The 144,179-nt window shown below is 35.1% G+C and overlaps 6 protein-coding genes, 1 long non-coding RNA gene and 2 other non-coding genes across 27 annotated transcripts in view; 3 read left to right on the top strand and 6 right to left on the bottom strand.

Moving 5' to 3' along the window:
* The window catches only part of Pbl (epithelial cell transforming 2 pebble), a 16,248-nt gene extending 327 nt beyond the window's left edge, over positions 1 to 15,921 (bottom strand). Inside the window, exons 1-17 of one of the 6 annotated variants that reach the window (XM_078182717.1) lie at positions 15,520 to 15,921; positions 12,398 to 12,532; positions 11,131 to 11,341; positions 10,902 to 11,037; positions 10,613 to 10,822; positions 10,343 to 10,489; positions 8,446 to 8,580; positions 8,138 to 8,387; positions 7,662 to 7,789; positions 7,198 to 7,594; positions 6,688 to 7,128; positions 6,448 to 6,602; positions 6,261 to 6,346; positions 5,201 to 5,293; positions 4,323 to 4,497; positions 2,921 to 3,039; positions 1 to 1,855 (exon numbers count right to left, since the gene is read on the bottom strand). The exon at positions 1 to 1,855 is cut by the window's left edge and continues 327 nt beyond it. In XM_078182717.1, coding sequence (XP_078038843.1) covers positions 1,813 to 1,855; positions 2,921 to 3,039; positions 4,323 to 4,497; positions 5,201 to 5,293; positions 6,261 to 6,346; positions 6,448 to 6,602; positions 6,688 to 7,128; positions 7,198 to 7,594; positions 7,662 to 7,789; positions 8,138 to 8,387; positions 8,446 to 8,580; positions 10,343 to 10,489; positions 10,613 to 10,822; positions 10,902 to 11,037; positions 11,131 to 11,341; positions 12,398 to 12,464 — 2,793 coding nt within the window. In that variant the 5' untranslated portion in view covers positions 12,465 to 12,532; positions 15,520 to 15,921 and the 3' untranslated portion in view covers positions 1 to 1,812. Of the gene's footprint in view, positions 1,856 to 2,920; positions 3,040 to 4,322; positions 4,498 to 5,200; positions 5,294 to 6,260; positions 6,347 to 6,447; positions 6,603 to 6,687; positions 7,129 to 7,197; positions 7,595 to 7,661; positions 7,790 to 8,137; positions 8,388 to 8,445; positions 8,581 to 8,952; positions 10,228 to 10,342; positions 10,490 to 10,612; positions 10,823 to 10,901; positions 11,038 to 11,130; positions 11,342 to 12,397; positions 14,385 to 15,519 lie in introns of those variants that run through there. The other 5 variants (XM_078182735.1, XM_078182688.1, XM_078182697.1 and 2 more) reach the window with 5 other exon arrangements.
* On the top strand, positions 13,891 to 15,595 carry LOC144471100 (uncharacterized). The gene is made up of 3 exons (XR_013494218.1): positions 13,891 to 14,021; positions 14,371 to 15,331; positions 15,457 to 15,595. It is a non-coding gene; the product is annotated as an uncharacterized LOC144471100 (long non-coding RNA).
* An 892-nt stretch (positions 15,922 to 16,813) lies between the features above and the next one.
* On the bottom strand, positions 16,814 to 24,440 carry LOC144471059 (choline-phosphate cytidylyltransferase A). 9 transcript variants are annotated; one of them, XM_078182800.1, is made up of 13 exons: positions 24,288 to 24,437; positions 23,691 to 23,844; positions 23,020 to 23,227; positions 22,610 to 22,742; positions 22,219 to 22,362; positions 21,437 to 21,544; positions 20,940 to 21,048; positions 20,742 to 20,858; positions 20,398 to 20,549; positions 20,095 to 20,316; positions 19,859 to 20,026; positions 19,483 to 19,604; positions 16,814 to 18,618 (listed from the first exon to the last, which is right to left on the bottom strand). In XM_078182800.1, the coding sequence occupies exons 5-13, from the start codon at positions 22,327 to 22,329 to the stop codon at positions 18,516 to 18,518; spliced, it is 1,212 nt and encodes a 403-aa protein (XP_078038926.1). In that variant the 5' UTR covers positions 22,330 to 22,362; positions 22,610 to 22,742; positions 23,020 to 23,227; positions 23,691 to 23,844; positions 24,288 to 24,437; the 3' UTR covers positions 16,814 to 18,515. The 9 variants fall into 9 exon arrangements, with proteins under 9 accessions (XP_078038926.1, XP_078038910.1, XP_078038893.1 ...); XM_078182784.1 differs by lacking the exon at positions 22,610 to 22,742 and having other exon boundaries at positions 24,288 to 24,436; XM_078182767.1 differs by lacking the exons at positions 22,610 to 22,742; positions 23,020 to 23,227 and having other exon boundaries at positions 23,691 to 23,824; positions 24,288 to 24,440.
* A 1,950-nt stretch (positions 24,441 to 26,390) lies between these two features.
* Karybeta3 (karyopherin beta 3) lies at positions 26,391 to 34,566 on the bottom strand. Its single transcript, XM_078182748.1, has 14 exons — positions 34,441 to 34,566; positions 33,341 to 33,490; positions 32,626 to 32,852; positions 32,436 to 32,532; positions 31,581 to 32,146; positions 31,177 to 31,285; positions 30,592 to 30,891; positions 30,332 to 30,514; positions 30,109 to 30,235; positions 29,554 to 29,916; positions 29,171 to 29,424; positions 28,508 to 29,028; positions 28,007 to 28,226; positions 26,391 to 27,901 (listed from the first exon to the last, which is right to left on the bottom strand). Exons 1-14 carry the CDS (start codon positions 34,549 to 34,551, stop codon positions 27,806 to 27,808), a joined length of 3,324 nt encoding a protein of 1,107 aa, XP_078038874.1. The 5' UTR covers positions 34,552 to 34,566; the 3' UTR covers positions 26,391 to 27,805.
* On the bottom strand, positions 31,344 to 31,533 carry LOC144472709 (small nucleolar RNA SNORA74). The gene has a single exon (XR_013494452.1). It is a non-coding gene; the product is annotated as a small nucleolar RNA SNORA74 (small nucleolar RNA).
* Positions 32,267 to 32,395, bottom strand: LOC144472715 (small Cajal body-specific RNA 8). The gene has a single exon (XR_013494453.1).
* Positions 34,567 to 56,779: 22,213 nt separating the features above from the next.
* LOC144470560 (uncharacterized) lies at positions 56,780 to 64,530 on the bottom strand. The gene is made up of 6 exons (XM_078181861.1): positions 64,431 to 64,530; positions 60,447 to 60,524; positions 59,931 to 60,112; positions 58,544 to 58,739; positions 58,035 to 58,141; positions 56,780 to 56,905 (listed from the first exon to the last, which is right to left on the bottom strand). The coding sequence occupies exons 1-6, from the start codon at positions 64,528 to 64,530 to the stop codon at positions 56,780 to 56,782; spliced, it is 789 nt and encodes a 262-aa protein (XP_078037987.1).
* Positions 64,531 to 73,766: 9,236 nt separating this feature from the next.
* Positions 73,767 to 122,317, top strand: LOC144468080 (uncharacterized). Of its 4 annotated transcripts, none has more exons than XM_078177238.1 (7): positions 73,767 to 73,923; positions 74,680 to 74,768; positions 111,373 to 111,740; positions 114,607 to 115,358; positions 115,757 to 117,288; positions 119,069 to 119,258; positions 120,218 to 122,317. In XM_078177238.1, exons 2-7 carry the CDS (start codon positions 74,752 to 74,754, stop codon positions 120,485 to 120,487), a joined length of 3,129 nt encoding a protein of 1,042 aa, XP_078033364.1. In that variant the 5' UTR covers positions 73,767 to 73,923; positions 74,680 to 74,751; the 3' UTR covers positions 120,488 to 122,317. The 4 variants fall into 4 exon arrangements, with proteins under 4 accessions (XP_078033364.1, XP_078033374.1, XP_078033392.1 ...); XM_078177248.1 differs by having other exon boundaries at positions 73,788 to 73,923; positions 74,701 to 74,768; XM_078177266.1 differs by lacking the exons at positions 73,767 to 73,923; positions 74,680 to 74,768 and adding an exon at positions 109,295 to 109,346.
* Positions 122,318 to 143,249: 20,932 nt separating this feature from the next.
* Foxo (forkhead box, sub-group O) overlaps positions 143,250 to 144,179 on the top strand; it is a 166,882-nt gene continuing 165,952 nt past the window's right edge. For 2 of the 3 annotated variants that reach the window (XR_013493756.1, XR_013493784.1), the window contains exon 1: positions 143,250 to 144,179. This exon is cut by the window's right edge and continues 1,052 nt beyond it. The gene's annotated coding sequence lies outside the window, so the exon portion shown is untranslated. The other variant, XM_078177956.1, reaches the window with a different exon arrangement.

Here is a 144,179-nt window from a genome sequence, read left to right as displayed (position 1 = left end):
TACGATTTTTCATCCAGCCTGAATGTAAAGTAATGTGTTTCTCAGAAACAATTATTTTACATCTATACGATTATAACAACGAAAATAGCGATTTTCTTTTATACCATGTCGTATAAATTTCAGAAAACGTTCACGACACTTGAATGCTCAAAGAAACTTTGAAACATACATCACATGTACGTTTAATATGATTCAAAACAACGTGTAAACAATTATATGATTATTTTAGACGGACAGTCAAATTAATGTAACATATTTCACATACAATAAGAATATAAACATTTACATCCTAAAAGTATGGACATCAAAATAGCTTGTAGTGTAAATGACAAATTACGTATCTTAATGTATGTATATCTTTAAAAAGTCAGCAATTACTATAAGCGTATAATTGAATATCTAAAAAAAAACAGTAACAATAATGTAATGCTAGTACACTATGGCTTTTTGCAACTATCAAATATTGAATAGCTTAATATGTAAAAGAAACAAGTATTGAGACATTCACATGTTCAAAATCTGTCTTCTCATCTTCTCGTTACCATCTCTTTACAAATCTTACTCTTATGCATGTACATTGTATCATAAAAGAGATGAGCATACTGCAACTCACAATTATTTTTTATGACATCACATTTTGAAAAGTTTCGAAAAATAATTATCTTTAATAATATAAGCATAAACAAGATAATGCAGCCATAATTTCATGTTGTAGCTCACATTGAAAAATCGAAATTGTAGCAAACATGGCAACTATTAGGTTGGTGCACATGAAATGTCGAATTTGTAGATGAATATATAAAACTGCATATTTTTTAGTCAAAATATGATCCATTTGTTTCAATTTACTTTTCTCCAACGAGATTTTAATGCATAGATGTTTGTCGTAAAGAACTGTCTTCATTTACATACTGTTCAGCCTGTAAAAACTGTTCTAAATGTTTAAAATAATGAAAATCGGTTATGTATAAAAAATTCCATATCAGAGTTTATTGATTTTAAAAATCAGAATGTCTCTAAATTCTCATTGGGAAAAGTGTATTGAAGCAAATGGAGTATATTTAGATTTAATAAACTGTTCTTGAAAAAAGATATGCAGTTTCATACATTCACTTTAATATACGACATCTCGTATGCACCAACCTAATATATAAAATTTTAGATAAGAAATATACAATTACAATTAATTTAATAAATTATCTTCACACGTTTTTTTTCTTCAAAAAACTATGAATTATCTTGAGAGACTGTAATAAACTCTAAATATATCTATCAAATTAGATACAATGGCACAAAAATGTATATGTATACATATACATGTATATGTGTGCATACGTATGTACATATATATGTATAGTTTCAGTTTGTATAAACGGTGTATGTATTACAGCACTGGAAATGTAATGTTCTTTGCCTTATTGTACATCCAATTCCGTTTGTCTCCCTGAGACAAGAGCTTGAATTATTCGAATGTTACATATGTATAAAAATTAACGACTGGTAGAGTATTACATACAGTAGGTCGTTAATATACATAATATACATAATATAATTGTAGCTTTTTAAAGCATAAATGGCAATGTACATTTTCTCTATAAAACACACATGGTTCTGTTGGCACAAGGCAAGTAGAAAATTGAACTCCAGTTTTAGAAAATTGACAGATATCTTTTATCTTTCATCTGTCGTTTGCGCAAATATTTTCTATCTTCCCCTCAATGTATCCCAGCCTCCCTAATGTCTCGCATAAACCATTCACTGACACCAAATAAGTAGGTACAACATACTTGCGTATTACTTAAGCCCTGTAGTTCAAAGATCGGATTTGTCCTGCATGACTTCCTCTGAACAATTTCTGGAGGATAAACAAAGCAACGTCAAAATGACTATGAATATATATAGAACACAAAAAACTACACCAACTCTTTTATCATAAACAAATACTAAACACGTTCCAATTCGATTGCATGTTTTGCATAGTATTCGGAAATAAAATTTATCTAAAAAATGTAGATCGAGTTGGTGAAGAGATTTAAATACAAAACAAATATTGACAAAAAACACTAAATACAAGTATTGTATTGCGTCAAACCAAAAGAATGTAACAAGCGAGGATGTTCAGTTTATGAATACAAACTGCATATAATAGAAACCTAAAATCGTTAAATAAATACGCATTAGTTAAGCTACATATTAAATTAGTTGTTATTATGACCACATAAGTAATGCTAATAGTCACCATTGTTAGTATCGTTTCTACAATGGTTTAAGACACTAGTTAGATACTTAAAAATAATCATGATCCTACGAGAAGAGTTATTGGAAACAATTATATTGTACAATATAAACTGCAAAAAACATTACACATCAATTTCGTTTCTGTTTCAAAAATGTATATACACATGATGATCGACATGAGTGAATGTCATTAAATATAATCGAAAGTAAATAACAGAGAATACTGTACTTGAAAAAATGTGCAAATTTTACAATGGATGTGGAAGGCTTTTCCTGACCAAATATGAGTATTTTACCAATAACATAAATTACGACATGTTATTCATAACTCTTCATTTGAGTCTCTCCAAATGAACTAATAAACTTCTGCGACACATTTACATTCTATTTAGTAGTAATTACTTTACATTATTTGAAATGTACATATAAGTAGAAATTTCAATCCAGTCTTTAGAATTACTCAAAATCAAATGATTTTATGCATCTCTGTACTAATATGTTTATATCACTGTGCAAAGAATATTTACGTATATGGATCTCTTAACTATTGTGTTTTAAAAGATGAATAAACACAAAATGAAAGAAATTTAAGGCACAATAACAATGGGCAAGATGACCAAATGTGGTTATGCAATAGTAGCAAGAGAAAAAATTGCATTGCTTTTGACATACTAATTACAACCTTCTTAACGAAGCCATACTGAGGGAACTGCATTTGGCCTTTCGTGTCGGTTGAACCGACATGGGAGCTACTAGAACATCATCTCTAGATGGCGAGCCTGAACCACCATTACCCAGCTCCTGGAAAGATATATGAATATTTATCCTGTTATCATGTACACAGTATAAAAAAATACCTAGAGCAATTCAAGAAAAATAAAACGAGCACAATTATTACGACAAGAAATGTATAACAAACAAACAAACAAGATTCAGTAGTTAACATTCAAATTTAACTAATCTAAAAAATACACACAAATAAAAAATAATTGAAAGAACATGCAATTAAAAAGGTGTAATGAAAAATGCTTGTATACATAGTTTTTTTAAGTGCAAATATATTTTACGAAAAAAGAGGAAATAAGAAAACAATAAAATGGGATCCAGCCTAATTGAGCTTTTTGCTACATAAAGCTATAACAGAAACAAAAAAGAAAAGAAAGAGAAAAGTAAATATCTGGTGCTATAAATGCCACTGTAAAAGCAAGGTTAACTTCGTAAAAATATACAATTTTAATAGTCGTAGAATCCATGCTAGAGATATTGCTTTGTTCATTAACAAGGTATAGAAATATAGAATTCTCTATCTAAATTGTGACGCGAAGTATTTTGATCCAGTCGAAACACTGCGTGACATCACGTTCCTAAAACGAATTTTGTCTGTTGAAAAGTAGATCTCTAGCAATCCTCCTCTCTACTCCCTTTCACGAGAGAAGACGTTAAAAGGATAGCATTTCCAATTTGTTTTTGATTCGTTCGTCATTTCATAAGTTAATACTCCTCCAATAAAATACGCAGCTACAACATACTTACGTGATAAAGAATCAAAATTTATCCATTAACATTGTATTGTCATAAGCATGAAATTTATAATTGACCTTGTACCGAAACAAATATGGCAAAAAAAGACATACACTATGGATGAATCAATGTAAACTCATAAAATAAAAAAATCCAGCAATGTATTAAAATGATCATAAGGAAATAATATATTATAATGTACGTGTATACAGTGAACTGATCTTTTGATTAGAATTGTGTGATGCTTTTATGCGATCAAAAAGAAGGAACATGTTAATTCATTAAAATATTGGAAAATAGGCAAGAATACAATGTATCAAATATTTATATAATGTTATACTACCAATATATGTGAGCAAACAGATGTCATTAATTAAAAGCACGAATATTTTTGCAGCCATGCATTAAAGCGGTTTCTACTACGAAAGAAAACGCATATTAAAAAACTATATTCAAGAAATAACATTCTCCCGTCGTGAAACGAAAGTAAGCAAGGAGATATTTCAAAGAAAATATAAGCGTATAGATCAGCAGACATCATGCATAATAAACAGTCAACTAACGTTAATATTGTTGCAACTAGCAAGCCGCATCTGTGCTAGCTGTTGACTTGCAGGAGTCAGACTATTTGTTGATCCAAATGGTGACATCATTGTTGACATCGCTCTTTTCAGTTTGCTTGGGGTTTTGTTAAAACTAAACGCTCTGCCGACTTTCATCCTTGTACGAGATGCAAACCTGAAGAAAAATATTCGTTACAAATTTACTTGATCTATAAACCTAGAAAAAATTAATGCTCGACTGAAACTTTATTCCCCACTGAAACTTTCTTACATTCGTAGATCAACAACAATATAACAATCCTTTTTGATTTAATTACTTTATAATCTTGTATACTAAATAGAAGGGAATAAACTTTCTGGTAACCAAAGGAATTAGCAAACGTGAAATAAAAGAAACCCCAAACCTTGAAAAACCAGTTCAAGTAAATGTTATGTTTTAATTGTTAATTTGAACATAACATGCAGAAGCCAAATCATAGACTACTAAATATTTACATGCTGGACTATCAAAAAGATCTTCACAAGTGCCAATCTACATTACAAATATATAAAAACGTGTAAATAGGGCTGAATTAAAACAATTTTTAGGCATACACTTTATCGTCTGTAAATCAAAGGTGTATAAATAAATTTGTAAGTTGTACGAATATCTAACTCAACATAACGTTAGAGATTCTTATCCATAAAATATTAATAATCTGTAACAGGCTGATATAATCTATATTACGCTTGAACTGGTCAAATTATCCATTTTTGAAATTATTTAACAATATAAACTTTGATGTTCAAAAATATAATTGGATCACTTTTTGTGCAAGCAAGGAACAAAGGATCAAAGCAAATAAAAAAAAGATAATCAGCCTGGTGCGAAAACTGACGGTAGTGGGACATGTAACGTGGTTTCACACATGCTATTGAGTAGGAACACATACGGGTCCATATACTCCAGGTAAAAATTATGAAATAGGCTCCTGCAACCAAACGAGTCGTCGCCCCATTATTTTTTGTTAACATGCAATACAGGAGAAAAACAGTTTAGAGCACCAAATAACTTTTCCCTTCCTAATTGTGTATACTGTTCATAAAAATATATGTAAAAATGCAATAACTTTATTCCTAATGCAATCTTATTTGATTAAGCATGTTACATTAAAGGTTTCTCAAATTTATTTGCGTGTACATAATAATGAAGAACATGCTAAACTATTTGAGAAAGTTTTCGATAAAAAAACTTAATTCTACATTTCTATCATCAGAGTAATATATGTATGTAATCAAAATCTATAACTGAAGAATATACCAATAATTTAGTAGAACTTAGTAATAATGCAATATAAGAGCTACAAGCTGTATGAAACAATTTTTTATAAAACAATGTTCTTAATATTTTAAAAGTAAAAGAAAATCTTCAAATTTCCATAAATAATTACCTTCCACAATATTTGAAAAATAATTCAATAAAAGCATCTTTTTAGATAAAAATTGTTCGTATTACGGATGTACTATACTAATTTTTCAATATGTCTCATTAAAATAGTAATCAGAATTTATTAACTACTAACCTTATTACCCATCAAAAAATGGAAATAAATTAGTTTACAAACAACATCTTTTTTGTAAAATTAATTAAACGTTCCTGTAGCACTTAAAATTTGATCCTCATAGAGTAAACATATCAAGTAGTATTCATTTTTCTTGCATATAATAAAGAGCTTTCTAACTAGAGATAGATATATACTTTTCGAAACATATCTCTACAAAACTGTAAGTATTATAATCATAATATAATGTGTAATTTTAACAATGTAGACGTAGTATATAGATTATTCAATATAAACACATTTGTGATAAAAAATGTACTTACAGTTATGTGAGGAATAGAATCACTTACAAAATTAAAACTGTACAGCAAATTCAAATTTAATGTTGACTACTTACTTAAATGCTTTACTTAAAGTTCCTAATGCTACATCACTTGTGTCAATTTCAAGTTGATGCGAATCAAGACTTATCAGGAACGTGTCCTAAACATAAAAAAATACTCATGTTGTAATTAACATGTAAGCATAACTAGATAAAATTGTTGACAAAGATCGAATAAAATCGGAAAAATGTTAAAACTTACCGCATCAGCTTTACATACTGTATTCGCCATTTGTCTACACAAAGTCCGTAAATAATTTGTTTTATTTACTTCTTCATCAGTAATCGTAAATGAAAATAGCTTTTCTTTTAACTCCTGATTACTTCTTACCATTAAGGCAAATACTTTATGACATTCTGCAAACATAACTATTTAGTGCATACTTTCAACAACTTTTCCAAAATTTCAAGTTCAAAAAAATATAATACATAATCAACATACCGTCAGTTTCTCGTATGTCCACAACTTTTTTTATCGTACTAAGTGATAACATTTTAATATGTTTGTAAGGTTTCCCTTGACTTAATTTGGTTGCATGTAATCCGTTTGCAGTATTAGGACTTTTTAATGAATTGAAAGCTTTTGATCTTTTTTTACATATCTCGAGTGTATCAGTGAACAAAAATAAAACTAAATGATCACCACGCCCGCTCAAACCTTCACTGAGTTCCATCACATCACATTTACCAATAAATGATCGATGTGATGAAACTAAATGCGGCGGACAGTTATCAATTTCATTGAAAATGTCGAACATAACTAATTGGCCTTCGGTTTTTCTTTTATCTTCATTTATGTATGTCATGACTTCCTTAATACTGCTAATTGACAACTCCAACGCGCTGTGATCAGGATTATTTTTACTTGTATGTTTAAGGATATCTGTAGTAAATCATAGAAACATTACAGTAGGATTATACTTAAGTATCTAATAATAATAAAAGTACTTACCATTTAATAATAGACTAATACTGGGTAACCTTTGTACTGGTTTGATCAATAACTCCTTTAAACTTTGTCGACCACATTCAGGTTTTGTCTGACAAACCTTCAAAAAGGCATGAAATCGCGATTTATTTTGATCACATTGATCGAGCATTTCCTTTGTATTTTCGAAGAAGTTGACATACGGTGGATATGCCTTGACTAGGTCTGGTGCAAACTTTAGAAATATATTGCCTATACTAATGTCCTCCATCCAGTGTGTTGCACTATATCTTAATTCTTCTAACATCTTTTTATGAACGTCATAAATGGGTGGAAAATTACCAAATATAATTTTAGCTTCTGTACCGTTTAACAATTCGCCACTTGTATCTATGAGATCTTCTAATGGTGATTTGAACAGCTGAAAAAAGTTGAATGTATTGATTTACTGCGTATTCTAACATAAGACACGATAAAGATACACTTACTGTCATAATTGTACTGAGAATGCCAACATAATTTGACTCAGTTTGCACTAACTCTAAGAAAACTTGATGACGTGGTGATAAATTCTTTCTAGAGCTATCAGTATTCACAGCTTCCACTTCTGGAATATCTGGTAGTTATCAATAATTCAAATTTATATTATCTTCCCCTTGATATGGTTCATATAAATGTTTAATAATTGTTAGCAGGATTAAACTCAATAATTTTGATTATGTACATTGTTAGTATAATAATATTGATAAAAAGCAAATAATTAAAAAAATATACCAATCCACTAAGCAAAATAAATGAACCACAAAAGAAGGGAAAGATGTATACTTTGACAGTTAAAAAGATTAAGTAGATTATGTTAAATTCAGTCAGTAATTGTAAGAAATGTGATGTTTTGGAAATATTACATTTTAAGAATTAAATAATAGAAGAAGCTTGAAATTTACTTAAAAACTAAAGAACTCACCATCAAGTAATGGCTTATCTGGGCTTGCTGTGCAGTCAAGAAAACTTCCACTAACACTCAAAAGACCAGCATCACTGATACTGCTTCGCCTTTTATGCAGAGCTGGTGAATCTGCACCATTTTGAACCAAACTAGACAATGTTTCTGCTAATCGTTTACGTTTTCGTCTTGTAGATGCTGTGCTTGGAGTTGTTGTTTGTTGGCTATCACGTCTAGATGATATCGTTGGCGATAGAACAGATTCCAAATACTGGACATAAAATCAACTATTAAACGATAAATTTATACAATAATCTGAATACACTTACATCTTCAAATAAATATTCCTTCTCATCAGCCGCACCCTCATTTTGAACAGATGTCCAAAACCATTCAGCTTTTACAATATGAGCTCTTACAGAAGCTAAATCCGGTAATGCATTTACATTTGATTCATCCACAACCTAAAATAAGAATAATTTATAATTTTTCAATAATTTACAGTTTTCGGATGTTAATACACATTTTAGTTTCTTTTATACCAATAATCTAACAGAAGAATTAGAATAATACAAAACAACAAAATATTATTATGTGTACAAATATGAGGATATCAGATTACTGTTAACGGTAACATATCTGCAAATATGCAGTTTAGCACGACACAAGGATGACATCACAAAGGTAGAACAGTCTACTCTATGCTAAACCAGTAAATATGTATAAACTACAAATAACAAAAACATTTATCAATAAATACCCTCTATTTCCCTTCCAAATCCTACGTTTTATAATTTCTTCACATCCACATAATCCAATTAAAAAAGTGAAAGTACCGAGAATAATTGTGTGTCCTCTGATTTGTCACGTTTTATGTAATCATCTTTTGAATCACAAGTTTTAGAAGAAAGATTCAAACATTTTCCGCAAGATGTAAATGTACTTCTCAAATCACATTCAGTACTCGATAAGTTTGCTACCTTTGCAGGTACAGGAAGAGGACTTGGCAAAGGAGTATATTTCTGTCTCGGATAAGTTTCTGGAATCTTTTTGGATGGACTAACTATGTACTGTTTAAACATTGGCAAATTTATATTGCTAAGCTTTGACAACATAGATGAACTCAATTTACGTGTATTCAAAAAACTTTTTTTCTTTGTCATTGGTGTTAAAGGATTATGTAAAAGAGAATCATTAAGTTCCTCATCAAATCGTCTAAATAAATTAGGGTGAGAATACATTTTTTTAAACTTAATTTTGTCTGGAGAGTCTATTTTATGAATAGCAACGCAAGATTTTGCTTTCCGCCATTTAATATACCGTCTAGGAGTTATAATTTTTCGATTAAGAAAAAGAGAGTTCTCCAAGTATTGTGCATTTTTACAAGATTTCAACAATTGTGACTTGGCATCAAAATGGTGATTGTTTGTATATGGAATTGTTCTATTTTTACAGAGTGTAGAAGATTTGAAGTTATATGGCCTCGATTCATACTCTACATTTTCATTGCCAGTATTATCACATAAAACATCAGATATATCTTCTGTCTTCTTTGCATTGTTAGCTAATGAAGATAAAAATATAGAATGCATGTCCAATGTTGTAAGTATTGCAGGGAAATTAGAATGTTCTGATGTAATTAAACCTCTTGTTTGAGTTTTGGTGTAAGAGTTCTTTGTTGAAGACATATCAATGCCTGAATCTGCTTGTGGAGTAGAAAATTCAGACATATAAGACTCATCTGGTAAATTGGTACCATCACAGAAATTATCATCCATATAAATAGCTGAGTCTTGACTAATATTATCTGAATTGGAATAATTAAATTTACTGTCTTTATGGTCTAAGTACTGTGGCAAAGAAGACAAACCATGCAAAAAATATTTAGTGTTCAATTTCGTTGGCATTTTCGCATAATTAATACTGCAGGTATGTGATAAATTTCCTGTTTTTGTGTTAGGAATAGTATTAGTATATGGATTGTAAAAGGTAAAGGAAAATGGTTTCGTTTTTGTGTAATAGTGTGGAATGTAATTCGGATTATTAGTGTATGATAGCATGTCAAAAGCATTGTTGCGTTTCTTGTATTCACCACTTCCTACATCTGTTACCTAAAGAATATAATGACCATTTATATATTAAGTGTTTGTCTATTAAATGTAAAAATTCGTGTTATACACTGAAAATAATATGCATTAGATGAGAAATATTTTACTTATAACTTACTACATGTGTACAATTTGGATCGTCAATTTCAGTAGATTCTCCACCCTGTTGTTGCAAAACTTCACACATGTGACGTTTCTCTTCTTCGGGGAAACCAAAGAAACATACTTTTGCACCAAAAAATGGCTTCAGCTTATAAGTAGTGATCTACATAACAAATCAATTTTTAGAATAACATATAAAGATATATTAGTAAATATTTTTAAAAATGAAGAATATATAAAATAATCAAAACAAACGTATCGTAATTATTGTGGATGGTAATATTACCAGTTCTTCATTATTTCCATAAATGGAAATATCGTTTTTGGCATTCCATAAAGCTGTCACCCAATCAATAGACATTACTGGTACCCGAAATGTGACAGCATATCTATACTTATCTCCACCGCAACAATTAGCAATGAGATGTGTCACTTTAGCACCCATTTCTTTTCTAATACTTCCACCCATATTATGAATCATGTTGATCAATTTGGTCTATAAATATAAGGGAAATATGAAATTATTTTGTATTTATATTTTATAATATAATACAAATTTAAAGCTTAATACTAACCAATTCATCCTTTTTCCTAAATCCAGTAAATACTACCACCATGCCTACCATAGCTTGTGTATACATAGGTCTGTTAATACTAGGTAGTGTGTCCTTTCTTTCTGCCAATTGCAAAAGTGCTGTCGGTCCCAAAATTCTAAAATTTTATTAATTACAATAATTAAAAATCGGATTCTTTGGATGAGTTTTTCTACAAAATAGAAAATATATGAAGCAAATTATAACAAACCTATGAGCACTTTTATGAAGAGCATCATATTCAGGTCCCTCAAACTGTTTTAATATAAAATAAGTACAATACGTTGTATCTTCTACATATTCTAAACCAGTTTCTGATTTAAGGACAGGTACACTAAACTGCTGAGCAGCAGCACCAAGTGCAGGATCATCTCCAGCTGCACCAATTAAGCATATTCGCTTTTTACGTGGAATAATTACAGCTGTCAAATAAAAAATATTTGACTAGAATGTTATAAATTATAATTATTATTGTAATAAATTCGTTAATAATATTTTATAAATTATGTCATTAATTGAATTTTAATTAAATACTGTTTAAAAAATAAGTTTAATTGTTTCAAATTAATATGGAGTACTCCAAATTTGTTTAAAGATCTTCAAATATATAAAACCAAATAATTTATATTGGAAAAAGTCAATAACAAATTATAAAACAGTCATTAAATATATTTTATTTTAATAATAACATATGGAGTATCATCTATTAAATCTAAATTATAATTAAAATAATAAAGGATGACTAATTTTGTTGTGATAGTAGGGTCAGTCCTTTCAAATTCACAAACAATGAATGCAATAAACACCTATTATCCGATATCTAATCTTACATATCACAATAGATACCAAACAACCCCCTTGTACCTTTTACTTTCATATTTTAAATACCTCATAGATAATGACTAAGCCAAAACAAAACAAAGATATATTGGACCTTAAATATCTTAAGTAATATATTATTCATTATTTGATTATCAGTGCATACAATAAAACCGTAAGTACAGAAAATAAAGAAAAAAACAATATTTTACATAATATTTTTTCCACGATGTCCATCTATTAATCTTTAAATAACGCTAATGTAAACATTAAAAATACTGTATGTGAAAACATGAAATGAAACTATAGTGACCTACGAACAAGTATATGAATGTGTTTCAAAGTGACAAATTATTCATTTCTGACGTAATTTTGGAGAATAAGTCAAGGCCGTATTTATAAGGAACCGTTGATATTCCTCCCGCGTAAAGTTCAAAACATAATACAAGAATACATGGCGAAGGTAACGGATATTAAATCTTAATTTATATATGGATTAGGATAGGTGACAGATATAAGACACGAGTATTGTCGCGTGAGTTTTGATAAAGAGTGAGGTAGGGTTAGTTCATCCTGCTGGCTAACTTATACGTATCAACTAATAATGAACACTAACCCAACAAGTGTGGTATTAAAAACGATAACGTTGACGAACTTACGCTCACTTCTAACTGCCTCTTCACTATTTATATCACTGATACTGCTGTGAACGCTTTGCTCTTCCATTTTGGCCGTTAGTTACAACATCGTTTCACTTGTACGCTCTTCTTCGCACTGATTATTCCGAGCGCCTCCTATGGGCGAATCCAGCCAGAGAAAAGACCCGGAAAAATAAGAGAGAACAGTAGGGCTCCGATGGCACACTATATAGTACCCTTGCCTCGTATAGACGATATCAGAGTTCGAATCCTGAACAGGTCCCCCACGTGAATCTTTTTCATAGATCCCACAGTACGCGAAAAACCTATCAAGTACCACATTGCCTCTCCAATGTCGCGCTCGTCTCGGCGGTCTCTCCGGCGTCACGATACTTATCCCCACTATTTCATTGCGCATACAACAGCGCGCAATTCTTCGAGAAAGGGAGAAACCGATGAACGAGGAAGATAGAACCAAAGCAAACTTTCATGTGCGAAGCCGGATAACAATACATATGTAAGTTAACTACATGCCTTTTATAATATTTCCGTTTTGTAATGCGAGCATTTGCTACTGCTACGTCCTAAAGTTATGAACAATAAGAGCAAGACAAATTATATTATGTTGATTATTGTGCCCACTCGCTCACCACTATCTCTTTTTGTTTATGCCCGTGAGGACAGCATTATTGTAACAGCGAATCGGTAACCAATCAGAATAAACACGATCTTTCTCAGATTTCCCTAATGTCGCATGGGGCTTGCAGAATTGTGAGACAATTGGAGAGACAAAATTGTACATATATATAATTGCACATACCTGCACATATTCGTATCTACATATACAAGTGTGTATACATGCATATGTTCACAGTCGCATTATTATGTATGTGACGTGACTAAAATTTAGTTTTCAGTTTGTTTAAATTTCAGTAACGTACAAAACGAACTGTTTTTCTTCATTTTCTTTGTGTTTTAATAGGCTCCATGGCAAAACAATGAAGTATGAATGTTCACAAAGTAACATAACATTCACTTTTAATATTTTTCTTTATTTTACATTAAAATTTAAAATAAATACTTCAATGTTACAATAAGTATTTTAAACTCAAAATTATAAACTGAATGACTTTTAATTGTAATTTACAATATTTCTTACATAGCACAAAATCTAAAAATCTCAATATGATGGGTATAATATGTTTAAATTTGTTATTAATACTAAAATCTTAAAATTGCATTATTTATATTAATGTTGTAAACAGTTAACAAAATTGTTATTGTTGCAACTTCAATAAAATAGTAAACTTCAACGTCCATCGATAACAATACGACTGTATATGTATATGCTCCAATATTGGCACTAAACAACACTTTCTACCGTCAATGTTTATTTAAAATCCATCACGAATATGACAGTCTTGTGATCCAGTCTGTTTTCCTGCTCGATTGTGCTCGACACAACGTCATAGCGTGCACATAGACGCAATTATCAGTGAGAACGACATCGCGCTTTTCTCTACTTATCTTCGTCGTTTTCTTTTATACTTCTCTACCCACTTGCCATTGTTCACAGATCGCTGAAATTCTGCTTTTCTCCTCGCAAATATACGCGCGCACACTAAACAAATTCCACTCACTTCAGGTTAGTATGAACAACTCGCTTTATCGTTCACAAAGAGATTTGTAAATTCTAGTTGAAATTTAAACAGAGCAACACGGTAACCACTTTTTGCAATAGTACTCGGAGACTAATACAAATGTGCAACAGTCTAAGTTATAAGATCGCATTTTATTTATATTAAATGACATTAAATAATTGAACGAAGAAGAAACGATTTGCGAAACTTGTACGCGCCGTTACTACTTAATATATACTCACATGAATATGAAGTTATCATCATCAGAAACATGGTGCCACTAATGCCACTTGCATGATATACATGTTACCAACAGAGTTTCTACTACATACAGTACGTAATCTTTCTATTCAGAAACCATATCCGGGAGCACTGCAGCTCTTGTATTGAGAAGAGGAAGCGAATTGCTATGCTTTGATTGGCTGACGATTCATTGTTAAACAGTGCTGCCATCTACAGTCAATAACAAAGAGAGGAAATAACGAATGTGTAAGACAGAATAAAACCAGCGGGCTCTATGTGATGAATGTCCAGACGGGACAGAAACCAAAGCCGACTCAGTTTATCGTGTTTGAGGTCTCGCTCTTTTTGTCTATACTTTTCACATTCGCCTGCAAATTTGCGAACGATGCTCAATGCATATTGAGATATGTTTCGAATGTGTATGTTTGTAGGGAATATTTCAACAAGTTGAGCAGACTACGATAATGAGACAATGAAAGAATGTTACAAGTGAACAGTGTAAAATTCATATTTTTTTCTGAAAGATATTTATTTGCTCAAAATGCGACCTATTTAATGTATAAATGTTATTTTTAAAGAAAGTCAACAACCATCTAACAAGTTACTGAAACTGTCTACTATCATAGCTCTCGATATCACTAACATCACTTTCATTGAATAAACTTTTGTTTGAATCGCTAACATGTAAAAACTTTTCGAATCGATCTTCGATATCCGAAAAGTCTTCAAACTGACGACGTGTTTATTAACAAAATGTGATATCTTATCTGTCATTATTGTATGAGAAGTTACTGAGTTCACTGGAAGTAACTTTTTTCTTACAAAAATGCAATTTGCCGCTTTGTTTACGAGTTTGTAACGAAAAGCAATGGCGACGACTTCGGGCTATGTTCGAAGTAATGAGCAAGACAGAACCTGAACTTTCAGAATTTCTTTTATTACAGGACAATGATAATTTGAAAAAACAAAAATAGGCGGTGCCAACCCCAAAGTTGGCGTGGCCAATCACGAAGGAGGGGGGGGGGGGGCTCTAAAGGCACCGCCCTTTGTATTATGCCCGCCCCCTTTGGAGGTTGGTCTCTTCTCCTTTCAGAGTATTTAGAGCAAATTTAGGGCTCATTTAAGACCCATTTAAAGCATATGTAGGATACATTTAGAGCGGAAAGTACAAGTTGAATATCGTGCCACCTGTTTCAGATGCAGGCATACGGATGCGAGAAAAGAGTGAGACTGCAAGGCAGGTAAAGTAAGATGACTTACATTTCTCGTCTGTGTGAACACAGCCTAGAACCCACTGGGTTTGGTCCGCCCCTCTTGAATTGGGAGAATAAAAAGCTCTAGAATTTAGAAACGACAGATGTCCCAAACGTCAGAAATTACATCCCTATAATTTATCGCATTAGCGCACTGAAAAACCGGACGCACACTATCGTTTTATACATATGACTTCACATATTATGATTCATCTTACATGTATTATGTATATTACAATGTAATAAAAGGGCGAAATTCTATTAATAAAGAGTTAATAACATTTTCACTGTTGTATATGTTCACAAATGTGTAACTAAATACATGACACATGACAATATTCAGAAAAATATAGAATATAAAATTATACAATTAAGTATGACGATATTCAAAGCGGGAGTCCAAATGGACCTTTACTGAAATATTTATATTGTAAATGTATGTAGTTAAAAATACAGTTAATTTTTGGTAAATGAGATCATTAATAAACACTTATAATAAAGCAAACATTTATGTACTTAAAAATATATTTAGAGATTATAAATATATAAACTATGATTTACACATGTGTTTCATAATTACATTAATTTATATTTGTTGTAGTGAATATGCAACAAACTAGTACAATCCAAATTAAATTACAAACAATTTATAATACATTTTTGAACAACTTCTATTACTTTTTATTCTCTCATATAAATAACATGGACAACATAGATAATGCTTAAATGATGTGTCTATATTTAACCAAACATGACTGTTAATTATATATAGTGTGTATATCACTAGTTTTACCAGTCCAGTCAAAATGACTGGTTTTGCAATTTCATTTCAAAATTTCTACTGCATGTAACATGTTCTTTCCGAAATGATATCATGAATTTTGTAGCCATAACTAAAGTTTTATGAACTTTATAGTATTTTATATGTATTCGTAACAAATATATTTTTTGTTATTGACACTTATACTAGTATCAGTTAAAATAAGTGGTACATGTTCTACGTGAAATGATATTGAGGCAGCTAGAATAATTGACAAATACTGCAACTTTGTTTGGGACAGAATACATGATTCCGGAAGAATTATGATTCTGATGCAGTACGGTAGTGGCCCTTGGAATTGTATACAGGGTTTTGGGCCGCACATAAGGTTCTCCTTAGGTCCCGGACACTTGGCTATCTGTAAGTGCGAATTCAACGCTCGGGGTTTCTACAAACAATTAAGCGTTTGATTTAATCATTCTGACTGGTTTTGGTAGAAATAGGTATACTTAAATTGCTGGTAAATCTAGTAATATATAAATACTTAAAAAACTAAAATTTTATTTTATTTCGTTTTAAACCTGGTATTTCACAGAAACAGTATTTCAAAATCAAATACATTCGTTTCGCCGTTCACAAGACTGTGCGTGTCTAATCACTGTCAGATTGAGAGACAATAAAAAGAATGCCAAAAGTACTATTCCCATGAGACATACATATATGTGCTATACACTTTTTCAATAGTAATTTTTTAATTAAAAATATAACATATTGTAAAAATTTACTCTACATGCGTTAAAAAGTTGCATGCTGTAATGAAATTAAAAGAGTTAAATTCGGGCACCATTGGTACATTTTACGAAACAGAAGTCTACAAATTTTTACAATTGTATATCTATTTTGCATTATAAATTTTTCACATTTGTTCAATTTCAGCTTTATGCTGAAGTACATAACTTTATACATTAGCTCTGGTATATATTATTCTATACACTACATACTGGAACTAAGAATAAGTAATATTTTTGTCAAGAATTTTATTTTAAGTTAAAACCATATTTTATTTTCACATAAGAATTTTATCATACTATTGTTGTATCATCCCAGGGTTGTATTTAAATATCTTCAAATAAAAGCACCATTATTGAAACGCAATTCGTACATTGGCAACATTTACTTAAATTAAATAATGTGATTGCACGTATCTTAAATTTCATCAACTTTAGTTTGTATGTATCTTACTACATATGAAGTTATGTAATAATACGAATAATCTCCGTACACATTTTAGTATCTATTTCTAAATTACAAAATTTTAAATAATAAAATTGAGTAAGTATAGCATTCCTTACATTTACTAACTAATTCAATAAAAATAATTACTCCTAAAATTTATATATTTTATTTTATCTACTCTATTTTCTCTGTAAACACTTCCACATGTTAAAATAAAATTCATTTGACAGTTGTCAAACTTTTGTTTCTTTCGTACTTTTGTATTTTTAATGGTATCAATAAGTTATAAATATAAATCTTTCTTAAGAAATAAATGATTTCATTGGTACTACCTTCATATAAACAATATCGAATGAATCTAATATCTTACGTCTATTAGACGATCGTAAAATAAATATATCGACATTTGCTTGAAAATCGAAATGTAATTTAATACATGTTACAGTAAAAATATTGACTGTAAGTACGCAACATTATGTAAGTAATAAATTACGAGGTAATTTGTAAAAAAAATGTCATATAAAATTAACAATGAAGTAATCGAAAATGATTAAAAAATATTAATTGGACATTTAAACTATGAACGTACTCCTTTGTATAAAATAATACACTGTTTGACTTCTTAATAGAGTATGAAATTCAAAATATATAATAAAATTGTTTTAAAGGTAGGAACTTACGAGTTAAGAATGCATGTCGTGATACTGAACAATTTTTGAGATAGTTGCAACAGAAGATTTAAATAATATATAACATTTAAACATAATAATGTAGATCTGTAATACATAATCTGTATATTATATTCCATAATCTGGTTAAATTTCTATGTCGTAACAGGTAGTTTTATGTTGTGAACAGTATGAAATCATGCTATACAAAAGCCTATGAAGCATAGCATTTTAGTTCATATCAGCAGTTCACTTAGCTATATGAAAATATCTCTAAACATTTTTAAAGAAATTGCATATTAATTTTTGGTCAGAAGACTAATGTGAGAAAATGTATTATTATTTAGAGCGTGATTTTTCCTCTTCATCGTCGCTATAGTCATCGCTTAAATAATAACTATTTCCTGAAAATTCAAAACGGCCAGTCTTTTTTGGTGGTGGGCTGTAAAGCAAAATAAGTATATTAGATGCAGGTATATTTATATATGTTGTATGTGATATATATCACATATTAATTTTGTAACATACAATGTTTAAATTAAAGCAGAAAATAAACTTTGAACACATCTTTTTGATACATAACTATCAGTGTTTTTAAGTGTATATATTGGGTTGGTAACTAAGTAATTGCGGATTCAAAATAAGAAAGAAAATTCAATTCTTTTGCTTAAAAATATAAGTTTATTCAATTAAACAAATCAATTTTGACACTGCTTTTCTTTCAAGGCTTCATTTTAATATACTTTATATAACATAAAAATCGTGCTTGTGACGCTTGATTTTTTGGAAATAATGTAATAAGATATGTCTGAAACGCGCGTATTGCCTTTCCGTCTACAAACTGTAATAAAAACGAAACTAAATAACTAATCGATACAAATTTTTTATTAAATTGAAGATGAAAGTCCAGACAGTAAGAAAACAATATAGCTTAATTATTTTGAACACGTTAATAAAACAAATAATGTGCTAAGACCATCTATTAACAAAATCCGCAATCACTTAATTGCCAAGCCAATGTATATCCCCAATTATCAAAAATTATTTCTTTGATAATAAAAATAGAAAAGCCTTAATAATTTGTTAAAATTTCTTCTAACTATTATAGCAGTGTTAGTAACAAGCGTCAAAGAAATTGCACAATGTTACTTACTATTAATTTCATTAATTTAACAACATAGAATAGTATACTAACATAACATGCTGCAAGTGGGTGGATGTGAAGTATTGAAGGTTTTCGTATGGAAGCGGTACAGAATGAAGTAGTGTTGCATATTAATCAATTGACTTGAATGCTGAGATGTACCTTGTTTGATCTTCCTCATTATTGCTGCTATTACTGCTATTTGGACTGCCATCCCTTTTTGGACTTGCAGGAGGAGATAGTGCTTGCATCAGACGACCTTTACTTTCATTCCAAATTGTCGACTATGAATAATGAAAAATTATGCTATAATGACATATACATATATAACAATATAATACAATTGTTGTTAATTGTACAACATTACAATACAATATATATAACAACAATACAATTTCATGAACAGATTTTTAAAATTTGAGTTTATAATTATCGATTTAGTTTGAAGAATGCAATGACCAATATTAATATGGTGTTTAATAAACATTGTGAATCTATATTTTATGATATACTATAATAGCAAGTACAAAATACCTACCAATCTGCCTTCTCTGCCAAATAGTAGCAAAAAAGCATCAATAAAATCTCGTGACTTTTCTTCCCATTTACTAATCATATCCATACGTTTTTCACCAATGTTTTCCATAACACGTTTTCCCTTATCTTTTAAATCATCAAATTTATTCTGCAACCGAAATTTCTTTTCCTACAATTAGAAACTATTTAGCATAAAATTATATAATTGCATTCTACATTACAGTATTTATTACATACATTGAGAAAAGAAACATTCAGTTCTTTGGCACTGTACCCTCGTGCAAGATTTCTCCTTACATAAATATCATAATCCTTAACTATTCTGGCTACAATATCTGATGTCGATACTCCTTCTGTTCTTTGTGTAGCTACAAACATACCTTTGGCCTTTAATGCAGCATACACATCTGTACTATCATCCGTCATGTAGGGTATATCATCATGCGCAACAAAATCGATCTACAATATTGATTATCATGCTATTAACAAATTCATATTTGTATTTTTAATAATGGAAATTAATTACATGATCAATTATACCTTATGTCTCTTTAGAAATTCATCATCCAACTCCCATGGAGCATCTCTAACTACTTCATCTACATATCGACAATGCCTTACTGCATCATACCTTTCAATATCAGTCATCACAGTTCTACCTTTCTTACTATGGGTAAGCTCATCATTACAAACTGTAAAACCGTAAAATTTATGTCGTATTTTTTTCTAATCATTTATTTTCATCTTCATTACAAAATCAAAAACACGTATTCTACTATCTGTTGCATTCTGTGATATTATACCTCATTTAAATTATACGTTTTATAATTAATGTTACATCTATATTTTAAGCACTATAGTAAAATAATATTTATTACACTCACCTCCGACAATAAGGTAAACATTTGGGAAAATATTTTTTGCTTGTAAGAGTTGTCGTGCGTGTCCTTGATGAAATAGATCATAAATACCATCTGCATATACCCTGACTTTCCTAGGAGCTAAAATAAAATTGTGTTACTTACCGATATTTCAAATAAAGCCCTGAAGCTTCTGCTCATCTGACAACCATTTAAACTAACCTTTACCACTTTTTGCCATTTTCAATGTAATGCGAATATTATAGTCACATACATCTCTTTCAGCAATTGCTTCAGGTTCATCACTGAATGGAGCTTCCATGCAGATAGACTGAAATAAATTATAATTATAATAAGAAAATAATAAACTTTAGAATACCTATACTGAAGATATAAGTTATTATGTTATATAAATCAATAAACACTTGAGTTACAATGATGCATTATGTTCAAATGAGAGTATAACTTAAGAAATAGTAAAGTGAAGATACAAATATAATTAATTAAATTTAATTTTACCTCAATTCTAATGACAATGAATGAGATAATAAAACTGAATATTTGATAGGAAACATTATTACATTTATTAATTTTTTAAGTACATATTAAAGATAGTACAATTGAAACAGATCCATTCATGTTTAATAAGGGAAATAAATAAATATAACTTTAATAATATATTCTATTCAAAATTATTAAAAAAAAAAAATTAAACTCACTGGAAGTTCTTTGTAGCAAACAGAAATTTCACTACCATATTTTTTCTGTGAAACTTGATCTGATTCATTATTTGATGTCCTGTTGGTCCCCCAAGTCATTGTCACCAACTGTTAAGATTATTAAAAAAAAAGTACTTTATAAACATTTGTATGTTTTTATATCAAATTGTTTATATAGTTAATTCCTTCAATGTTCTGTAGACAAAAATTCTTATTTTGTTTTTAAAAAAGAATAATACCTAACTATGTATAACAAAACTTCTTTTCCAAAATTCATTACAAGATATGTAGTGTAGTAATTACATGTTTTATTAGTATAGTTATTTGTGATTGATATTAAAATAAGATTAATCACACAATGATTTATCCACAATATTATATTACATAGATATACCAGTGATCTTGCATCATATCATGTCATTATTATTAAAAGTACTTGCTTCCATATTTTGACTTTGACATTAAATACAAATTATCTCTAAATGATTAGAGATAAATTTTGACCTACATATAAACTTTGAATGATTGATGTGACTACATTAGAAAACAAGATATTATAATGTTACAGATTTAGATTATAAATATAATAACCTATGTAGATTAATATTATCAAACTAAGAAGGAGACCAGAAATCTAATCAATTTCTTTAACATATGTTAATAACAAAACACAATAAAACATTAATGTGACAAGTAATGATGTAAATGTAGCAACATGAAATTAAGTTATTTTTTAAAAAACAATAAATATATAAATACTTGAAATATTAAAATATACTTACGGGATAAATTTGCGAGTCTTCTGTAGAACAAGATGCACTCTCTCCGTTTTGACTATTTGAATATGACGTAGAATTTAACATAGTTTCTTCTCTAGCACGTTTTCTAGACATCTTCTATTGATTCAATGTCTTGCCATGTAAATCCTATTAAATAATACAAATAAATGTTATTAACATCAACTGTTTAATACAACTATTTCATGCAAGATACCAAGTAACTTCCAATTTCAGTTATATTTAATACTAGATGAAGTGTGTTATAAGAGACAACAAATTATCTATTATTATATACTACCACGCAAAAATGTTTTGATTACTCATATCACGTATAACTTACTAAAGAAATTAAACTAAAAGATTAAAATCTCTTTCAATATGAATGTGATCCTACCATTTCTGTTTTTAGATGTATGCATTAACTTTAATTAGACCAACTTTTAAGTATACGTTCACACTTTGTTTTGATAAAGAATTCGATTTCATTGATCATTGACCGAGTGGTCAAATATTTTTTAATCTATATGCTGAAATATAAAACCATAAATGTCTCAAACTAAAAAGATTTATATAATCATAAAAAAAAGTAACATATGAATATGGTATGCATAGTAGATAGGTTAACTTACAAATAGAAAAACTAAAACTATTCACAAAATACTTTGTACAACAAAAGAAATCTATAAATACTATTTCATATATAACTAAAATTGATAATAGCAAATATTATTTCTTTATTTAAGTATTTCTTAATATTATTTGACAAACTATATTTAATGATATGTACAGAAACTAAAAATTTACCTGATTATCATAAATTATTTTAAGATTATGAATTAACTTCATTGTACGGCATTAAATTTACAAATCATTGTAATTACAAAATTTTCGTGAATAGGTGTTTAATCTGCTACAACCATTTACGGGAATGCCAATATTTTTATAGATCAGTTATATTTACTGTTATTGTGCATTGCTTTTTTTTAACGAAATTCAAAAATATTCATCCATCCTGCACAAATAATTCAGATGTTAGAAATACATTAAAAAATTTAAATAACATGAATACATACACGAATCAAAATGTAACCAAAAACGCGTGGCTACAAATACAATATCTAGAACGTAATAATAGTACGTATAATGAAGCGAAAACCGTGAAAAGTTAAGTAACTTGATGAACCGGCTTTCGATAGCCCGTTGTTGTGTGTACTGTCTGTCATTAAAAGAATTTCCACTTCATTTTTTCAAAAATTAATTGAACGACACAAACCTTCTCACGCCCTTATTTTGTTACGCGCAACTACTGCATGCACAAGTAATAGGATATGATGAAAAATCGAAGTGTTCCCGTTAGAAGTTTACTGAACTCGAACTTTGATGAATTTTTATGAAATACTTTCACAGCATGAATTCTAGAGGAAGTCCATATAAAATCTAACAAGTATTTCACATTTAACATTACTATTACATACTATTTAACAGCTGAGCCAGCAGACACCCGCCACGACACTTGCCGTGGATATTCTGCACACTGCACGCGCTTCAATACACAACCAGGGCCGAATAACAGCACCGAGCCTTCCAGGTAATAAAGTGTGAAGTATACCTATATGATGTGTACGTATTCTGCATTAAAAGAGTATGCCAATTACGATTGAGGGCAAGAAGCCGTACAACTTTATTTAAATCTAGTTTTTTTTTACACATATCAAAAATAAAAGTAAGGAAACCTCAATTCTATCAAATACGAATCCTTACTTTTCAATGGTAAAGTAGAATTCGCATAATAAATTTATGAAAATAGACCATTTAATCGAATTAATAGTTATCCATGAATCTAAATTAGTTCTTAACTGAAACTATTTGTTTTGCTCATTATTACTTAGAATATCAATATTGTATGGAGATTAAGAAGTTAAAAATATAGAAAGGTGTGTGACAATAATGTTGTCATAGCATAATACTAACTTATCAACCCAAAAAATCAATTTTAAAATTGCCGCCTAGAAGGCGCTGTAGGAAAAAGAATGAAGACAATTTAAACTTTCTCACAATTTGAGGTAACGTACATTTAAAACTAATGGAAACACCAAATATGCTTTTTAACTATCGATGTATACTAAAAATTAATTTCACACAGTGTCACTTGATTGTATGAAATGAGCTTGAAGTGCACGGACATGTGGCTACAAAGGAGTTTCACGATAGAATGACCACCCGTCAGTTATGAAAGAGGGGGAGAACGATGACGTAATATCGGATGATCAGAGGCGTCACACGTCACATTATTTGTATGCAATATCACATGCGCATAAGTACATATATATACGTACATTTAATTAGAAAGAAATGCTACAAAATAAAATTGTTTTCTTTAATTTGCTTGAACAGAGTTAAAGAATTTGCCGATAAGAAAATATTATCATGAATACTTTTTTCATGATAATATTGAACATTTGAAGTCCTCTTTATACAGATTTTAAAAGTTACAATTACTTGAAATATAATAATATTACTAAAACAATCGTAATCACGAAATTCAAGGTACGTATGATAAGTTTCACTATTTTTCGTTTATCTATCCTTGCAGTATTCATACACCGCATCGGTACAAATATATAAACTATAAACTTATGTTCGAAGATAAAACGAAATTGACATGTTTATTATGAACGTAATGCATTATAGTTATGTACATATATTATTCTTCTATTTTAAAATAAATTATAAAATCAGCGTACTTGCAGTTGTATCATATAATTATATGTTTATAAGAGTAACGTTAATTATTGTTGCGGCACTTTTAACATTGCACTTATTTACGAAGTAAATCAAGATTAATGTAGATCAAAATTTGCATACAATATAACTCTAAGATTGATCATATTAATACAGAAAGTAATCTTTTCTGGAACATTTTACAGAAAATTTATGCGTAATAAATTTATTTATATAGTATACTTAAAATTACCCAATGTTGGTAAAAAAATATAATAATTATATCTACTCATGCTTATTACAATTGACATAATTAATATTTACATATTTATGTATATACATATACATACATATGTAAGTATTCCTCCTTTGCAATAGTGCAATCTATGTTGTGTCTATTGATTCATAAAACGATGCGAGGGAAGCAAATTATTCATTATAGACGTGACATGCAAGATCATACAACTATAAAAATAAATAAATCATGAGTTGCGTGAAAGTATTACGATCTATCTAACCTCGATAAATACTTGTAAATGCATTGCGTGCTGCAAAATAATGGAATACGTATACATATGGTTGGGCATAAAGAAATAAAAAAGACATGCACTACAAATTTTTCCGTTAATTTCTTTTTTTTTGACAAAATATACATAAACATCTATTATTTGCATATGCCATAGAAGTAGAACTTCTGCTTAAACGTATCTGTTTATTATTTACAGTTTAAGCTTAATTCAATTTTTCAAAATGAACTTCTTCATAACTTAAGTTTTAAACGATAAATACAGTGTATTTTGAAATTACTTTTACTTATAAAATCGCCTCTTTTTTTTTTACACCTTGTATTCAGTGTAATGAAATTACTTGACATTTTAATATGTAGCTGAAATACGATCCACTAAAATTACTTAAAGCATGCATTATTCAATATTTTGCAATAATACGAATTTATATTTACATTTGTAATGTAACGCGGAAAAAGAAGTGATGTTAGCAACTTATTCATCAAATGAAAGTAACTTTACGATTTCACTAAAAAAGTAGAATACTACTCTAAATTTTAGTAGACAAGTGTACAAAATTGAACATTGTAATTTAATGTTATAATACTCTTGGACTACCTTTTAGTTCTATTTAACCTATAAATATTTTATTTTATTAAATAAATGTCATTATTAAAGGTGAAATAAAACGACCAATTAAAAAGCTGAGATTTATTTTAATTAGTAATAACTTTAAAATAATCTCTATATAATTATAATTATAAATTTACTTTTTTATGTTAATTTTGCGTCGACATATTTTGTCACTGCTTATCGCATAAAAAGTTCTTCATTGATTACTAAGTAGTTAAGTTGTTTATACCCGCGCAATGTATTTTTCACATGTGTGTAGATCTTTATGAAATAATTGAGACAGTATCTATCATTCATCAATGATAATTACATATATGTAATTTAACGTTATATGTTTATTTAATATTTATATACTTTGATATATATACAAATAAATGTCCGAGCATTATTTCTATTCCCTTACATATGTCATAATAAAAAATTTTTTTGAGGGGATTTTATGTTGCAACTAGCCGCAAATTTTATATGATGTATATTTTCCATTGCAAGTATGCATGCAATAGTAAATATTGTGTATAAATAAATAGCAACAAGAACAGGAAGTTGTAATTTTGCTATTCCTCTCAGTCATTTCATTTGTAACATTGATGTTCTTACAATTTATATTGTTGTTATACAATAATGTTGAAGAAACGTAATGCCCAGCATCATCTTTTTTTATCTGTATACGTCGCAATAACAAAACAGGTGCAAAATTACAGCTAAATAAGCGTAATAAGTTAATATAAAGTAGCTGTAAAATTACAGAATCAAATAAAATTTCATTAAACTGAAAATACTAATATTTCCTTTAATTTCAATTCGAAAAAGTGTTTATCAAGAGATAGTATAATATAATATACCATGTATTACGATATCATTCGAGACAAAATCTTTCGAAGTTCATTACGTTTCATTTAAAAGGCATTCGTATACGGCTCCATCTAACTTCAACGCTGTAATATTATCGATATTATTAAATAACATTTACTGTACCTAAATTTAATAATAAAATACCTAAATCACAATATGTTTTGCCATTAATCAATGGCAATGAGTTGGTGTCTTTCCAATCTATTTTTCACTTTTTGCAGTTTTGTTATTCTGCCGAATAAACAGTTTCAGAATGAAAATAATTGGGACGAATCAGAGATCGCAGTGACAAAAGAACAAAATTCAAATATTCGCGGAACAAAGCTATCATTTATATTTAAAAATACTATGCAATTTACAAAGCTATATTAAAAAAAATTTAGCATCGTTCGGCTGTCAATGGCGGGAAACATAATGTTCTATCAATTTTGCTGCGATGAAAATAAATTCACATATGTACATTTGGTTATTATATATTGCTGTTACGAATGATGCAAGCAGAAAATTGGTTCAAATATTTTTCGTCAATGCGAGCTCGCTTATACGTTTTAATTACGTTTACACTCATAGACTTATGCATAACACCTGATTAAATAGTGATGACGTAAGTTTCAGGTCATTAATTTGCAATTCTGAATAGTAAAAAACAGAAAAATTATTGTACCTATTAGTGAAATAGAAATAACAAATATGCGCGTCGTGTCAAATAGTTATATACGATAGTATCTCTTTTCATAATTAGGCTGGAGTAAATGTTCCATAGGTATAATGTAGCTACCTAAAGTCTTGTGATTTTCACGATAAGCTTTATTAAAGCAAATGTGTTTTTTTTTCTTTTATATTAAGGCGTTTAAGTTCAAGGATAAAAAAACAAATGGCTAATTAGTAGGCTGTGCACTAAGTGCTTTGTATAATGCTTGTTGCTGATCTGCTGTTAATGCACTTATGCATGCTTGGAACATAGACTCGTTGTTCTAAAACAAACAAACAATATATATATGTGTTACATAGTATAAATTATAATTTATAATACAACAACGATTGATGCAAATAATTCTATTAATCTGAATGTAACATACCTGTATTTGTCTAACGATACTAAGAATTCTGTCCATAACAGGATTGTCTGAAGGTACTGCCTCTTTGTGAAGTGCTTCAGCAAAGAAACTTATTAATCGAGGTAGATTTGCATTATTTGGACCTAAAACTGCTACATGATTTGCTTCGATTAAATCGCAAAGATACCCATATACGTAGGGAGCTTCAGCTTCATCTTCTACTACTGGTAACCAAGAGAGCCTATATTTCAATAATAAAAATACATCATTCATTTCTGAAATGCTTTAAATTCTTTTGACTGCATTTTAATTCTAACAAAAGTTCAGAAACCAGTCAAATATACAAAATGTTCGGCAATAATTGAGTACGTTAGTTTAACTCGTTGACTTTTTTAAAAATAGGTTTTGATAAAGAAAAGTTTTTAACATTTGTTTACATTAATTTTATTTTAATGTGTAGTGTCCTTTGTGGCATTTTTAAAAGATTCTTTTAGAAAACTATAATATGAAAGAATAACTTACCAATGTGGAAGTATCTCGTCAACATTAATTGCTTTGTGATTATACTTGAGGATTTTTGTGACTGCAGAAATAGCATTTTCAGTAGGGTTAACATTTTCTACAGATCTGGATTCTTGATCATTTATAACTTCCATTAACCTAGGTAGAGCTTCTGCACATGCTTGAGCAAATGCTTCTCCTCCATATTGACCTAAAACACCGCAACCATAAGCTGCAGCTTGTCTAACTTCAGCTGATTTATCTGACACATATTGCATCATCGGACGAAGGAAATATTCTTGATATTTTGCACACTCGGGACCACCATATTCGATCACATCGTCAAAAACACATAAAGCACATTGGTGATCTGACCAAGATCTCTCGGGACTCAATAATTTTACAAAATGTCCACAAATTTGGTCGAAAAATGGGAAGAATGTTGATTTGTAGGTCATAAATAAAGCATGTAAAATGTCTCCTATTTTGTTGAGTGTATATATATCTTCGTCATCTTCTTCGGCAAGCTGTTCTTCGACCACCTAGCACAATCATGAAAGTTTATATTTAAACACAATTAAGATGCATTTATATCAAATCGATTCATAAATATTTATAAAAAAACGCGGTTAAAGAAGAAAATGCAAGTAGACGAACATTAAATCATAATTTCATATATTTTACCTCATCGTAATCTTCATCTTTACGTTTTTCCAATCTAGCCACTGCTCTTTCAAAATGTTCGTTAAGTAATTTATCTAATATACGTAAAAGTTCAGCCATAGGTTGCGCTCCTAAACAACCTGTACCAAGGGTTTCGATACATTTAGCTAAAGAATACAATAATTCCAGTGAAACTTCATATTCTGGTTCTGTGTCGATTGCTTTTAAGAGGTCTGGACAAATGTATGCCCACATTCCTTCAAGATATTGTGGCCCTGTAATATATTTCTAAGTATTTATATAAGTGTAACAATTTATTATTTTCTACTTCAACTATTTGAATACCGTGAGGTTAAAGCTTAGATTTATTATTATGTATTTATTTGTTATGTAACTTCTATAACCTTTTATCTTTGCACAATCGAGGAGATATGGCAAACTTGCAGCGGCTGCTGTTCTAACACCATCATGGAAATAGAACCTCAACATAGGAACCATTAGTCGCACTACTTCTTCAGCATAACCTGCGAAACCTTCTTTCAATTCTCGTGCGTAACAAACTAACATTTCACAGGCAGAAGCCTTATCTTCCAGTCCAGCTGTTTTGATTCCGAAGTTTTGTTGTTCTCCAAGAGATACAAATTCCCAATCCAAATCTTCTATACCTTCCATGTCTTCGTTATCGAGTAGAGCAACCTCAGGTTTCATTGCCGCTGTACGTAAAACTGGACCCATTACCAGTGGCAAATATTGTTCGAACTGCTTACCTAAAGTGGTTAAAATAAAATTTTGGATTATTTAATAATAACGTAACTTTTGTATAAATAATATATCTTCTAATCCTATTCGAAAAGAAATCATATGTAACATGAAAATTGCCCTTTCTCATATAAAAAAGGCTTATATTTTCCAAACAAAATTATAATTGATTGATTTGATATGGAAACAGAATAAATTACCAAGAATTTTGCAAATTCGAGCCCAAGCAGATATCAAATAACTAGTTTGTGGGTCGTCATCTGGAAGGTCTCCTTCTGAATATGTTTTTAATAACATTTTCATAACTTCACTAGCATCTGAAATAAACTATATGATCGCAAAAATATTAATTTCCTTGAATATTCAAATGTGTCGCTAATTTTACACTGTTAAAAATAATTATAAACTATGGCTATACATTACCTTGTCCGGACCAACTGCAAGTCCTATAAGACTCACGCATTCAATAGTTTTGCCCCGAAGCATTTTGTGTTCTACTTGATTTGCGTTTTGTATGATGTATTTTAAGCATGGCATGAATCTATCATAATACTTTACAAATTGTTCTTCACAAGTATCAGCTACCGACGCGATGGTCGTAACAACCTTTTTTAAAAAGCGATATTTGATTACAACGATTATAACATTCTATGTAATTCGTTAAATATAATTGACATACATACTTGTTCAAGAACAAGTTTTGTTCCTTTTTCGACTAATTCTCGGAATTTAGCGGTTAGTATTGCTTCTAATTTAGCCATAATAGCATTCAAATATGGTGTTAATATGTGTTTTGGACAATCTTCACTGAAATTCACAAGAGCCGCACCTGCATGAGCTTGAACCCTTGGATTCTCATAATCTTCCAAAACTATTAGCAATCCAGGAATAACTTTACTGTGAAATTTTTTTTCAAAAGTTGGTGCAAAATCAGCTGACATTTGACCGACTGCATTGCAAGCAGCATATCTTACACGAGGATGCTGAAAAAATGCTTGATGTAACAAACAACAGACTCTAATAATACATAAATAGTTTAATATAAATGTTGTACGTTCTATGACTACGACTATTTAAAAATAGTCGACTCTCAAGAACTCAAAAGTCAATATTCAGTGCAAACGTTGTCAGAACGACAATGTAAGACAAATATCAAGCTTATGTTTTATTCTACCATGAATGTAACGCTATTACGTTTGTATGTAAAACATAACTGCTGACTCTATTCATGGATTTCATATTTATATTAAAGTTATAGTTCAACTCACAGGATCTTGTAAATATTCAATGACTCCTTCCATGATTTGAGGTACTATCGCTTCCATTTGTTTATGGCAACCTTCTCCTACAGCAGAGATTGCCATAAGAGCAGCATGCCTAAGAAAAAACGTTGTGTTATCGCATGGTTTCGTCAATTATAAAATAATAAAACTGCGATGTCTGTTCAAAGACTATGACAATAGCATTAAGCTATTGTCAACTCTCTAGGAAGAACATCCCATGAGAACCTTGAATATCTATCTATCAGAACGATAGGCAGAAACAGGATAATCTCACAGGTTACTCTATCACAGATGTAACGCACTTACATGTATAATATATGTAAATGCTGACATATCTATGATAACTACAACTACAAAATAACAAAAGTATAGTAGTAAAAAGTACATACCTATATTTCCAATCACTATTATGCAACATTTGAGGAACATTTTGTATAATAAGTGGTAGCATTGTTTTACCGCCTAAACCACATGCTAATCTGTCTAAAGCACTTTCAGCAACCACAGTGTTGCTATCATTATCATCTTCAACAATTTCATCAGCAAAACTCCAATTTTTATCTTCTTCTATATCTGTCATCATTTTTAGTACTAATGGTACTAAAGATACTAGATACTTTCCGCCTACTTTGCGTACCATTGCAGGAGCAGTTTCTGATAATGTCACTAATACTTCTAATGCCAATTGTCTCCAAGAGTCTGGCATTTCTTCATTAGAAAATATTTTCATGCACATTTCTATTATATTTTCTAATTGTAATCTGAGAAATTTAGGAGCTGACCCTGCCAAATCGATCAGAACTTTTAGAAGAGCATCATCTGTTTGTTTTTCTACTGATTGAGCAGTTACTTGTACAACTGCAGGTAGTAGTTCTGAAAAATGTTTCTGTATATTGACCTCTTTATCATGCAAGGTGATAAAAGCTCCAATAGCTCTTACAGCTTGAAATCTGACCTAGATAACAGAATTTACTATTTATTACAGTTGTATTTATATCGAAATACAACTTTTGGAAACATTTCATATCTCACATGAACGAATACAAAAGTTCTAACAAATATATGAAACAATATTTCGTGTATGCCCCGTATCTGTCTGTAAATTATAACTTCACAAGTTACAGTCATCAGAAGGCAATTATTTCTATAGGAAGACTTAGTAACGAGAAGCTTAATTAACACGATCCCGCGTATCACACTTCCACAAAAATGTATCATAATGGATCTCCTACAATCAGAATTACCTCATAATTTGTGGAATCCATGACAGACTGCTGTAACATTTGTTTAATAAGATCGAGATGATTTGTTTGTTGATTTCCAAAAACACCTGGGACGGATCTGCATGAAGAAATATGTTTGTGTAATGTATAGTCTATAAATAAATGTATAGGCAAATTGATTTTCGAGAATAGCAGTCTCTTGCAAACTTACATGAACATTCGTAGAGCACTTTCTTTCAGTGCTGGCAAAGGACTATTAGAACATTGGAATAGGAACTGCAAAAATTCTGGCCACTGATTATTACCATCTTCATCAATTAAATTTCGCGCGACTTCAGCTGCAACCTCACATACTTTACGTCGAATAGTTTCTGATTGTTCATTCTGAACAGATAATAGAATTTGTTCCTTCAACTGAACTTGTGCTTCTGGTGGAATCTAAGACATAATAATAAGAAGAAGAATTATTATTATTTAAATTATCAAAAAACATATGATTAGTTTGAATATTTTTTACCTTATCTCAAATTCTTAATATAGTTATATGACACGTAATGTTGCAATAGTTTATATGAATTATGATTACTACAGAAATTTGATAAAAAGTTGATAGCATATATTGAAAACTTGATAATGATTTGTCATTCAGAAGCTAGAAAGACCAGATTCTCATTGGCAATAGTTGTTGGCATTAACTGCAGAATGCATTACATGATTTGAAATTATTTTAGTCTTCAGTCTTCTATATCTATTAAAAAGTAATAATCTCACCATACTTCTATTATGTAATAATGTAAAAAGTAAACCAATTCAATTAATATCAGAGTTTGAAGAAATTACCTTAATTTCTGTTTGTACATGTTCAATATGTATGAATATTTGTAGAAAAAGTACAGTTATTGTAGATAAAAGTATTACATAATTACTTTTGGATAAAAATCCATGAACTCAGATGAAAATAGTCGACGTAATAGTACAGCAGCTATACCACGCATCTCTGAGGTAAGGGTGGCATTGCACAAAGATGTTAAAAGAAATGTCACCTTACTTTCCACTGGTAGATTGTTATATGCCTCCTAAAATGTTTCAGATTTATAATTACTTGTTTACAATAATCTAATTAATCTTATGTTAATAAGTAATACCTAAAATAATTATTATGAAGCATTTCCAAATTATCAATAACTGGAATTAACATGTAAGGCAATATTGAAAATATAAAAACATACAAAAAAGATAGAATTATTTAAAATTTATTTAGAGTATCATAAACATGTTGGTTATACATAAAAATCAATCTGCAACAGATAATCTAGCATTGTGCTGTTTCACTTTAAATCACAAAATAATTACAATATATAAAATGGACAAAGAAGATATTAATTATGAAAATATCAAGTGAGTGACTATAATTGCGCAGTAAGGTTCGTGTGAATAAATGAACTTCCTATTACATCCAAAGCACGTTCAGGAATGCCGGAAATTGAACCGAAAACGGCTTCGTGTAGGCGGGAAAGCGAATACACAAATTATAAGTCTTAACAAGAACTCATATTACGTTTTAAGTACTATGTAACAGAAATAAAAAATGACTTTAATCGTCATTAAGAAGAAGATTAAAAAAGACATGTATTGCACATAAAATTTTCAAGAAATTTATATGAAAATTGAATTGTAGCTGTAATGAAGCTTAGTAAAAGATTGGCGGGGTACATGCTTCTGCACGACACCATTTTGGATTTTATTAAGTTGTTCTAAACACTTGTCAGTATTCTTCTTTTTTTGTCCATCATTTCTGCCATAGATTCAGTCATGTAACAGTGCACATCAATATTCTACAAACCAACTGAGAAGTTAAAAGTATGATTCAGCATGATTAATTTCTAAATGCTACTCACATGCGAGTTCTGACAACACGTTGGAAACGTGCTCGGGGATTGAAGTATTTCATTTCATGATACATATGTTGTTAAAAACATTAATGCATGGAAAATATATATGTGAAAATTAGAAAAAATGTACGTACCTCTGCTTGTGTTCTGGCATCGTTATCTGTGCTAAGAAGTGTGTTTAAAAGCTGGTGAAACTGATCAAGGTCTGCCGCCATTGTTGCCGAACGAATGAAGCCACGGCGCATACTCTGGGAGTTGATCGTCAATTTATGTTACCAAGATAAACCTTAGAAATATCCCTAGATAATCATAGTGCCATCTTCTAGGAAAGTAGGACTGGAAAATTACCTATCTCTATCCGATGTATGCATGGCAACTTAGCGTGCGGCAGCATAGTGTAGCATTAGAGAGTCGGGAGAGTAATTAATTGTTATAAATTTATAAGAGAAATTACTTTATTTAAATTTATAATAAAAATGGGAAAGAGCTGTAGAGTGGTAGAGGAGAGGTCTTACAAATATGATTGGATAATGCCAATCCATTGGTAATCTACTGGAATCGTCCAATCCCATTTGTGAGGTAACCTCTGCGCCATCTGGGGAAGATTCCGAGTATAATCCCTGACACCATTGAACATCACTAGCCTTGAGTGGAAATTCTAAGAACGCTGGTTCCTGATAGCCCTTTATACAAATCATACATAGTAATGAGTTTTACTCCTGTACATCTCCAGACCGAAACTTGATCTGTTAGAGGGGATTAATATAGAAATTTACTTTGTTCTGATTGGTTAATGCACGAGAAGAGTGACATAACCTTGACATTATCCAATGCGGATAGAATGTATAGTAAAACGGTGAGGATATTTGCGACAACTTACAGAGTAAGAGAAGCGTGTAGGAATAGGTCCCACACTGCACATATTTAAAACACTTATAGACATTATTACTTTTTTATAACTATTTATTAAAAAATATTTGTAATTTAAACTTATATAAATTGAATATCTTAAAATTTTCAATTATACGAAACCAGAACTGTAACAAAATGTTTAATTGGATTGAAACACATAATGCGAATACAATTAGTAACATACACACACACATCTAGCTTCATGCGATTGGTTTAGAAAAAGAACGGGAGATGTTCAAGAGAGACAAAACGAAAGTAGCGGGCTCTAGGATGAGTGTCCACACGGACGAGAAATCTAGGCCATCTCACTCATCCGTGCTTGCGATCTCACTCTTTTCGTGCATTCGTTTGCCTAGTGCTATATCTTAAACACTTAGTGCGCTATTCGACTTATACTTTTCGCTAGTGATGTACCATCACCCATTACGAAAACAAATATAAAACTCAATATAAAAGATAAAGTTATATCCAGTGTAATATAAACGATACATATCACCTTATTCGTATTAAGAGGAACACAATTAAGTTCCCAGCAATTAATAATCAATGAACGCAGCATAATAACATCATCTATGATTAGAAAAGAGTAAGACAAAACAAATATATTAAAAATATTATAAAAATATATTACAAACATACAATATATTTGTTATAGCATTATACTTTATTTTACAATACCAATAAGGATTTTTTAATTTGCAGCTATTAGCTCTGTATTATTCTCAACTCAAAATGTATTACAATTTGCAGGATTTTTTGAGCCGCGGATGATACCGATTGCCTGGGTCTCACTATGAAGAAGAAGCTGCTTTAGAGACTCGAAAGGGAGTCAGGACGAAGCTGGAATTCGCTACACCTCCCTTTCTTACAACGGCAATTCTTAACTAACTAATATACGCAATTATTAATTAGAACGCACGCATATGTTGAGTAATTATTGCGGACCAAAAATGGATCAAAGGTAGAAGTCTTCGATCCACGTGGATCAAAATGACTCGGGGGTGACGCGACGATTACAATGCTTGCGCAAGTCTCAGAGCCTCGCAGATCTCAATATCCGACGCTTTACCACTTGGAATGGGGATCCAAAATTACACCTTCACTTATATCCAGTTGGACACTTGCCCCCAGCGCCTCGCTCCCTGAGGGAGATCGAAGAAGTCTTACATGCTGAAAAGTGAAAGAAGAAGAGTCTTTTTAAAAGAGGGGGGGGGGGGGGGGGCACGTTTGAATGTCCCTCGCCGCATAATAATTTATCGAATATGAGATATGTGTTTGAACTTACCCGAGAGATTGCACAAGCAGAATTATCACAATAAAAGGCTGTGTCGAAGTTAATAATGAGTAGCGACAACTGTAGCTAACGCAAGAATACTTGACGTATTTACAATGTTAGCGATTCGGGTACCTCGGGGACGCTACCCCCCGTACTCATTCATGGGCCCCTCCCATAAGCGAACTCCTGAGGGGCCTCCGATCGGAGAAATACCAATTTCAACAATATTCGAACCAAGTTTTGTTCTCAGCTCTGAATTAAATTATTAAAATTATGCGTCCATCGACGGATGAGACGATGATATTCCAAGATGAAAACTTAAAAACACCGCAACAAGTCCTGGTCTATTATGACTCACCTACATTTTATTTGAAAATCTTGTACATAATACATTTGTTACAAGCGTCTTCACTACATTACAATAAAGAAATAATTTGTAATTCGTAGCTATTAGCTCGGTATCATCCTGGATTCGAAACACATTACAATTTATAACATTTTTTAAACCAAGGATAATACCGATTTTCTTGATCTCACCACGAGGAGGTTACTGTTTGAGAGACCCAAAATGGCGTTAGAACGAATAATTATATTTTCCAGGTAGAGAGGAATAGAAAGTCAAAAGGATAAAGGAAACGTGGAAAATTTGTTGCGTAACATTGATCTACAAAATTTAAAGTTAAATATTTCGTAAGCAATGGAACATTGTAACGAAGCTAAGATAAGCTCCGAGCAAAAGAGGATGAATCAGCCCTGTTTTGCCTAAATCTTAAAATTTAGTCTGTTGTGTCGTATCGTTCGCTTCGTTGGCGACTTAGATTTACGACCGGTTAACGAAGAAAGGTTGTAAGGCTAACTCCGGAGAATCCGTTTATTTACACTTTGTACAGAAGTGATCTTAGCTACAAAGGACTTGGCTGCAGCTGTAGCTAATCTCGATATAATGACGTCGCGATATATAATAGTTAAATGATTCTAAACTTGCTGTCTTCGATGTAAAGACGATTCTTTGATCTTGCTACCTTGGTGCAAGAACGATTCTAAACTTGCTGCACTTGTTGCAAAAACGATTCTTATGTTTCGTTGTCGTATTAGCTTCCACGAAAGCTCGGTTGCAGGAGAAATTTGGTGAAAGTGGAAAAATGTCTAAAGTAGGGATAGGAAGGAACTCTGTAGTAGGGGATGTTTTAGCAACGTTTGACAGGGATTTCCTCCAGGTCTGAATGTACCTTGGGGCCCTAGGCCCAGGACGGAACATAGTCTACTGGTCATAGACTTTACGTGGCCTATGACCAATGCAACAACAAGTACCAAGTCCATCCGTTAAAAATGTATAATAATAACCGCAATCTAAAATGCAGACACTTCCGAATACGCATTAATCTTGTTCAGACGTGTAAAACTGGAGAAATACATTTTTTGTATATTCTGTTTGTGACTTACTCAATATACTCCATGTTATCAAAGAAGAAGAAGGATATTTTCTCGAGGGACCTATCATCTTTTCCTCCTTCCCAGCATAACACTACGCAACGCTAACAGGAGAATCGTCGAACACGTTGCAGCAATTCTTAGAACGGCTACTTGCAGTGTGGCATTTATTTATTTCGCAACTCCAACTCAAAATGCATCGTGTTGTAAATTTTCGTGACACTGAGACAACCATTGTTAATTCGTTTTGCAACACTAAGAAAAATAGCGAATGCACACGGCAGACTTGCAGCTACAGCATGGGACGTGAAAGACGAATGAAACTATTGCAACTCGATTTTTTGGCAGTACTGATTTTGAAATTAATTCAAAGACAAATTGCAATAGTTAATTTTGCGACATTATAATACAAATCGCGATGTGCCCATCAGAGCTGATTGTTGGGACTTTGTTCATGATTGCAGCTGCAGCATGGTCACCTGAAAAGTCGAATGAAGCTATTGCAAAGCGATTTTTTCGCTGCAACGCTAATTCAACGAGCAGAGATCCAAAAAAGTGAATTTTGAGTAAATAATTACCTTTCAGAACAAAATATGAAGACACTATTCACTTGCAATTTTCTTTCATTATCTTGTGTTAATATTCAGTAATCTCGTAACTTTCAGCAATGAAATAATCAGCTAGGCTGGAATAATTAGCTTAGCCAATAAAATTTCTTCGTCGACCCTCGTTAAGGGATCAAGCTGCGTAATGGAGATGTGCAGGAGTAGATTCCGTTAGTGTATACAGTTTTGGTTGACTCTTTTATTGTATATGTTATTACATCCATATGCAGAATTGCTATTCGCTTTTATAAATATGTAGTTGTAGTTTCTCCTTAAAATCGACTAATTTTTATGTTTGAAAACTTCTGTTATTTTCGAGTTTTTTCGTTCTAAAATTTTAAAACAAACACCCTGTGTATGTTTATGATAAATCATACTATAGTGTGCAATGTAACAATGTATCTATCTTTATCTCTATCTCTGTTACGAAATATAAGTTACATCAAAATAAATATTAAATTTAAAATGTTATAGATTGCCATTCACCTAGCATTGTAAAGCTTATAAATTTCTATACTATTATCACCATTTAAATGTTCACGCCGTATATATTTACTACCGCCAAATAATATTTAGCACTCATAGTAGAAATAAAATATACAGGATATTTGCTTCGTGCTAACGTAGCCAGTTTTCGCGAACTATCGGTAATGCTGAGCACGACACGGTATGGTAAGGGGATCTATAGTCCTCAGCGACGCAAAATCAAAATAAAATATATTCATGTATTAAAATTCAATTTTTCTTTTTATAATTAGATCTTAATTTTTTTTTTATTTTAATGACTTTAATGAATATGTATGTCGTTAGTTAAAATGCATATCAATATATTGGATATTGGTTTCAATATCTAAGAATGTATGGAATTTTTTAAGATAATTGTGAATGCAATTTTACATTTTGAAGTCAAATAAGCACTGATGAATAAACAAAAATAATGGAATTATTGTAACATAAAATTGGTTTAATATTAAATAAATATTAAACCGATTAAATAAATCTAAAAGTCGAAAATGACGCTCAAAATGTCAGAAGTTTCCTTTTAGAAGGGGGAATTTCGATTGACGTTCTTAATAAAATCGTAATCGGGAATTGTTTTAAATTTCAAACAATTTTATTAACAAAGCTTAACAACCAATAGTTATGGAAAGTGTTTGTAGCGGTAACACAGATGTATTAGATAAAATTGAAGTTCTACATCAACATACATCGTAGCACAGTACAGTTTCATTGAAATCGACAGTGAAATCTACATTTTGTAACTAATTACCGCGTTCCCTCCTTATAAGCGAGCATTGTCGACCTCTTTAAAATAAGATTCGCATACGCATCACGTTACGGACTTAACTGACAAGACAAAAAACCTGTCGCCAAACAATGGAACGTCCGTTCGACACCTGAAGCATCGGTGTTGGGAGGGAACACAGTCACCTGATATCATGCCTAAGTACTTCCTATTCTCCACCATCGGACACAGAATTACGGTAAACAGGAAAGTGTAAATACTACATGTCACAACACTATACATCTAACACACGTTTAGGTTTCACTAATCTAGCATGATCTATAGTTGCTAATTGTTTACTATTTGAACACCGGTTCATACACAGACGCGTTACTCTTGGTACATATACGTGGTGGCCAGTTGGTTTCAGGAACGCAATTACAAACACACGTTCGTCCCGTTTGCTAACATACATCTACTTTTCTTAACTATCGATACAAAACTAAAAATTAGTTGTTCGGCTAGCAGCGATTGTAGTCGCCCCTTGTCCTTTACATTAGGCGTGTTCAAAAGCTAATGATTTAATATTCACTTTTCTTATCTTTTCACTTATACCTGATCTCTTTATCCTGTTTGCAAATATTTTTCATAATTCATAAAATCTTTTTACATTTCGAATAGATATTTTATTTTCGCCTCTTACAACTTTCTGTCACCAATCGCATATTCTCTTTCTCGTTTCATACATTGCTGTCCTTACTCCATTTATTTTTTCGAAACTACTTCTTTCGAAAATTACATGTGCTTCATTCGATATACAGGGTGTCCCGGAAATCGTAGTACAACCGGGCAGGGGGTGATTCTACATCAAATAGAAGAAAATATTTTGGTGTAAAATTTTTTTATCCGGTGCACCGTTTTCGTGATAATCGACTTCAAAGTTCGTTCAACTTGTAAACTATTTAATACAATTTGCTTGTCGTGTATTTCACTGCTCTGCTTGTCCTTTGTCCTTTGTCCTGGACAGTGTTTACAATCATATACCAAGATCTCCGGACCTCACACCACTAGATTTTTATTTATGGGGTCATATCAAAGAACAAATTTATAGCATGAACGATATTTCAAATGTTACACATTTGAAACACAAGATTACTGAGGCATTCGAAAAATTAAAAAGTGATGACAACTTACAATCTGTCCAGATGTCATTAATTCATCGAGCAAACTTATGTATGCAGCAGCGAACTGTGAAGTCGATTATCACGAAAACGAAGCACCGGATGAAAAAATTTTATACCAAAATGTTTTCTTCTTTTTTGATGTGGAATCCCCCTCTGCTCGATTGTACTACGATTACCGGGACACCCTGTATAATTCAAAACTTCACCAGCCCACGTCTTCCTCTTTTTTCTGTAGGTCATCTCTTTTCGTAGCTTCGGAGTTTCGCGAGGCTATTTGAACACACCCTATGTACAAGCCACCCAATTTGTCTAATACAATAATCGCTTAATAATTCTTTTATCTCGATTCTACAAAAAGTGAGTGTAATTCTCTGGTTATGGGAATGAAATTATTGACTGTTACTACTTTTTGTGTACTTTGCAACTTGCATGACGTCGCTTACAAACGGAACAAATAATGATAATTATATAACATAATAATGATCCATTAATGTACAGTTCGATGACACCATTTCAATTTTAATTTGCACATAACAGGAAGTTTAAATAAAAGTATTTGAGTTTTAATGGGGGGTTAATATTGGCGTTAAAGGTCTTAGGGGCCTTGATATCACTAATTATGCTACATTATATGATTCAGAGAAAATTCAGTTGCCCTTTAGAAAAGTTGTATCCACGCAAAACTTTTCACGGTTATGTCATGTAAAAAATAAAAAAAAATGGTAATGCGTCAGTTTACCTGTTCAAACTCTACCTCCTTGGTTAAGCGGTTATTAAGACATCGAAAACATTGGCTGATTACGAAACAGTCAGGATATTGTTTCCTATCGCTTTGTCGAGGGCTACTTTACTTTTTTACTATCGTACGTGACTACAAAAACACACACACACACACACACACACACACACACACATACATACACACACATTACAAATACTACACGTTCAATGTTACCTATGATCCAAATTTCGTGTATCAATGTGTCAGTGCTGTCCAAGTTTTGTTTCGGGTCTTTTCCATTTCGCTTTTATCTTCTAAATTACCATACTTAATTATTACAATAATATCGAGCACCGTCTGTGCAAATAAATAAAATTACGACTGTGGTAGATTTAAGATGCGGTTGTCGATAATTAGTTCGACTTGATCCGCTGTTTAAAGAAATTATCGAAGCCTCGCTTGTTTTATTGTAGGATAAAATTGGAGGATTATGGTTTGTAATGTTCTTACAAATTCAGTGATAATTTTAATGTTTGAAATTATTTACGAGTGTAAATGAGTTAAGCTTTGCGTTTACCTCATTTTATACGCGCATTTTGTGTAACTTCATACTCTTCATCCTAAATCTACAGGACTGTCACTATACTCTAACGACAATGGCATTTGAGAAGCACAAATCGCGGACAGCACTGAAGGTTACGGTTAGTCAGCGAGAATTTATGCAATTTCAGCTTCTTATACATTAATTTACACGGATTTTAATGTAAAACAAATATCTAGAATTTCCTTGCAAAGAAAATAAAAACTTCGATCGAACTTCTTTTGCATAGCGTTCGCTATGATTGCATAAACTCCGCGGTCCAGGGTCAATGATATATAGCTAAATGATACTTGGTTTATGACAATACTTCGACTACTGAAAAATCTAACTCAAATATCGTGGAATCAAACAATACGAAGAAAAACATTACTAAATTAGAAAAATCTACGTTCGGTTTTTTTGCAACCTTTTACTCGACCAGTTTTGGAAGCGCTCGGTGAAACGCGTCCAAGACAGTTCAACGTACATTATTCAGAAAATATCACAAAGATATCGTAATTTATCTATCGGACCAGTAAAGAATCTAGCGCGCTTCAACTAGTATTAGATAAAGGAGGAAGTGCAACGAGTTAAACCATGTCGTTGGTTTATTGAAATGAAAGTGACGGAGAATGTTCACCGGTACACCGTGAAACTTCCTTAAGAAGCTTCTGACAAAATATATATATATCTTCTTCTCGTAGAAATTTACATCTATGTAATTTATCGGATACATGCCCAAAGCTTAACGTTCTAAAGCTGGCTTATAGAAGAAAATCATTTAGACACGTGCCACAAAGCGTTCGGATCAGTGGCTCTGGACACATAGATTGGTCAACTGTTTCTTTAGCGGCATCATGAATGCGCCCTTATCGAGGAGTGACGAGATCCGAAATTCTGGTTCACACCGGGAACCGTGAATATGTGAATAGCGGCCGAGTAATGTTATTATTGTACACTTAGAGAATCAGCGGTTAATGGTCCTTTGATTTCTTAATTGATCTCCGTGCAACGAACGATACAGAAGTTTTACGGTCTCGTCGTCGGTGAGTGTACAAATGTTCAATAATTCGGCCGATATTTATAAAAACGCATCTGCGAGCGAATTGACATTTTTTTCGACTTGTCCGTACAAATTCGTTTACGCTATCAGACTGTCGCTATACCTAGTTTAGCACGCGCGTAGAACGCGCGCTGCGTGCATGTTTACCCGGTGTTTGGGCATAAACACTATAACCCACAGAAAAATATTTCTGTACGAAAAATATAATTGCAAACGTATAAATAAAGATATCCTTTTTTTATTCCCTCTCAAATAATCTTCATAATTATTTTAATTGCAAGAATCCTAAATTAGCGAGTAAATCGTATAACAGATTTTAATTTCATTTTTAAATAAATTTTAATTTCTTCCTCCATTAATCATAAATTCCAATCTCATATTTGTAACGGACGACGAATATAAATTAAACGTAAGGATCAGTAATATATTTTAAACGAGGTTTAATATGAACACAGCATTATGAATCTTAGTTCATTAGATTGCAACGTGAAATAAATTTTTCAATGCAAAGAAATTACAGAAAGAAATAAAATTTCTAAATTTTCAATTCAAGGTTTCGTTCAGGGGCTCTTTATACTAGGTTGTACTGTCTGTTACGAAATATTCTCTATAGTTATCAAATTTATGCTTACACACAGAGTAATATCTTGTTTCTAAGGTCCATCCTAACGATGTTCCTTGAGAAACCAAAGCACCATTTATATTACGCATTTGAATACAACAGTTATCACGACTATTACGCCTAGCATGTACACACACCATTTAAACACATTAGATAGATCTCTCGTATCTGACACCTGTATACGTTTATTATAATTACGGTTGTTCTTAGATGTTAGTTAGTCCCTATTCTGACTAAAGCAATCGTATCGTTCCGATTTCATGCGTATCTTTCAATTTAATCAGTTTATATTTCTGACAACCTAAAATTCCTGTGTTGCGGAAACTTTTATTCAACTTTAATCAAGTTGTACGCTATTTACGATCATTATAAATTCGAGTTTATTTTACTGGTTAATCAAGACTATTTTTTATAGTGAAATCTCTTCTCACGCATCAACATAATTCGAATTATATTTGTACAATAGAACCTTGAAACACAAACGTTGATCGTTCCAACGAAACGAGACAGTTTCTAATATTCTGTACAATACCCTATATAAAAATCTTACGGAAACACTTACAGATATATGCACTCTGTAGAACGCAGTAATCTCGCGCCGGGCACACAATGTAAAAACTCTTAAAATCTATTTGGCACTCTCCTAGTTTCGTGGAAAAGGCGAGCACGCATGATATTATATTCATCAATTCAAAGACATTGCATGTGAGTAGAGCTTTACTCATTCGCTACGTGTACGTTTCTGTTACATTATATACCTTAGTTTTGCCTTACGATAATACGATAATTGGTCTAAGTATGTACTGTTTGTATTAAAAAATATCAACTGTGATTGTAAATATCTTTCTTGTGCACCGAGTTCACGCACAAATCGTTCTCGATTGGACAAAACTGAGAAGGGTTTATCATTCTTAGACATATATATTTCTATATAAAATGAATTTTCTAATTGGTGTTACATGATGTTACTCTAATTTCACATCGCTCAGCACTTCATATAGTTATAGATCTTCGAATTGGAATCCCTTCCGTGATATGTTTCTACCAGTCTGTAACGAATTGTGCGAACTCAGTTTAGTGTAAATAGAGCTTGATCAGTCGACTTATAGGAAAAAAAACTTAATCGTAATTTGTATAAATTTTAGCAATTTTTGAGTTGATTTTGGTCTTGTTAATAATCGGACCGCGGAAAATTCTGCATTTGTACAATTTTGCCATTTCAGATGCGTGTTCAAATCCTGTGTACAGAATCTTTCAAAACTAAAAACATAAGATCTTGCTTTCGTGTTTATATTTACGGAACTATTGATAGTGTTGTCAAATATGTAAAAGGAAAAGTTAATAGTTTTCAGTCATTTTTTTGCAGACATATCCGCGATCCATTAATGATAAAAATATATGTAAATCGATATCAAGAAATTAATATTTTTTTTGGACAGAAATTTGATTCTGTATTTCGCTCAATTTTGATCTTTAGATGTTGATTAGCGTTGTTTTTGATTCGCTCACGAAAATTTGATTATTTCTGAATTTTTTAATATATCGAATGTATGCATAGATAATCCATTATTTTTGTTATACGCAATAATTATTTCCATCAAATTCAGAGATATTTCATTGGTATTACCTTATGAAAATAGCGGATTATTTATTGGTACATTCATGTTTATTCGCAATAAAATTACAGCATAAAATATCTTTTTATACCCAATAACAAAATCAAAAAGTGTTGATAGATCATAAAGTGCACTTTGTTTAAGTTGTAGTGTCGTTCATTGTGTCGTGCTTGTTTCAAATGTGATACGTCACAAACTAACATCTAGACAAGATCCACGTCGAAAGCACTATTCTAAACAGTCAGTATAAGCAATTGTTTCAGTGTAGACTTGCTGGATGCAGACAAAAAGTTTTTTGACGATTTGTTTACTTCATTTTGTATGATTAATTCCAATGAACATCGACACGTCACGAATTCTTCTTACTGACAAATTTTGATCTTGGGAGCAAAACGTGATCCAAGGTGCAAAATTTTCAAATTCTCTGAGTCTTGGGAAAGAAATCTGTAAAATATACAATTTTCACGAATTTTATATGTACTCAGCCCACCAGAAATAGTGATTGTGTAAAGATTAATTTGTTTTCTGTTACTATAATCTGCATTTCGAAAGAAGAGACCATCGTTTTTTGCTCTTCGATCACTTTACTGATACGAAGTTAGCATAGTATTTTTCTCTGCAAATTTATTACTCATTCGGTGTTCAATCGTTTCTTATTTCAATCAGAAAGAACCAAGCTTTCTGAAAACATTTTCGTTTCAATCCGAAAGTGATACTTGATGCGAAGTTCATTTTATAAATTTCGCTTCAAAACAACGATTCTAAAATTCCGATAAAGATATTGTTAATAATGTAATAGTCTGTAGTGATATTACAGCGACACCGTAAATTAGCCTGAGCCTTGTAGCGAATACTCTTGCTTTGAAATACAGACTATGAATATATTACTTTGCAACTAAGAATACGTGTAAAAAAATATTTCTTTTTTCGTAAAACGTTAATTTTCAAATATGTCAAAATGACGATTTTGTATATCATTAGGGTATGAGTTATACTTTCTCGATTTTAGGTATCGTATATGTCCTACGACAAAATTTTCTTTACTTCCGGTTTCTATGTATGCCTGTACCCAGCATTTGTTTGGGTATTTATCGGCATGTCTACGAAATTGTATTATAGCGTCGCTATTCAACCCCTGATCACATGGATGACGGTGCCTGGGTTTGGTTGTAGTTATTTGCATTTCCCTTGTTTATTAGATTTTGAAAACGTACCTCTGAACTTAGATTTCTCTTATATGCTATAATCATCTCTAACTTATAGCGCATATCTCATTTCTCAACAATTCTTAAAGAAAAACTCGAACGGTTTTAAATCCATCTATTAAATTGTTTGATTTCGCGTGGAAAAGTATTCCATAGTTCATTTTCATCATACTTCTAATGTAGACTTAAGTTAAAACGGTGAAACGGGACAAATCTTAAATATATTTCTGTTTTGAGAAGTATTTGAAATATTTCTAGAGACTGTTAGAGATTTATGAAGTGTTGAATTCAAAAGAATCCAGGCACCGGGACCGTAGGGTTAATTTGCTGACTAGATTGTAGTCTAACAATGACATTACATACATAGGATTTGTGTACATGTGTGATGTGGAGTACTATGCCTTGTCACACATTGAAAGGGGACCAGAGATTGACAGTGAACCCTCCTGTAAGTCTTCAATGTGTGTCATGCGCTACATATTGAATTTTGATTTCGAGCTGTTAGCCATTTTGTCTTATGTATTATTTACGCGTATTATTTTCTTCATTTATTATTTACATTCCCTTCATTTATATTTATGATTATGTCCTTAATGGTAAAACGCGGAATAGACTCTTAAAGGCTGTTGTGTCTTGTTCGAAATGAAAGCCGATATCACAATAGCGTGTAACAAAATAAATATTCTCGCGAGAAAATATTCGATTTCCGAAATCACTCGAACATTGGTTATTCATCCCGTGTAAAATCCACAATAATATATTGTATTTAGCGGACATTCTTGTTGCAACGTAAATATGATATTGTTAGAATCGTTTCAACATTTTCCGTAATTTTGCAAAATAACGATACTCCTTGTTTGAGGACAGATCGAATTGAATTGAAAAATTCAACATAGAAATGAAATAAATTGAGATACCTCTGTTTGCATAAAAAATATAAAAATCAAATAATCTTCTCGTTCGCAATTTCTTAATTTTTTAGAGAGTTAACTTTTACGTGAAATCTATTGTATAGAAAATAAAGGAATGTAATATACTATTCAATAGTATTAGTTTTGTAAGATATGATCAATATAAATCGAAACAAATCGATATGGCTCATGGGTATAAGCGACGTATTTTTCTATTTTAGAAGAGACAATGTAGTATGATTTGTTTGTATACGTACGTACATTACATACGAAAAATGCAAATTTAATTTAAAAATTATTGATAGACATGTGGATCTTAATGTTGTTTATACTTTGTCGATGAAGTAAACTATTTCCTTGTTAAAACCTAATATTGGTTTTATAAGCAACATTTAATCGCAGAATAATTTCTATGTTCTTAGGTTCAAAACTTGCTCACGAAATTGACGTGCAATGAATTGCACATATAATTGCATAATCGTATTACAAGCAAGTACGTACGTACACATAGATATGTGTCACTAAATGTATACGTTTGTGTCTTTACACACGCTGTACGTATGCAAACATGATAATGACGATATGTCTGTTACTTCCGACTAACACTTACATTATTTTAAGTACATCTTTCCTCATCTACTTTAGTACTCTATACTGCTGCCTCATACTATTCATTCACGTTAAGGATTAGAAACAGCACCAGCGTACTTTCGCCAGGATATACACATCTATACTGTAATAATATTATGAAGAAAACGCTTAAAACCTAAGAATACGCTATATTTTTGTTTAGCTGGTGCTGTTCTCAGAAAGGAGAAACAGATTTCAATGAACACGTTTCTCTTTCATTGAACACAAGTTTCTCGATCTTCTTTCAGTAAAGCAGACCAATAAAATATTGCTGGAGTTGTTTCCGAGCTGTCATTCAGTTCGGACGTGTTTCTGTCAACGATTGCGAGTACCAGTAAATAAGCAAATCTGTGAAACTATGTGCGTGAAATAACAAAAGAAGTGCTCCGAGGCGTACATACATCCACGCATACATACATACATCCACACATACATACATACATACATACATGCATGCATGCATGCATACATACATCATACATACATACATACATACATACATACATACATACATACATACATACATACTTACATACATACATACTTACATACTTACATACATACCTACATACTTACATACATACATACAGTGTTCGCACAGAATATGAATCCTCATACGATAAAATGATTAGAGGTTATAAAACGCAAGAGACCTCTGAGTACAGGAGTCTCGACGCTGACAACAAAGAAACCGAAAATAATCCTACCATGCCAAATCCTACACCATCCTATGCATCCATAACAATGTCCAACACGTACCCAAGTAAAGAAGCAGCTATCATTGTAGACAGCATTGACGGAGCCACCATAACGGACTATGCCCGAGCTATCGGAACTTTGACTGGTAACAGTGCCATAAGAGTTATTTCCAGAATTTCAAATGGTCGGGTGTGTATTTACTTAGGCAGTAAACAAACAGTTCACCGTCTCCTGTCTAAATATTCATCAATTACGATCAATGACTCAAGTGCCGTCGTTAGGCCGCTAGTCTCCCCGGCCCAAAGAATCATCCTCTCAGATGTGTCACCCAGTATTCCTAATGAGCACATTGAAAAATTCTTTAAGGACATGAATATTAAACTTTGCTCTAAGATCACCTTTCTAAGAGCAGCCATTCAAGACCCTAGTTTCACCCATGTCCTAAGCTTTTGGAGACAATTATATATTAATCCAAACGATATTGCAAAAATACCGGAATCATTTTTAATCAATCACGTTGCAAAACAATGTAACTTGTTCCAGGAGCAACCAAAGTCTGCCACCGAAAACCCTACGTTCACAACAATGCCAATCCCTAACGCTTCACACCCCAATCCAGACAAAAACGAAAAAAACAACGAAACAAACTCCCCAGTAACATTAATAGACGTACTGACATCCACAAATCGAATTCTGGAAACTACTGGCTCCAAAAGACCCCTATCCACATCTACCGAAAACTCTACCACTAAAAGACCTAATGATTCAAAACAGTTACATCAAGATCCCAACGTGGAACCGTCGAAAAAACTGGAAAACTCCCCTATTATAAAACCCCCCAAAAAACCCAAGCGTAGCCTATCATTATCTAGTACCATAGAAAAAATTGGGGATATGCTACAACCTGCGAAGCCAGCCTTCGAAAAAAATGACAACAAGTTCATTCTAAACTACGATCAATTTCAAAATCTCCTAGAAAACACCTTCGGAGAAAACGATCCAATGACAATAGCGAAAGAATATACACTCAACATAATGGTCCTAATTAAAATGATTAAAAATATTTATCCCCTACTCAAAGACAGAAGTATTAAAAATCGACTGCAACGACTGGCTAAGAAACTGAACAAGAACCAGTATAATACTCCATCTAACCAAACTCTCAACTGGATATCTGAAACAGACAGCGACACTTACTAACTCCACGAAAACACTATTATGACAACACAAATCTTACAATGGAATTTGAATGGTTTCTATCAACGTCTAGCCCACTTACAGCTTCTAAAAAACCACTGGAAACCAGATATTATTTGCCTTCAGGAAACTAATTTCAAACACGAACAGGTAGCAGATATAAGAGGATTTACTCGATACTTCAAAAATCGCAATATTGAAAAAACTCTAACCTTGAAACAATAATAGTCAAAACCCTTCTGCCATCTCCACTATACATATGTAATATCTATCTTCCGAACAGTCAACAACTCATTGAAAGTGAACTTCTAGATCTTATTTCCAAGATTCCCAAACCCTTTATCATCCTCGGAGACTTCAACAGTCATAACATACGGTGGGGCAACAAAATTGATACAAGAGGAAAAATCATCGAAAAAATAATAGACAACCATAACCTAATATTACTAAACGACTATAGACCGACACATTTTTCCCCATCTTACGGCACCGTCTCCTCCATAGATTTATCCTTCTGTTCTGCAAATGTAGCACCTATCACAGAATGGGATGTATCCGATGAACTATATGATAGCGACCACTTCCCTATCCGTATTACATGCAATTCCAACGCACACAGAACGATACCAATCAAAAGACCGAGGTGGAGAACTGAAATACTTGACTGGAGTGAATACAAAATCAAACTAAACAATCTAATCCTCTCACTTGAAGAACCATCTAACAACAATATCGATCAAATCAATGAATAATTAAACAATTTCCTCGATGCAGTACGCAATGCAGCTGATCTCACAATATCCAAAACCAAACCAAATGCATCACCTCGTCATACGCCTGTCCCATGGTGGAATGATGAATGTGAAGAGGCAATCAGGAAAACCAAACATGCCTTCAACAAATTCAAGAAAAATCGCACCTTGGAAAACCTCATAATATTCAAGAAATACAGAGCCATATCCAGAAGAACTATTAAAACTAGCAAACGCCAATCGTGGATAAATTACGTCGGATCTCTTAACAAAATCACACCTATAAAACAAATATGGAACAAAATCAAAACGATTAAAGGCAAACCTCGTAACTCCATCATTGCTTCTCTATGTCGACCAAACAACTCACTTACCACCGATCAAGAAGAAATAGCTAACATATTAGCATCCAACTTTCAAATAAACTCAAGCGACAATAATTATGATAAAAACTTCACCGAATACATAACCAAGCAAGCAAACTTACCCACTAATAACCGCACAAAAACTGAGAACCCATGTAAGTACTTACAGATAAACAACCCCTTACAACTTGAAGAGATGGAAGAAGTACTTAAAAAATGCAGAAACTCGTCCCCTGGTCCGGACGCAATCCCAAATGCACTTCTTACCAACCTCCCACAATCCGGTAAAATATACCTAAAGAAATTGTTCAATATCATCTGGAAATACGGAGTGTTCCCAGAGCAGTGGAACGAAGCCGTTGTCGTACCCATCCTGAAACCAAACAAAGATCCTTCCATCCCCTCCAGCTACAGACCCATCTCTCTGACAAACACCACGTGTAAGATTATGGAAAAGATCATCAACAACAGATTAAAGTGGGTCTTAGAACAGCATAGCATACTCTCAGCCACTCAGAGCGGTTTCAGGAAATTACACTCCACTTATGACCAACTTCTCAACCTCGGAGCATACATTATCAACGTTTTATCAAAAAAACAATTCTCAATAGAAATATGCATGGATATCGAAAAACTTACGATATGGTATGGAGGTCACGCATTATTTCAACTCTAAATAAACTCAACATTACGGCAATATAAATACATTTGTTGGCAACTTCCTCAAAACAAGACATATTAAAGTTAGAATCAATAATATGACATCAAGAACGTGCATAATACAAAATGGAGTACCACGGGGCTCAGTATTGAGTGTTACCTTATTTCTGCTCACCAGAAACGACATAATGAAACCAATCATCTTACCTGCTAAAGCCTTTCTCTATGCCGATGATCTCACAATCATCTGCAGTGGAAAAAACCCCAAGACCATTACACGCATACTACAGAAAATACTAAATGAACTACAAAAATGGACCAACACCACCGGATTTAAATTTTCCACAGCAAAAACAGAAGTCATAACTTTCAATAGAACCCACCTACACACCCCCACCAAATTATATCTAAACAACTACCTACTGAAAGAAGTCAACTCAGTAAAATTGCTAGGTATATACTTTGATAGTAAATTGACCTGGAAACCACACGTCTTATACCTGACAAATGAATGCAACAGCAGACTCAACATCCTGAAAACACTAGCTGCAAATAAGTGGGAAGCTGATCAAGATGTCCTTATCAATACCTACCGAGCCATAATAAGATCTAAAATGGATTACGATTGTATCATATACTCCTAGACAAGTACCATTTAGCGAAAGATTCAAGAGCATTGAGTCGGAACTCAATGTAAACCTACGGCCAAACGAAGTCTTTCAGAACCGATTCGCTAATTTTCCCCCTTGGATATTACAACCCATCTCAACGAACATCGACCTCGAAATCCACAACAAAAAGGAAACAAACCCACAACACTTTAAAACACTCACCATAGAATTTCTAAATAAATTCCCACAATACACCCAAATTTTTACTGATGGTTCAGTCTCTAAAGCGGGTTCAGGCAACGCAACCGTTAGTGAAGGCATCATCAATAAAGAAAAATTACCTCAGAATACATCAATCTTAACTGCCGAAATAATCGCAATCCAGCAAGCCTTTAAGATCGCCGCCAACGGTTCCAACCAACACTACATCATCCTCTCTGATAGTAAAAACGCAATTTTATCGGTCACTGATAAAACAAGAACGGATTACCTAACATTAGATATTTTAGAAACAGACCACGAAGCAACCGAAAAAAATTATCCTTGCCTGGATACCATCTCACGTCGGTATTTTTGGAAATAACCAAGCGGACACGGCAGCAAAAGAAGCGACTACCTTGTCACCACCAAGAATCGCACACAAAACCATCCCAGCCGATCTTCAAAAAGTATTCAAAAAATGTCTCCTATCCCACTGGAACAACGAATGGATGCACTTTGCAAAGCCGCACGCTCTAGAAGTCCACGAGGGATTCCTCGAGGAACTTTCCATCACAGCGAACCTCAACCGACAACAACAAGTAGCGATAAATAGGATTAGAATAGGTCATTCCAAATTAACTCACTCCTTTTTAATTTCCAAAACTAGTCCTCCACTATGCGATATTTGCAACTCTCAAATAGCGATAAAACACATTCTTCTAAATTGTTCTAAGTACACAGAACACCGCGCTAAATACAAAATGAAACTAAACCTCCACGATAACCTTAATAACAGCTAACAAATAGAACAAGTTATCTCATTCCTGAAAAATTCAAGCCTATACAGTAAACTCTAATATCCCCAACTAAAAGTCGTCGCTAATAACCGCAAGTGTAGTTGATGCGACATAAAATACTATTTAAAAAGAAAAAAAGATATTGCTATTGTCAATCCTTAACGTGATTGAATAAGATTGGAAGCTTCACAGGTCTTTTCAACAAACTGCTCCCTGCACACCAAATTTGTTTCGTATTCTAGTGACTTAATTATAATATGTGTCGTGTTAGGAAAACGTGAAAATAGTTGCGATAGTGTACATTTGTGTACATGCTAAGATTTTGTACATTCAAATGAAATTCGAGTTCAGTGATATCATCATCACTTCTGCTGTATAAAAAGGTTTAACAAATTATGAAACATACGGAAAATATAATATTCGTTTTGAAGAGTTGAACCTGTACTGTTATTATAGTGGTACAATTGTATAACAGGGTTACTGAAAGTAAACTTTCTTCATTAGAAAACTTACGCCCAATAACACTGACGTGCATTATGTTATAGAAGTAATACGCACACGTACACATAGACGTAGATACATACAAAGTGTCCCAAAATTGTAGGGCCATTCAGAGCACGAACACTTTTGATGTAACAACAAATTGAAACATCTTTTAGCAGTTTACTCCTGAGATATTTCCAACCGTGAAAATCTCGGAAACGAACTTTGAACGTTTAAAATGGTTAAACAGTTTTTCATTCGTACTCGTCAGAGTAATATATAACTTCTAAATGGTCTCATATTTTTGGGTTACTTGTGTATACATTAATAATAAACCGCATAACGATACCGTGTCAAGTAGTCTGCAGCGTAATTGAAGCAAAGTCTGTTCGGTCGTATAAAAGACGCAATTTGCGAGACACGAGTAATACTTCACTAACTGACAATACTAATGTCGACAAGTACTGGGAAAAGAATATCGTTTTATCTAACCATGTGAAAAATGTGCTCCGTCGTAACAAGACAACATGGCTTCTGGTACCTTTACATTTCGCATTTCGCATTAAAAGATCATCTGTTACGAACATTATACTAATGTAGATGAAGATTGCAACGTTGTAGATTAAGTACATTCAATTTACGTTCATTTGTAGTGGACAGCTTCTTCCACACTAGTACAGTTGACCTTGTAATAAATGCTCCTAATCTTCTTAATATTTCGTATTTCACCTACAGCTATCTGCCATAAATGCGTATAATAAACGATAGGTGTATTTATTTTTTGAGAAACTTGTGAAATAAGATACGATTGTATACAGCTCATCGAAATATCAACTATAGCAGAAAAAGTTTAGGTGTTCAATTACTCGAGCCACCATATCTGTTACGACGGGGTCCATCTTTGAACGAAAGGTACAGACGTATGTTCTCGCAATACAGCTTCATCTTAATACATGTACATACATATTTTTACACGAATGCACACGTTAGAATTACGACTCTAATATACTCGGGTGTTGCCTTCCTTTTAAGAACAACGTTAGCTGCCTTAAGGATACGGCGCGATTCACGCCGATACAGTTTTGTGTTTTGTGTTTTAACGTGCAAGCGGCTATTCTGATCGAGACCAGAAACTAAGGTGTTCTGTTGGGTCTCCTTTATGTTGGCGCTGACTTCTGTTACTTGGTATTCCAGTTCTGTATCCCGCAACTAAATTCTGCACTTAAGGGTTGACGCTACTCAAATTAGCAAATGATTATTCTTTCAAATTATGCAAATGATTCTTCTTCTTTCACACGTCGAAAGCCAAAAGTTTTCAAAAGACTAAAATCATTTTTGTAAAGTTCTTAAAACTATTTTTATTTAACGGAGCCGATAACAAGACGCGTAGAGAAATATCGGGTAGTGCTTTTTCTTCATATGCTAAGGGTAAACTCATTTTCCAACTACGAACGTAGTTCGAACGTTATAAAGACGTTGAAATAGAGTACAGACGTGGAGATAGCAAACTTCTTGTAGGGTGCGCAACTGAAGAGACAAAATTAATCGAAGCTTTTATACGTTATCAGTTGCTATTACAGGATTATTCCAAGCATATCGAATCACCAAATAACAGAATTACCAAATGACTAACTATCAGTTCTAAACATTATTGGCTTCGCTCCAACACAAGAGGGAGTTTTAGAAAACCCTTCCTTAGTTATAAACAATTAGAATTACTGTTTCTTAATTATAAATGTTCTGGGTACATTATAATTATGCGTTCTCTCTCTCTCTCACACACACACACACAAACGCGCGCACGCACACACACTCAAGTTAAAGTATAACCGGACTGTGGATCTTTATGCAAATATAGATTTTCATGGACTAACTTATCAGAATGTCTGTGAAACGTAAATGTCCTTTCGATTTAAAAATTTTAAACGGATCACTATAATTGCATAAAATCTGCAGTACAAACGTAGTACGTGAATTTCAAATGAATCGCTTCGTAGAAATTAGGACCGAGTCGATTTAACGTTTGACTGCCATCCGGTTGTCGAATACGTAACGTTATCGCAATGATTAACCCTTGAATGCCCAAAGACTATACCGCTACAATTTTTGTAATACCTTTCATCGAGTAAATAAATAAATACATCAAAAACATGTGAACTAGTATATTAACATTTTGAATCACTTCATAGTAAGTTGAACCTACGCAACGTTTCAAATAATCTAGAAAATGTCAGAAGATTGGCACTATTTAAACATAATAATCATCAGCAATCTTCTTGCGTCCTTTCAAAAATGATGTTCGAGTTAAAGTAGATAAACTTGATCGAGGGGTTAACTTGAATTTAATCTTATACAAAGCCTTAGATACAATGTAGAAGATCGTTTGTCTCAAGGACCTCGCAAAGATTTCAGTTCGTTGGGCATACGAGGGTTAACAAGAAGAAATTAGGTACTCGAGTCTCCCGAGCGTTAGCCAAGTTTTAATCTCTTTATTATCTTGTCGCGAAGATTAATGCTTAGGTCTGGACTAAACTCTGCGTGATCCGCAGCTGGACGACATGGCAGTCAAAGTGCTAATCAGCCTATGTATTTGGATATCCTTGAGGAGAGGCGTTCGGGCTCCTATTGTCTGGTTCACCCCCTTCACCGACGGTCACACTGATCATATTTTGCCGAGGCAAAATTTTACATGGTCATGCGTGGCGAACGGTGCAGGGGGTCCGGTTGCTATGCTTGGTCCACCTCGTGGCACACCTCCATGTAGTTTGAGTTGTGCATGATGTCCTTTATCATGTCCTTCAGTATGGGGTAACGTGGGAAGATTGGATACACTTTTGAACTGTTATACTCTTCCTGTGGGACAAACGTAAACTTGCATTAATTACGGAGATATGCCAATTATTTGGGCGACGAGTTCGCGTTTTGCTCTATGCTGAAACGGCTATCCATCAAAGGATGCTGTATATACACCATAATAATTGTTTGCTGTAATTTCATTTACGTTATAGTTTTTAGACTTTATAGTCTCGGTACATATTATTATACTTCAAAAATAAATAAGATATAAGCATTGGTCTTAGTATTTGCCAACAAGTTGCATACACAAATTTTTAAAACAAACTGAAAGTACGTGACCTGAAATATTATGCTATAATATCCATTATATAATTTGCATGCAAATTAGAGTTTTCTAATTAATTAATTTAATTAACAATAGCCATATGACACGCAATGATTGACGCAATATAGGGAAAATATAAACGATTTCGTTGAATAATGTAATTTACACCTCTTCATCAGCAAAATAATGCATAAAAATGTTTCTAGCTTCAGGTAACAGAATTATCTTCTTCGAAAGTGAAATGCACATATATACATATATATATAAAATATTTTATGTTAAATGCAATGATTTGAGTGCCCACAAGCACCGACTTTGAAGTTCACAATTAAAAGTGGCTTTTTTCTTTCACTGCTGAAATGCTCTTCACTTTATCATTTTTATCAATACTTTGCACTTTTTCCTACACAATAGCGAACACAACAGTTCAATTTAAATTTTGATCAATATTTCACACTTTCGCGTTATGGAACAATAGAATCAAAAGTATTTAATTGTTATGTTATGGAAATCTTTTCCGAATTTTGTTTTTGCGGTTTCTAACATACAAGTATCAGTTCTGAATATCGTTCCCATTGTTACAAATCAAAAAGAACCGATAAAGCGTTTGACGGTTCCCGATCGATGAAGTAAACACTATTCTTTCGGATTGAATAATTTTTGTGCGAAATCAGCCGCAATATCGAAAAATGTGGAAGCAAGAGTGAAATTTTTGAATAAACGTGTACCGATAAAAATGCGAGAAGCATGCTGAAGTGTCCCGCCAGATTCCTCTTAGAGGAAAGCAGTCTTCTTAGCTTGTTTATCGGTTTATCGGGTCTTGAGGACTGTTGCGAATGAAAGGATAAATAACGTAAGTACCTTTAGATCTCGAATCAGATTTCTGAGGCCCGTGTATCTCTTCAACAGTCTGTAGAGGTCGTTAGTCAGCTGCGTGTTCTCCGCCTCAATCTGTACCGTCATCATACCTGTTTCATGTCCACAGAAATGTGCATGCATTAATCCTTACACCAACGTGGAACATCATTTCGATAAGCGTTTATTGAAATTATTCGACGAAGATTTTGCTTCGACTACCAAACTTCGATTGACTGAAGAAAACAGTTATTTGTTATCTTCATTTGACTCTATCTTGGATTTCTATGCATTCATGATAAATATTGTTTCTCGCCTGACCTTAAACTGAGACCTGACCTTAGAATGATTGGTACGAATGCTCTTATCAAACACGGAGAGAAGATTTCGAATAAAAAGATTCCGTTTAGTTTGACCCGTTTGCAAATACCATCAAGATTAAAATATGAAAATTTTCTGATCATTTGAATATTTTAACAACTGAAACCATCTCCGTTGCTATAATTTCTGCTCACTTTCGAGTCTCTCGATGCGCTGTTTGTTCTCCGTTTCCTCTGCCAAGCGAGCAGTGGTTTTCACACCCTCCCCGCTTTTGTGAGTCTTCTCCATGATGGAGCACGCGCGGAGGACATACGCGGGCACTGTTTCCTGTTTCTGTTGCTTCGGTATGTCGACTAGCGTCCAGTATTGGGTCTCTAACTTAATAACGTCCTGAAAAAGTCAAAGTATCGTGCTCGCTGCATACTTGTTTTTGCTTGTTGTTGCATCAAAGTAGAGCGGCTGTTCAGACGGAAGACGAAAAGGATTTAATTTATGAGTTTTTCTTAGATTATGCTTGTAAAGACTATTTAGGAGTGATGCTTTTGTAGAACTTTCCTGTTTGAGAACGTTTCGGAGGGAAAACCTTAAACAAATAAATCTTAAAAAACCGCTTGAAATTGTTACTTAGTATTTGTTTTAAAAAGGTATGCTATAAAGTTTCAAGAACTATAAAGAACATGATAAATCGTAGAAATTGTTTCATTAGTTTAGGGGTTTTGGCAAGCATATACGCCTCTAGCATTGCGGACCCGATACTCGATAATGATTGACGTATCATGAACCTCTAGACGTGTCGCAACAATTAATGGGTTCGTTAGGCACGCAAGCCCCTTGGGCCTAATCTCCACCATGGCGTCTCCAAAATAGGGTTTTAACTCGCATGCGCGATACTGTTGGCGATCACCGCTATTCCGAAAAATGACAGTTAATTATACGTGCCTCGATTAATAATTCACTAAAAGCGCACCTCTGTGCATTATTTTAATATTTAAACAACGAAATTGCGCTGGCTCGGAGTCTATAGCATATATTTTGCATAAGGATTAAAATAGATCATGGTTATATACTCAAAATCGTCAAGTTATTGTTGTTAGCATTATACATTATAGTTATCGTATAATATGATTGAAGTATATTCAAACAAGTTTCTCCGAACCATTTGCACCAGAGATTGCAGTGTGACTTCTTTTAAAGAAAAGGAGTTAATAACCAAGTCGTTCAAGAATTTTCTTTTAAAAAGAATGTTTGAAAATGATGAAGAACCGATGTTTTAAAAGAGTAAATGAGCATGGAAAGATTATTTATGCAACATTCCTCAAAATTCATAGAAAGAAATTAGAATTTTAAATATAATTAAGTATTAAGATCAATTAAAAAGTTTTGACCATCTGTCAAGACATAAATCATTAATTAACCAATTAATGTTTGCAATATTCGACTTTTTTTTATCTAAAAATACGAAATTTTTAAGGAATGTATTAATTTTTGTTAATGGACGAGTCTCGTAATAAGTATGTGCTAATATGTGGATAATTATTGAGGGAACTATAGCTAAAACGTTTTAATTGTGCAATTAAGTACCTTGATCATAACTTTCAGAAGGTTGTAGCGTTGAAACACATTGCGAACTTGTTTGCTGTCTGTGTATTTGCACATAAGTTCAACGAGGGCACGTTTCGCGATCTCGTAGCTACCCTCCAAGCGTATCCTAACGATTCTTAACCTTTTGTTCGTCTCAATTACCTCTTCTTTAGTTTGGCCACCTGGATGAAACAATAATGGCAGTAGTTATTAGAGTTGCAACAATTGCAAACGAATTATAGATGCTTGATTGGTATTAAATAGTTAAGTGTACCAAGTGTCATTATATTTAATTCCAACCTGTATAAAAGTATATAAACACTCTAGAATTATTTACCAGTCAAGTATCATTGTTATTGTTACAAATACCCTTATATACCATAACAGAGAAGAACAAATGTAAAATAGTATAAATAATTTTTTTCCAACTAAAATTTATTTAGATAAGCTGCAAGCTTCCCACAAAAAATTGTAAAACGTAAAGGATAATTTATTTTTAGTGTAACGAAAGCTTACTTGAAGTTCCTTCGTCCTTCACATCCTGAACTATCTTACGGACGCTTTGTGTAAATTTTCCCACGAGATTTGTGCCCGCTGCAACAAGCGAATTATTAATTAAATACGGTGGATATTTAGGTGTTAGCGAGCCATTATCTTTTAACTACTTGTTACATTATTAATTGAAGAAACACGATAGCGAAGATTCGTATCTTAAATGTGATGTTGTTAACAGATAACAATATAATAAAACATTATCTCAGCGTTTAACAAACGTGAGGTTGTCCTCTGATATGTGAACACGGATATTGAAGATTCTATTTAAAATATTTCTTAAATTAATGTCTTCTTTCCATTACGATATTTGACCATTTCTGTTTCTTGTACGTCTCCATTTATTTTCGTTCTTAAACTACATTAACAGTAGAATTAAATTTAAGTTTGACTTTGAGGAAATAAAAAATAATGTTTTTCACGAGTCTGACTTGTTGTTATAGCGCAAGAGGTTTATGATGACTTCTAGATTACGGTTTTGTTGTGATAAATTCATATAGTGGCTAAGAAAAGTAAGTTAATGCTTGAAATCATCTGTCCCCAACTTAGAATATTACTGCTTCAATTATCGACTAATTTTTATGTAACACACGAATGTCCGTTTATGCACTTCTGTTGTTCATCGTGCACAGTCAACGTTTTAAAATGCATTGACTGAGACATAGGCCTTTGGATGATCGCATCTCTGATGAATAGATGCTGTCCTATTATTCCGGAACGTTAAAAGTAAAAATGGATCATGTGTTATGCAGCGTTTCTTTAGAAACCGTTCCATTGGCCACATGTTTCGATGGCATGTACAAAGGTGGGGTATGGTTAATGACGTTATCCGGTTCCCTGGAAATCTTCGAATGAATTAAAATTACGAAACTGTGAGTCATTTCGAGTACGCGTTACTTGGACCTAAAATAGAGTAGAAGGTCGTGAATAACTCATTCGACTAGGTAGTATTGGAATCATCGATGTATTCAAAGCCTTGCAATCTTAATGGTTGCTGAAAGAATTTTACCATTCATGCGCAGCATCACAGGCGAAGGTTTATAGTATCATAACAATAGCTATAGGATGTGGTTAGGAACTATGTATATTTAACAAACGAAATGTTATTAAAGTCTACGATTATCGCCATAACAGTAATGTTATGGAATTGTTTTAGTACTGATGATAATTAGTTCGATTTTCTGGGACAATGTTCGATCAATTTTTACACAGAAGTAATTTTCTATCAAGTGGTCTTGAACGAGCTCGTGGAACGAGTATGTAATTGCACCTTTCTCCACAGTTGTCATACAAATTTAAAAATATTTTTAATTCAATCTTATTTTACTTTATTCGCATAAATCACCGTACGACACCTACGATAATACTGATCGGTACAAATGATAACAAGATTATGGTCTCTATTACTGAACGGAATATATTGTGCTCGAAACAAAGTTAATATCGTTAATTCATCTAAATGGCGGCATATTGAGCAGACTTAAGCACTTTAAATAATTGCTTCCATTTTCGGACCACAACAAGTGTTACGTTGCTCGTTAAAGTAAATTGTATGCACGGAAGTAATGTTCCATCGAACTTGCCCCGAATTCGAATTAAAACCAATTCTGTATCATTGGTTGTAATTATGTGTTCTCATTGATTACGCGAATATCAATAATATATTGACCGAATTGAAAACACATTATTAGCGTGGAATTATTGTGCAATATTCGTGAAGCTATGATTACACGTTGCCGAAACGAACGAAAGTTCTCGAAATGTTTATACCTGGTGCAATTAATTACGCTTTTGGAACAAACTTGCACGAAGAATTTTTAACCACGTTTTACGGAAACAAAAGCGTAATGAATTATGAAAGTTAAATATAAGACAAGGCAACATTAAAAGTCCTTTAGCAGCTTGGAGCACGCCGTCACTGTAAAAAGAAGCTTCTTGCCACACGTTTGCCCGCTCCTTTTGCATCGTTCTCTCCACCTAGGGAACTGTTCCGCAAATTACCACACACGATTAAAACATGAACTTTAAAAATTGAGATATTAATTCATAAAATCAAGCGATTACGAGTTTAAAAAGTGAGAATATAAAAGCGAGAAAGCAGCTATAAAATTAAAGAATTTAGAAACTACGAATTAGAAAAATTAAGAAACAATGAGTTTGAAAGATAAGTTTGAGTAGGAATTTTGTTTAAAAATTATGTATTTGAGACATTGAGAAACTAGATTTAAAGAATTGAGAATTAGGAATTGGAAAACTGAAGTAACTATTAATTTCAGAAATTAAGGAACTACGAATTAAAAAATTAGGAATCTATGAATTTAGACAATTGAGAAACAATAGATTTTGAAACCCAAAATATTATGAGTTATATTATTAAATTATAAATCAACAATTTGATGTAATGAATGTGTAGGGAAAAAGTTTATGACTGTATGATATAGTTTGTTACATACGGAGATTACACCCGACGTTTTTTCTGCTCCTTCTTGAGGGTTTACGCTAGCTAACGTCGGCCGGGAGCACGGTTCCACGATCATAATACAAAATGTTTAGTCTTCCGACGAACGCCAGCCTAAGGGCTGGAACCATACGTTTCTGAGTCACGGTATCATCCGCGGTGTAGGCCCCCACGATTCAAACATAAAAATGTTTAGTCTTCTGACGGACGTCAGCTTAAGGGCTGAGACCATCTGTCACTGTATCATCCGCGGGATGATCTGGTCACGTAGGCCCAGTCCCCACTACCAAATTTTCTAGTTTAGCCGCATATAAAAGGGCTAAGATTTTTCTTCTCATCGGGCAGTTTCAAGTCAAATGGCGACGCGAGACGTAGCAAGATCGAACCGAGTTCTCCTTCGAGCAATAGTTAACCCCCCGCCGACTTGGTGCGGAAACCAGGGAGCGTGTCTTAGGACTGTCGCGAAACTTACACTACACTTACGCACTTGTAATAGACTGAAGTTGTTAGATTATATTAGTTTTTACTTGCAATTCAGTGTACAAGTTATTTCATTCCATCTCCCAGTTCGAGTCAGTTGTTGGTAACGATCTCACAAAGATACACCTTTGCCGCTCGAGGTGTATCAATTAATATTTCTTTTAAAGTTACGAGGCAAAATTAGAATCAATCCAAAACCCCATTACCCAATCAGTGGCGACCCGGTGATGAAAGAGGCAGCGGCCAGTCCACGCATTTTCTACTAGTGGCGACCCGGTGATGAAAGAGGCATCGGCCAGTCCACGAAACCATTTACCTTTACAGCCTGTGGCGACCCGTTCATGAAAGAGGCAACGGTCAGTCCGTGAACCATCCCTACACCTAGTGGCGACCCGTTGATGAAAGAGGCAACGGCCAGTCCACGCAATTTCCTACTAGCGGCGACCCGTTGATGAAAGAGGCAACGGCCAGTCCGTGAAACCTTATCCTACTAGTTGCGACCCGGTGATGAAAGAGGCATCGGCCAGTCCACGCATTCCTTTCAAAATATCCGCACAAACTCATTTACCTCCAGCCACGTGTGCACCGGCCTTCGGCTCGTAACAAGTTTAACTGTCAATGGAAATATGCGACTCTGTTGAAGTGTTAACCGGAGATGAAGGGCAGTACACTTTGTAGGAAGAAGAGGAGGAACTGTGATTTGATATGTCCTGATCAATATAGTGGAGCTTGGAGAAGATAGAGAAGTTCTGTCTAGACAACAAAATGGAATCGGATCACCAACTATTTGTAGGAGGAAATCGATAGATTATGGTGTGTTGAGCGTCAGACATATTCGGCCGACGAAGGTTAGAGTTATAGCTGCGAAGGGTTCGCCTACTAATTATATAAAAACGGATCAGTTACGTGGCGGATATCTCAAATGTGCGAAAGAAATTTTTAATACAAGGTGTAGAAATTAAATTGTTATGTTACTAAGACTGTACTGTTTATTTAAAGAGAATACATACCTTTTTCGATCTTCAAAGTATTTATTATTACTTTTAATGATGTTGCATTCAGTTTAGTTGCAATGGAATCACAAATACCTTTCTGCACTTTTCTTAACATTTTAAAGTTTTCATTAGCTAAATAACGTCAGAATCATAACAACAATTCTGATTGGAAAACTTTCGCAAATTAAAGCACGGTTTCTAAGTCTAAAAGAATAAATGATCAGATTGCTGACATTTCTGTAAGATAAAAATTGCCTGCACCAATTTGAAGAATTGCCACGTTAAATAAAATTGTGAAAATAGAAAAACTTCTCTGATGAAATGCTTACAGAGTACCGATGTCCTGCTTTCGACTTATTAAAGTTGACCAAAGAAAGAAAAACAGCGACTTCAATTTCACGTTATACGATGAAAATTACAACGATAGTCGAGGGGAGGAACGAATAAGAGAAATAATATGTCGGGATGCAGGAATACGGAAATGTTGAAAGAGAGCGTAACACAGAAAATGACTAAGAAAGAGGATATGAAAGGAGAACGGGAACAGCTTAAGATCACAAATGAAAGAACCATTGGAACTAAAACGAATAAGGACGAAGGATAAGGGTATCGAGTGGAAGTTTCAGCGAGTTAGAGAATGTAGTAAGAAGAGAACCAATATATGAGGATTGTGGAAGAATCGGGAAACTGGCGAATTGTGCACGCAGCAATATCTGACGCGGAGAACATAATTCAAGAAACTTTGCGACGCGACGCCAAAAGGAAGAGCACGAATCGGCGGAGGAGCGGTAGGAAATAAGAAATGTGGGATCGGAGGGATAAATATAAAGATATGCAAGTACGGGGAAGAAGAGTCGGGTAACACAATAAAAATGGAGGAGCGGTGAGATCTTATTGTAAGTACTTTATGAACTTATTGTACGGTTCGGGATTCTTGTTGAGAGGGTGACCGGGTGGTAAGAGTATAAGTAAACCTCGTAGAACAGGAGCTTACAGACGGGGAAACAGAAAGGCAAATAAAGAAACTGCAGAGGTAAAGGGCTGTATAGAAGTAGGCGGGGTACGGAACGAGGTTTGGATCTACGACGAAAGCGATGCTATAGTAAACGCGATATAGCGGGAAGAAAGTATGGCCAAGGGGCGGATTACTGGAGGTGTGCGGAGGCAAGTAATTATAGTGTTACAGAGAAAGAGAATGAGGAAGATTCCGGAATCTGCAGAGGGACAAATTTATTGCGTGCAGCCTACAAAGGCTACGCTGGAGCGTTAAAAGGGAAAAAGAAGTTGAAGGGAAAAGCAAATTATCGGAGCTCAGGTAGCTCAGTAAGCTACAACTACAAATAAAATGTACTGGGTGATCCAAAAAATATTGAACTTTTCATGCTTCTTTCTTGTACAGAACAAAAGTAACCATTCCCATTTTGTTGATTTTATAATGATGTTTTACTCATCTGTCCTTGTAATTAGTTTATTAAGAATGCCCGTATTATCTGCATTTGTAAATATGGTTGAGAACATGCTAAAGGTTAGCTAGAAGAGGGGCCATCGGTATTCATATTTGCAACACAATAATAAATTGTTCACGATATTAATAAAAATTGTACATATGTATCATTCATTTATCTTTCTGTAGTATTTCTACTTTTACGTAAGTGAATAAGCATACTGTGGAACACTATTCCACTATTTTCGAATGACTAAGAAAACAGCTCTAATTATTCCAACTAATACTTTGACAAACAAATGCTTTCGGAAGTTACACAGTTACGAAGCTGGCTTACGGAAGTAAGTTATCTTCACTAATAGTAGCAATCAAATGTTAGCTTAGCAAACAGCCTCGCAAAGTTCTTGGGTTAACAGAACGAAGTGCCAGCCATATAAATTGCTAAACTCAGTTTTATTAATGGAGAGTTGATTATGCGATTCCATAAAAACGCGTTTTCTTGTGCAAGTTCTTCGCAGCTAGGGTCGTTAGGTCGACCTCGATACCGAGAATCAGGCGACGACGCTTTAATTGATGAATGAATTCAACGTCTTTTCCTGGCCATAGTTTGCACGATGGGAAAACCGCCCGAGAGGAATTTTCTAGCCGTGAACGGTAGCTATTGTATAGCTGCGGGCAGTATCTTATCCGCACATGTGCGTCGGTTACCGCGAACATGTTAAACATGATTGTTAACTTTTCTCCGCGGCTTATGCTCGCGGCAGCGGCACACCGCATTCCAGAGCTACTTGTTCTAATGAGTTTCTAATTTTATCGCGAGGAACGATTTCCGAACAAACGGTGGGCTTTGAAATAAGTGCAGTGAGTATTACGAACACACAAACCGCTTGAATTTTTAATAATTTCGCTCTTTCGAATAATGCTAACATTTTTTCACGGACACATTGTTATGGAATTAGAATTTCCAAATTTTCGTTTCCAATTCTGGAAATGTGAAATTTCGTTTTTATTGTCTCATTTTCTTCCTGCGAAATACTGGTCTGGTATTGCGTGCTTAATTATCTAGGAAAAGGAGCCGGCCGCTAGCATATCAAATATCCTACTAATGGCGATCCTGGTGGCAGGACGAATAATCGCAATCGCGTACCGGCTATGATTTACGAGCAGACGTTTTAAGTTCTTCGGTGACGTATCATTATCAAAAAATGTCACTAGTAGTAAAAGTTGCGATGAGGATCTCATATACTGCCAATTTAAATAGAACAGGGTAAGGTCTCTGTTCATGGACAGACGCAGTTGGATTCAAGGACCGCGCAACTATAGCACTGTAAAAATCAAAAGCTCTTAACATAACTGTTCTGGATCATTCTTCGGCGATGCGGTAAGCGTTTGATCATTTGCGACCTTCCGAATACGGAATGAATCTCGTGGAGGAAAAAAAAGATAGCATAGTTCCATTGTAGAAAGAGGGACAGTCCTCTTCCTCCCTTTTTTCCTGTTTGTTATCCATTAGAGCAGGGCGAAGGGATTTTTCCTCATCTTATCATTTCTCGACTCCTTCCGTTTCGAGGACTTAACTCCATGGTCGTGTAATTAAAATCGGATTTCCCGTAATTAGAAGTGGAACAGACGGCTTGGAGAGATGTGGCAGATGTCGTATAGCATTCCCCATTGCTTTTACGCCGGGGAAGAAGGTGGATGAGAAGAAAGCCAACTTTTTGATGGTCTTGATACGTTGCGTCACACTTGTCTCCGAGGATACGCTAGCTGCACTTTTAATGCTCGGCCATAGTCTCGCTAATGGGGTCTTTCGATATCCTTTCAGTCTATAAATGCTCGAGAGTAAACATCCTTGCAGCGGGCAACAAGAGTCGAGTGAGATCGTCGTAACTAGACCAGATTTCATCCATTTATAACAAAAACCAAGAAATGAATGCTCTGAAGTCATTAGAAGCATTTAAAAATACTATTTTATTATAGACTACATATTCTATACATTCTATACACATTCTATTCTATATGTACTATATTCAAGTTACTAATTTATTAAGAAACGAACTTATGCAATTAACTTTAAATATTTCCAATTTGCCTGTAAACCAAATGTACAAAACTAATTTTGTTAGTCATAATATGGTCTTATAATTTGTATTCCTAGTTGCTGCAGACAGATGTAGAAGACGCGAGGAGTTATGCATGTATAAATTAATTCTCTACAACCTAACAACTGTGGTATCTGGCCAAAGTAAGATAGTTCCAGAAGTCTGTTTTATGAAGTATATGTACGTAGTCCTAAGTTTTGCATCATACAGAATTCTGTGTTCTTTGGGTAAACAGTTATCCGAGGTGTATTGAATCTTTGTGGAGTTGCAAGCGAAGGCCACCGATTAAAATAAAATTCTATGAATGGTTCCATAGATAGTCGTGCAGTCTTCGAACATAAATCTTCTCGAAAGTATCTGTTTCTGAAGTGATAGCATATTAGAGCCTTTTTCGCAGCTCCGTTGATTTATTCTGGCTCAGTGAAATATGTCGACAGCCAAGACAAATTCCGCCATAGTTATTTGACGAGAATTAATTTCTGAATGCAGAAGAATGAACATAAACGTCCGCAGTCTATTACGTTGCAGTGACGTAATTTCGCTTAGGGATGTGCACCGAGCCTCACGGTTCGGCTATAAATTCTACTCGCGTAATTATAGCGGCCATATTTGGGAAAAGATTCGCAGCTCGTAAACGCCGCTAAAGAACGGCTTTTCCTGGGAAAAGGTACTAGACGAAGCGAACGTGCGTTGCATCTTAAACAGCTAGAAATAGGGAAATGTTTTTCGCGTACGCTCAACAAGAAGACATATTACGATTCCCCCTAAAAGCGTATTTGCGAAGACCAAGCCGCGAGAACATCCAGTTATCTCTTCTCTTACTTACGTAATACCGTATCTTTCAGCTATTGCATTTTCAATTTTAATCGCTTGACAAGTGAGCACACCTGACTTTACCGGGCAATTTAAAGCAGAGAACAATTAAACTTTGAATTTGATTCGCATCTTCAATTCATTGAGAAAGTATGATGCAAGTTCTCCGTTTGTTGCGATCAGTGGGAAAATCATTAAGCAAATTCTCTTTACAATTGTGCCATTCGAGGTGGGATCCAAATTTTTAGCGATTTTAACCTCTGAACAATTATGTAGGTTTTTGGAGCAGGGGCCATTTTTCTTGGAAGTAGACTATTTTATCAGGCTAGTCCCTTTGGCATACTTGAAAAAAAATCATTTTTTAATTATGCGGGGAAGTAGTCTTATCGATTATGCATTATTGTAAATCTTGGAAGAACGATTTTAGCAATCGACACAATAAAATTGTAAGGTGCGGGGACGAGAAAACACTAAAATAAATACTTCTTTAAAGAGGAAAACTATTCATTAACGATAAATTAACTGTGTCTTTTAAATCAAAAGGAATCGTGTTCAATTTTAGTTTTAATACATACAAATAGTATTAGTTTAAAATGTAGCGAAGGAAGAATGATTTATAAGGGTGTACAATTTCGTACTTATTTACTTTATCACGCAATGTAATGTTTATCAGTGTTGACTATAACAACGGAGAAAGTATACATCATAAATATGGTCAGTCAAAGTTGTACGCTTTAAATGATTTCTAACGATACTAACAATAGTTAGACACTAATATCCTTACAATTGTTTAAGATTAGATCACGTAATATGTAAATACGCGGCGCAGTTAGGAACAAAATTACAAATGAATAATGAACATTATTCTTTTTCAACGTCATGTTGTCGAATAACGTTCGTGACGCTACCTTAAGTCACTGTCGCGACAAATAGTTGATACTCGATTAATCGGAGAATCAGACCACCGCGTGCAGTCGAGCTAACTAAACCGGGTGCAGTATCAACTGTAATTGCAAGGTCAGGCCGACCTTGCACTTTAGAAACCCGTCTGCGAACCGTTCTCCACGTTAGTGATCGTTCAATCGCGTCACCGCGCCATTGTTTCGTCGCTTCCATCCTTCTTTCCTCGTCTCTATTTCTATGGTGTGCTGACCTTGAACCGATTCCTCGCGATTGCATCGGGTACAATGATAGATTTAATCCGATTGCAGATAGTCAGTGCCGGGCCATGGTTCCGTTTATGATTGTGAATGAATTATTAAAAATAACTCGGCGTCTACGATTGGCCGTGACCAAGGAACGTGCACAGGGTCGCTTATTTAACCTTTCAACCGGGGGAATTTTTCGAGCATGCACGCATCTACAGTGTGTCTCGCTGCTATGGCACGTCTAAATTACTTCAGCGGAAGTAAAACAAGCGGTGACTAAAAATATTCGTCGGATGATTAAGTTTGAATTACAAGCTACGTAACTATTACCTTCCGGAAGATAATTATTTCTTCCCCTGGCGCCACGTTATCTCCATTCATCCGATAATTTGTGCCCGAGGAACGAACGATCAACTTTTACGTAATCGAAGTTTTGTTCGTGACTACTTTTAATTGCGGGTCAATGAATTTTTTCTCGCTCGAACCGACTCGTTCTAGATTCCAAATGAATGGGTATAAATCAATTGTGCGTTCGTTCTTGAAATTCTATCGGCACTTTCTAATGCCGTGCGGATTCTTTATTTCTTTCGCGAGTGTTTTCAAAAGTTTCCAAGTCTTCCGGATTTCTGTTCGAGTTCGGACATTCTTCGCCAATTTAACGATTATGCAACAGTTCTTCTTAAATTCTTTTTATACTTTCTGTACCGTAAAAATTCTGTTTACATCATTTTCCATTTTTTTTTTTCACGAATTCATTTGAAACATTTCAACTATCGCGATATTCTCTCTCGAGACCTTTCAACTCAATGATGAGTCTTTCTAGAATCTTTCTTGAAATTCTGTTTAAATACCTAATGACTTTCAATGGTGTTAGTACTTCCCTGAAATAATTGTCTGGTCTGGAATGTCCACGAGTTAATTTACTTGTTTCGGGGTTTACCGATTCTCTCGTAGCGTGCTTGGCACTTCTGTTGCGTGCAACCGTACGAAAAAGACAGCGTAGCACGTACGGTGTTCGAGGCATGGAGAGCGATAACGAATGGTCGTACGTTACGACTTGTAACTCTTCTTTGCTGCAAAATAGGAACGAAACGAGACGCGGAGAATAGCTGAAACGAATTGATTGTGAGCTCTGTTACCGTTGGCTCATATGTAATGGGCATACATAAATCCGGATTTGTAGAAGTTACGAACTACGAAGATTGAGAAAAGTGCGTTGATTCTATATGTATTTGGGGTCCCGCTTTTATGGGAGGTTTTATGGGGCTAGGTTTCTGACTCCAATAAGTAGAATCGACGAGTAATGAACAGGCGCGTCGGCAGAGCAGGAACACAAGCAATATAATAAATATTTAAATACGATTTTATCAAAAACGATATCTTCCGTGAAATTTTAAATTATTCAATAATTGTTTTGTGTTTTCTTACAATTTTCTTGTTTACGCCTTAGTCGATAAAATTTCTACAACTTGTACTGTTTGATTATCTATCAGGTAAATTTCTGTTCTTCAACATTAAAAAATGGATCTTATATTTTTCGTTGAAAACTGTACATAAATGCGACGATTTTGAAGACAGAGACTTTTCTACTTTGCTCACCTATTTTACTTTGTTTTGCGATTATATGTCCCATTTTGATGATACACGTTGTACGAACCAACATGATAGCCTAAAGCAACATGTTACTAGAATAATTGTTTAAAAGAGCAATTAAGGAGGTGTATAATTTTTCTCAGGTTCATTGTGCAAGAAAAAGCAAAATATAATGTTAGCGAACTTTGAAGCTGCAACAAGCAAGGGGAAACAAACGTTGCTGATGATGGTTGTTATTCCAGGGAAATTGGAAACAGATTTCTACCGAATAACACGCGTTTTATATGAATGCGCATTACGTTCTTATTCGATATACAGTCTGGTTACGAATGCCATTGTTTTCTGCTCAAGGATGAAATCAGCGAGGAAGTTAAAAGTTTTTAACTCGTACGACTTTATTTTCGCCGGTGGATGATATTAATGTTTAAGAGACAGTCAATATTTGCATGTTACAGTAAGTTTCGCGACGAGAGAGGAGCACCGTAGCGTAGTCAGACAGCACTGAGATAACCAACGGCGAGATTTGTTGAACAAACTTTCCCACGCAAGATGACGCATGGGAGGAAACAGACGAGCAGCAACGAACTCTTTTCTGTCGGAAAACAGATAACCAGGCGTACAAGTGCAAATGTCTGCGCCACGCCGCCCGCCGCACCGTGCCGTCGTAATGATCTAGATACCGTGAATCGTGCCGCCATTCATAAAAGGACGTCTCGAATCTACGAGATGAAAAAGTGGCAAAGGAATAAAGCGCCGTGATAAATGAAATGACTCTCATATATTCTTCACACGACGAATAAAATTTAATCTTCGTACTATCTGTGAAAATTTCTAGCCCCTAATATTTTTGAAATGTTTTGTAGCATCCTTGTACAGACAATTTAAATGTACATGCGCGTATTTCTACATTTTCGATTTTGTGAAATTTCTTAATTCTTTCGCAGGCATGTTCAACTATTCCACCTTCCTTTTGAAACTTCTGCTGTTTTCAGACTTTACTGTTCACCTTTCATGTCTTTTAATATTTAAATCTGTGTAAGTGACAACATAAAAGAAACGAAAAATATTCTATTAATTCGTTGTTATTAAATTAAGTAATTTTTACGTGAAAGATTATTCTGCATAGTTTGAGAAACTTAATGTTCTAAAATGTATCAATGTGTTCTGGTATCATTAAATGCGACGGAAGTATTTAGATTTTAATCCCAACTGAACTACTATCTGTATAGAAAACGCTTCCCCATTGATATGCAATATTTTTATTAACGTCATTGTTGTATGCTCAGAAATACCAAACATTTTGATGCGAAGTAAGATTGCGTAATATCAATGAAAAATTTGAAGTAACTATAGCAGATAATTGAAATGTGAAATTATCATTAGTTCTTGACTCTGAAGAGATCAGGGCAAAACCGTCAGATACAAGCTTATTTTCCGTAGCTTCGTGTATATTTCTTCTGTCACAAGTAGTTCAATGATGTCAACAATTGTACATACATCGATTCTTTCTTCACGAAAAATATTTTAAGTAAATTTAAAGTTGGAAAAGCTAATCAAAGAAGTGTAATAATTTATTATTTTCAGATTTAAAATTTATTAATTCGTACAGTAAATCGCTTTACTTATGGTTCATTTTAGACCTAGCTAATTATATAAGAAATGTTTTTATATAACAAATACGTAATTCTGATGTTGGAGAACTGGATATACAAGGTTCTTGTCTACCGGTACTACATATTGTAATAGAACTTTAGTAATCCGTACTAATTAGGGGAATTAATGAATGAATGTTTGAATAGCAAAAGTGGTATTAAATTTTAATGCTGCGATAAACGTTCACTGATTCGACCAATAACTAGTGTAGTAGTTAGACCATTTCAGACTAATTAGTTTCCATGCGGAACACGTGGAAAGAATCAAATACTGGAGATTCGGACGATCCAGTTGTACCTGTATTTTCATCACAGTTGCTTTGTATGTTCAGTTCTCTGTTTTCATGATTCATCGTATTCTATCGAACAACGCACCCCTAAATCATCCCTTGACCGTACCGATCTCGCAGAGTTTGATTAACAAGATCAAAGAGGAGGCGCGAACGAAATATACATAAGATCTGGCGGTGGCTTTGCAGGCCGTGTAACACGCGGTGGGTGGAAGAATGTTAGTCCCAGACCTGGGAGGGGAATCAACAGGCTAGCAGGGGAATAATAACGAACCGGACGACACGCGGCAAAGTCAGAGAGCGGACACGAGGCTTTATAAATCGCGAGGATGTTAGACGAACCAGTGATGCGTCGACCGCGATCCGATGCATCTGTGACCGTGTCGTCGCCGATTCAGTTCTGAAGAAATCGCGTGGCCTTCGTGTCCTTGCCTCGAAGAATCAGCTAGTGACTAGTAAACAGCGTGTGCGTGCCATATTTATGCTATCTTCATTTGTTTGAAACAACTCTCTTATCCGCATCAAATTTTTAATTTAATTTAGTGCTTCGATATATCGTACCTTCGCAATTAATCGAATTGGTATTCGTATGCTCGGTTTCCTTTTTGAGATAATGTAGGATAAAAAAGGTAGCATGTCTGAGTCATTTAGATGTTTTAGCACTCTATTATACAAAGTGATCTACTAGATTGAAAACCGCAATATTTTAGTAGTATCTGACAGCTTACTCAATAGAAAGATCACTCGTAAGTGCACTGGTATTAAATGAAAAATTCATGGAAAAATTCATTGATGAAAAACCGGATTTGCTTGTTTTTTATTAGTTTTATATATAATATAAATTTTACGTTATTCCAGCATCAGATAATCAACATAGAAAATGTTACTACGTTATTGAAATTGAATCTCTTCGGATATTGCAATGATGATCGAAAAGATTACTGGTGGCTTGTGTAGTAATTGCGATAAAAGATTTCTTTGTTTTTGACTTTTTGTTTTTTAACGGTGAGCCATTAACGTAATAAAATAACATGGTGTCGATACTCTACGCTTTTAATTCATATTATTGCAAGGAAAGAGTGTGCTAATATCATTTAGGTCTATTGTATGTTATGTTACGTTAATTATACTTTGTTTTTAACTTGTTTTATTGTTTCCAACATTTGAATATAATGTTAATGTAGATATGTTCGCAGTATAGTAATTAGTATCTGTCCTTCAGGAGAAGGTTTTCTGGTTACAGTGAAGGAGGACCTGCGTGCTACGAAAATAAAGAAGTTGGAAACTTTCGTGGATGTTGTCGAACGACAGGTGAGTGATTGCAGAAACAACCTTTCTTTATCTGCAGAAGGTGTGAAATTGCATTATGCCCATTCATAATGCTGTTGCATCGGTATCTTCTTTTTATTCAGAATGAATCTGAACTTTGACAATGTGAGACCACGATTCGAACTATAATTCATGTGCTTAGCGGCTACGGCGTTATTATAATTCGGAACATATTGTAAACTATTGGCTATTGTCTACTAAAATAGCCTACTCGGTTTCATGAATGCTATAGTCTCTCAAGGGTTCATTGAAAAGACAGCGCCTTTGTTGTAAAGACAAAAGGCTGTACATGTGTGTATTTATAAAAGTCTTTTTGTCTAAACGTTCTATGCATTCGAACAGATATGGTTCGTATGCAATTATACCGAAAATCACGTTGTATGTTGATAAGACGTCGATAGTGTCAAGAGGACAGAGTTTTGCAAAATGCGAAGAAATACTTTAATACTTTAATATTAGTTGTGTAGTACCAAACGCCGGGTTCCCTATTAATTTCAAGGAATATTTTTGAAACTCTCTTCGTAGTAGGATTGTTTTTTCGAAAAGCTGAAAGTAAAACGTTTGCCTAAGAAAATATTCATTTAATGGAAATAAAAGAACAATTAGCCTTCGAATAGCCTACACAACCCAATATTTATATCTCATATATCTTGGTTGTTAATTTTTGGGATGTAATAATTTACTGTTATTTCAAATCGAACTTGCCTAATGATACAATGATACCTCTCGTATTGATTTCGTAAATAATTTACAAGTGGAGAGCAGCCAGTGGCGATTTGTTCAATAAAATCTCGTTAATTTTGTACAATTAACTCTTCATTTACAAACATCTGTTACATGAAGTTGGCATAAATGAGTGAAGAGACAGGTTTCAATTTGGCGCATGTTATTAATATTGAGATAGAACAGTAGATACAAGTAAAATATTTGTTATAAATATAGAATAATTACAATAATTAATACGTCAAATGGAAAACAGTGAAATAATTTTATGCATTTAAAAGTATTGAATTAAAATTCGCAATCTGATTATTACACATATTTATAAATAAATTTATTACCATTCTAAAATTATACGACCATAAGTTTCTCAAACTGTACACGTTGCTTAATTCGTAAAGGTTATGCGAGACGATGGGTGTGACCTTGTTTCCAAATTACAACCAGTTTTACGTTGTAGCAGTCTTCCTCGTGTACAAATACGGCATAATTTGTTCATTCACTCCTTTTTCGGAAGATGATGTGCGTAGATTAATTTGCAAACGTTTGTAAACAAACGAAATAGGTACATGGATGAGCTGTGTAATCTGTATTTATGTTTACATCTAACTTATAGGTGTTTATTTCGAACAAGTTTTACGAAGTCAAGTCGTTCAACCGGTACACGAAATAAATATCACACGAGACTACTGTAACTGGACAAAACTAGGTCGTCATATCGGACACGTGGACTGGTTCTTTTTGTGTCTTTAATACACTTCTGCAATACTTGCCATGTATTATGAAAAATCGTGCATTTATCGGATATTGATTTTTCATGTATTTATAAGTATCACGTCTTATTCTTTTACGGTTACGAGTTGCATGTTGTTCGGATCTTATCTTTTATACCATCACAAAGATATTTTTTCCTACCGATACAATACAAGTATAGTGGCAAGCTATTTTAAAGACAGGCTGTAATTGTAAATGGCGAGCTAACCACGAAATGAGTTCCAACTCTTCAGTACAGTATAAGCAATTGGTATCTAAGTTGTTATATCTTACAATGGTGGCATTATCCTCAAGACAGATTCAAGTACCAAAATTCTGGCTGGAAGAAGATAACGTTCAAGGAATTGAAAGCAGTTATTAATGATAAGCGAATCGTCCTTCCTCAAATTTTCGTTGTAGAAGGACGGCTCATATCCTTATCTATAACATCGTTTGTAGAAATTACTCGCAGACCTTACTTTCCGCATATTAACACTTTTTTTTCTAGGATGTTCCTTCTCGGGACACACAAAGTTGTTGGTAATTATGGTACTTTTAACACTAACGTGCGGTGCCTTATGAATATTACAAGATTTATTTTGCTTGGATTGTTTACAATGTTCATATTAGTATGTGTTCGAATGAAGATAATTGTTTAACCATTCAGCGGTTTATGACGAGTATATTCGTCACGTGTAAAGATTTTCTGTTTAAATTGTAAATTTTGCGATAGTTGAATTTTTATATGTTGGCCAAGGGGAAATGGGAAGAATAATTAAAAAATATAAATAATTACTATTAAAAAACTGTATATTTTGTTTGAATTAGGTAATTATTCGATATCACTTATATCTCGCGACACATTTTAGATGTACATTTTTTAAGACGTTACAACTGCTAATGAATTCCGATGAACGTATCTTCATAATTTCAATAATTTCAAAACAAAAATTGTCGGACCGATCATTTAATTGGCAATTGTACGACTACTGTTATTGTTGATATTGTATTTTAATGTTGATAATAACGTACAAATATCAAATTCACAATAGTGAATCGTTTTTTCTACGTGCCATAAATGCATCAAAATTTTAGCGATCACTATGTTCAGATTTTCTTTCATTTTCGGAAAACATTTCCCCAGTTTTGCGAAATTTTTATGGCGGTTGATTGGACAGGTCAGCGTGTTAAACACTTTCCGACGGAGGTAGTGGTGTGCGAGCATCCCTCGCAGACTCTGCGAAAAGATTTTGTGCGGAACGGGATAGGGTTACGGCCGGCTGGGCTCCGCTTCGGCAGAAATGTGTGGCTGACTGACGTCGGCATCGATCGTGGGCAAATTGGATTGCCGCTAAAACAGCAGGGCTATCTTACGGCTTATGGGGATAGCGTTCAGTGGCGTTGGAAAAGGTTGAAACTTCGGTAACGAGAGTGAATTCTGACGTTCCGTTGCTTCTGCGCGCCGCGCTTCCACGGCTCATCGGGTCGTTTTCGAACACGAATATATTCGACACGGGATATGGCACATGCGATCGTTCAACGTTTATCGTGATCGACGAAACCTGGCCGGCTTAACGAGACCGTCGCGTCGGGCCCATCGCCGGCTCACGCGCGTTTAAATGAGGGTCGATGAGGCGGAGAATGGCGCATTGTCGTGAGTGATATTGCGTGGTCGTAGCTACAGCATTCGTATGAAAATGATTCTTATCGATAAGAGTGCAGGTTAGAGTTGGTCCTATCCGTAGAAATCAATATTTCTGAGATCTTTTCCTTTAATCCCTTACACTGTGACATTTGGTGAAAAAGTAATGCGTGTAAAATATAGATTTGACAATTGGACAACGTGAATATGTGCCATATTTGCGCTAGAGTTTAAGCATTTTAATAATTTCATTACATTTCAGAACATAATTCTACTTTGGTACATTAGAAATAATTTCAATTCTATATAGTATTATAATTGCACCATAAAAATTCAAATCTCTTTTACAATTTTTCTAATAAAATTTAATTTCAACCAAATTTCGATTCAAATTTTATAGTAAATTAATCCTATTTGCGAAAATAAGAAATCATTAAAGTACTATTCAGTTTAAATACATAATTTAATTAGAAATATCGTTCAATGTTTTTCCCTCAAAAATAAAGTCTTGCTAGATGAATGATATCATGAGGTTTACGAGATTTATAAGATTTACCGTTAAATACAGTATATGACGCGGAGTCTGGAGAAGAAGATTGTATCGAATCTGGGCAAATCGATTTTGATACTGTGAGAGGTAGTTCGACGAACAATATTTGACACATTTCCTTCTATCGACGATCGTCATTGTTGAAAAGGTGAAAACTGCTCTTGATGTAAAGAAAAGTATAATACGTGTCGAATATTTTTCCGAAAACTATCTTTTGTAAAATCAAAATCGGTTTGTCTAAATTCTATTTATATCCCTTTGTTAGAATCTGCGCAATTTATTGAATCAAACTTAAAGATTTATTATGCTCACTATTGAAGCTCACTATTATTTCTGCAAGGCACTGTATTTTATTTAAAAACGAAATTTCATACTTTGCACCTATTAATTTGAAGATGAGAAATGCTGTTTGTGGGGCCCACATCTAACGTTCTTCACATTAATAGTTTCTGTACATAGAACCGCCAAGTTATGCGACATTTTTCTCAGTTACAAGGGTCGCCATTTCTAAAATGTACTAATAATGTGTGATGTGATGTAAAAATTACGTTACAATTGCTTAATTGTTATGGTAGCTTTATTTGTGCAACTAAAAGTATCGGTAATGTTGCATGGTTGTTTGTTTGCTTTTTCTTTGAAAACATAGCCGAGGAATCAATGACTTGTTAATAAAATCCATTTCGACGGTTGCCGTGGATAGCACGGATTACAATTGCATTTTATGGTAGCTTTTTGCGAGCTTTAGAGCACAGATGTGCCAGTAAATAGACCGAAGTGAGTGCCCGGGCGTTACTGTACTTATTCTTGTTCCGGTGTACGTGTCGTAGTCGAGGGTGCAAACGAACTCTTTCTCCAAAGAGTCCTGTTAACAATACTAAAGTGAATTCTTAAGTAATCAGCACCGCTGAGCAGAACAGTGAGGAAAAAGAATTTCAAACGAGAATTAAACTGACTGGGGAAATGAACTACATGCGGATAACAGAAAGTAATTATATTCCAAAACACGACTAGATTGTAATTACTGTATAGTTAAAGGGTTTAGAACCGAGGGACGAGTAAAAGGGACAGGTTATTTTTAAATCGACCGCCGCAGCTCATCTTCAGCCTGCATTAAAAATATAAAATGATGAAACCTGTTTACATTTCTTAATGGAATAAATAACGGATTGGTCAAACTGTTTAAAGTGAACACTTTCAAAAACAGTTAATACCCTTGAGATACTTTTACGTAAAAATTGTACCAGACATTCATGTACGAATATGCATGTAAATAAAATAATCTTCTTATACGAGAACAAATATAACAGTCAAGCTTTCATGGGAAAATATCAGAAGGATTTAAAATGTCATAATGTTTTAAATGCTTATAAAATATCGTATGCGTAGAGAATCGTTGGCTGCAGTGAAATGTTTAAACAAAGCCAAAAAGAAATGATTCAGCTTTAGTCATTGACTTGAAACTGAGCAAGTTTATGGTCATCTTTTCGTGTTAACATACAGACACACATTTCAGATATAACATTGGAAATGCATTGAAAATCACAAACGTGATCCAACTTCGAGACATAAATGAACTCGACATTTATTACTTGACATTACCCAAAGTCTACTACTTGGCAGCAATACGTGTATTAATAAAGGAACGTGAATAGAGGGTTATCCTTGCTCCTTTAAAGGTTCCATTCAAATTAGAATTTTCATTATGAACATTTCGTTTTATCGGGGGTGAGTATTGAATTAGAAATGTTTGCGACAAACTGTACACGATTGTATCATGTGACCACAACAATTCATTCGCCGCATAGTCTCGAATTTCCGTGAGATAACAATTGTTTTCCTTCGCGTTATTCGATTAGCTAATTATATTCATAGTGGACACATACATACATTCGACACCGTGCGGTGTACGCCCAATAGAGAGCGAACAGTACGGTTGCTTCGTCGCCTTGGGTATTAAATCATACATACAATACAATGGTCCGTTAATGGAAAGCGAGTGGTGAAATTGTTTCTCCATAGATAGAAAGATAATTGAACTGTTAATGTTCGTATCGTGTACTGAAATAAAAATAGTTTTGTTCAATAATTCAGTGGAACAGCGAATTCCGATTCAGTAGAAATCAAATTACATATAATATTCTTAAATCGATTGTTCTCCATGTATTCAATCCGTGGTTATATAAATATTTAATAAAAAGCCTCTACGGTTATTATATTAATTCTCGGAGTGCTGCTTCAGTTAATTAAAAGTTATGTATGTCGATAAACTGTTCAGTATAGAGCACCGTGCGCATCAATATTTCATCGGTCGATGTCACGTATACAGAATTTCGCTATATTGTACGTAAATATGAATTTTTCACTAGGAAAGTACGAAAAATATTACGTGCCATTTATTTCCCCGTGTCCCGATCAAGTTTTATTCAGAAATACATATTAAGTTTTATGCTTTCATCTTTTTGACATTTCGTTGGACATTTGCGTCCTAAACTCTCGTGACGTGCAGTGCGCCGAAAATGTATACAGGTGCAGAGAATTCCTACGTGGAACGAACGCGAAATGTACAACAAATCGTTTTTTAATTACGAGTTCTGCGAAGTACTGACCGACCAATGTTATGGGTAAATTGCAAGTTTGACTTTGTTCATTTTTCCGTTTCCCTCAAGATAATTTCTGTATCTCAGGATAATTAAAGAATGTTGTATAATAACCGGTTCATTAATAGCGATTAGAAATAATTTAATTCGTGAGAATTTTGTATGACTTGGCACGTATACCGTCAGCGTGTTTGATAACTACGATAACTGCAATAACTGTGCCGCGAGCATTGCTGGTATTCTATAAACAAGTATTTCGTGAATTGGCCGCGCCGCGTCTGACAGTTGCGGAACGATAGAGTCGAGCCGTGTTTCCTTTCCTTCCGTTTTCGTCGCTGTCTATACGTCCTTTCCATTATTCGTTATTTCGGTCAGTTGGATGATAATGGACGCATAGTTAGCATTCATTGAATTATTAGTTTTAGCAATACATAATTCTCTATATTTATGTAAAGGTCGAACGTTTTACGGTGACATGATTTCCATTAGTCAATTTTCAATCTAGGCACATGTAATAGTATGCACTACAATTTATTTGGAAATGTTATTAAAATTTTTGCATTTTTCTCAAGACGAAATGCCGATATGAAAAATATGATCAAAAATATAAATATTCATATTTTTCCATGTCTTATGTGTCACAAAATTTGCTGTAACACGTTGCGCGTAACAAAGCAAACAGTATAAATGTATACACTTTATAAACCAGTGTCTGTTATAAATCAAAATCTGTTTGTAGCTTCTCGGGGGCAGTTTGTTAAAACAAATTTATCTTGCGGTAAAAATACATATACTCATTCAAAAGAGTACCAACGAACTTGGAACCTCGAAAAATGTGGTTTCAGCCAGAATTTTTAAAATAATCTGTTCTTGATTAATCTTATCATGTACAGCAAGTGCTCGAGTTATTTTACATTTACTTATCACTAGACTGCCAAACGCTATGCGCTAATAATTTATAAGAATTTTAGGAGTACCAATGAAACATGTTATTAGCTACCAGTCGAAGTATCATTAATTGATCGACAAATCAGCATTCGTACTTGAATCGTTCAAATTGCACTATGATATTTCGGAACGCGAAAAGCATAGAATTTCATTAATTGAAAAATTATTTAGCTGTGATCCGAGTTTGGAATTCCGAAAATGTTTGTCATGTAATCATTGCATTACCGATTAACGGAGAATATATTAACAAGTAATAAATAGTGCGAACATGTGTTAGCATTTAGTTGCGGAATTCGAATTTAGCTACTTGGAATCTAGGAGGAATTCTGTCTAATGTTGTAGCAACTCTCGATACTGCTACGAGATTTTCAAGAACCCGATACGGAGCTAATATAAAACAGACTCCGTTACACGTGTTAACGTCGATTTGGACTTCAGTCTGACCTCGTTCCGCGAAGATTTCAGCTCAAGGAAAAGCAGCGTGCGTTCATTTGTTTTTCTTTGTAGAAAAGCATACAGTGGGAGGCTTATAAATAGGAAAAATCCTTGCGCGAAATTGTGCATGTTGCTCGACAGTGCAGGAAATATTAAAATATTCGCATCACAAGAAAATAGAGATGGTGCGCCATGCATGAAAATTGTGCTAGCAAGGAAACGTGGAATAATAAACTCGAAGCAATTCTTCACGTTTACTGGATGCGCGGTCTACACAGAAATAAAGTATAATATTTTAAAACTTCGTCAAAACGAAGTTTGCGTCACATAAAAGCACGCGTAACATATTTATATAGGAAAGAATTCCAATTAAGTGAGAAGAAAATTATCTAATATTAAGAAAAAGGGAAAATAAATGTTTCCGTGAGAAAGTGTTTCCTTCCGTACATATTTAATTATTGAAATGAAAAATTATTGTTATTATTCATTTACTCATAGAAAATGGACACATATCCGCACGTTTAAGCAATGTTATCCCCATTAAGTGTAGTATTTCCATAATAAAATTTTCCCTCTGATTCTCGTTTTCAAATATGAATCTTCATGCGTGTAGTTACAATATCGGATATTCGTGGTATTATACTACTGTCAAATATTGAATTACGTTCATGTTTTGTTTCATACCAGCATTTTGACACTGTTCATGTAAAATAAGTCTTCCATTGCACATTGTGTTCTGTTGACTCGCCTTTGTGCACACCCGCATTGATTTTGATTCAAATTGTTATTTCGTACGTGTAATTCATTAACAGTAATGAATATGCGTCGTTATCTGCCAGATTCGTATAAATAACTGTGCACAGAACTTCTGAATGTGTTGATCAATTTGTTGCAATTCGAGTGTAGCGGGGCCTCCTGTATGGTTAATAGATAAAATGAAAGTGACCGGAAGTAAAAAGTAATTTTTAATATAGAAGTACGTTATTTTAGTACGTAGATTTTAGAATAGAAGAATCGCTGTTCTGTTGCTAGATGTCACATGTGTTAATGAAATTTTTACAAATTCACAATTTCTTTTCATATTTATAAACTCCATTCTTTCTCAGATAGGACATATGTTTCTATATTACTATCCAAGCAAATTTCCTATATTTATGAAGTTTCTAAACTCGAAGCCCTCATGATGATGATTCTATTAGCCACGAAACATTTTCCATTAATTTCGAAAGTGGGAAGTACGAGAGAATAAAGTGGAAGTTTCCTCATAGAACGATAACTTTCTTCAAGTACCATTTGGAGTTACCATAATCAACTGTACCCAATAAGCGCCATCTATTATTTCCGTTAAAATATCTAGGATTTCTTACTTTTACTGAAAAGTAAATAACGTCGATTGTATTAGGAGAGCTCGCCTTACAATTCTATGCAGGCTATATTTCGCGATCACTTTGGCGTGTTGCGGTCGATGGTATAATGTTTATCCTGCGCTTGACGCGAGGTTAATGAAACGAAGACTGTTTACTTTAGAAGTTGAGAAACATCTCTCATGGAACAGTAGTGCCGTGGAAAACATTTCCTAGTTTTCAGCGTAGTTTCAAGAGCAACTCGAAGACGTTCACGGGGAAAGGGTCGCGGAAAGTAATAAAAGACAAAGTTCGGTGGGTATGCGAGGCCCAGCGGAGCGGTGGGGTCTTTCCGTGGAGAACGAGGGTGAACAACAAGGGCGAGTATGGCCTTCTTTGGGCGTAGAAACTCCACGAGTATGCATGATACGGTGAAGAGACATGACGGACGTTTTTGGGAAAACGAGTAACGATAACCTTGACGACAGTTGAGAGGGTTCAAACGATGATATTAACCTCTTCGCGCCGAGCGCCGCATATACGCGGCATCCACTCGACGGCCTGTGGGTACGAGCGCCGCATATATGCGGCATCCAAATTATGTGTATACAAGTAGCATCCGTAGGCAAAATACAAAAATAATTTTGTATTTTTATAATTTTGTAGGTCCTTTCATATTAAAAATGTAAACATACTTGTTGCATTAAAGCAATGATTGTTTTATTCGGCACAGTTATTTAAAACTAAGAAAAACGTACATACAGAAATCACACGCAATGTGAATATTTCTGGCGCGAGCTTTCGTTCAATGACAGTACTTCGGCGGACGACACTGCCGTAGTGAAAGGGTTACGAAGGCTGTAACACTGACTGCTTGTAGAACTGCATCCCCAACTTATTGTTATAGTTAAGTCAAATTTTAGTTCACTTGGTAACTATGAGACACGTCAAAATAGTAGATTATAAAGTTTTTCATTCATGATTGTTAAGATCTTTCGCACTGGCAGAATTTTCTAAGATTAGCAACTTGAACATATTTATCTATTTGAAAAATAACAGATGGTACTTGAAATTAAATATGATTCACGATTTTTCGAAAAGAACAGTTAAATGTTCAGGATTAAATTTTATTTCTATTATTTAACACCAAATCTACCCAGTCGATTTAAATGATCGGTTTCACATTTTTTGTTTTACTATTGCTAAAATAATAAAAAATTTTCACAGAAAATAATTGACTAAATGTATTAATTCAAAAATACATTATAATAGAAATGTCGAAATGTCTAAATACGGTCTTTTCATAGTTATAAGGCAACACACATTAGCTAGTTTTAGAGATCGTTAGGTTTAGACATCAACCTACCGGTCAATTTGATTTTGAACGTGTAGGTAATACAATTTTGAAAACGGGGATATTTAAATTTCGGCTAGAGTTTCCACGTATAGGTGCGGCGGCAGCCAATTTTTTCGTGCGTTAGCCGCCAATGTAATGGACGACCACTGAGGTCCAGTATGTTGTCACATCCGGTGTCAGCTCCAGACGTGTTTCGATAATTACATTTGGATAGCGGCTCTTTTTCGAGGCTTTGTTTTTCACCATGTTCATGGGCTTTTACTTGTAGTCACCGTTATAGCGAGGCAGAAAATTTCATCAGTTTGTTTATGCATAATTCGTTATTATCGTCGCAAATGCTTTTTTGGTTTCAATGGAGGTTTCATTAAAACGGTTGAATAATTAATTTCTCATTTACCAGCGCCAAGGAGGAAGCAATCGTGAAAGAGCACTGGTTATCATATTTTCAACGTACAGAATAAAATCATACAGAATACAAAATTAACGACTTCATCAAATACCTAAAAAAGACAAAATTAATTATTAAAATAACACAACAGATTATATAGTCGTTGAAAACAAAGCAGTTGAAGCAACTTTTAAATAAAACCTGGAAGAATAACCTTTTTTACAATGTTATACTTACTCGTACCTCTGCACTCATTTGCTCGATATCCGTACCGTTAATTAATCTTCACATCTTTCAATTATTAATTAATGATACACAAGTTAAGGGGGAGGTATAATGTAGACAACTCACCCGTCGTTATTGATTTTCTTTCATCGACTCCCTGTGTCAACCTTTATTCCGTTTAATACACAAACGATTTCCGACAACGAGCATTATACAGGGGTTGTCAATAAGTATGTTTCCTCATTTATAGGTCCACTATTTCACATTAACAATGGGATTATGAAGTGTACATAAATTACTCTTCACACATGTCTCAAAAGTAGTTGCACAAAATAGCTTCCCGTAGTCGTTTCATGGTTGAAGCAACTACAGCAATACAAATAGGTTTAACAAAATTATTATATAAGAACAAAATCGAAAAATTATTTAAGAAGAAGTTGCGAGTATAAGTACATATATGTATGTTTCAAGATATTGTATGAACTTTTATATACTTTCTTAAAAACCTATTGAAATTTATATCAAACATGAAACACCTAGGTACACTCTTTGAGAGCAGTATACAAGTTCAAGTGTTAAATATAGTCATAAAGATAGAATCAATTCTCGGAATTTTCCGATCAGGTGCAATCAGAACAATTTGATCGTGCAATGGATCTGTCAATATAACAGTGAGCAATCCTGGCACGGTACGCGAGAACGGGATAGTATTTAATGTCTCATACAGTAGACGCTTTACCGACGGCGTAGAACCCGGTAGAGCGGTCTTCTGATCCTCATGGTGACACCTCCACCAAGGTCACGGTGACGGAATCCTGTATACATAAGCTCTGACGAAGAGACATCACATCAGCCAGGTGCTTGGTTATTTCTAGTTGTTTATTAGACTAGGAGCGGTTGCTTGTGTCATTAATTAAACGTTTATGACGACTTCTTTTTCTATAGTCATTGTAGGCTGAAAATTGTAACATGAATTACAAGGGAATGATTCTACATGAACAGATATATAGGTTTTTCCAGTAAGAGCGGGTCGATTTTGAAATGGAATAAAATTGGCTGTGTATGAGGTATTAACGAATTTTCTTTTTATTTGAATGGCCCGTGTATGCCATTACATATGGAATATGGCATCGTTCAAATGTCCCCAACGACTTTGCACGGTGGCACGTATCCGAGAGGTCCAATTATCAATGACTTTGCCGCATAGCTCCGGCTGAATTTCAGCGATGGTCTGGGCTATGTTGACTTTGAGAGCGTCGGTCGATTGTGACTTATTGGTATAGACCTGCGACTTCAGAAAACCTCACAAGATGAAGTATAGAGGTTTCAAATCGCACGATCTTGGTGGTCAATTCCAGTCAGCAAACAAACGGCGTTGTCTGTGGTCATTAACTTTAAGCTCCTGGGTCAATTGGATCTTGTACAAGTGTAGGTCCAAGATCAGACGCAAAATTCGCCAAGTTGAAACGGTCGTCTAGAATTTGGCCACCGAACGTTGGAGGGTCGACTTTGAAGAGTCACGGCGTCTATCATAAAATAGGCGCAACGCGCGCAACGTTTTCCCTAACGAACACTATTTTGATAATACAATTTTATCATTTGGGCGCGCTTTTCAATCGTATAACTTCCCATGGTGATTTGGCATAACTGACTGAATTGTAAACAACAGATTTAATCGACGCATTCAAAACAACATGGCCGCTACAGACTGTCAACATCGGCCTGCCCCTATTGGAAAACCCTCTAGTTTGCCACAGAAGCATTCGATCGTTTTAACACTAGAACTATCAAGGGGGGACAAAATGACTTGTTTGACATTTTTAAAAATTATGACTCATTTTAGTTGCATTTTGTTTCAGAAAATTTTGCACGATTTTTTCTAAGATATACAAATCATTAATTCTGTAAAACTGTTATGTTTTTTTTTTATCATTTTGTTGTAAATTTGTATGCAGTATACCTACATATACCGAGATGAGTCATCTTGACCCCCCTCCCCCCTCACGGAACATAGGTATTCGGTACTGTTCTGTTGTACGTGGAACTTATTGTGACACGTTACTTGTGACACGACCTTTAGTCGTAAAAGAAAATATTTCAAACTCAAAGATATGTCAACAACCAAAAATGTTTTTCCTACGACTTACACTGTTTGACTTGGTCATTACTTGCAGTATTTATTGCAGGCAAGTTTCCTCAGATTACTTTCGGTCGATCATTTTATGCATAAGTATTTTATAAATTTTTGCTATTCTATTACTATTATTATTCAGGTTATATTCAATTTTTGTCCATAAAAATAAAAAATATATAAAAACTAAAAATTGCTGCCTTTTCTTAAATGTCTTGGTAATTTAAGAAACAAGTCATTTTGACCCCTCCGGTAGAAGTAGGTATACCTCAATCGTCGGTAGTTCTAGTGTTAAGTATCTAGCTTTGTAAAATTATAAGTTTATAAATTGAAAACAAAGTTCGCAGACTTTTTTAAATCACATTTTTTATTCCATATATAAAACGAATTAAAAACTGATTTTTTGAAGTGACCAAATATGGAGTTAACCCTTTGCACTCGGTTGTCCCCTCTCAGGGGACATTGTAATTCTAGTATATGACTAAACATTAAAGTTCATTAGCGATTTGCAACTATTTCTCGATGTCTACAAAGTCATATAAATCGAATATCATTGTAACAATATTATATATACATATGGTATACATATATGCATATACATATATATCGTATACTATATAGTAATATAATTGTTTATAAGCGCTGGTAGGTAACATTCATGATAGCGCCAAGTGTAAAAGGTTAACAAATAAGTAGGGAGTGTAACTCATAGCAATGCTTGTTGCAACCTTGACGAATTGAATAAATGAATTATGAACACGTGACCGACGTACAAATATTTTGGAAGACTTGTAACGAATTTTTGAATCGATGAGCATTTATTAGATGTTCACAATTCTATTCGTTTAATTTCCCAATGTTCCATGCCTGAAATTGTTTAAAGTGCAGCACAAAGAACCAATCGTTACGCACGTTAGACACTAAAATGATGTACAAGCGACACCATATTGAGCCCCGTTAAAGTATTCACTGACTCGCCCCTGAATAGACGCCGCTATCATCGCGCTTACTTGGTAACAAGATCGAATTAATTGATAATTGGTCAACATTCAGTCCTTCGAGCTTCATTCCCGCCATTCTACTCGGGCGACACCGCATTATTCCAGTTTGTTGAAGGGAAGTTACGACGCCGATGTAAAAGCAGCAATGCTGGCGTCGCGGGGAAGATTAAACTGGACGCCTAATTTCATTTGGAAAATCCCGTTGTGAGCTAGACATCTTCTCTAATATCCAGTTAGGTGTTCTGAAAAATTCCGGAGATCCGCAACGAAGAAGGAATGTTATCTTTTGATTAACGATCCAGTTCTGTTTTCAATAAGCTGGCAGGGATTCTTTTTAAAGAATTGGATCTTTTAATGTATCATACATTTTTGAGAAAATTGCTTCTTTTCTTTTGAACATGACAATGACTGTTACAGAACGAGTTCTAAAAATAGACTGCAGACAGTTGTCCTATTATTGAAACATCCTATTAAAAGTATGCAGTAAATGTGTAGACAATGGACTAGAATTATGCAGGTTATTATAGGTACACTGATTTAACCCTTCTCTCAATCGCTCGTATCGTGCGAGGACGCATCGAATATAAAAAACACGAGGATCGTCGTCTCCATCCATCCAGGATCGTAAAACTCAAGTTCTACCGTCCGTTTTATTTTTGAACGTAGGATCACCACCGGAAACATCTACATATATACATACATATATGTATATGGTCGAATACTTTGCGCATATACAGGGCGGGGCACTTCAATAGGAACACCTAAATATCATGCTTATTTATGACGCTACGAAAAAATTCTTCGGAACAAAGATCCACTGTTTAAAGAGACACGTATGACGGTAGCGTCGATACATTTCCAAGGTCAGTTTTTGCCGAGAATTTGAAGTCATCAATGTTTTTTTTTAAATAGGGTCATATATTTTTATTATTATATAATTTTCATGTGAATACTGAAACATATACAAGTGGAGACGACTCCTCAAATAACTACAACAGAGATATCTATAAATTATAAGCGACTTAGAATTTTAGAATTTAGTTTTAGAATTTAGTTTTAGGATTTACATTTAAAATTTAGGTTTAGAGTTCAGGTTTAGAATTTATGACAGGAGTAATAAATTCGTAATAACAAAGGTATGTTCACTATTTCATCGAATACCAAAGAAACGAATAAGAAGAGGTGACGGCGAAAGTTTGGGATATTATCATTATTTATTCATTCCATGTTCAATGCATGATGTTATAGGATACTACAGAATATCGTAGATATGCCAGAGGATGCAATAGGATACCATAAGATACCATACAGGGCACGAGATGCCGTAAGATTTATCTTGATCAACGACGAGACAAAACAAAACTCTAAACAGAGAGAAATACCATTGATGCCTGTGAGCGTCACGGACATGAACGTTAAGTGGTTAAGAAGTTATGGTAAAAATATAAAATGTAAATAATATGATAAGATTGTTTCCATTGTTCTCAATGCATCGAGACACATAATCTTTAAGCTACATACTGATTGAGATAAGACCGGTCATTTTATCTAACACTCAGGTTTCCGTTATATTTACGTCTGTCCGTTATTGAACACAGCAGATCAAGAAGAAGGAGATTACTACTTCGAGGAAATGATTAAGAAATTTTCTAATGATTTATTATTCGGTGACTTGCTGAAAAATTATGTACGAGCAACATTTTTCCTATCGTTCATCGGTTTAAAGTGTTTATTCGAACGAACTTGTTATTTAGAAAAATATTTAATTTAAAAAAAACAAAAAAACAAAAAATTGGAGTGCAGTGATTTAAAAAACTCGTTGGAGCAGTATAGCATTTCCAAGCTTCTAAATATTATGGAACCTCTTTAAGTATAAAGTCCTCGAGGTATTGGTTCTGCGGAATTACAAAAGGGTAGAAATTAATTTTTTGCGCTTCGGATAAGAAGTCAGCCCTTAAGTAGATCTTCGAACACCCTATCTCAACGATTTGCATCGAATTAACCAGGTTCACAGGGAGTCGTAAATTTCCTCGATTGTAATTGACGCAACTCGAGAGGCCTCTGACTGGAGAGGTCGGTAAGAGTGGCGGGATCGAGTACAATGTTGTACCGAGAAGATTGACCCGTCACTCGGAAACGTGCTCGATCGTATAATCCGATTATTTTCCTGGTCCTCGATCGTTCGGTTTCCGGCAATCGCTGTGAAATTTCGTTGCCCGGTGTCGAACTGAATTCCCCGCGTTGTGCAATGTCAGATATTTAACTGGGACCTCGATTGAACTCGATTGCAACGACTGCGGCGCGCGCATTGTTACACGATAAGTATCGGCGAGAGGAAATAACAATTAAACGAAAGACAGGCGAGATCGCGTCACACAATTTCGACGGAGGATGTTATTTACATCGCGAAGTTGGAAGATTGTTCTCGGTGGGACGACACGCGACGATGACGCATGCTTGGGAATTCCGTACGAATCTTCCTGGTGTTTATGTACTTGTCTCGATCCTCAGAAGTTTCGTATTAAATTAAAGCGATCCCAGTTCTTTTTATAATGTCTCGATCAAGTCCTACGGGAAGAAAGTTTTTCGAAAAAATAATAACCTCCAGTTTTAAGGGAACAGATTATTCATGATTTTTTATCATTTTTAGTTGAGTGAATTTTAGTGTCGGTCACATGAGGTTAACAACAATGTTTGACCGATCTTGAAAATTCATTTTTATTGTAATATATAATATATAAACTGAATTTTACTAGAATGTTTAGAATTCGAAACAGTTAAAATACCATATACTGTGATAAATTTTATTGATTTACGATAAATAAATTTTATGATAAATTTAGATTTCGTAGGTATCAAATGGTGTGAACAAAGAAATTAATTTGGTTTCGGGATACATCTGTGGGCCACATCTTATATGGCAATACCTTGTAATCTGATAGTCTCTAACGAATTTAGACGGATTCGTGCATAAAGTACCGTTTCCTCACGGTGATAGTATACACCGATAAAATTTCCATATTTTATGTAAATTAGAATTGGTTGCGCGCGAGGTCAGTAGAACAGGTTTAACAGTTACGAGTTAATGATTCCGCAGTCAATATATACGCCGTAGTTCTTCAGCAATATTGTATGCATGATTATTCAACAAGAACGTTATCAAAAGTATCAAGCTTATGGTGTAAAGTTATAGGATTAATTACAAATTATTAAAATGTCAGCTATAAAAATTGATTATTTTCGATTTCTATATGAAAATTTTATATTGTGAAGATATTTTATTAAATAATAATTACATGAGCTGAGTTATCAAAGTACTAAGCACCATTATTAAAGATTAAACTGCGGATATGGAGCACTCATGATATAAATGAATAAGCTAAATACAAAATTGTGGAGACATTACGTTTTAGGAATATTACTTGAATTTCATTTGGAGTACAGAAAGTAACATTTAACATGGTTTTAATTATAAAAACAAGATGTAGTTGTGCTACGAATTCCGGTCCACCTTGTATATTCATTCTTAGATATTGTATATAATAAACAATAACGAATTAATTTACAGAAGTCAATTTAGTAATTTTCCCTTATTATCCTGTACCTGAATAATAACGTTGGACATTTTATTACAAAAGAGACTTTCAAAGGAAGATGCGATGTAATGAAGTTACAATACAAATTGTTTGAATTTTCCGCCGTTCAGTGATCAAAGACTCGATTGCTATTAGCTGATAGTAATTATCATAATGCAATGAGATGCAAATTGCTTGTACTTACATGAAAAGTCATCCGTGTGGAACATTTGCATATTAATGAAAAATTGTAGACTGTGATGAAATACGGCAGAAAGAATTTCTCTGTACTGAAAAATTATTTCAATGTGATTAACTAATCTAGTGTAATTAAAATTTTTTCAACACAATGTCAAAGTAAAGCTTCTTCAATGCGTCGAGATATTCAATTTAGTTAATGAACGCCCGAATAAAAATGAAAAAAAGAGCTTTCTTTCGGAAACTGTAATTTTGCTGCGGTCTAATAATAGTTCGAAGAATATCATTCATAATGATGTGATAAATTGGCAGTTAATTCTTGGTAATATGGCTAAAAGCCTCATTATTCTAGTAAACAGCTACAGATCCAATTAATACTATATGTATAATAGTAGACAGTAATGAGTATAATTTTTGGATGGTTAAGGAAAGATTTTAAATGTACGAGTTGTTTAATTTTTTAAAAACAGAATAAATACAAATTCTCTCACTAAAAAAGTTATATTATTGTATTTGATCAATAAATTTATTGAGATTTGCGTGTATACTCAATTTTGCAATCAATTGTGTACGCTTAGTTTTTCCTGAATATCGTAATGTTATTGTATGACAGTTTTCAGTCTAATTATCACAATATTTATCGTAATATAGTTTTAAACATAAGACTTTTATGGCCACTATTTCGTCGATAACCTCTGGATATGATACGAATTTAAATGCCGTAGCCTACGAAACGAGTAATTTCTGTTTCTTTGAACTGCGATTCACGGGACCACCTGTTAGCACGGCGACAGTGTCCGGATATAATTTTCCATTATCTCTGTCCTCGGTCAAGTCGGAGTCAACGTACATAGTTAACTCTTTCGTTTTCTTCATACATTTAATTTTATACTCTTTATGCACAAATTAAATAGTAAACTAGTATAAGCATATCGTACAATGTTTACGTAATTGCTGCGCTCATTCTGTTTTGATATAATACAGTAGGTTATAAATATTAATACAAAATACAACCACTTGAATTTATTTATTAAAATCAGCTCGTGTTCATGTTATGTTACGTAAATGATTAATGCATGCAACCCTTGAAGAATGCAGTGGTAATACCTGCTATTAAAATTTCTTTCGTGCATACTGTACAAATTTAACTTAATTTAAGCCTGGTGTAAATTTCGTGTACACATAGAATTAGTCAAGATATGGTTTTTAATAATGCGTGATGAAATCATTGGAGTTGCCGCAGCCTGGCGTGCCTATTCTATGCAATTACCAGTGGCTTTACATGTTCGAAACGTTTATCTGTTAAAAAGTCGATAGTAATTAGCTGTGTTGCAGAATGTTTTGTATGCACGCCTCAGGCACACAGATTTAAATTGCTCAATTGATTTTTGTGTCACGTTGCGCAAACCATCGACCGATTTGCTGTCGCTCGGATGGCAATGTTACATATGTACGTGTTTCGAATCGCCAGTCGTTGAAGATAGACACGTTAATCGCAAGACACGAACATCGCGTGCATATCGTACCAGGTGGATCAATGAACGAAATACATCATATTTTTTGACTGACTGTAACAATGGCATAAGCATTTAAATCCATTCGGAGCGGGCTATCGTTCGGATCAAGCATTAACTCCGATCGCAGAAAGACTGCGTCCCTCGAAAAAAATTAACTATAATTAGATTGAATTATGTCTTTCAGTAACAGTTCGCCACCGGTACCGAGTCATTTGTGAAAACATAACCTTTTCTCGTATTGTTTGATGTACACTAATTTAACTTGAGTCAAATGTGACTTGGCAGTGGCTTTTAATTGTTCGTTTTCCAACTGTTAATTGTTACACTAGGAAAGTAAATTGTTGCTTCCGCTGATCTCTCGTTTACATTGTTTGAAACAAAATTGTTATTTTAACTTTACCTGTAACTTTCATTATTTGTTTCACGGCTTTGTAAGGATTTGGAGTTACAAAATTACGCAATTGACAAATCATGGAATTACCCTAATTTTCACTAGTGCTTAGCATTGAAAGATATATTCTTATAATAGACAACTGAATTCAGGAAGGTAACGCTAGGTGTAAAAGGGAATGTGCTGCCGGTAATGTATGTACAAATCGGAGTGCTGTGAGTTTATGATAAAGGCCAATCATTGCATCATAATACCACGTAGTTGTTTCATTCTTGTGTATTATGAACACCTCTCCAGGTCCATTACGTAGTATGTATTATCATTTGTGGATAGCCCGGAATAGCCTATGGAACTAAAATTAAGTCAATCAATGCAGAAGTTGTCCTTCAATAATGTCGAATCTTTCTTAATCATGCTTTTACTTCTCTTGTCGCAACTCTGAACAAAATTATTACCCTCACCTAAAAATTTCGAGTTCATTCTTGAAATATTAGTTAATAAATACAACAGATTTGAAATTGCAATACTTCCTTTTAAGACATTTCAGTAATTGCTTCTTTAATCGAGTCTCGCAAATAGTCACTAACACCAGAAGTTAACCCTTAACACTAGAATGGTGCCTCTGAGGCGTCAATGAAAATCGTTATATCGTTTCAAAATAATTTTGACATTATTAAAGACCCATTTATTTAAAAGATTGTTAAAAGCGTAACAGATTTATGATTCACTAAACTCAATTTCATATTCATAAATTGTACTAAGTTATATAAAATAGAAATGCAGCTGGTTAACCCTTTGACTACTGTTGGCGCCTATTGGCGTTCGAAACATGTTGGCTTCCTGATACTGTAGGCGCCAATAGGCGTCCAGATGAAATTTCGCCCCCGTTTATTATTAAATTTCATTAATTATATATTGTGTAATGTTTATGTTATTATGTCCACTTCAAGTAACATTGGTTTAATGTAATAAAATTCAATATATTGAATATTTTAATACACTTCCTCAGAAATGCATGTTTAACGAAAAACAACGGCCGTGCCAAAGACTACCGTAGCCAAAGGGTTAAAATAGCTATTTTAGATCTAGGCTTAAAATGGCCTGAAGTGCAAATGGTTAAGTTGATTGAGTAATCCAGTTGGTTTAAAATATTCACCGAATTCACTGGAACTCGTTAAAAATCCTTTCCATTCGTCATTTCTAGATTAGCAGAATGGATGATGGTGGGCAATAACAATGCTAACTCAGACAGCGTATGCAAAGTAGAGCATTACCATGATGCAGCAGAACAGTAGATACGTCTGTGGACCTCGTCAACATGTCTCGTTGCTGGCTCTCAGTCTCGCTCGCTGCCAATGCATCCTCCTGTTCTCGAGTATTATTAATGACACCGTTACAGAGGGCAAACTCGTGTGCATACACGTAGAGAACAGTGTCAGCTTTCTGAGTAGTGTATGTATTTTGCTATATAGAGCGTTGTTGAACTTTCTATTGCACATGCGTGAGGAAAAATGGGGGAACAGGTAGCGACTAGCACTTTAGTTCTCGAAGCTCCTGAACGTTGGTCCACGATCAAGGTCGATGGTCGCCAAAGTTTTCCTTGTTCCAAGAGAAATTGTTTTCCGAAGTGTGTGCTATTAGTCGCGGTAGCTAAATTATAATCATCGACGCCATATAATTGATTGAACTTCCACCAACTGCTCCTCTCGTCCTTTCACCACTCCAATCTAGCGACATCCAATCATGCTCGATAGCCCTTCGAACAGAAATTCTACTTCGATTCTTTCCATCAATCTTCTCCGATTTCTCTCGACAATTCTCGTTGTATCATGCCAACGATTCTCCCCAGGTAATTTTGGAAACTACAAGTATCGAAACCACATTTCTCAGAGAAAACAATACAGAATTGAAAGGGTTAGGCTATCTTTTATGTGTAAAATGCTTGGCATTCTTTTGGAACTTTCTCATACAATGGAATTAAATTTTTATCTTCGCTTCTTTTTTTCTTTGCAAGTAGCTTTTTTAAAATGTTGCTCTCCGTGTAAACTGTATATTTATTTTATTATCAAGTTTCTTCTTTAGCTTCATTTAAACGCACGATCAGTTCAACTAGTTTCTGTATACGGATAAAAACTGCCCGAGCTGTCGATATGTAGACATATTGGGAACGGATTTCAAAGATTCATGTAAACATAGACATTTGTGACTTAATTTATGGAAATTAGAATCAGAGACAACACCTAATTACACATCACGGATTCTAACAGGTTTCGAATGGAATATACAACTCATTAATCAATCGTCGTACATTAACGATTCTGACATATGGTAAAGATTGTTAATAATAACCTTTTAAGTACTTTTATCTCCGTTCTTTCCTTTAAGTCGGATAAGATTCTATTTTTATCAATATTTAAGCATTCGAGTAAATATATGTTGGCCTTCTGTAAATACAAACTTTTCAGCAGATATTTCTATTTTATTTTTGTTGATCTTTAATGTCGATTTTGTTGTGCAAAATGCGAATATCAAAAGTGAATACTATGTACATTAAGATTGTTACCACACGTAAATGTGCTGTCATTGGAGAATAAATACTAAATATATAAATCATAAGTACATAGGTCTATACATATTTGTAGAAAGTATCGTGCTGCATCAACTAGTGCATACAAAAATATATTATCATTATTTAAACGAAGGCGATGATCTTAAGATATCTGAAAAGTTTCCAACTGTAAAAAAATGATTATCGTCATATTACAGATCGCCTTGGATTTAACAACTTTCGGTAATGTTTTGTTTCATCTATAAATTGTTTCGTCTTCAAATAGAGACAGAGATAGTTGGTTGACCCCGTTTATCTGAGACATCCTGTATACGGAAGAAAACGTTCCATTTTTTCTTATGACAGAATCCATTTCTATTGATCGAAATCCAAGAAAAATAATGCGATCAGAATTTCGCGTGGAATTTGGTCGAGAGTCGGAATTTTCATTTTTCAATGCAGATTGGCATCACAGTGAACATCCCTCAATCTAACAATGTTGTAAGTGGAAATTGGAATGACTGGTCGCAGAGGGAATTGCACGAGAACCGAATTACTCGAGTATGAAGACCATCTTCCCACAGCCTTGTTACGATCGGTCTCTCACTTTCACGGTCTCCTCCGCTGTGCATCTCTCCGCGATAGCTGCAATGAGCCGTGTAATTGATAGCCTCTTCAACAGGACAGCCTCGCGGTAATAATATTGCGCGCGATGATCACTCGAGGACTGGGCAAAGTCTCTAGATATAGGGTGATCTAATAATACATTTCTCGAATTTAAAACATTTCTGTTTTTCATAAATATTCGCTGTCTATCTATGACCGACATAAGATTTGTTTAGGTAAAAATGCCTGACAGCTTTAAAAGGTATCACTGTTTTTTTTTTAAACGAGAATCTATGTTGGTTTTTTGAAGGTTATCTTTCTTGAATGTTCTTTACCCCTTGATGTACTTTAATTCTCATGGTTGAGATGTTAGATGTGAATGTTGTTTTTTTTAAATCGGAATCAAATTTCATTTTCTTGTCGCCAATATTTAAATATTCAAGAAGATGTAAATACAAAATGAATATAGAGTTTCTCTTTCTTTTAAGAAATTATTGTAACTGAAAAAAGTGTTAATCATTGCGAATTTAAAGAAACTGGTATGGCAAGTGGTTAGATTACATTTTGTTAATAAAAGGATGCAGTAATACCAACAAATGTTAATGATATAGATATTGTCAATGTTATGATTAAAACATAAGGTCGTCGATTAAAATTCGCATACATTTAACTGTATAAAATAATGCTATTATAGCCTATATGTATTAAATTACGATTTTATAAAAACAAAATTGTGGAAGATCTCCTATTGGTCAACGAATATCCATGTTCACGATTTTTATTAACTTTGATGCTATAAGCTTAGCGTAAAATTAAGTCTATAAAACAATTAAGTAATTCTACAATAGTACGGCCTATAATGTATTAATTCATGATTTTACAAAAATAAGTTTACAAAGATCGCTCGGCTGACGGGCAATATCCGTGGTCAAAACTTATCTTCACTTTAATATTACAACGGTGAAAATACATAACTTCCACTTTCGGCAGCATTGTATTTAAACGCTGCCACTCGAATTTCCCTTAGCCCTTCCTCGCAAGCTCTCGGCGCCTCTTTGAAAAGCTTCAAGTTCGCTCGGCAAATATGTGATAATGAGCACCGTTGGATATTCGAGAAGTCGCGAAGTCGAGATTCCATTAATTCCGCGCGGAAATACTGGTCCGTGAACAATTATTCTTGGCCACGATAAGCAATGGTGGTCGGGTGCATAAACACGGTGGTCACATTAACGTAAGCTTCCTACAGCTTCAGTCGCAGCTCTAGCTTGACGACATGCAATTTCGTATCCGGGCTTCTCCCGTCCTAAAATACACACGACTGGAGAGAAACAAGCGGATCTGTTTGGGTGAGCAGGAGAACGCGATTCAAGGTGGAAATTGAAATGTACGGATCTGGGCCCCTCGCTTCAAAATGGAGGTCACGCGTGGCGTGGAGGACGCGCGCCGGCCGCAAATAATAGGACAATCATAAATTCACGCGTTATGGGGCGTCGGCCGGCGTTACTGCGACTTTTTATCGGAACGAATCACCAAACAAAGTACAACGATCAGCGTGCCCCATCTAATGCAATGGTCGACCAAGAAACTTTTATCTATCTGAACTTTTAATTAACCCTAGCGAGGTGCACGCTTTTCTTTCTCTATTCTTGTTGTAATTTTTCTTCGCTGTTGAAACTTCTTTTTCTTTCAGGTAAATCTTGATATTTCCGTTGATTTTTGTATAAGTTGTTACGAGCCGAGGGTTAAGGCAGTCGTGTGTGACCGAGGATTTGTTAATTTGTTGAATTGGGGGTAGAAGGATTAAACAATTGCGGACGAGCCGGTGTCTGCTTCGCCACCGGGACCCACAGGAAATGTACTCGTAGATGAGCCGATGTCTGTTTCACCGTCGGGGGCTACGAACGGAATAAGGAATCAGGAAAACATAGCCTCGTAACTCTTTAGTTGGCGCACCTCGAGCGGCAAAGGTACACCGTGGTGGATATGATACTAGCAACTGGGAGAAAAGGATGTGGATGATGAATAAACTTGACACTAAGTTTCAATATGAAAATACTAAAGTATATTCTACAGAGAACTGAGTCTATTACAAATGTTGAAGTGTTAAAGTGTATCGCGGTACCTAAGTCCGGTATTCTCGGTTTTCACGCACTGAGAAATGCGGGGGTTCGTTCAGCCAGACAGTTTAGACGAGAACTACACATACAGTCTATATCCTGCTGACTTTGGTTACATACTGCCCGATGAGATAAGAAAACGGGCCCCTGTTATGCCACGAAATTTAACGAATATGGCGCCCAGGAGTGCGCCTCCCAAGATTTCGTGTGGCCAGATGTGTGGTAAAAAACTATTATCTAATGCAGGGGACTCTTTGTTTATGGAAAATTCCTGGCAGCGGTCTAGAAGTCGTCGAAGGGGAGATAAAAATGCTCGTGCCTTGCACGGAGACAGATTTTAAGAAACGGTAGGAAAGGTTCGTACGTAACAAAGTAATGATTTGAAACAGCAATCAGGAAATTCAAAGTTGAACAGGACGATTGTAACTCTGGGTCAAGATGGACCCATTATTCGCGGTTTAATTTCATGGTACCACGATATAGTACTAGTTTTCATACTAAATGTGGGGTAGCTGTCAAAATGACAGGTTCACGGTGTTTTGTTTACGATTATTGAGATTGTTAAGATGCATTTATGAGAAATTTTTTAAATAAATTTGTTATTTGGGACATATATCGTAATAGAAACTGCTAAGAATCAGAATATATATTATTATTATCTTTATTTATTTTCATATTATTTTATTTATATACTATTGTCATTTGCACAAAGCAATATAAACTAGTTGCTTTTAGACTTTTGTAAACCTATGGTTAAAGGTTTACGACCATTTTGAAAAATAATTCAACGTATTTTGCGGATGAAAAATCTTGCTGAAATAGTATAGTTTCAACGCTATATATATCGTCTTTTTAATTGAATTTTCGACGTTTACAGATAAAGCTTTGATACAATTGTTTGGTCTAGAACCAATATTAAATCAATATTTTTGTAACTTTTTCTTTCGAGACAGTACGATTGTGTTATTTCTTTATTCTAGTTCGATTGATAGTCAGACTCATGCATATTCCGAATCTCTTTCGTTTTTCCAGTTTCATGCAACTGCTGCAATCGTTATCGTTCCAACCATAGCGAACAATTTTTTTGCAGAACTCTGCGAAACTGGAGGGTATATAACCTCAGCCGAAATCAATATCTACGTTTTCAAACAATTTCGGGTATTCCTAAATTTCATATGTTTTCCATTTTAAGAAAGTTCTCGAATATTACTACTTATTGGCCATAGCAATGATTACCGTTTGTACACTGCTTTTTCAACCACTGTTAAGTGCCTGGTAAATTGATGTAACTGCGTATTGTTCACACAAGTGCAGACTAAATAATTTTTGACAAAAATTATACATATTTGTACATATACCTAATTGCACAAAGTACGAAAAGCTAATAAACGCAGTACGCACACGCCAATCTATTCGAATGAACGTAGTTGCGAACAACCAAACAACTAACAATCCGAAGATCGTATAAAATGTGTCTAATAATTAATATCAAGGACATATCACGATATTCGCATTGGTCTAGCAATTTAATTTTTCATGGAAAGTGTGAGACACAATTGAAGGTGGACAAAAATGTATTTCTCTGAATAATTTCAATAAATTGAGAATAACTATTCTGACGTTTCTTAAAATTTTGTTTTCTACACATTGAATTTGGCTGCAAGTGCAAGTAATAATCACTCCTTGGTCGAACTTACGTGATGTAGCATTGGATGGCAAAGAATTTTAACTTTTACTTGACGCGAATAGGTTTCGTGTACGACAGTTTTAAAGATGTTCCTGTGGGCCATTATCGGAGCACGGTTTATGGTAGAAATTAAAATACACGAACTCAATGGCTCGCGAATGATTGGAACTCACGCGTGGCTAGAAGGACGCGCGCAGCATGCAAATTATGGGGGCGATTACGAATTAATACATTAGTATCGGTACGCGGCAGGCTGGCAGGCGTCTGGATTGAGTATTGAACGGCGTTATCGCGTTAGTAGCGAGCGAGCGAGCAAAATAATTAGAACGAGCCGGTGTGGATAAGCCTATTTCTGAGTAGACGGATAACCGTCGGAGGACTATTAATTGGCGGCACAGGCGATGCTTAAGGTGACGGGCCGACGTCGGATCCGAGATTGCTAGCGATTCCTCTAGAATTGACCTTAATTCGATGGTTAGCAGCGACCGGAGTTCAGCAAATTTTATTGCGAATAAAGGGGAAGGTTCGAACTTCCTGATGCTGTGAACGGCACGATCGGAAAAAATTTTTGCAGCTCCGTAAAGGGGATTAAACTTTGCATATTTTCGGTATCGCACATGCCTTCAGATTTAGGATATAACGGTAGCGGGGTTGCTTGATATTAACAATTAGATTATGGCATTTACAAAGGAGATCATTCAAGATTTGATTTGTAAAAGATTTTATAATAACTTGTTCAGAGATTGACAATTTTTCAACCAAAAATTGCTGTTGCTTTTATATTACTAGCAAGCGTATTTTACTAGGTAACATTTTGGGGCTTAGTTATACAAAAATGTTGTTTGAGTTAGTAAGTTCACCCTTCAATTTGAGGATCGCATTAATTGGCAAGATTTTTTCTAGCAAGATTACAAGACTGTTAACTAAAGCTTATAGACTAGAATATAATACAGTGTTTAAATTATTAATTAACTTTTACTCACGTGATTCTTGTCTATAGTTTACAGAATTTTATCGAAGATCGATTTACCAAAATAAAGTTACAAGAAAATGTACCTTCTTAACGTTTTTGCAGTAGCGTTTCTCACTCAGTTGGTCGTGCCATAAATACATAGGATTATTTAATGGCGAATTCAAAAGTCATAAAGAAAATTCTGCAAGATTTCAGAGCGTAGAGATAAGTAACTATTATTCAGAATCTCTGGAAATAAAACGAGCTCCTCCGTTACTAATATTTAATAATCAAAGTAAACGCAGGCTCGCAACGAACACAGAATTCCTTTTCCTTCTGGTAAATTATTAATGAGCTCTTAACGCTCCCTGCGGATCGTAGTTGCAAAAGAAATTATAAGACACGAGATTAAATGAACGCCGCATGCAAGAGTGTTTCTTAAGTTTTTGAAAGAGCAATTAATTTAATAGGAATTGAAGGAATCGTGTTTCGTTAATAATCCTTATTAGGATTCGAAAATGGAAAAATATTTGAAATGAAGTCCGATCGTAGACTAGAAGTATTAAAACATGGCAAGAGAAGATGGATGAGATATTTATAACGATGTTAACATTTTTTATCATTGCAAAATATTCCGTATATCGTAAATAATATAAATGAAGATTAACCAGTATCCAAATCAGATCGATTGATTAAAAAAGCTGGTAGCACCAATGACTTTTATCTTCATAGTATGCTGTGTGTGTATACGCTTGTGCTAGCCATTGTATTTCCCAGCTTCGGTCGTCAGGCCAATAGGCTAGCGCTGTTTTTCGTTTACTCTCGTCACCGAGTGTGACGACAATTACGTCATAAAACGAACGAGACCAATACTCTTCTTACTCACTCGCTGGCAGACGGCGCAAATCGTTCCGCCGTTAATAAGTAATCTCATTTAGCGGTTGAGGCGAGGGCCCGCCTACCGATTAACGGCGACGACGCTGCCGTTTCCGTTAATTAGGCAACACGTTCTTTTTCCTCCCGTCCAGACCGCCGTCAACCTTCAGTCAAACCTCTGTTGATCGGTTCTCGCTAAATACATTCAGCTTGAGCAATCCGCAACTTCAATGATGAATAATTATCGTTCCCCGCTAGTATCATTAACAACTCAATACATCTTTTTTCGGATCGTGAATAGGTATGGTGCCATTACTCGAACGGTTCAGCTTTTAGTTACACAATATTCAACGCATTGCTTAGTTAGGTCAGGACAGATAGTTATCGATAAAGTGAAAACAGTTGTGGGGATGGATTGCATAAACTTACATAACTTCCCAATTTTTAATACGAATTTTTTAAAATAGTGGATTTTAAATATATTCACTGCGGCGCAGACATTGAAGGGTAGCATTAAAATGTACTGCAAATGAATAAGACCAACAGTATCGATAAAACGAAGATCTAAAATTAAACTTTTCACGGCTGTTTTTAATTACTCAATTATTATTTTAATGAGTAAGCACATAAACGGCATCATTTCGTAGACGAAAATCGTGTGATCTCAAACCTGATTTCATTTTGAAGATTAATATCTCTACTTTTACGATTCTTCACTTATAGTTTTCCAAGTTATTTTTGCCTAATGTAACGAGTCCGAAGACACGTACATCATAGATTTGATTTCGACCATTTGTTGCAACATTGTACAGCATTGCTCCTCGTTAAAACACTGTTTCTTACACTGTGCTGTGACAATCCGTGGTGGAATCGGTGTTACACAGGGTTCTACCCTATTAGAGACTACGAAAGGGAGGAGTCACTGTAGCTAGGCGGTGAAACCGAGAAGTTTACGCGCACAGCTCCACGGCTAGACCGACTTAAGCCAGACCCATTTAATAAGGTGCTCATTCAATATTCGTAGTTATGCAGTTGCATTTCAGTCTACCACGTCGCGAACTCTCGTGCTCGTGAGGACCCCTGCTGCGCGAGACCTCTCTGAAAGAGCAATCCTCGGAGTTGCGGTGGTGAGATGCTAGAAGAGCCGTTGGATCCACCTCCGGTTTCCCACCTTCTCTCTAGAGTTGCGCAGTTAGCATGCTCTCTAATGTTCGGCGGACTTCTTTGGATGGTAAAGTGGTCTGAGTGTCATTGGCTGGAGGCGACGAGAATGACGAACTTTTGTTTTTCTAATGGAAACAAAAGATGATTTGGGAGCAGATTTGCTTTTAAAATCCATCATTGCTTCAATCCAATTCGTTCAATTGGTCCGGGACCATTCGTGGCTCGTGTTTCTTCAATAAGAAAGTTTTAATATAAGTTTTCAAATAGTTTCTTCTTGCTTTTTTTCTCACATATAGACGACTGATATTTTTGCAAATTTCACTTTTTTCTAAGAGAAAAACGTATGTCACACATACAGTGGAATTCGTTTATCACTTCTTGTGATTTCTGTTTGATTAAACAGTAATTAAGCAATAGAGGTTTCATTACTAGTCTGTGAACATATATGTAAGAGAACAATTGTTATCGTTAATTGCAAATACATTCATTAATTTCCTTAATCATTTGAATAACTTGACAGTAATACAATAGTATCTCCAAATTGCTCAAATGTTTGTACTAATGAGTACTAAATTGTCATAAATGCATAAAATTTGCAGTACACTAATTACGAGACATATGTATGAAAATTGCGAAAATTATATTTCGAATTTACATTACTGTTAATGATTTCAAATTTCGATTACCTTAAAGAGAAACAGGCAGCAGGTATTTGAAGGTTTTGATTAAGATTTAAAGATATATATATATATATTCCGTCAATTGAAAGGAAAAGATTATGTAATTAGCTGTGTTGCTAACGACCGAAATGATTACGCAACGTCGTCTTGGCTCGTTATCTTGTAATTATGGTGGGTCACTGGCAATCCAGGTGCCGATTATGTTAGACTCTGATTGGACTGAGTCACTGACTCGTGATTATCCGCACATGGCTAAAATTCTTCGACTTCAAAGACAGAGATAGTTATACGTATTATTGAATAATCGAATGGATGTGTCACCGCCGACTTTAGCTGAATTTAGCTGATTATTCATGCAACCAGTTGCTGGCCCCTGTCGAAAACATGTTTCTTGAATGAGCGTTGTACTGACAGCGAGATATTGGTGGAACAACGGTTTCAAAAATTAAAGCAATACATATGAAAAAAGAAAAACTGTTTACGATTAAATATACAGTAGTTCATGAAAATTTTCGAACACATTTTCAAATCGAATAACTATTTTAAATGTGTTCCAAATGACTTGAATCTTTTTAAGACGTCACAGGGACTTAAACAATTTGTTATCTGGGCCTATAACTAAACTTCATAATTTCAGTTGCAGATAGAAATTTCGAAATGTAAGTTTTTTATTTTTTTTTCTTTCCAAGTAATTAAAATTTGTAAGCATTGCATAATAAGCAATTCCCTGTAATATTTAAAAAGCTTTCAAATCATTTGGTCAATTTCAGAAAGTTAGTCCGTTTTAAGAAATTTTCAAATATCTTCGCGAGCCACTGTATATACCTTTAGATAAAGATTGAAACTTTTAATCAGAGGAAATATTTCATATCTATGAATCTAACAAATCTTCATGCATAATTCAATTTTCACACATTAATCTACGAAAAATTTATTCACAGTTATGTAACATTCCAATAAATCTTCAGCGATTCCTTACAGCAAATTATTTTGGTTATTTCATTGTTTATTTCTCTCTTCTTCGTAAACGCTCAGTTTTAAATGCATTGCGTAACCCATAAAAGTCATCTATCAAATTAGGATAATAGCAATGATTTTGCCACTTTCAGTGTTGCACTTCTGTATCCTGTCTCTTCCTGTTGCGGTGAGTTTTATTTATTACTGTTCGTCATTTTGCTCCCACTATTGTGTTCGACAGCTGTTATTTTCTATTCTATATTAATATTTATAAAAATGATTTTATTCTAATAAAATAACTACGTGAATCGTAGTAACTACACGAACGAATTCAAGCTTTTACAGTAATCTGAATCGTTCGGGAACGTTAATTGCGAATATTTTGTAATTCAATTTCATTCTGAAAATGGTTAAAAAAGATTCAATTATAGAGATTCAATTACCCCGACTGAGGATTAAATCGCAAAGCAAATGTGAGAGAGGAGAATTGAAACATCATACAATTAGTTCTGCAATTTCTGTTTCACTGGATCAAGATTGGCGACAGCCTGAAGTCAAAATTTCGCTTTGCAATTGCCACGTACGTGGAAATTCAGCCGTGAATTTCGTTGACCGTCGGTACCGTTACTGTGATCCACCCTCTGTTAACTTTGAATCAAAAGAACCTCGGGCACACAAGTGTCTCTTCTTTGCCGTATCCGCAGGTGAAATTTCTAGGAATGTCTGCTGGCTAGCACACGCTGGGAAGCGAAGCAGAACTGACAAATCACCGAGTGTGTAAATCTAGAGCTGCTTGGAAAGTTCAAACGAAAGTAAAAAGTTTCCATATGAATTCGCCTTGATATGAATCTTAAATTCCCATATGCATGATGGTGTAACAATATCACACGCTTCCCTATCCTTTTTGTACAGAAGTTTATGTTACCGATATTGAACACAGAGTTTTTACATTATTTCTGAATAGTTTTTTGTTTATTATTCCGAAGATTCAGGACATCATCATTGCGATAATAAATACTGCCTGTAAGTCAAGGTTCGATCACATGTTACGTGCAGCTGTCCAAGCAACACAGTTCATGATATCTTGAGGCCGAGGTGGTCAGAGTCGCGATGGCCGTCATCTGCAGTAGATCGTGATGTTAATCATCGATTGACAATTATTGTCTCCGCATGTCCTCTAATCAAGCCTAGATTTATAGGGGCATACGGACCACTTCGTAGAAATATGAAACAGCCTGTTTGTGAGGATCCCGGAATGTCATCCTGTCGACGATTATAATTGTTATGAAAATAGATATACTCACGGATTTTTGTAGATGAACATTTGAGAAATATTATGAAGCAAGTATTATTTCTCAAGTCCAAATTTCTTCCCCGCGTTCATACGCTTTTCACTTAAAACTACTTGTTTTTGATGGTGGTCCTGAAAATTTTCAATTGATTACCTGCGAATTGTGCATGTGAATTGAGGTTTCGCATTTTTTGTAAAAGTTCTTTTAGTTACAAATGATCTTTGCAAAAGCAAAAGTAATTTATAAACTCGTTTTTAATTAGAATAATTCTTATTTTTCTCTACACATGTATGTAATATGTAATTTCTGGTTCGTAGTTAATAATTTTTGAATTTGCAATAGTATTTGACTAACATTGGTTAATCAAGTGACTTTCATATTTAGATGGATAGCAGAATAATAAAGAATTAATTAGCGTATACTAAACATCCTGAGATGTTCAACGCCTTACCATTGAAGAACGTCTTCGTAGAACAGACAATTCCTGGGTAATTTAAATTGACGGAATTAGGTGACTCATCTTATATTAGTCACTGTCAAAAATGTGTGTCGCAACATCTTCGTGATAAAACATGTGATCATACATGGTATTATAAACTACATAACTATCTATGTAAACAAATATATCAAGATTATAGTAGCAGATCTATAAATAAATTACGTGCACTATTAATTGAAAGTGTGAAACCGCTTTACGACTTGATTAAACGTAAGCTTGTGCACAACAAACAAGGTATTTTAAATAGTTTAAAACTAATTTAAAATGATAAATAGTAATTGGTTACTTTCGTCTTCTGACTTATATATTATTATATATTTATAGTTATGCATTTTCTCATATTCTTTTTATTTTTTCATTCTATTTTATACTTTGATCATCAACTCAACTTATTTTTCCGTGTGTGTCTGTATTTTTGAAAAGACCGCGTGGTAGCACTCTACGTTTACTTTCTAAAATGAATAGTTAAGCTGAGCATCTTAGAGGAGAAACTGGACGCAAGTTTTGAAGTTATTCCCATCTGGGAAGTTCCCGAACGTCTGTTGAAGTAGGAAGTGCATTTCAAAAAATAAGGTCGAGGTCATACACGGAGAGGGGTTCTCGGAAACGTTCACCTTAACATCTTTCAAGGGCGTTCGAATGGTTGCAACTTAAGTTCTTAGTAACCGCTAAACAAACAATTTGAAATCCATCATTTCGACGGGTTTAGCTGTTCCGCCGTCAGAGTAATATTTTCATACTACTCTACATGAGACGATTAGGCCTCATATCGCAACGGCCTAAGCGGAAGCGAAGAATACCTCATCGATTATCCACACTGAATTTCAACCTGTTAACACTTTACCGACTGGCAATTCGGCCGTAAACATTTACAACATTATAGGATAATTAAATCTACTAACCTTATCATCATATAATTTTCATAACGTTAGACAGTATATTTATTTCATCTATTTATATTTTTTTCATCTAAATTATATAATATTATAATATGAAAGCTTAAAGTTGCACGATCTAACATTTTTACTTCGATAAGAAATTATTGGTTGTCATGACAACCGTTTCATAGGCTACCGGTCGGGTTAAAAAGCCGATTTATAGGCTACCGATCGGTAAAGTGTTAATTCACCTCTTACCGACACGTGAAAACACTGTACGAGATGGATGTTCGGTGACTAAATTGTCCGAGATCGTTGCGTGAACACAACAACTATGATTGTCTGTCGGAAGTGTATCGGGGGCGTCCGCCAGCGAAGCCAAAGAAGTCAGTGGGACCGTCCGGGGGAGGGGAGTTGTTAAGTTTAGCCGGTGTCGACTTGGCAGCGGCAGTGTGTCAAGATCACTCGATTCACCTCGAACGCGTCGAGGACCGATTGTTGCTTCTCTGTTCTCCGGGTCAGCGGCTGAGCAGGTTCGCCGGAGGCACAAAGCGTCGGGAATTTCGTCTACGGAAACAGAATCTAATAAGAGGGGCTCGCGTCAGGGGGGAGGGAAACGAGGGTTGGCGTTTCTACGAGCGGGAGTCGAGTGGCACGGAATCGATAGGCTTTCGTGTGTAACAACGAACGTGATTCCGTTTAGCGGAGACGCGAGTGAAAGGTCATGGTGTGTCTAGTTTCGGAGATCGATTTGCCGGAGATCTGATTCGCCATTTTGCTTTTCTCCGATGAGTTTTCCGTATGTCGGGGTTATTAAGCTCGACATACGCTAATCATATCGTTCAGACGTTTTTTAAATACCTGAGTTTTAAATATTTTTCATTTATAGAAAGATAGAAAAATCTTTCGTTAAAACTAAAGATGCTGACTAATACATGTTGCCTTATACATATTAGAAGTTTGTACTTATTCAGATTCTGCGGTATTTTTGTTACACGTGCTTCGATAAGGAAATTCATTCATTCATTTTGTAGTTACAACCCTTTGCAGGCGAGTCTGAGATACCGCTGAAAACTGTTGTATCACAATTCAAAATAATGCTATCAATTATCAAATTAATTTATATTTAAAAAATTGTTAAAAGTGGAATTGTTGTATGAGTCACAAGACCAAATGTCATACACATAAAATGCGTTAGCAAGGGAGAAGTTCCAAGTGTAAATTCTCCAAAAAGTCATTTGTTTAAACAATATTTAAAAAATAAATTCTCTTTTCATTTTCTTTTATCAATTGTTTATACATTTTATGTACATTCGAATTAGCAATCTGTGGGCCAAAATAATTCTTTTTGGAACCTTTTCGTTTTCGTCGTTCAATTACAATTATTACACGTATAATATTTTTCGATAAATTATAAATATAAATTTCTAACAGCGTTTGCAACTGTAAATTCCGTGCTAGTCGGATAGCCGAAGTTGATGCTATACGTATTAACGGGACATGGCAATAACCGTCGCCGATGCCTCGATTGAGTGTAAGGGACGTAAATTTCTGCAGCCCATGCTGTGTGTGACTTTTCGTGGCTGTAATACGTAGTTTATAAGGAATACTGTTGATAGAAGTAAGTCATATAAAATGGGAATACTGTAGGTCAGATATACTATTTCCGTTTCACAGTTCAAATGGCTACGACTGCAAAGGGTTAATATTTGAGCAACCTGTATCCGTTTGTATAGAGTGTGCAAATGTAATTAATGCGCAATTGCCCAACGTTCAGCTACTACTATTAAAAGATGGTTCATTCATTATAGTACTAATGTGCAATTTATCTATGTACGCTCGTTAGATGTCTGGTCACTTATGAAGGATAGTCTAATAAGTTGAACTTGTGCCAGGTGCACCACGATCGGTACCACCTAACTCTGACTCGTGACGAAGATTTCTAGTAGCAATCTGTTAAGTATGAACGCTGAACTGTTCTTTTATCATCAATATGTAAGCATTCAAGTAAAATTCGACACGCGATAAATGCCAACTTGCTCACTCTTCTAAGAAATTATTACAATCGAAACAGTTCTGATCACTTTAACTCTGCCGAAAGAGATATGACGTGGGATTAAAGTAATTCTAGGTAATTGTGGATTTCGACTGTAACGATGATTTCTGAAAGAATGAATTTTCAAAGGAATTCGAAAACGACTTTTTCGGTTAGCTACAATTATTGCAGCGAGATACAGACGAAGGTTCATTTGCGTACGTTAATCGTACTTTCGCGTTCGATATAAAATTGTAATAATGCCTATATACTTTGACCTATATTCAACGTTACTGGCACCCTCTGTTACTTTTCCTCGTGGATTCCCCTTCAATTTAAAACGGCATGCGAGGTTCGAAGGCATTCTTCGCCACTCTAGCGTGGCTAAAGCGTGGGCATGAGCGTGAAGGGGTTAAACGGGATTCCTGCAAGTGTCGTTCGACTTGTCGACGCCAGTGTTCCGCTGCCGTTTTGCTCGCTCGAGAGGAAAACAGTAGTAACGAAAAATATCCGTTTGATTGTAGGATGATGCTGCCGGGGGTGACAGTGGTTCCGGCAACGGTCTGGCTAGCGGTGTGTGTGGCGATGGTGGGGGCTGGCAACCCTCAGTCCTCCCGCCTCACTCCCGATCAATACGCCCCTTGGATCTCGCACCGCCATGGACTCCATAGAAGAACGGAGGAGAACCAGCCGTTTGTGAAGTTTCCGAACGAGTCCGACGAGGATCTGTCGATCGAAGACTCGATCGGCCTGCATACGAAGGGACACGGTCCCGCGGAGAATCAGCCGGTCAGCATCTCGATCAGCTCTTATTGGAAGGATCAAGGTGCTGCCGGCAATGGATCGTCCGATCTCACAATCAGTCCTCGGAGATCGCCGGACGCGAGCATCGGTAGGTTCGCCGATATATTCACCGATTGGTTCTCGGATAGGTTCACCGGCGTAGCCGGCAGTTGCAGGTTGCGCTGTAACTTTCGCTCCCGCTCGATTCCCAGAAGTTGTATTACTACGAAGCAACATAAGTCATACATACACGAAAGTTTATTTGCTGTTCGGTTCGGCGGCCCAGTGTCTTCGCGCAGAGAGAATCGTGACACGTGTCGTTTTGCCTTGCAATCACAGATTCGAGTTCCGAGTGACGCTCGCTGTACGGAATGCGGGTAACGAGCTCCGCTCGTCAATCTGCTGAAAGAGAGGCGTTTAGATTTACCGAGCGAGCGCGAAGCTTGCGGAAGGAGTTTCAGGAGAGAATTGGTGGGAGAGGTTGAGGGAAATCGATGGAAGGTGCCAAGGAAAATCGGTAGGAGCAGCTAGTTTGCTCGGTAAAGCTACCACATGCTTGTCCTCCGGCGGACAGGCCGACGTGTAATCCGCGTCGCGAACGAAAAGATGACGAGGATGTATGACTAAATGAAACAATGCGAGACGCGGTACGATAGTTCGAGGAAATCGATTTCGAGAGATTCCTTCCGTCTGACTAGAATACCGGGCACCTTTCACGCCTGACCATCGCGGACTGTGTCTACTTGCGTTAACGTTTGTAAGCATTGTAGCTATTAGGTGCGTCGCTATTTTCCACTACGGCAGAGTAGAAATTGCTGTCGCTGGAAATACAGTAAGATCGATGCAGGGCAGACAACACGGCATGATAAGCCGCTGGTAATACTTATTATAAATATGGGGGCATACGTTATTAGAGGGACACGTTTCGAATCGTCTTTTTCGAGAATACAACTTTGCTTGTTTATGATTTATTTATTAGTAATTTACCTATTTTCGAGATTATTAGTACGATTGTATCCGAGGTATTTCTAATAAAATTTATTTATCAATAAAATAAATAATTCTTCATGATCTGTTGTACAGAATAATCTAAAAATGATCTCGCAGATATTTATGATAATTCCAAAATTTCGTTGTTTTCAAAGAGAAACATACCTGCAAAGAGTAATTAAGAAACAAACGAAAAAAGTATGTAACATTTCTAACAATGCGGTGGAAATTTTGAAGAAAGGTAGAAAAATTTTGAGTTTTTTAGTTGCGAGTGCCTTCTTTTAAAAAGCAGAGAACTATTACGCGTCTTTTCTATTCCACTACCCGCGATGTAAAATCATGATGAAAGTTTTTGTTCGAAGAGCAATTTAATATTGAGCTCCGAAACGATTTGATAAAGACGTGATACGAAATCGAATTAACTAGCTCGCGGGATTCTGCCACTCGGATTAAAGCTTAGTTTTTGCTGACTAAAAAGTCGAAGAGCGCTTTGCGAATTCAGCCGCGCGGCAACATGGAACACCTCATTTTTACATGCGCGGTCGTTACTTTCTCATTTGTGTTAGGAGTAACGCGACTACTCCGTACGGCTAGCCTGTGAATCAAGGATAGTAGGAGGTCGATTATTCCGAGGCTGTAGGGACGGGTAATGAGGTTCTCCAACGGAATGATACGGATAAGCGTGGTAAGTTGATCAGAGTCCGTAACACCGGTAACTTAGGACCGCCAATGAGTCTTTCGCCGGTGAATTAGGTCGGTCGTCACGCGAGTCGCAATTTACAGCATTAATTTCGGTTGTAATTACTAGACTACGGATGTTTGCGCGAGTTTCTATCTTTCTACGTAAATTCGGCGAAGCTCGGATGAAGTTAGTAGCTTCGGCGAGTCAACGAAACTTGCGGAAAAAATTTTATATTCGAGTATATGGGACCGCGTGAAATCTGAGCCAGAAATACTCGAAATAATGTTTAAAGTTACGTGGATCCTGCGGACAGCGAATGGAGTAGCATCGTTAAAATTTCTACACTATTTGAGAACCTTAGGGAAGAGTCACGCAAGTAGTATGGAATCAATTGTAATCGAAACGTGTAATCGTTTCGCAACACGCAGTTGCGTGAACAGAAACGATGACGAATAGTATTACGAATTTAGTGCCGAGACTTAATTATTTAATAATCGGAAAGTGCATTTGGTTATCTAACATCACAATTTACTTGTTTAAAAAGTGCTAAATAATTTTAAAAGTGGTCGTTCGCCACGTTATTGGTTATTCCTTCTGTACTATTTTACTCTGTGTCAACATTAAAGAAATAATCGAATGATTTGAAGACTAGTTATGAAATTATATTATATTCTTCGAACGTAAATTGTAAGAAAGTTAAATATACCCGTTCCGTTGAGAAAAGCATTCAATCAACATATTATACAAAAATAAGTGTAAGCGTCTTATTTGGAATCGTCACTCGCGGTTTAGCAACAGTACAATAGGTTTCGATGGAAGCTGTTTAGCGATTCAAGCAGTTCAAAGTAAACTGTTGAATGCCTGGAATATTACTTTGTCAATCTATTATTCGAATCCTACTGGAAACTTGAAAAGTACCTCTCTGAATACACCTGAAATATCGAGATGCAAGAATATTGTGTAATTCTGAAGGAAGAAAGCGTTTCAAACTACAATCTCTGGTTGCGTGCGTTCGAGTAACTAAACGGAAATACTAGTGTTCATGTTAAAAGTAAATATTATCTTTTATCGACGTCATATCATGTATCCATTTTACGTTATACTACGATGTACAACAAAAACGGAAGCAAATGTTTACTGACATTCGAATCTATGTGGTAAATTCGATCTCCTCATGGAGACTTCAAATAAATTATTAAGACCATGCATCTATTTATAGAGATTTTAAGAGATGTAATTAACTACTTAGATTGTAGGATAATCGAAATTCTTAACTCAACCTAAACGCATATTCATTTTCAAGATTCTCAAGAACGATCCGAGCTTATCAAACATCTGGAGAAAGATTTGCTATTCTTCGGAATGAGGAACAGCGCCGCAGAAGACTTTTCACCCCTGCTGCAAGATAAACAGTTTCTCCGATACAATGGCCAAAAATTCCTAGAACAGAATATCAATGTTGAAGAAAGCTCGGTGCCGGCGAGATCACCTCCTCGAGAGTCTCAGTCGGAGGATCCCTTTGTGGCCGACGACACGTTCCAGGATCAAGGACCTGGCTCAGTGGAGATATACAAGTTGGATCTGCTCAGAGAGCGTCTACTGCCAAACCCGATGCCTACATCAAAGTTACCAATGAATGCTAAAAGCAAGGTGCCGAAGAAAACCAGTCACAGCAACGAGAAAACGAAAGCTGGCGAATACAAAGCTTCTAATCAAAAAATCATGCACAAGCAATCGAACTCGTTCGATGATCATGGTTCGGATGCACCTCCCAACACGGATCCTTTTAGCATCGGTGGAGTGCCGGAACTACAAGTTGGTTGCGAAGGACTAGCTGATTCCAGACAAAAGAGATCCATAGATTCCGTCTCCAAGAATGAAGAGGGTGATTTGTGGTCGGAGGTGACCCCGATAACTCTGAACCTGGATTATGATATGTCCGAGGAGAAGTCCGAGGGGACAGATGAACTGTTCAAGCTCATCTTAGAGTCGACGACGAAGGGGGTGAAGCAGAATAGAGGGGACATAGACGTAACTCTGTATGCTAAGTTTCAGGTAAGAATTAACACGAATACAACCTTAACAGCAACAAGGGAATTTCCACCAGGTCATTGCCTTCCTAAAACACATTTCACTTTACAACTAAGTTTAACAAACAGTTACAGTTGTCGCTAATTACTAATGTAGTTGATGCGCCGCTAAACCTTTAAATAAGAAAAAGGAATTGTTCGAAGTTGCTAAAACAGTAAACATGCTAATTGTGGGCCCAATTTGAAATAACCACAATCAAGATAACGTATAGGGAGTACAATTAGTAGCGACCATCGCTTCTACAAAGTTTTCTTTGTCATAATTAAATTCAGCTCTCATTTTTTCCGCTACTGACATTTTCGTAGACATCCAAGGGAACTGATTTAAATAGGACAATCTATATAACTATTCCTTGGTTCCAGGGCGTGGAGAAGTTACCAGTCCGTGGGGATCTGGGTGAATCGGGCGCGACCACAGGCTCTGCCACCTTGACCTCTATGCCTGACCGAAAGGAGCGTAAAGCCAAGGAAAAGCCGGACTCTGTTAAAGTAAAGCGGAGCGTCCAGTTTGAGGAGGCCGAAGGGGCAACGGGCGAAAGGACGGTGAATCAAGCTCGCAAGATCCTGTGGGTTAAGGAGCCGACTGTGAACGACCTGTCCGAAGACCGTGAACCCCAGAAGCGGGACATGTGGGGGTTCGGTGAAAATGAGGGCGTGGTATCCAGCGACGAGCTGCAAACCGAGAACCAAAGACGGAGGCAATTCTATGAACACCGCAGAAAAGAAGAGGAATTAAGGCGACAACAGGAAAGCCAGCGGCGCAAGGAGATTGAGAATCGAACTAGTGTGGACATCGAGAAGATCAGGAGCGATTACGAGAAGCAGCTAGAACAAAGACGCGAGGAAGAGAGTCGCAGGCAATCGCAGATATCGCCAACCAGAGGACGACCGGAGCGAGAGGACGAGCGTAGATGGCGCCTTGAAAGCGAAGCGAACAGAACTCGGGGGATGGAGGAGGCGAGAAGACGTGCGGAGGCTTTCCGCAGGAGGCAGGAGTCGCGGCCGCAGACTCCTTCTTCACCGGGAAGGCAATTGCAGGAGGAAGAGGCGAGGCGAAGACAAAAGGAGTACAGAGTCAACCTGGAAGACAGGAGGCGGGAATGGATGCTGAAGAGGCGGCAGGAGATGGAGGAGGAGAGGAGGAATCAGGCGAGGGATAGGAGTCAGCCATCGAACGTACCGGTCGGCGCTAATGAGAGCGGATCCCGGGAACAATGGGAACGGGATCAATGGATACGGGAGTACGTACGCGCCTCTAATCGGCGAATCCAAGAGGAGAACCGGAGACGACTAGACGAGGAGCGCAAACTGCAGGAGTACATCAGGAGAAACCAGCCGGTCCAAATGCCGAGGAACGCTTCTTACGATTGGATGATGCACAGGAGGAAGGTGGAACAAGCCGGAGGGGACGATCGATCTAGGTACCCTAGCTTAGGAGGCGCTAGAAGAGACCACGGTCCGTCAGCCACGGTGAACGTCGATCCCAGGAGCTACGCGGACGAGGTCAGAAGAAGGAACACCGCTCGCAAAACTGAAGAGGAGAGAATTCAGCTTCAGGAGGAGACTCGGAGGCGGGAGCAGGAGTCTCGGAGGTTACAGTCGAGATGGTACGAAGAGCAACGACAACGGTTGGCCGAGAGACGGGAGCAAGAGCATGCTGGAAAAACGAGTTCTCCGGAAAATATGGGCTCGCCGAACGGGGATCGTATATGGTTCGAGGACCAAAGGAGGAGGCAGGAAACGAGTCTTGTTCCGTCCAATTTAGTCGCGCACGAGGCTAGGAGAACTTCGGATTTCGAGAGACAGAGGATGGAGATTCAGAGGAGGAGAAGGATCGATGCTGAGATGGACTGGGCTGAGAGGCAAAGGGCCGAGAGGCAAAGGGCCGAGAACAGGTAAATGGTCGACACGGTCGACCGTGAGGGATGATCGGATTCCGGACAAGATGTCCGAAATTAAGATAGTCGAGATCAGCGTCGAAAGTCGCAATTTGTGATCGGTCAACGGTCACGATTTTGAATTACTTTCCATGTTATTTTCTTGAGCTATGATATGAATAATTAACCCTTGTAACACAAACAACGACACGTTGTTGCCGATGCACGTAATCAATGATAGCAAGTGCTGCAGGTATTATTAGGCAAGAATCATTTCGAAAGCAATGAAGTGGGAGTATATAATACTCGAAAGAACGCCGTTTGTTATTGCTCTTAAAAGCTCGTCGTTTTCTTGTAAGATCAAACTTAGGTAGCAAAGTTGGAGGTCGACTTAAGAAACTTTTAATTGGATGAACATTTTCACGAGCATAATTGTCTAATAACTGTTAAGTGAAACATGCTAAAATATAAGCTGATATTTAGAAAGTCACGAGTTTATCTATATGCACCGTTATGCTTAGGAATCATTATTACTCTGTAATTATTACTCTCAGAATCATCCGTAAGAAAACAGAGAGGACATAAATTGTAGGGCATAAAGTAGCAGACATCATTATCGAGTTCAATTTGTAATTGGAAGGGAGTAGCAGAGAAGTTTCTGTAATATTCCTTCCAGCTGTAAAGTGAGATGTACATCTGAAACACGGACATAAAATTCCAAATTAATTAGTTAATTGCTTCGTAGAACGTCGTAGCAACCATTGGCAAAACTTCAACCCGTTTCTGTGCAGGTTTAGCTGCTATGCTGTAACAAGCACGACGTGCTAATATTTCGATAATTTAAATTGTATAAAAGTAATTGCTCCCATTTACTCACCATGTAATATTACTACAACCCAACTTTTATTTATTGCATTAAAGATTCGACTATCAGTAATATATTTTAATAACAAATATATGTATATTACACATTGAGAAAAATGGTTTCTTTCCGTCGTTGAACCACTTTGTGCCAGCTTCGCGGTGTATATTTTAAAATTTTATCCATAATTCATACGATTTTATGAAAACCAGTTATTACGTTTACGAGGTTGCTAAATTTGAATATGTTATGAAAAATGCAAAATTTGAGATGGAAGTTTAGACACTGGAGACATAAGTATTACTTATCGTGTCAGTAAATTTCTGATATTTGGCTATAATTATGAAAAACGTATATACACATATAAATAATATTATATTTTATATAAACATAAAGAACATAATTTAGGACTTCAAAATCGAATATTTTAAAAATGGGCAAACAACAAGTTAAATCTTTCGACGACTACCATAATTTTTTCTCTACCCTCTTATTACTGCATGACGTCAATCTTCTACATTGACAATCTTCTACATATTGAGGAAGAAAGCAGGTTACACAAAATTTAATTAAAAAATATTTTGCTTCACTCACGCGTATAGTTCATCTTTATAATAAATGTTTTCTTTAAAGCTGATCTTCAGATCGACACATTAAAGAAGTTATGTTTTGAAAATCCGACTACCTTGACGATCTATGTATCGGTAAGCAGCCACGAAAATTTGAAAATTTCAATAGATACTTGACGCTCTTTACAACGTTTCTACTATATCTCAGAATTGGGTTTTGTCAACTTTTTTTTAGATATGATAGCACTGTGCGCCGCAGAGTTACGAAACGGGCGATGTTAATGACACAAACCCGTTGATCGCACCGTGCACAATAAGCTTCCTCTTTCGGTCCGAGCTGATAGTGCTTTCCCGTTATACTTTGCAGAGCGAAGGAGGCCAGAGAAAGCAAGGAGCGTGCTAGAGCCACGAAAGAGCAATGGACGAAGCAGGAAGTGGATAGGCTGAACTCGCTGCCGGTGATTGCGAGTATAATAATCCGCCCCGAAGCGTCAGCGTCTGCGCCCACGCAGGGTGTCGTTCCGCAGTCACGTTTCGGCGATGGTATCGAGTTCACGGTGAGACCCATTCCGTCTGCTTCCTAACCCCTGTTGCGACGCAATAAAGATTACTTTAAACCGTGCGTTGCTCTGGTTCACGACACAGCCTACACAAAGCTACACACGTCAGTCTTCGTGATAACGCAAGTCCCTTCCCTGGCAAAGGAAAAGAGATATGCGGGCCCCCCGTTACATACCCGGGTGCCCAACCCTCACCCGTCTCCCATTTTCTCAACTTCGCGCTCCACCCACGAACAACTATGCTTGTTCGACTCATATTTGGATTCCAACATAGAGTAAACATTAAACAAACATTGTTAATGGCAGCGAGTAGATTTTTTTGTCACTCTAAAGACGTAATTTTCATCCCTCAAGAAGTTTTGTGATTTATCAGTAGTCCGTGGATCTTTATGTAATTTATTTGTTAATGCTAGAACTACCAAACTAGTAAATACGCCTAGTTTCTAATCTTTTCTTTTACAATTCTTGATGTTACGTAAACGTTTTCACGCGTTTCATTAAATTCTTCAGTTAATATTGCAATAGAATTCGTACGAAACTTAAATAACCTGAATTTGATTCTCTATGTTGCACTGATTATACTTCTGTATATAATCTGGTATCGAAGTTTAGGATGCTTTCTGCACTCTAAGGAGTCAAGTTTATATTTTTTAACTTTATTTTGATGTTTCCTGCAAATTCAATTTTATTATTTTTATTCAATGATATACATTAGTTAAAGGTTTGGTAGTTCCAGTGTTAAGAATTTAATTCAGGAACAATGCCACTAGTTTTCATCGGTTGTCGTATTTCATCGGACACTTCGCAAATGCATAACTGCCAAATTATTCTTGTCCTGAATCACAATAGAACATAACAAAGTTCTATTCAAATCGGCGAGTGCCGTGTTCCCTTGACGCAGCGCTGATCGCAACTTCTCGAAACGGTTGAAAATACGGAGAAATGTTCATTCGCAGGGCTTTAATCCGCATCGCAAGGGGATGGAGGTGCCGAACTTCCCTGCACCGCCCACTCAACGACCGCCGGTGAAGAGTCCTCCACCTTGCGTTTGGGCTGTGGTCCAGTGTTGCCCGACGAACGTCAAGCGTTTGGTCACCTGCTTCGAGTCTATGGGCTGTCCAGGCATCAACTGGGATCCGAATCCTTGCAGGATCTCCGTCACTCAAGCGGCTAGGGCGCAGGTGATGAAATTCTACGAAGAGGTGGAGGAAGACAGACGCCTGTAGGTTTATCGGGAGAAGTCGAAGTCTGCGGGAGGTATTAAGGGAAATTGATGGGACGAGTCGGTTGGGATCGATGGAATCGGCTGAGAAAAATTAGTGGGCGAGTTCTAGAGGAATCGGAGGAATAAGCCAAGAAACGCCGGGACTATGTAAATTGGCGGAAAGATTCTACGACAGTCTCGTCAGAATGGTATTTTATAAGAAACCCTGGCTCGAGATGTCGATGACGTAGATACTCGATGAAATGTCAATAAGTAATTAAAAATGTCGACGTAAAAGAATCATTATTTACACCGAACGGTAGACTCGCGAATGAGAACCGGTCGTGTGTGAAAACCCGCGTGAAACCCCTGTCAATTAAAGCGACTTTGTAATGCGTTAGTCGGGAGTTCTGCAAAAATTTGTTGAATCGATTCGTACACTTCATTTCTGTCACAATCGATGAAAGTCATAAATCTCGTTAACGTTCACATATATCTCAAGCGAATCCAAAACGATAGAAACAACGGTCCATTCGTAATTTCGCTCGAATAAGCGGTTTCTCGATTCTTTAACAATGTTGCATCGTTTTAAGAAATAAAAGAAAATATACTTCGACAATAATAGAAATTCAATAAATTTAATTTCATAGCTTCACAAACTCTTTTTGCGTTTAGAAGAATTTCTACTTTTTAATCGCGTTCTGTTCGCAATTTTCAACAAGGTACACCCCAATATTTTGAGAACGGAGTGTGAAACCTTTCAAAGAAATAATTGTCTGCAAAGAGCCGGTGTCTCTATAGTGCGACGGATGCAATTTGTTTTATCGGTACTTGCGCGTGTTTATTTGGCGGCGTACTCGTTTATCGAGATTTTCGAAGTAACATTGTGTTCCGATGGGAGCCAATATCGGAGTTGAATAACCGATCGTTATTGGCCAATCGCCAGCTTCGTTGTCAAGTCAGTTGGCATGCAGAAATATGGTCATAAAGGGGAAACGTAAAAGGGAGAGAGAGAGAGAGAGGGAGGGTGCGAGAGTGCGCAAGACAAAGGAAAAAAAAGATAGGGGGAGAGAGAAAATGAACAATAGCGCGACACCTGTTCGCGTCGTGGACGCACGTGCAATTAAGCGTACTCGCTTTCGCGTTTAACGATCACGGAGTCGTTAACGATAATTCTTCTGTTTTTCTTTTTGTACGTAGCCGTTCGAGTTGTATGTTTGCAGCTTTTTCACATGTGATATAATATGTAGATAGGCGTTGTTCGCTATAGCGATGTTATTTAAAAATAATATTTTACCTCCGCCGACGAGTACCTGCGACACGTCGAGCGAAAAGCTCTCTCATTGTTAGATCGAATTAGCAAGCTTCCCGAAGAAACTGTAAATGAACGTCTAACAAACAAGATTATATTTTGAAACCATTAACGATGTCACGTCACTTCAAGTTGTCGGAATGAATTGGAAATCCATGAACGTAATCGGACGTTTCGACTATAAAAACGAGAATAGAAATTCAATGTCTTTAATTGGAAAACGATGTTTGTTAATTTGATTGAAATTTGGATTGCGAACTGGTAAGATGAAATTTTCAAGAGAAGAATTTCCGTTAGAAATGGCGAAATCAAGTGCAGTATCTGTTTCATGTATTTTAAGTGGTAGGTGCATCGTGCATAGTTAATTATGCTTAACAATCGTGAAAAGTATTCTTGTACTAGTGAGAAAAGAAACTCATATTTTTCTATTTGATATTTTAAAACAGCATATATGGATGTCTGCTTAGAGTACGACGATGAGCTTGTTGTAATATAATTAAACATTTGTGTAATATACGTAATAAACATGTAGAAACGTGAGTGTCTAATTCTATTACCGATTACCGACGAATAAGTTAACTTTCGAGAGGAATGTGCCATTCATGTAAAGTATCGACTCATCGCGAGTTAATGCAAACTCGAACATGTCTAGCATAATCGATTTCTCCGGAAAAAATATGTAGAAAATACGCAATAAATAAACATTTTTCGTGACAGCTTCGTTTTCAAACAAAGTGCATTTGCATTTTGATTGTGTCACTTTGCTGTTCCGATTCAGCATGTGTTTTCAAAGTTATTTTTTTCACGAACGTGTTATTACATAACCAAATTTTTTGTCCCACGCTCTGGATTTCCTTCTTCACGCAGAATTATTGACCACCCATTGTTATCCAGAATCGTCATACTGGTACGGACAATGTATCGATTGGTGTAGCATTTAGGAAATGACTGAAACTCGTCAAAACGAGCAAACTGCCGAAATTAGATTTGTATGAGCTGTATGGAAGTTCATCAAGCTCTTCACATAGGAAGAGTATGGGAACGAAACTCGCATAATAGGTATAATCAGTTCTGTGGAAACGGTGGACATTTTCCGTAGTTAAGAGATCGTTCGGCGCCGCTGGAAGAAAAATTTGGGAAAATTCAACGCTACGCTTCGGCGCGCACACCGTAACTTCCACTATTTGCATCGCCTTGCGTGTGTGCCATTTTCTTTCTCCACCTATGGATCCGACTGATAACAAGGACATTCAACGGTTAAGGGCTCGCAAACGTTTCCTTTCCAATCAAGCGAATTGTTGCCGCCTAAAAGCACCATCGAGTCTGTCATCTTGCTACACAATCAGCATTCAAGGGAATAATAACGAGTTGAACAATCAGACTTTGGCATAAAAACGTTCGAGAAAATTTTGTGCGTTTAATCCTTACCTTTTTATTTCGCTTACACCGTTTTACTATTTATAATTTCATCGCATTCAAAAGAAAAACTGTTGCGTACTTCACGCCGTTCTTTTCACATTCGCGAATATCTTTTCATAAAAAAATTAGTCAAATTAAAATAAAATAACGCAAAACTAGCACCTTGCAAGAAAATATTAAAAAGATTAACAAAGATTTCAAATACCTACATGTCGTTTCCAATTCACTAAAATCATAAAAGAATTTTTATTTCACGCGGAGATTAATTCGAAACTTCAGGGATCGAAAGACTTTTTAATAGATTTTGTTTCAGATATGAACCGCGAAGCTGCTTTAAAATACATATTATAAATTCTGACGAGAACAAATGAAAGGAAAGTTCTTGAAAGTAAGAGACTCGTTTTGAATGGAACTTCAGTTCATCAACGTTCCGCAGAAAATTCAACGTGAAGTTCTTGTTTCTTTTATGAAAACCCCACAATAAACATCCTAGAACAACTTATTTCAACAAAACGTCGACCACCTTTGGAATATATAATATTTCTTACATTCCCACATAAAAACCAAGTGCTCAAACATGGTCCGACGAATTTTGTAGACGAGTTATCTTAAGAAATCATTTCCTCCTGGTTTGTTCTAGGAATCACGTTTCGTTCTGTATATTTTACCTGTCCCGGCACGGCTTAGCTCGGCTCGACGTCACGCGTTATTCTTGTTATTAAAACGCTTGACGGAATGTGATTGGATTTGCTCCGAGGAGAATGTCGCGTAATATGGCAACAGAGAAGGCCGTGACCGAGCAGTTTCTTCCGTAGATCTTGCACGCGCAGAAATCCCAATAACAGATCGACGACTTGGGACGTCTCGCGTCAGGTGCGTCTAGGCACCGTCTGTAGCGAATATTCCCAAGGCTATTGTCTTTCCTTCTATCTCCTGGCGCGATGCTCGTTCAACTTGAATTTCACGCTACTTCTTTCTACTTTTTCCCTCCGGCTCCTTCCACGTATGTTTCTTTTGATCCCCGTTCGCTGTTCCTTCTACTCAACATTTTGAAATTACAATGGATACAAAAACGGTCTGCGTTTCCTTAACGATGTAAATTTCGCAATTCTTGGCATTTTTACTATTTAAACAAACTGTGCCAGAATAATTGGCAAGCACAATAACGGAATTCATTTTGATCTCCTAAAGAGCTTTATGGGAATTTCGCACGCTAATGAAATTTACCACCGATACGTGAGACACGCGCTGCAAGTTTAGAAATTGGAGGAGAAGAAAAACAATCGCGTATGTGCTGAGACTGAAGACGTCGCCCACGAGTTTAGAAAATGTATGTCGTAGTCCAGACAATAAAGCGTCACAGAATTCAGTTCGCAAGCGTTCCTGTTTTTATTCTTCCTTTAACTTTCTACGTAATTGGACCCTTGTACTCGAGAACTTTCAAAGGTTCATCCGCTGCTCGGCATCCTAGCACACGGTCGCTGGTCCCTATTACCAGAAAAACCGGCAGGTTCGCGAAAGAAGAGATGCTTATGTGTCAGACTTTTCTTTTATTCAAAGTCGACAGCGAGTCGGCTACAATACGATGCTTGCGGTCGACGAGACTGACGGATAACGTGCTGCACTTTGCGAAGCGACATTCTTCTTCTGTCGTAGATAGTCTAGATGTGTTTATGCCGCTTTCGTGAAGTATGTACTGGAAAACGTTTTCATTCGCAGTGCTAAATGTAGCAGTCGGTGAACGGTAGCCAGCAGATAATGATGATTGTGAAGTTGTAGAATATACGGTTCGTGTTTGATCGATCTTTGCGTAATTATCTACTATGACTCACACTTTACACTTGACGTGTATACACGGTTTCAGCGGAAGGGAAGTATTTTAAAAACTGTAGAACAAAATGTAACAAGTTACTCAAGGGAGAGACCCCGAGTTAGGGGTGTCGGCCTCTGTTCTTTGACCAGTGTGTGTGTGTGTGTGTGTGTGTGTGTGTGTGTGTACGTATGACCGAGCATTCAGCCGACTGGAATTTAAGCGGCGCACCCCGGAAGTTATACCTTCAATTTTCGACTGCAAATAAGTCTAAAAGATGTAACATTTTACGAGCATTCGTTACTGCTCGGTTTGTATTTATATGAGGAACACGTGTCCTAAATTTTCAGAATATAGATGTGCTAATTATAATTCTTGGTTAAGAACGCTTAATTATCTATACATCAAATAAATGTGAACTCATGTTCTGTATAAAAAATCATATTCAACAAAATCTGTTCAAGGTGTTTTCTACTTTATGTCTGGAAAATTCTGTTTTCTTTGTAACCCGATGTTACCTTCTTTATAATTTTTAATATGCAAACTCAGACTTTTGTAGGGAACGAAGAAAGAATTAAAATCCATTAAAGTTTCATTTCTTGCATAGCCTTAGTAAATTGAAAATTAACTCGGGCAGCATTCTGCGAAAGTTCTACCTTAAATTACACTACCTTCGATCTATATTTATGGAGGAATTTTTAGCCGTTGTAAATTATCATTTTCTAAATTATAGAGTTTTTTTAGAATTTTTTTGTTGATTTTTTTCTTAAATTTTTTTTGTAAATTTTTTTTGTAAATTTTCTCATAAATGCATATATTTCCACTTCATATTTAGTGGCATATTCGATAACGTAGCGCTTGTTATCGAACGAGCTTAATAGCAAGTATGAGCAGCAATTTTGTAGAACACTCACCGTCACTGCGTTGCGCGATGCGCCTCTTGTCGTCCTTTCCCATATTACTCTTTCCCTTTGTCCTCTAGGCTGAGATCACTGTCTACTTCTCCCACCTGAAATTTCATTATTACAACTACAATAATTATTATTAGCATCACCGTTATCATTACTGTCTCGAGTCTTACTGGTGTCCTTATTATCATTATAATTATGAAACAATTATGAAGAGACACGAGTGCTCAACAAAGGGAAATGATTATTTTCATGCTCGTTAATTTAAATAGCGATTTAAAGACTTTTTAATATAATTACTAGAATATGAAGAAGAAGCAATTTTCTGAACCTTATAAATAAAAATATAAAACATCCTCAAATTGTAACTTCAAGTTTGAGAAGATTTTAATGTCGTTATACCTTTGAAAATACTGCATGGCTATATATATTATATATTTTTATTATATAATTTATTATATAATTTCCCATTGAAATGTCCTGATTTTAGAACAACAATAGAGACCGCTTAAAAAATATAACAACAGTTTTGCATCGATGTCAATGCATCAAATAAAAATTGCTAACGATAGCGTCCAGCAGGATGACAAAGACATCGTAGAGACGACAGCGTATAATTCGAATTGTTCGAAAAGCTGGTTCGTCCGGTGTACAGCTTTTAAAGCTCTCACCGAACTTAAAAATGGTACCGGCCGCTCAGTTTCATGGGTTTTATTTCTAAAGAGAGTATCGAGTTTGAATGGGCTTCAACCTAACGTTCGAGTTTGCAGTGTCGCGTTTCACTGTCGCGTGTTCGCCCGCTGTCTGTAATGGTAACTTTTAAATTTCACACTTCGGTGAACATGTCCTACCCTATCCCCCCTCCATTCCACCAGCCCCGTTTGCCGAGCTTCTTTTGCAGCAGAACTATCGCTGTGGTATCAAAGGGAAATGCTCGTACTAATCGAACGAACAAATCAGATCCACCGAGCCATTCAGCTGCATGATTAATGGATTCTAATAGCAATAACAACGATATTCGTACCCATACCTATCAATACTGTTCGTAATACACTTGTTTCCACAGTGGATCGAAAAAGCTAATCGATACATCAAAAGATAATATAATCGGTCCAATACTGGCAGCTGTGGCAAGCAATGATCAGACCGAAGTAAAAATACTAGAACCATTTACAACAATTGTCCATAGCTAATGCTTTTGTATTTTGTCCACTACTTAAATATTTGTTTGCATATCAGGGTCTGATATTAATTTTTATGCAAAAAACTGTTCTTCAAAGTCAATAGAAAGTGGACGATGATCGTATAAAAATTAAGCCTTGCAATAGTTATTTTAAGTAGATATCCTTCTTAGAACCATTTTCTTACGTTGTTTCGACCATTAGTAACTTTTCAGATGCGCTAATTAAAACAGCTTTTCCTCACAGAAAAGAGAATTAAGCTGCTTGCGTCCAGAGACCTTCTGCATATTCCGGACAATTCCATATTTTTGAAACATACTGCATAATTCAAACACTCCTAACTTGTTGGCTTCCAGTATATCCTAACGCATGGGATCGTCTATAAGCGTGCTTAAAACACTCGAGCCATATTATGCAGAATCTTCCAAGCTCTGTCAATCCTAATCCGTTCTTTGCATTCTTAACGAAAGTGGTCCGAGCAGAAGCATCGTCCTATTATGCATCTTTATCACAAGATTCCAACAGATTTTCTTCACTATGCCCAAAACGACTTGCGCAGCCTATTTCTATCATTTTCATGAAAGCAATGCAGTGGCGCTATATCAAGTTATTACAATTGATCAGTAGACTGTGAACTTGTATGCGACATCAAAGTGAAAGCGGAGGGGTTAACTACGTATTTATTTCTTCCTTTAATGATTTTAACACTACGAATCGGTTATTCGCTCATAAACATTTATATAATCTTAGGGTAATTAATTCTACTAACATTCGTATATTTTCATAACGTTAATATTAAACAATATTTATTTTTTCTATTTTATTTTATTCTTATTTTATTTATATTTTATTTTTTTTATTTTTATTTCATTTTTTTATTTTTTTTATTTTTATTTTATTTATTTCACTCAAGTCGAAAGTTATCTAATATTTAAAAGATTATATAATAACGCGAGAGCTTGCAGTAGTATAATTTAACGCTTTTACTTCGGTTGACACGACAACCGATTTACGGGCTACCGGTCAAGGTAAAAAGCCGATTTATTGGCGACCAGTTGGTAAAGTATTATTAAGTCGAAGATAGTACATGGAAGTTCTTAACCGCTGTGACGTTTTTACTGCTTTGATTAATTACCACTTTACATACAGTAAAATCAAAACATGATTTATGTGCATTCTTTTGCATATTTGTATTCGCAGTATCTACAGAATATCTCGATAACGACGCAGACAATCGATTTCACTCGTTGAAATTATTAGGGGAGATGCTTCTAGCACGATTGTAGAACATGCATTGCATTTTTCTGTTACAGCAAAAGATATGAAAAATGACGCGAGTTCGATGCTTCATCTTTTAAGCGACGTTTTCTTACTGTTCGCTTTATTCCAGTGGAATTGAGTTCGAGATTCCGAGGAGTTCATGCTAATGGCTAGACCAGAGAAAAATGTACCGTCACGAATCACATCTACGCTGATTATCCATTCAATCAACCCGAGCTTGTAACTTTTCGACCGATAAAACTTTGCCATTACCGTTCGGAACGACTTCCTTTCAGAACAAATCGTTCGAAAATAAATGAATATTTTAGGTATTTTCTTTTTTTGGATACCTGTCATTTAAGAATAAAATTAAAGTTTAAAAATCGAAGGCTTCCTAATAAATTTTTAAATAGTAACAAAGGCAAACTACAATCCTTCAACTTATAACACACAGCGAAATATGTTTTATTTCCAAAAGTGATTTAGTGTAAAATAAACTATTCACTGACTGAGGTAATATCGAATCCAGCTAACTTATATTTATTGAATAAGACACATTAAACTATTTTATTTTGTCTTTGTTGAATAAAAAAATTGAACATATCACGTCTATTGGTCACCCTAGTTCTATAATTGAATGGAAACCTCGAATAGAGGTATATGTTGTACCTATGTATTGCATTTCCATTAATTGTGGAATGGATATTTTCATTTAACTGTTTGGACACCGTAACTGGAGAGGTTGCAATTGTATTATTGTTCAATACGCTGTACTCTGGACAGGGTATCGAAGTACGAGTTAAATTTTATGATAACACTGAGAAAGGAAAAATTAAAAGAAGCGGAACAATTTTTTATGGCAGTGAAAGTGAGGACATGGGCTCGGCCGATTTTCCTCGGACGATGTCACGCTAGGTTTGTCGTGCAGATGTGCACACAGTGCAATTTAAATCCATTTTATCATCGTTAGGTTCATTGAGTTCCCCGCTCTCGCGACCGAACACGTCTCGAACGAGGAAATTATTGGATCTGCCCGGAAATTGTGAAATTCCCGCCGGCATGGAAGCGAGATTCCGAAGCTGATCGTGCCTCTACCGCGTTTACGCGTGTTTTCGGAGAACCTGCGAGAATTCTCTAGGAAACGGGTGTCATTTCACAGACACACAACTGTGAACATTTAACCATCCGACCAATCAGAACTGCAGCAACGCGCCCACGTTTTCATATTCTCTGTTTCGTTCAAATTTCTCTCCACTTTTTTTTTATTAACTTATGATATTGAAATGTGAATTTCAATTTGTTGGTGAGGAATCTCATATTTTCAGATAAAATGCCAGCACATGAATATGTATGAAAATTTATAAAAGCGAGATATTTTTATTCGGTGAAATCTGAAACATTTCATTAAAGTATGTATCTCTCACATACGTGGAATGCTATATTTTCAAATTAGTCCGTCGAAGCGTTCAGAGACGATATTGTGACAAAATAATACGAATTATAGAAAGTTATTAACTAACGAAATTTTGATTGCACATTCTCTCCTTTGATTAATTATTTCTCCATTTCGTGCCATTCAGAACAATTAGTAAGTCTTGTGAAGATGGAAAGTATGAAGCCAATTTTATCTCTGAGTGTTTAAAATTGAGTTTAGAAAATTGGTTTTGATTTTAATGTCTCATTAACTGTTCGGGAATTCGTGTTCAGTGCAATGCGACTTTCATGTAAAGTTTCGTTTTAATAAATGACTTTATTGTAACGAAAATAAGGAGAATTTGTCTACAATATGTATAAATGTCTTTCATTTTGGTTAATATAGACGATTTTTTGTCTTTCATGAATTTGTGGATATCGTAAACGCATGAAGATTTGCAGTCGATGTGATTGCATAATAATTACTGTAATATTATTTATTTATTTACATTAGATATATAATAGATATATTTAACAACATTCAAGTAGTTTAATTTCTCCACTGATAATTTAGAGAATATCGTTTTTCGAGCTTGATTAATCTCGCGTAACATATTCATGTTATGTATATAATATTACATTTTTTTATCAAATCTATATTCTGAAAGTTCTGTAAACTTTTCGTGCGAAACTATTTGCAGATAATTAAGCATGCATAGTTTCCAAGCCACATTATCGTACAGCCTGTGCAAACGACGAGTCCTGGGCTTTATATTTCCGATAAAAAATATACCTGATATTAGTCGTGAGTAGTCAACACTCAGGATTTGAAGCTAATTATTTTTAATGGCTCTTTTTGTTTTCTATATTTTGTATATAATTGTAAAATGTTCTTAAAAGCCAACAATAAATTGATACTATGCTTATTATTAAAAATGCCAATAAAAGCGACGAAAATTTCACACAATATGTGTCGGGTTAGAATTGTGTAATCGCTATGTCATCAGAATGCTCATATCTTTGGCAAAGCGTCAATCAACATTTCAAATGGACCATAGAAACATCTCATGCCTCCCATTGTCCTAAAAACGTGTATTTTAACATAAGAAAGAAAATAAAGTGCAACATATAGTAACGAGGGAACTGTTGAACCCAAGTCAGAATGATTCTCTGCTAAAGCTTAGAGATTATAATACGGGAGTCGTATTCAGAGTAATTTCGAATATGACTGAATGGAAACGAATAAATAATAGCGTCACGAGGTAAATGAATCAGACCATTCAGTGTGATCTATACCTTTTATATGGAACCGATTCAACGACATATGCACCCCGATCCGGATTCCTAAAACATCTTGTATAACGCCGGCACAATGCTGCGTTATAAGCTGCACGAAAAGCCGGAGAAAAATTATGAGGAAACATAGACGAACGTTGAACTCTTTGTTGGATTCGAAAAGTATCTTTTTATTTATCTATTATCCAATTTTCCTATTTATACGTAACCTCGTTCTGGAAAATGCATGTTTCGTTGGAATCAATCGATATTTGTGCGTACCGAATTTTTAAAAACTTTTGCTGATTTTTGTTCGCTAACTTTTAAAAGCAAAAAAGTTGTTATTGAATCCACCGAACATTGGAAGCGTTATTTTATAGATTGACCAGACTGATCTTAGTTCACCTTTTTTGCAAAATTTTAGGAAGCCGCTAAAGGGGGAAAAATGCAGAAAAACCGCGAAATCTAATTTATCCTGTAACTACCCCCACGGGCAAGTTACACGGTTAAAACTTTGCACAGATGAGTTTTTTTGGTCAGCTATCGAACGGTATATGACACATTGAAAAATCTCTAAGGGCAGTTTTGACTATCTTAATCGGCTATGCCCTTTTTCTCATTTCTCTTATAACATATTCTTCAATTAAAAAATTATTCAATCATTTCTTTTATAATTTGAACAACTTTAAAATAAACAACATGAAATATTACATTATATAAATATTTAATAAAAGTGAATTAAAAAATTAAGATGAATTTAATTTTTCTCTTGTTATCTTTCTAATAGTGTGAGCTCATATTTATAAATTTATTCGTTCTTTTATAAAATAATATTGGCTTCCCTCTAACATGAAATGAATTACACATTATTTGTTGCAACATACTTTCCCTCTGAAGTGCAACTTCGTTATGCGTTCTCAGTGAATTTCGTATGCAAGTTCATTACACCATGGTGAAGCTCCTGGATACTTTCATCTCAGACTAGTTAAAAATGGATAATTTAAATTGTGCTTGCCGAGTTTATTTTACTAACGAAAATATAAATAGAAACGTCGTTGTAATAACATAATATTGAAAATAATCTTTTTTACTTTAAAATCTTAAAATAGTATTGGATAATTTTAGAAACTATAGAAAAATATCTGTATTTGTTATCTTTTAAAAAATATATGAGAGAAAGATTTGCGAATAAAATTAAAAAAAAATGAAACCAAAAAGTATTGTAATTCATAATTACAATATGAATTTCAGTCTTATGGATATCTTACATTTTACAAAGTTCGAAATAAAATATTACTTATACTACCATTTTTTGTGGAAAAAATAATAAAATCGTTTCGTAGTTGCAGATCTAATAAAATATGTATTCTAAGTAGAATCAGTAAACAATGGATAGACGTATTAGTTGCTTTGGACGAATTACCAAATCCGATTTCCACGAAAACAAAGCTTCTTGATGAACATCTCGACTATACTTTTTCCATGGACAATATAAGCGTACTGAATATTTCTATTTCACTCCTCATTTTCCTTTCAAGGTATATCAGTTTATCATAAATTGTGACGTGTTCTCGACAGTCACATTCTCCTTGTGGAAAATATGTGACGATACAGGCGTTGTCTTAAGAATGTAATAAAACAGAATATACCTGCATCATTGACAGAACTTCCTTTTAAGCATAACGTTATTTATATCCGTCGTGATGGTAGAAGGTTTAAACATTTGTTCAATGTTAAGAAATAATTTGCATATGGGATATTTCACATAGAATGTCGATAGTTACATAAGTAAGTTAAAGTCCCATAATTCGCGAAAATTCTGACGAATAAAAATTGTAAACATTCACGTTACTTTTCTAAAACTTCGGATTTCTGTCAAAATGATTCTCGTGTATTATGTTTTAATAAAATGCTTCCTATCTATCCTGTTATCACAGAAAGACATTGCGCATATTGAACAATTAATTAATACACGTTCGTCGGAACGTGGTGGCACCAGACTCACAGTTTTACTTCTGCTGGTTAGGATCTGCTCAGTGATCGATGAATTAATGTAAATTGCCATTTCCCGTCTTGCTACGAGGCAACGCACAATCGCTGAGTCAATGTCCGTGTGGAATTTAATTGCTCTGCTGGCATGTCATACTTCGACCGGTTTGATAGACAAATGATGGAAACGTTCGATATACCGGGACAATTGCAATTCCAATATTTCAGAAATAACAACTTATTAACGTTATCAGCAATTGCATAAACTGATATATTAACGATGAAATTATTGCGATGTTCTTATTTCTCAAGGGATTCCCATGTTCAGTCTTTTAATTAAATTAAACCCACAAGCATTGAATTTCGAGGGAATAACGAACTTGCAAACAATCTTATTCGGAAAAAGAATATCATAACGGAAGAGTCTTCTACGCTGAATGATTAATAAAGCGTGTAAAGTAACTTTCTGCTGCAACAGAAAATCGATAAAGATAATTCATCGAGCATCGGTGCACTCAGCCTCTACATCCGATCATTGCTGGTAATTTTTACCCCTGCGTTTATTTATGAATATACCACCGGATTATCCGCATACCATACTAATCCGATGTAATATATTCAGGAAAAAGATGGTTAGATCGATGGAACGCAGATCGGCACACGGTGCAAGTAGAAATGCTTGGCAATAGTCAGACAAGTCAAATAGTTGCAACGAAAGAACGCGTGCTCGATAAGTAGCAAAATAGTTTTTCCTGGGAAACAAAATTTTATCATAACTCCTCCGTCATTATTATGAAACAATCATATGGTTTAATTTTTTATGGCCGGTTCCCCAGACCCACGTATTTTCGCATGTGACTCTCCGTAACTCTTCAACTACCGTAACAATTCTTAGCCATGTCTTACATATTAAACGAGATCGTTCCATTCACGATAATAAATAATATAAATAAAGTATCAACTTCTGCCTACCATTATCGATTTATTGCCGCTATCGCGTGAAGCGGTTTCTTTAAACGTACCGAAAGCCAGTTCGGCGTTGCACGTAGCTCACTTTTCGTTAGCGAAATATTCAAGAAAGACGTTTGACAGCGTGCTGTGATCCGCGCTGTCGATTTCGGCAAACCCTTCGGAATTGGAATCAGCTGACAGCTGTGTCTCGCTTACCTTTGTCCTGAGGGAACATTGGTCACGGGTGTGCCATCAAAATCGCCTAACATCCAACGCACCACTGTTACCCCGGCCGGAAAGCAAGCGGCTCGTTAATATATTATTGAAACGTAAACCGACAATCACGCCGCCCGATTACCACGATTCTGGGGGTTCCCGATCGGGTGATTGGCAACGACCGGTGTTCAAACGAGCCGTTCGTAACCGCGTGACGCCCCGTCAGCCACTCATCGTGCCCCGTGTTCCCTGTGCCGTTACAACCGAGTCGATTTCGCCAGCGAATGGACTGCTCTATCAGGTGCACATATTCGTTGCCATTTTTGAGATCAAGCCCCGCAAGATGTCCAGAAGCGAACGCGTTTCGGGACTGGCACCGACTGAACTCCTGCCAACTGGCAACCCGTAGGACCATCGTACCATTCGCTCCTGCGCCCGACAGTTCGACGACGTTGCTGCTCCGATAGGGGAAGTACACATTCTATCTGCCATTGGTATTGCAGGAAGTTGATGAAGTTTCTCTCCCCGTGAAGTTCGACTCCCTGTATACTATTGTCTCGCTACGGCCCTGAGTTACCGACGCTATGGTAAATAACAGATAAGGTATGAGAGTGTCTTATCGACTCGGTGCTTTGCGGCTGATTCTGGAGAACAACGCAGACTTAGCAAAAACTTAGGATCTGTAAATCTGTGCTACGTAACGTGCTCGAACTCCTGTACTCTTCGACTCTTAGAACTCCCTAAACCCTAAACAGAAAAGCTCGTCATATGCAATAGCTGTACAGATTATAAATTGGTGATTAAAGTCTTAAAATGAATTTGTAGCATACGTAAAAAAATGTCAAGGCATTGTAGCATACATCGTTATTCACTACTTGGTCTTGTGCATTTTCCGTCTATTTTAATCTATTTCTATCTATTTTTGTCTATATTCATATTTGTTGTGATATTTTTGTATTATAATACGACAACGGTTACTTAGCATGGAAGTTGCCACATGTATACAAAAACCTAATAAAAGTATCTATTTGGTGCATATTGAAATATCAGACCAAGATATTTTTGAGTCACAGAAAAATACAGCGTTAGTGGATCGCTAGAAATTTAAATTTATTAGTAAGAATCCAGTATTGTATACTTCATTTTTATTGTGATATGCTTTATAGTATGGACTTTACCTTGGTATGGCTAAAAAGTAAAGATTTTCTCGCGCCCTCTACCCAAATAGAACAGTTAGTTATTAAAATACAGAAAATTGCAGCAAAAAAATTTCGTCTACATATTACAATATTGTCGGCTCCAAGAATATAATGTATAAGCTCGTCGAATCATTGTGTGTAATAGACTGTGTAATAGAATGTAGAATGTAGGTTTCCTTCTATTTGTAACTGATTTGAAATCGAGAATTACATCAATTAGCTGTGTCTTACCACGAAAAAGTTGCTGTGATTAGAGAGAGTCAAAAGGGAGCAGGAATTCTTATAACAAGTCTTAATAAATAACGCCTTAATAAATAACCACAAGTTAACAAACTATTACAGACCAACAGTAGTTTAAAAGTTAAAAAAATTAACGAAGAAGTAAAGTTAACGCAACTTTAATGAATATCCTGAATACTTACACTACGGAGGGATGTAGCTACAGCATGAGCTCTGAAATACGAACGAAGCTACTGCAACACGATTTTCTAGCAACGCTAACTTTGAAATGAATTCAAAGACAAGTCACGATAATTGGTTTCGCAATCTTAACATGCAAATCACGATGTACCCATTTGAGCTGGTATACTTTTATTAAACAATTCGACGGATATTTGTGGAACTTTGTTACTTGCTAAAACGTCTGTATTTAATTTTTTACATATATTAAATTGTTGCAGTACGTTGAAAATTCGCGCGGTCGCCTTCCAGTGGCTATAGTTTTTCGTTAATAACTCATAAACAAAGCCGCGGATTGCATTTTCGCTAAGGAAAAAATGACTCCAAATGACCTCAGAAAATATTCAGGATATTCGCTACATGCTCATTTATCAAGAACTATCGGTAATGTTGTGCGTAACATAAAATAGTAAAGGAGCTCTAGAGCTCACCAAAACTAAGACAGGAAAATTCTTCAGATGCATTGTTTCTAATACTGGCGTCGAGTGATTATATTTCAGAATGTGTGACGAATGCCATATAGGCATTGCATATTTATGGGCTTTCCTGTTTTAGCTTTTCGAGCCTCTAAAGCCCGCTTATCATTTCGTGTCGCGCTCAGCATTACCGATAGTTCACGACAAATGAACATGTTAGCAAGAAGCCCACATCTTCTATAATTCATTTTTACTACGAGTGTTGAATATTATTTGGAGGCAGTAATAAGCGTAAGCAGCGCAAACATTAAAATGGAGGTACATAATAGTATTTATGAAACATGTTGTTCAGAAATTTGATATAAAGTGTTATTATTTGCATGGATAGTTCAGCAATTATTTTTGCTAATTATATAATTCTTCTTCTACTAATTATATAATTATATAATTTTTATTACAAAAAACATTTAAAAATTATAAATAATTATAAAGAAATATACATTAAAATAATCATTTAAAAATGTTACGATTAAAGACATATAATTGGCATGTTTTCAGAAGTAATTTATGTTAAGTTATTATCCGATTTATGACATGTTTGGGATTTGTGATAATATTATTATCCTAATGTCAATAATAAAGAAAATTGCTTTTGATTAATGTATGGATGCACACGAATCACAAAAAATTAGAAGTAACACGTGCTTCTTCGCGCTTCGTATTTTGTCATTGTTTGCTAATAGCAATAAAATTATCGTCATACATGACCATTTCTGTTAGAAACCATTCCAATGAACTGGTAATGTTTTTTTAATTAAAAAAAGTCCAAACACATCATAAATCCGATAAAATGGACTAAATTGAAAATACATTATTGTTATAAGACAGCGAATAACCGCATAATTGTTTAATTAAATTATCTTAACTAAAGAATGTTATAGCTTAGAGTCCGTTTTTGCATTAATTACGAATTTCAACTCTGTGGCCGATGTCGACAAGCAGCGAAAAAACCGCGCGAACGCTTCTTTAAAGATATCGATAGTTTTCTTAGAGATATAACGCGGCAACGACGTACTTTTAAAGCTGGCAACATTGTAAATTAGCTACCTCAAACATATACTTTTCTTCGTTGCAGTGAGACGTAGTTTACTAGTTGACCGTTCCATTTGGGTAGAGTTCGCTATTGTACCACTGCATTTTCTACAGAGTCGGTAATTCAGACCCTGAGACAAAAAAGCACTGCATGCGATGCATGTATGGATACTAAGTCTGTGCCAGTGGTTGCTCACGCCCTCTACACAAATAAAGCAGTCAACCAGTGAACTACATAAGACTACAACACAGAAAATTAGTATCGACTTTACAGTGCTGTCGGCTCTTTTTAGTATTTTTATACAATGTTGCCGCGTCACCTCAAAGCTTTTCAACTCGTCAATGTGTGATGAAAATGAATTCGAGACCTTATTTTCAATGGAATTAATAATAAAAAAACCTCATTTGTAAATTATAGACATACAACATTATAGATATGGAATTAAATGTGAAGTTAACACTTTCAATTTACAATTTTTTAAAACTAATTTATTCTTCTGCATCATATGTAGACAAATATTGAAGGGTTTATTATTTCATTTTAGTATGAAATATCATTTGTTAATGCTTATAACAAAGTTACAAATGCATTCCGAAATAATATCGTCAATCGTTGTGCATAATTAAATCTTACTTTAAAATAAGTTTGAAACCCCTGCCACCTAACCAATCAGGGATCTCCCTGGAGGATTGGCTCTGCCTCTTTGTCAACTAGGTCTCAACCCAAAGCTCCTTCTTGCCCCAGAGCCCCTACAATGCGTGGTTATCGGTCGTGGAGGTTGACTCGTGTTTGTGGTTATTTGTCGAGTCTGGAGACCAGTTCATTAAACTCTCAGAATTCTTAAATTCTCTATTAGAGTTCAAAAGGATGAATTTAGCTTACCACAATGAAGATAACCATCCATGTTTAAAAACTCAAATGCTTGAAAACAATCAAAATAATAATGACAGTTTAATATCGACCACTAATCATGATACATGATCGATGAATTTTTCTGAGAATAAATATAATATGAGGGCATTTCTGGAAAAATTGTGCTTTGAAGTACTCGAGTTCAAAGTTTTATTTTGTTAATAATTAATGGATTTTTCGCGTTTCCGGTCCAATTATTGAGATTTGAGGTATTTTATTGACATGTACAGTCACGTTTACAGATTCTAAAATTTCAATAAAAAGAAGAACCGGGATTGAGGAAATATCAATATTGCTAACAATCAATCCTTCAATTGTTACATCAAGGATAACGATGCAAATGATAAGTATAATTCCTATGTTCGTCAGTAATTTTTTCTTTATTCATTTGAACAGCTAACATTTTGTTCCAGAGAAGTGTGCGACGTAATTTATTGTACGTGCTTAACCGTACTCCATTCACGTAGATCTAATGGATGGGGGTTACCGCTGGTTACTCTTCTTTCTTTAATTTGCTTCGGATGCGCAATTTCACACGATAAAACTTCTTCTTTCGAAAGTTATACTCACTTACCTTAAAACACTGTCGCCATTTACTTTTCTTTGCGACATAGAACTCCAGCGACTGAATTTTTTGGTGTCCGCTGCTTTAAAAGAGTTGTAATGAACACAGCTTGGGCAGTGCTAAATTATCATGCTAATCTAGAGTGATCGCTAATGTATCTTATTTGATTGATTACATTTATCAGTGGACTATACATAGATTGTATGCACCTATGCCGAGAATGATCGAATGAAACGGGAAACAGTAGAAACAGTTTGAAACAGTAGAAACATTAGAAAAATTTTAATGTGCCTGTTACATTAATCCATTCTTACTGATATTTGTCCAAGTTGAAGTAATAATTATTTATTTAGTTTTGATTATACAAAGGCAGATGTATTTGCAAACGTAAATGTTCTCGGTAATATTTTATTAATTAAGATGAAATGAATTCTTAATTTTCACATTTTTATAGTCTTATCTCTTTAAATTGTGCTAGTTGTTAAAAAAAATTCATATGTACAAAATTTTAGAGTGATTGGACAACGGGAACCCGTGGTGCGTTGATGTCAAAGTTTCAAAGTTATAGCAATTTTAGGTCAATCTTTGTTATATTTGTATTTCCTTGTATTAAAAATATGGTACTACTTTTTCAAATATAAATACAAGTTTTCAAATGTATATTAAAAGTGTCGGTGTACAGCTTCTTATGCCGTTACTTGTGTCGAATACCCGAGGTGTGAAGGCATTGTTTGAGGCATCTTAGCAGATAAAGGAGATAATACTAGACAATCTGTAGTAATAGTAAGCATTTCTGGTTTAGTTCTTACTAAAAGTTTAAGGTGTGTATTTCGTAGAGCTAAGTTCAAAAGAACACTGCTACCACGATTCACTGGTAAAGAATCTGTTCAGAGATTACCAGTTATAATAATAAGTATGACGGAAAAGAAAAACTACTAAGAATCTCTGTCATTGAAAAATCCACTGCAAAAGAACAGATTCAAGCCGTATCAGAACTATTACAGGATTAGGAACTGACAGATAGGGTTGTAGCAATATGTTACGACATAACATGTACAAACATGGGACGACATCAAGGAGGCTGCGTAATCTTAGAACAAATACTCGAGTGAGATTTATTATATTTTTCCTACTGGTATCATCGTATTAAACAATGGAACACATTTATATTAATGTTGGCGTAAATTTTGTACACATTATTTCTTTACCATGTAGCACAATTCAAGAGATAAACGAAAAGAAAGACCAAAAATCAATTTTTGATCTCTATAGTTTGACTACCCTAGTGATTACTATATTATATCAATGAAACTTCCACATGTTTAATGAAAAACTAGCGTTTCGAGTTGCAAGTTTGCATAAGTTTTTGCCGTTTACGTATTATATCATTGCTAACGATATATCATCTCCAATTATCAATGTACAGAATACGGAATATTTAACATATTGCTCTGGATAGTTTTACTTTTAATCACGTAGTTGACAATCGACTTTTCAAAGAAGATTAAAATCATAAGGATTCACTTTTACGAAGTTCGAGTATATGATCCTTACACGCCACAATCAAACCGTTAAATACTATAGGTGGTCTGGTACCCGAAAATTTCAGGTACATAACAATTTTTGAGTCCTAACATCAAAGTTGAGACAGGCAGTGTTTACGTCGAATTAAAAATCGTAAAATCCACTATCACTGCCTGCTCCGACTTCAATGACGGGTACCTGAGTATCACAAATCTTCAGGAGCTAACACAAACCCGAAAAAAATTTCCGACCTGAAATGAACCCAAAATGTTAGATACCTACCAAGCCCTAGTAAGTAGAGGTATATTTCCGAAATTTCACTTAAACGTGTAGTGATTATATTCTATTGAGTATATTGGGGTAGTTATAAGTAACTCTAATTTATAAAAAACGCTTCAATCGATGTTTACATCACGATTATCGTTTCGACAAGTGCGACAAAACATGGATTGCTATAGCTCGAAAATGCATATGTTCTAAGGGTTATTAAAAACATTTCATTAAAGCTACTAATTGAATTAGCTTTGTTATGGATGAATTCATAACTACAACTATAATAGCATAGCTATATATAAAAATATAACCATCGAATGAAAGAAATTTTTCAGAAATATTTGTAATTCAATAATGAATTATCCGCGATTATGTTGTTACAATAAAATTGTATGCTCTTACAAACTGTTCTATTGCTACAGCTATCGGTCGCTATTGGTCGAAAACGGTGATTAAGATTCCGTCGGCTACTAGAATGTAAACACAAAAGTACCTCCATTTCGCGGAAGTTCTATACTATGAACTTTTACATGACAAGAAGATCGTTATAAGTACAAATATTAATTAAAAAGAAAACAATGTTTGCTGTATCCATTTGTACCACGAAAAAAGTTCCGACAAATATCGAACTTCTATGAAAGTCGTGTATAGCTTGTATAGGAAAATCGCTATAGTCAATAATTCCAAATTTATAGATTGGGTTAACCATCTTTATTTTACTGGTATTGTATTAAACTATCACTACAGGTTAGCGATAATTATCCTATAGTTGCGATTCTCCTTTGCTCCTTACCTACGCAATTGAAATCGTGGAAAATCGTAAAGGTCATACGTAGGAAACTACGCATATTAATTTCTCCAAGGAATTTGAATGATTTTCATGTTTTAATTTACCGTTCTCAGAATTCTGTCCGTCGTTGACGAACTCAACATATTATTATACATATAAATTATATATTTTTTACAATGTTCTAATTGAAACAGTAAAAAATAATTCTTGATGGTTTTAGATGAAAGTTTCAAGAAAATGACCATTCCCTTATTTTCTTGAAAAATTAAAAATCTCACTTTTATTCGGAACAACGCTATTTCAATTGTAAGATGCTGAGACCAGAAATTCTTCCCATCGTGGTGCAGAGCTCCAGAAGTTGTTGCGTTTCTCGAATACGGATCCTGAAAAGTTGTATCATTGAAAAGAAATTGCAAATATTTTTGACCGTTTGTCGCATTAAAGGAAAGTAGAGTTCAAATATATCGTTGAATATTGAACGCGTTTCATAGAAAGTGCTCGTTTCAAAAATTTCAATGATTCCGATAAGAATATCATTGGAAATCTGAAATGGTTAAAGATAGCTTTGAAGTATAAACATTTTTCAGAGGCCTAGAAATTACAAAAAAAAAATCAATAGAGGCATTAAAGTTATTTATAACACGCTCAAGAACACTGAAAATTACGGAAAAAAATATCGAAGGCGTTGAGAAAAAAAAAGCGATTGACAAAGGGAAACGTTAAACTCTTTATGAACATATGACAAGACATAAAAATCATTGTTTTAATAAATACAGTGTCCATTTCAAATAAAGGATCAAACTCATAAGGTTTAACACCTCCACATTGATTCGTGTAAACAGAATTAGCTATCTAGCAAGTAGAAAGATATGATTAGCTCGTAGATAAACAGTTTTAGATTTCTAAGAAAATGAAATTCTATAATAACAACTATTAGTATCTTGGAATAATAATTTCATCTCTCCTTGAGAAGAAAAAATCGATTAGAAAAGAAAGAGAATTTTTTAATATTCAGAGTAAAAATTCTAAAAATCTTTCTGGTATTTAACTGTAGAAGTCCTGCTCTTTATTACCAAAATACTAAATCAAGTGTTATTTAAAGAAAGAAATTCTTTACTGAACAGCTGGATGTGTCAAACAAATAAATAACTGTTACTTCGCACTATAAATTGAAATAGCTTGAAAATCTGAAATCTTTCATGACCGAATATGAATCTTCCAAACTGTACAATGGCCTCGTGATTCTCAACTACTTGCAAACCACTTGCGGTAGGATTGGAATTCACTTAGACCCAAAGAACTTAAGCCCAAGTATCATTTGCCATAATTTAAATATTTCCTAACCCATATTTTCCTGAAATTCTACCAAACAAAGGTCCCCGGAGGGCGGAGGGGAGAGGCTAGAGCGACCATCGAAGGGGGGTAGGTTACCGCGTGGGAATTCTCCCTGAGTACCCCCGCCCGGAGAACACGGACTGTCCCTGGGGGCACGCTGAGCCCCTTTCCCCGCCCACGTTCCCGATCAACCGTCCACGCTGTCCTCGCGGATTCCCTCCCCCTAACCAGCTTGTCTCGCTCCCTCTTCCCTTCATCCAGCTCATTCCAGACCATTGCCTCCTTCTCCCTGTCTCGTTCCGTTAACCTCTTTGTCGGCAGTCTTTCTCGCTCCTTGCGTTCCTCTCGGTCACACGAATCCCCTCCCCCCACCACCGTGTAATCGAACCACCCACCAGATCTCTCGTTCGCTTGGCTCGCGATCTTCTTCTACGTTCCTCTCTCGGCGCAGTTCTCTCTCCCTCTTATTCGTTCGAAGCTCGTCTCTCTCGCTATAGCTCCTTCTCTCTTTCTCGTCGTCCATACTCGTTTCTCTCGTTACTCGACGCCGTTGCTCCCGTCCTCGTCGGTCTCGCGAGCTGGATTCTGAAGCGTTCTCTCTTGGACGCGTGACGCCGTCGTCGGCTCGGTCCTCGTCGCACCCGCTTGTCGGCTAATTAGTCCGTCTCTGTCGGTCGGCCGTCGCCGGCGATCGCTCGGTCTTCGTCGGGCCCGTGGGCGCGGAGGCAGGCGCCACGAATCTCACCGACTCACCGCGGACATCTTCGGCCGCGCTCGGTCGGTTCCGGCTTGCGGCCAAAAGAATTCGTCAGTGTTCGCCGCGCTGCCCTGCCGGCAAGTTGTATAGGAACGGAACGGTAATTTGTTTCCCGTTGTGCGTGTATGTATATATAGTCACGAGTGCGCGTGCCCTGCTACGGAGAGAGAGCCTACGCGTTTAGTCGCGACGTGACGTGCACGCACGCATTACCAGCTAGCTTGCCAGGTAATTACCGCGGTTCGAACTAGTCCCAGACGTAAACAATCCAAGAAGCAAAACCAGTGGGAAAGTATCGGTCGCGGATTTCGAATTTCCAAAACGAGGACGGGAGATCTGTGGACGGCCCCCGCGGATCCAGGATCACATCGATGAGAAATAGGAGGGAAGATCGTCGACGAGGGAAGATCACTTCGATCGGAAACGTTTCATCGACCTCGGATCTTGGCGGACGTGACGCGGCGATTCGGCCTCGCGAATCGATTCCTCGAAAGTGTTCGCAGCACCGTACTCAACACGAGATAGCGGAGCCAAAGATTCTCCTCTCCTCGCAGTGGGCCAAGTTCTCTATCAAAACATGGCCACGTGACCGACGGCGCGGCTTGTAAACACAGAGAGTTTGACCACGTGGTCTGCCCCTTCTCCTACCCACTGACG

This window comes from Augochlora pura, chromosome 1, assembly GCF_028453695.1.
Source record: "Augochlora pura isolate Apur16 chromosome 1, APUR_v2.2.1, whole genome shotgun sequence".
NCBI classification, from domain to species: Eukaryota; Metazoa; Arthropoda; class Insecta; order Hymenoptera; family Halictidae; genus Augochlora; species Augochlora pura.
Note: the sequence above shows the minus strand (reverse complement) of the source record. Positions and strands in the feature narration are given on the sequence as shown.

Bases quoted from the DNA above. Each gene is read 5' to 3' on its own strand.
- Karybeta3 (XM_078182748.1), bottom strand. From the start codon at position 34,551: ATGCGCCGTGGCTTCATTCGTTCGGCAACAATGGCGGCAGACCTTGAT. The intron at 32,147-32,435 runs GTAATTCTGATT...TCTGTTATCTAG, and splicing joins TGGATTCCACAAATTATGAG to GTCAGATTTCAAGCTGTAAG. The intron at 29,029-29,170 runs GTAAAATATATG...TGATTGTGCTAG, and splicing joins AAGATGAAGATTACGATGAG to GTGGTCGAAGAACAGCTTGC.
- LOC144468080 (XM_078177238.1), top strand. The intron at 111,741-114,606 runs GTAGGTTCGCCG...TTCATTTTCAAG, and splicing joins ATCGCCGGACGCGAGCATCG to ATTCTCAAGAACGATCCGAG. The intron at 119,259-120,217 runs GTGAGACCCATT...GTTCATTCGCAG, and splicing joins GCGATGGTATCGAGTTCACG to GGCTTTAATCCGCATCGCAA.
- LOC144471059 (XM_078182767.1), bottom strand. From the start codon at position 22,329: ATGTCTAGAAAACGTGCTAGAGAAGAAACTATGTTAAATTCTACGTCA. The intron at 20,550-20,741 runs GTGAGTGTAATA...ACGGTTTTACAG, and splicing joins TGTTTACCTTATTGTCGGAG to TTTGTAATGATGAGCTTACC. The intron at 20,027-20,094 runs GTATGTAATAAA...TTCTAATTGTAG, and splicing joins TGAATGTTTCTTTTCTCAAT to GAAAAGAAATTTCGGTTGCA.
- LOC144470560 (XM_078181861.1), bottom strand. From the start codon at position 64,530: ATGTTAAGAAAAGTGCAGAAAGGTATTTGTGATTCCATTGCAACTAAA. The intron at 60,525-64,430 runs GTATGTATTCTC...CGCTTGTTGCAG, and splicing joins TACTTTGAAGATCGAAAAAG to CGGGCACAAATCTCGTGGGA. The intron at 60,113-60,446 runs GTAAGCTTTCGT...TGTTTCATCCAG, and splicing joins GAAGGACGAAGGAACTTCAA to GTGGCCAAACTAAAGAAGAG.